General features: G+C 42.0%; 5 protein-coding genes across 9 annotated transcripts; 1 reads left to right on the forward strand and 4 right to left on the reverse strand.

Annotated features, from left to right (window-relative positions):
- Positions 1-7,050: 7,050 nt before the first annotated feature.
- On the reverse strand, positions 7,051-14,232 carry eif5a2 (eukaryotic translation initiation factor 5A2). Its single transcript, XM_046412888.1, has 5 exons — positions 14,077-14,232; positions 12,795-12,969; positions 12,548-12,652; positions 11,326-11,457; positions 7,051-10,664 (listed from the first exon to the last, which is right to left on the reverse strand). Exons 2-5 carry the CDS (start codon positions 12,954-12,956, stop codon positions 10,602-10,604), a joined length of 462 nt encoding a protein of 153 aa, XP_046268844.1. The 5' UTR covers positions 12,957-12,969; positions 14,077-14,232; the 3' UTR covers positions 7,051-10,601.
- Positions 14,233-15,456: 1,224 nt separating this feature from the next.
- On the reverse strand, positions 15,457-22,213 carry slc2a2 (solute carrier family 2 member 2). Its single transcript, XM_046412000.1, has 12 exons — positions 22,095-22,213; positions 21,398-21,493; positions 20,083-20,294; positions 19,709-19,833; positions 19,361-19,476; positions 19,096-19,258; positions 18,861-18,967; positions 17,979-18,059; positions 17,684-17,788; positions 17,425-17,526; positions 16,980-17,183; positions 15,457-16,843 (listed from the first exon to the last, which is right to left on the reverse strand). Exons 1-12 carry the CDS (start codon positions 22,107-22,109, stop codon positions 16,640-16,642), a joined length of 1,530 nt encoding a protein of 509 aa, XP_046267956.1. The 5' UTR covers positions 22,110-22,213; the 3' UTR covers positions 15,457-16,639.
- A 549-nt stretch (positions 22,214-22,762) lies between these two features.
- Positions 22,763-80,834, reverse strand: tnika (TRAF2 and NCK interacting kinase a). 4 transcript variants are annotated; one of them, XM_046411995.1, is made up of 34 exons: positions 80,421-80,834; positions 69,222-69,287; positions 52,986-53,042; positions 51,864-51,989; positions 50,145-50,255; positions 48,197-48,287; positions 47,331-47,461; positions 47,181-47,235; positions 46,391-46,469; positions 46,079-46,254; positions 43,894-43,960; positions 43,592-43,790; positions 42,769-42,885; positions 41,475-41,561; positions 40,493-40,717; positions 39,483-40,082; positions 36,333-36,497; positions 35,615-35,875; positions 35,039-35,145; positions 34,792-34,907; positions 34,016-34,113; positions 32,965-33,033; positions 32,240-32,346; positions 31,922-32,024; positions 31,530-31,679; positions 31,170-31,269; positions 30,819-30,989; positions 30,559-30,702; positions 29,999-30,133; positions 29,521-29,621; positions 29,137-29,286; positions 26,346-26,505; positions 25,573-25,712; positions 22,763-25,375 (listed from the first exon to the last, which is right to left on the reverse strand). In XM_046411995.1, the coding sequence occupies exons 1-34, from the start codon at positions 80,475-80,477 to the stop codon at positions 25,292-25,294; spliced, it is 4,605 nt and encodes a 1,534-aa protein (XP_046267951.1). In that variant the 5' UTR covers positions 80,478-80,834; the 3' UTR covers positions 22,763-25,291. The 4 variants fall into 4 exon arrangements, with proteins under 4 accessions (XP_046267951.1, XP_046267952.1, XP_046267953.1 ...); XM_046411996.1 differs by lacking the exon at positions 41,475-41,561; XM_046411997.1 differs by lacking the exon at positions 39,483-40,082 and having other exon boundaries at positions 80,421-80,833.
- Positions 80,835-81,630: 796 nt separating this feature from the next.
- Positions 81,631-115,167, reverse strand: pld1a (phospholipase D1a). Of its 2 annotated transcripts, none has more exons than XM_046412885.1 (26): positions 115,144-115,167; positions 102,116-102,331; positions 101,408-101,577; positions 101,017-101,159; positions 99,430-99,541; positions 99,158-99,223; positions 97,609-97,667; positions 97,326-97,421; positions 96,415-96,567; positions 95,520-95,669; positions 94,292-94,375; positions 92,819-92,900; positions 92,129-92,239; positions 91,795-91,980; positions 91,141-91,354; positions 90,380-90,508; positions 90,103-90,221; positions 89,611-89,724; positions 88,078-88,188; positions 87,714-87,802; positions 87,444-87,557; positions 87,224-87,273; positions 86,922-87,056; positions 86,213-86,366; positions 85,842-85,959; positions 81,631-85,160 (listed from the first exon to the last, which is right to left on the reverse strand). In XM_046412885.1, exons 2-26 carry the CDS (start codon positions 102,297-102,299, stop codon positions 84,936-84,938), a joined length of 3,168 nt encoding a protein of 1,055 aa, XP_046268841.1. In that variant the 5' UTR covers positions 102,300-102,331; positions 115,144-115,167; the 3' UTR covers positions 81,631-84,935. The 2 variants fall into 2 exon arrangements, with proteins under 2 accessions (XP_046268841.1, XP_046268840.1); XM_046412884.1 differs by lacking the exon at positions 115,144-115,167 and adding an exon at positions 113,751-113,953.
- Positions 115,168-116,434: 1,267 nt separating this feature from the next.
- On the forward strand, positions 116,435-120,916 carry ghsra (growth hormone secretagogue receptor a). Its single transcript, XM_046413943.1, has 2 exons — positions 116,435-118,291; positions 118,556-120,916. The coding sequence occupies exons 1-2, from the start codon at positions 117,451-117,453 to the stop codon at positions 118,867-118,869; spliced, it is 1,155 nt and encodes a 384-aa protein (XP_046269899.1). The 5' UTR covers positions 116,435-117,450; the 3' UTR covers positions 118,870-120,916.
- Positions 120,917-121,896: the final 980 nt, after the last annotated feature.

Genomic DNA, 121,896 nt, shown 5'->3' on the forward strand with positions numbered 1-121,896 from the left:
ACAGGCAACCCAACACCAAGTTTCACTGGATTTGGGCTTGTATAATAGGTTTCATACACCTGATTTAGGATTAAAAGCAAAATTAAAATGTGAAAAACACACCAAATTTGATAGCTGGTTAGTTACAATGTGTTATTCTAGATACAATCTCTTGCACCGTGTGTTTACAGTCAAGTGACAGAGTTCTCTCTAAGAATTATGACTCTTTTCTTATTCTCTTACTCTTACTCGTCATAGTTTTGATTTTAAAAAGTATACTAACTACTTAAGTTCAGTTACATTTATGTAACGGAATAGAATTTAAAAACATAGTAACTTTGAAACTTTTATTTCACCCAGGATTCAAACCCAAGTCCTGCGTTTGTGCCATCCAGCCACCACAGGTCGCATATCCTGTCAGCATTCAGCAGCAAGTTCTTTTAACCGTGTAACCACATCGTTTTCTTACCTTAGCCATAGTGTTGTCAGATCAGATTTTTTTTTAATTATTTTTGCAAAAATGATTTGTAATGGTTTTGGAAGGCACTGAGAAAACTATGCCTTCCTGCTGATGTGGGTGTCAGAATAGAAAACACTTATGTCATTCTGTTAGGCGCTTACAAACTGTGTATTGTGTGTATTCTGTTGTTATTCGGCTGCTAAACTCTAACAGGCTCTTCGCCTTGCATTCCCACACTTACTCACTTACATTCTTCATCATTAATTTGTCTTAAAGTCTTCATTTCTTTCTCTTTGTATCCTCTCTGTTATCAATATGTATGCATGTAACGCCATACCCAATCCCCCATTTTGGATCATAAAGTCTTATGAGTAAAACCATAGCTCCAAGGATACAGCTACAGAACCTGTACATGAAGGTAAATATTTCTACTTATTAAATTGGCAGTGTTTTTCTTAAAACTTCACAGGAACTGGAGAATGGGGAAAATGACTTCCCACTAACAGGTGCATCCCAGATGTGAAGAGTTGGGATGTTAATAGAAGGTGGTGGGGCGGTGGGGGGTGGATATAAGGGATCCAGCGAGATGCCGACAAAAAGAAGGAGGGGATTGTAGTGATAAAAGAGAGGTGAGCTTTGGGCCATGTGAGGAAACCCTGACAGGGGTTGTAAATTAAGTACTTTAGATAGAAAATGTTCAAAAGCGTATTGTTCTTGCTACTATTTCTGCAACACAGAAAGCACCCAACAGTTTCACTGCTTTCACTGCTGAAACAATAACACATTGGTGTTCGGTTTGTTGGTGTGCCGCACATGGTGATCCTTGCCCACTTCTTAGACGCTGTGGCACCATCTGCTGCATGAAAACAAGACTGCAAGCCTACAATTCTATGATAAAGTCACCTTTGAAGCCAGCCACTCTGCTCAGATTGACATCGTGAAATCCACCAAAGATGACAGGGATTTTGTCTGGCGATGAATTTGTGACTCTACTGCATATGGTTATGGTTACATACACACACACATACAAACAGGAACGTCAGAGGTGATTAAATCATCAGGTTGAAAACAGCTTGTTCTGCTTTACCATGATGTCACTTACGTCACCCTCCACTTCCCGCTCTTTTGGGGTCAATAGCCACCCCAACACACACACACAGACTCTCTGGGAGTCACTGTCAGGTTTATCCGCTCCCTATGATGGCCCAGCCTATCCCACAATCCCCCGGGGCAGTAACCTGTGATCCAGGAGAACTGTACTCTGGATAATGCTGTTTTCATAACCGCTCCTAGTCCTTGATCCGCAAACACACACAACCACAGAACAGAACATATGTACTGCATTACACACTCACACAAACACACCAAAGTGGAACTCAAAACCGTAACTTCGAATGACTGCTCAGCTAAGTTAGCAATGTTAAAAACACTTCTTCAAAAGCTTCTCATGTTAATCCAGAAAAAAATTATTGTTCCTATAATTATAAGGTACGCACACCTAAATCCTTATCAGTATGTTTCAGTATTAACTGTAGGCAGCCAAATATTCAGAGTACCACGCACAGTTTTTTTTAAATTCCTCATAGTTTATGTCAGTTCAACAACAGTGCTAGCTGAGACTGCAGATTATTTAAAGTGGGTGACTGTTAGTCTCTGTTGTTTTACTATCATGAAGGGAGCTAAGAACGCCGCGTCAGCCGCATACTCATTTTCTCATGGCATTCTCTTCAGAGACGAGACAAAACAACAGTGAGCTGTTCCACACACTAACTGCAGAAAATGGGAGCAAAGAAACACACACAACACTCTGGCCAAGGGGCTCACTCAAGGTGTCCTTGACACTGTTGTCAGGACATTGTGAACAGCTAATGTTCATGTGGGATCCACACACACACATTCATACACAAGCTGGAATTCAGGCTCCTTCAAGGGTGCAGATTTCATTTCATTTTATTTTTGGTTCTGACAAATAGCAATGGCATCTTAAACTCTCTCTCCTCCCCTGCACTAAAGAGGACAGGAGCCATTTCCATCCCACAGCTGCCAATATAGCTTCATTATCAATTGTTTCTCTGTTTATTACTTCTCTAGACATAGAGAAGTCCATATAATCTGGGATGAACATGTGTACATTTTCATTCACTGGCTGTAGCAGGGCCCAAACCTGAGACCCTTAGGTCACCAGACAATCTTCCAAACCTCTTGACAAACCCACATCCACCCAAGGACCACTGGATGCATACACACACTTCTATTGTTTATTCCTTCTTATGCAACGTATCCACTGTTCAGCAATCTCACGGGTGCGGCTATGTCCCGGAAATCAGTGAGAGTGGGAGGAGAGCAGATGGACACCTGGTTATTAGTATGATAGCATCGCCTCAGCATTCCTTCACCACTCCCACAATGTTCCTTCAGCCTTGTCAGCCTCACTACTCACTACTACAGCATGAGTGAGTAGACATATCAGAGAAATTCCTCAGAAAAGTTGCTGCCTATTAGCATACATATTACCATAAGGCATCTTTCTTTGAAACTGCTGATGTTGGTAATACAAGACCAAGGCTTTTCAAGGAAAAAATAGACCTTACTAAGAGGTGAAATCTACCATCCAGACATAGTGTGCCATTTATTAAATCTGTTTTTTATGTATTGGTTTATTTAACATAGGCATGGCACATAAATAAACATTATTGTAAAGGTGCTAGTGTTAGGCAAAATCAATCTGCAGCCCTTGGACAGAAGCAGGCATAGAAACTTCTGAATGTGCAGAGACAGACTAGGACAAGGTTTTAAAGAAAGGCAGGTAAGATGAGTGACAATATGTGACTCTCATTTTAAGTCTTAGTTCTTGGCAATAACAAATGGTACATTATTAAAGGATATTGTTTTATTCAGTGTAATAAATGAGCCCAGGCTGAATGTGTTGAATGTGTTTATCTCATTGTGTCTTTGTGGTCATTCTGCAACAATATTGACTTTCATTCTGAGCCATTAATTAATGTCCTAAAATTGCTGGATGATTAACTTCAAGTGGGGGATTAGCCCAAATGGTAACGCACTTGCTTAGCATGCGAGAGGTAGCGGGATTTATGCTCGCATCCTCCAATCCAATGTTTCCCATCTCTTCCAACTGCACCTTCTCTCCTAACAACCCTGACCCTCTAACGCCCTTTACTCTTTCATGTTGTCCTGCTTTCCACTCTTGCTCTTCTACATAAGCACTTTTAATTATGTTTTAGCTCTTATTGCTTTAGTCCAATTTTATTGTACTGAAACTTGCTGTTATTCACTCTGTAAGTCGTTTTGAATAAAAGCGTCTGCTTAATAGTTTTTGTCATATTCTTCTGTGTTGTTGTATTTCAATATAATATTCATGTAACACTTTTGCTGATCTGCCCAAGAGATGGTGAAAGTGCCACTTCAGTTCATCTTGGGACACCTTACTTAACATTAACTTTTTTTTCTTTCTTTTTGAATGCAGCACAGCTCAAGTACCACACATTCCAGCTGTTCTGCCAAACTCTAAAAGAGCCTGGTCGAGACTGTTCGCCTGTGAACTCATTCACTAATTCTTCCATTGAAGTTCTTTTTCAACAACAAGGGGCCTGCCCAGCAGCATGAGCGTACAGGGGGTTGTCAGCTAAAATAGAAAGTGCATGCTGTGAGCCATATTCTCAAATGAACACACATGTTAGCATTACTACTTCCAAAGACTCAACACTCCCCTGCCCCTGCGTGGTCTTAAGTCCCACTCTTGTACAAACGTGCACACACGAAGACTCACAAGGAGACAGACTTGTACAATGTCCCCGTTTTTCCCAGCCGACATTTTGACAGAGAACAGATGCTCACCACAGCCTGGACTAAAACATGTAGTTGAGATAATGACTCTAGATGCTACTGACATCATTTTCTGGCTTCAAGATCCTTCTGAATATTTAGCTTTCAGAAAATATTTTGGATCAATTTTGAATTGCACAATGAGCAGACTATGGTGTTTAAGGTTTTCTGATGAAAGAAATAACATTTGATCGAAAACTTGATCAGGCTTGAAAGTTGCTGGGAGGCCTGGATTGAATGTTATTAATGTATGACTGTCTTTAAAGAACACAGGGCAGTCAAATGTTGGCATTGTTTTCATTTTATTACATTGAAATGCAGCTGTCAGCTTGCTAAGATGCTCACCACAATACTAACACGCTGTTGTTTAGCATATGTACAGCATTTATGTGACTAAAAAATATCACAGATGCAGACACTTCTGGACATCACAGTCCATCAAGTGGTTGCTGGATTTGTTTTCAGTATTCATCTTCGTACCCTCACTCCACACACAAACACAACATTGCACACACACAGAACAACATTTCCCTGCTGCTCCTCTCTCAGTGGGGGTTGAACACATGAAAGGAGGAAAACAACACCTTCTGTCCTCCATCAGTCCTCCAAAACCTGTCAGAGACTGAGATGAAGTGCTCCCGCCCCCCCTTCCCTTTCCTTATTTTTTTTACTTCAAATTCTGGATTCAATAACTGTACTGATCTTCAAAAACACTCAGGGCACTCCTTACACACACACACATGAATTCACACACTAAGAAAACAAACAAACGTGACTATGAATTTGAAGCCCGTTTCAAACTATTTGGAGTTATGTGTAATAGAAAACCCCCAGATTACAAGAGAAGTTACTGAAGTCATCAGAGGCAGTACTGACAATAACAAATATTTTATATCTGCATTCCCCTGACCTCATGTACGACTGGTTATCGGCTCTCATACTGTTTACGCCTGTATTTAGACAGTTGTGACAGATAAATATGGTTCATGACAATAAATGTAAGGTGATTATGTTTTGTGTCATATCTACTGTGCATAATATTGTCATAAGTTCCTCCAAACAAGTAATATGGTGCATTAATTTTACAGTGATCTTATGCAAATATATAACAGTTTATAATGCAATAATAATGCAGAAACAACAATATGTGGGACTGCGAGGAAACTGGAGGTAGCTCTGTTTCCTCTTGTCTTTTCTACACACACACACACACACACACAGAACTAATCCCATACATTTTCAATAAAAGTACACGGTTCACACTAGTGCTTTGATCTCTTCCTGCCCACCATCCCATGCTGTTGCAAGACATAGGTCCTGCAGTTACATAATGACCCTCCTCCAGTGTTGATGTATGGAGACCGTGTGTGTTTGGAGCAGTGTTTTTCCTTAAATTACAAGAGAGGACCCCTCTACTGTGGAACTCCACCTAACGTAATCATTCCAAAGCAGTTCATGTTCCCTAAACATCACTCAGGAATCAGGTAACCTCACCGTCTGGATAAACAGACTTGGACCGCTGCAGAATGGCCCATTAAACCTCTGCCAATCCCCTCCATGATCCCTTCTTCAATCTCCACACTGAGCCTTGAAAGAGTTCAGACGATCCCAGTAAAATACTTTTGGAGGTAAGAACACTGGACTTTACTAAAAGTCACAGAGAGACATTAACGGGTTTGTGGGGACAGCAAAGTCATTCCATGTGCTTTGTTTATTGGGGCTGTGTGGCAGAACAAGAGAGTGTGTAGCCTGCAGAGTGCCCTGGATGCAGCATTTTCTCCACAGCTTCTTCCCCCCAGTATAAATTATTTGCATCATTTGTGAGAGACACGGTTGTGGACACTGGACATCCCTCTAACAAACCATGTAAACCATTCACAGCTTTAATATAGAAATTACTAAAGTACAGCACAGAGTTTCTTCTGTGGCTTGTCTTACTGTAAAAATATTGAAACTGATAAATATAAACCAGATATATACAACAAACTTCAGAGCAATCTCAGTTATCAAAAGTGGTGCTTCACTGCCACCTACTGAGTCTTTAAAATCTGTGCATCTCCACAGCATCCACTGCATTGTTGCTCAGAAGGAGGAGCATACAAAGTGGCAAACCAAAATATAAAAACGCTTTCTTTTACGATATGATGATGTGTACAGAAATATTCACTCTAGGACAACAAATCCACCTTATTTTGATTTATTCTAAATGTTTTCAAAGCCACACTTTGTCCAAGGTCCAGTCTGTATGTATCGATAAGCACCTTCAGTCTGAATTATTTGAATTAAGAAATGGTCCAGCAGCTGGAGATCAATCAGAAAGCCAGCAATGGTTGATACAATCTAAGTCATATCTTTATGAAAGGAGCACTATAACATAAAATCGGGCTTTACTTTGTTACTTTATATATTTAGGTTTAGGCAGAACTGACTTCCTCAACCTTTTCCAAGGTCTGTAGATGTCAACAGCAGAAAGCAAGTTAAATATAAACTATTTACAATAAGATTCCAAACAGACATCCTAACAGACTGAACTGAGGGACATGTATTGTGAATTCTCAAGGACTACCAATAAAAAACATAAAATTCCTAAGCTTAGCGTCAACATCTCTATGACTTTAATTTGTGCATATTAGTGTAGCTGGCTGCTGTGCTTTAGAGCCTACTTGTATTCTCTCAGCAGTAAACAGTAAAAAATAGCAACACTTAATATAATGAGATACACTGAATTGTTTGTCATTTTGGGTAAAATAAGACAGCTGACAAATAACTTATAGACAGTAACATCTGCATGAACTTTATTTTGCCTAATAAAAACAGACAGTTGTGATTTTTAAGACAGCAGTCATACATTAACTAGAATAGGGAAGAGAGGGGCCCGTGTATCTTTATGTTCCAGAAGAAGCTCGAGGTCAGATTTCCCCAAGAAACGTTAAAGGAAGGATGGGGAAATACCTGCAAACCCCTTCCCCAAGTTTATGACAGGAACATACAGTATACAAGACTTAGCGTTTCATCTATTCCCTGTCTGAATGTAACACACTGTACAAATAAACCATTGTTTGTTGCAAAAGAAAATAAAAATAAAGAAGTAGCATAATTTTAAGAAAATGTGAAGCGGACAGGCTTTGATGAGAGGCACCCGAGAAGACTAACAGGAAATGTAACATTCTTCAACATCAGATCTCCAACTTCAAAACAGCCAACATAAAAACGACTCTAATAATCTCTTATGATCCCCACTGCTGACACCTTTAAAGTAACTGTAACTGGAGCCCTGAGAATATCTGTCCTCATGACACTGACCTCAGTCATTTTGCAGTCTCTGATCCTACATCAGCACGTGAAGCCGACAAGGACAAGACATCTCCCTTGCAGTGTAACCATTTTCTTAAAACAGGAACAGAGGTCAGTCCTGTTACCGAACTCTAAGGTACAAAATCATTGACAAAATGTGTGGTGGTAATTAGTGCTACACATCAGAGGCCAGAGGAGCTTAACAATTGGAGGGAATGGAGCTGACCAGCTGGCCTTGGTTACAGACACTTGAACGGGGCCCAAATATGGCTTAAGGAAGACTGTCTGTCTTCTGTTAGGACTGTGAAAAAGGACGAACAGTTTAGCTATTAACCTGCATTACAGATCGGACTGATTAGGATAAGGATACTTTTAGAAATCTAGCTATACATTTAAGGAAACAGTATACTAGAAACTGGTCTTTACAGGCACGGTGTCATTATTTCAAACAAAACAGACGGAGCACAGTGCTCAAATATGTTTTGGATCGCTGGTCAAGCTAGTTTAAGTTTTGCACAGCTGTTAACTACCCCAGAACAGTCCAGGTAAGATTCTACACACACATCCTTTGGGCTTATTACTCCCCAAGAAAGATAAAATTAGGTTGAGGTGCTTCAGGCTGAAGTTGCGATAAGATTTATGTGCTAATGAAGACAAGCAGGGACTAAAGGTTGTTTTGCACGTGCCCCCATTTGCCGCAGAATCAGTCATTCCAACGGCCTGCAGTCACTACTATACTGCTGCCTTTAGAGCGTGTATTTGCTCGTCAAATGCTTTTTACTGCTGCTCAGAGACATGAAAACCCAACATGAAATGTGCCATTCGTACAGAGTCCAGTCATGTGGCCTCCATCTTTGGCCCCTGCAGTGCAGAGTACTGTTGTGCTGTTGTGTACCATATGTGAAAATTTAAATGACACAGGGCAAAGGCCAGATTTGGAAGTCACTGTTGTAATGCCACAGCAACCAACATGACATCAAGGGGGGGGGGGGGGAGATACAACAACAACAAATAGCACAAATTGAGTGAGAACAGAACAATGAGAAACAACTTATGTAGAACTTAAACAACAAACCATTCAGTGGGTTACTTTGGTGTTGTGACGGAAGTAAAAAATACTTTCCAAGGACTGAAGTCAGAACAAAAATAACAGACCGGCTGCCTTTGTACAATGAACACACTCAAAAGCTGGACAGAATACCTTCCAATATCAACATTACAATCAGTGTGTTTACACAGATCAAAGATATCCACTGTCAATATTTTGGCAGTAATCTGATGTCACATAAACGCTTTCCTTTCCCATTGCAAGATACTGAGGGATTTCTGCAAGAGAAATCAGATTCCTTGACCGAGTATATGCTTAAGTGAGTTTCTAACAGGGTTTTTCACAAACGCAGGATCGGGACCAAAACTTGAAATTAGAAAAGTATTGCTATGAACAGCAGCTGAACAGCCGTTTATTCGTACAATTTCTCAATACATGCACTCTTGAAAAAATGGTTTCACCACTCAAGTCTATCCACCTCATCACACCATCAGTCCAAATGCTCAGATCAGAAAATAAAAAAAAAATATTGCAAAAACACTTAAAACAGTTTACTGTTTTAATTTTATGGTAGGAGGTAGGGGAGAAAAATGACTACCTGCACGTAAATGCAGACTCTACAGCAACCACATCGATGCAGTGCATATAAATGCAACCCGCTTTCCTGAAATTACCCGATGTCTCCCGGTAACATTTTGTGTATGTAAACATAGAGAATAACCATTTCATAAAACCCATGTGAGCAACAATCCATTTGCAAACTCTGCACAAACCCCGTAAAAAGCCGATTAAAACCGCTAACGGTCCTCCCACCCAATTTACTTTCTAAGGATACGTTCCACCACCCATAACACAGCTCAATGGTAACACTCATCTAACAGGTATCAATGTCTCCTATCATTCATACCCCAAAGCAGAACTACCACTTAGATTTTGTTAGGTCATAGAAGACTTAAAATGATTCCTTGATTTTACTATTGCATGCCTAGAAGTCATCATTATCCTTAGCATTGTGATGACACAACATCTGTTTTGAACAGAGCTTTGTTGGTGAAATTAAGCTTTGTGATAAAATTGTTTTAAGATTGTAACAGTAAAGGTTTTCAGTGTTTTGTTCTTTGAAAATATTTTTCTATACATTTGTCAGCTCACAAAAGGCCTCAAGTGAAAGGGAAAAAAGATTCAGAGCACAGAAGAGAAAATGGCCCCACCCAACCACCCCTGCCCAGGCCTGTTCAGCTTCAGAACGGCTGAGACAGCAGTTTCCTGCTACAAAAGGCCGACCTAATTGAGACCTGGTTACATGCAGTAGAAATCTTGCCCCAAGATAGCTGAAATGTAGAGTAAAGAAAATGTTGCGGTTTACATAAATTCATAGCTGCTAAGGCATGTGTATGCAAGTCAACTGTCAATTTAAGTGTGTGTGTGTGTGTGTGTTTGTGTGTGCGAGTGTGTGAATGCATGTTTTAATTGTCAAAAGGCAGAAAGGCATAATGATCAATGAAGTTATATGTTTTCAGGTTCTCTGAACTGATTTTTTGTCAGTCAGCGGAGATAAAAATCATTTGAGGGAGAACTGAAGCTGAAGAAAGGGTGTAGCATCTTCATGGTAAACCTTAAAACTCATGCTCATAGCCAAATTGAGTTCCACATTTCACCAAACAAAAAAAACAAACAATCAAATAAAACAAAACAGGAATGATTTAAACAGCATTAAAAAAAATACTACAAATTGCTTGAATATTGTTTGGAATTCTTGTTATGATATCTGTAACCATTTCAAAGGCAAGCTGTGAAAACTAAGAGTGAATAACTTCATTGATTGAAGAGAATGCCAGTCAGCCCTGAGCCAAAGGTACAGTTGAAGAAGCTGACCCAGTCCAGTTTCTGGGGTGTGAAGGCCAGTTGCTTTGGTGAGGCTTCAAAGCCATAATGGAGAATAGGAGTGTGAGGTCTCCAGCGTTGTCCTGGACTTATTTAAGAAGTCATGGCCTTGATGCCAATTACATTCTCTTCATCTAATGCTTTCAACACAGAGACCTGAAAAGATAAAGAGAAAAATAAGATTTGGAGCCAGCTGCTTAACATCTTTGATTTGCTGCAGGGTTATTAGGGATGTTCCAATAACAGTACTGCAAATGCCTCCAATACCAGCTAAAATATTCGATCAGATATTGACAAGCACATGTAATAGCCACCAACTAGTGACAATACTAACTTTTTACCAACTAGCGGGCACTTACCAAGTAACGAGCCCCAATGAAAGCAATCAATATTGTGTACACAAGCTACATGGAGTAAAAGGTTTAGGCTTATTGGTTTTCACACCAATATTTTGGGCAATGTAATTCAAATAACTTTTTTATCTTCCAATTATATCTCAAAAACTAAAGGATAAAAATAGTGAATCAATCCAACAGTGGTTCACCTCAGTTCATATCAAGGACACACGCAAAAAAGAAAATACTCTTATGTTAAGCCAGAAAGCTGCTTGATAGCTGTTACATGCTTATGAATTGCTGGACGCAGTTCTGCAAAGCTGTCAGAGTTTATATACACAGTGACAAATTTCTGAAAATTGATTTTAGTGACTACACAGGCATATTACAATTAATCTAACCACCACTTTTAAAACAGCTATTCCAGTTCAGTCACTGCCAGTGAAATTTTTTTTGTTCACCAACAGGCCACAGAAACTCACCATAAACGTATCTGAATTGTCGAACTTGGCCTGGATTTCTTTGCCCAAATCACCCGTTGGCAGTTTAAGGTCTTCTCTGGTTTCTCCGCCGTCATCCATCAGGGTCAAGAAGCCATCTGAGATATCACATAGCTAAATGTGCCAGACAAAAGTTAAAAACTTTTTTTTTTTCCCCCAAAACAACAAACGTGGCACACAAGCAGTGATCGTCAACAACCTGTCATTCCAGAACAGAGGAGCAGAACGGCCTTAGCGCCATCATCCTCAAGAGTTTAACCTGATGCTACTAAACCAAAAGTGGCATACCTGAGTGTCACTTAGGATACATAATATACATTATGAAAATGAGGACAATAGGAGGGGCAGCTACACAAAGAACTGGCAGGTGTAACAGACACCAAAGGCATTACTGCATGTGTTACACATGTTGTGTTCTTGTAAGTGCAGGTGTACACACCAGCACCATTCAAGCCACAATTAAGCTCGACTACACAACGTTATCTGAAGCATTTTTGAAATGCTATGTTTCTAAGCTGTGCCTATGCTCTACATACAACTAATCTTTTATATGAAAGGTATGACTCATGATTAACTCATTAAGACTGCATTACAAAAATAAAATGGAAAAAAAATAAAAAATAAAATTAAAATTAAATTTGCGTCCTCTGAGCCACTTTAGAACATGACTATAGTGGATGTGGTTTAAGTACAGTAAAGGAAATGTTAATCTTTTGCCACATGAAACAATACAACTGAGACAATACAGCACAAATTCTGTTGAACAAAACCAATCTCAAAACCAAATCTAGTCTTCATTTTCTTGTGCTCTGAGGAAGTTCTACCCCAGAAGAGGCCTCTAATCAGGGACTAAGAGACTGCTTGTTGGCCAAGCCAAAACCTGTTCAACCAGTTAAAAACCTGTATAACCTTTCACAACTACTGGAGAGACAGCTCAGCTCTCACACATAGGACACACCCATTTAGAAATCAAAAAAAGCATTCATTTTCTCATATTGCGCTTTTTTATTAGCATTTGGTTATATTTAATCCAGAACATCATATGAAATGGATGCATTGGTGCTCGAGAAAAATGTCAAAAGATCAAATACTGGAATTACTGGCTTCCAGTAGCAGCTTGTTTCCACTGACACTGTATCCTCTACATGCTGCAAACCCTTTGGCACCCCTAGGTTATACCAAGAAATTCAACCAGTCATCTCACCTGGTAGTCTTTCCTTGATACATGTGGGACATCCATGTTATGGGTAGAAGGACAGATATCTTCATACTTCTTCTGAGTGAAGATGTCAAGTCCAACAAGATGAACCTGGGGAAAACACCGGAAGTGGTCAGATGTGGCCTTGGGCAAAGTAAGCACTGGTGGTTACTTGTATAACTGGGAAGCATCAGACTAAATTGTAAATGTGCCTTAAGCCCTGCATTCCAAAGGATGCACAAGCAGTTTTTACCTTGGCATGTCCGTGCTTGCCAGTCTTAGAGGTAGACATGTCAACGATCTTACAGGGACGTCCTTTCAGCATGACATAGCCATTCTTCCTCAGTGAAGAGCATTGCATGGGGTATGTTGCAGAGGCCCCAGAGTCCCCAGTCGCAAAATCATCATCTGCCATGATGGTCTATGGGCTGTTTTATGTCATCCAAATGAGCAAAAGAACACAAGAACAAAGTTAAAATGTGACCAACAGCACAAGGAAAGGACCACTACTGTAAATGTAAAATATATATTTCAAAGAAAAGATTGTAGTTGTGTGGTAGCTGAGGGGCACAAACTTGTTACATTAAACAAGACCATCTTCCACTGTTCAGCAGAAGTCAAAAATAGGATTGTATTGAACACCTTGTACCCAAGAGAAGCTGTATATATGCATATGTGGTCACGTAGAATGTTTTTCCTAAAGGGAAAGGGACAGTGACTGGGCCATAGGTGATTAAAATCAATAAACCTGAAATCAGCTCGAGAGATGCCGACCAAAAGTGCCTTGCTCCACATTGCCCGACGTTAAAATGCATCTTTCATTAACGCTGTTACAACGCAAATACAATGCAATTATTTATATTTATTCCCCTTAACAATTAGCTGAGGTGGTGCAATCACGTCTCACTGGAAAACTATCTTAAAAGCTAACAACTGACGGTTATTCCCAATGTGTCTTGTAGCCTGCGCCATGTTGCGGCAATCTCAAATTTTCTTTGACACACCGTCCGGGGAGAATGCCTAGCGAGTTAGCTATGTTTAGCTACCTTATTACTTCATTGCTATCCTAAATATTCTATAATATGGTACAAGTTAGCCTTAGCGTGGCTAGGCAGCCTGGGTTAGAAAGCTAGCGAACACCATAAACGTTAACTATCCATGTTACGTGGCAGCTGGGCCAGATGAACATCTTAGACGGCAAGTTAGCCTGTAACAGTAAGCTAGCTTCAGGTCTCCACCTCGTGTGTTTTCTGTCATAGTTAGCTAGCTTAGCTAGCTAACAGGACCCACACCCTGTGACACTGACTGGCCATACTGTTGCTAGCGTTGCTAAAGCGGCGTGCTAACTTCTTCCAACCGTTCACCAAACATCGGCTCAGGATTTAGAAATTACCGATTAACCAACGTTACCGTGACGACAAATTATTCCTAGTATTACACATTAGATAAGGCGTCAGTACACGGCAAACAATACGTTATTTAACGCTACCTCTTTTGCAAAAAAATACACTCAAAAGCGCCAACGTTTTGCTTACCTTGTGTCTTGCTTATACTAAAGAGAGAAAGTCAGTTCGCATGCGTGGAGCTTTTGTACCGCAGGAGGAGCAGAAAGGGCAGGTACGGGCTCCGGTGACGAGTACGGTGGGGGTGGGACGGTGCAACACACAGGACGTCCGCACCGCCAGGCACACCTGTAATGAACTATTCAAGAAAAATGGCGCCTTTATAATCTTATAACCGAATTAATTGTTCAGCTAAACGGCAATAACAACATATGCGTACAGTACTTTTAAGGTTAATTTTGAGGTAGATTACTTGTGTTTTATGTCAGTAATTTTTTGTTGCTTTAATCTTGACCTTATTTAGATTTAATGGGCAGGAATAGTTACTAATGACTTTACAAATTCAAATTTACAGACAAAAACATGTTATCTTTGACAGCCTAATTCATTGCTATTGATAAAAAAAAAACTAATAGAATGTAAAATAAAAATATTATATTATCAATAAAATATTATAACTTTGCTCCACATGGACCAGTGACAACATTAACGTGTTCCATACATGTTAGTACATCAATAATAATTATATTATTATAATATATACTGTGAAAGGGGCGGTTGTAGTAGCAGAGTATTTATACAATGGGTTATTGATACTTTTTCTCAAGAGGGTCGACCCTTCTATACAGATCAGTACAGCCTATTTCTTCCACTGCTGGAGTAGATAAATGGGCCAATACGGTAGTGGAAAACAATTAATTTATGTATAGTATGTATTTATATATAACATTTCTATAACCTAAAATTCCTTAATTTTGGTCTGAACAGAAAGCAACAACCATTACTTGTTTTCTCTAAGACATAGAAAGAAAACAACTAATTTTTATCTACAAAGTCTAGTTTTTTCTTTTTATATGTAACACCAGAACGCAAAGGAGCTGTGATAACTGCAATACAAAAGACAGAAAATGTAACTGCAACAGAGATTCTTCTGGTACCATCATGCAAAATACTGGACTTCTTTTAAAAGGTCCTTGCTTTTACTGTTAAACAAAGATCCTGCAAGTTTCCTGTGTTTCCAGGTGTGTATATGACTGTTTAGCTTAGAGCAAAACTGTGGCATTCAGAGGGAAGGACACAGCCAACTTGTAATTAGTCTTAAATTATTAGACCCATAGCATTGCTGGGGGCTGTGTAAAAGGGAGGGTCCCTCTTTGGGTAAATAAACTTGTGTGTAAGCAGAGTAAATTCCTTCTGTTATCAGTTATTAGTTATCCTGCCTGTCAGCTAAATGTTTCCCTCATTATATTCCAGGGCACCCTTAGCTGAATGGACTGAAAATAAAGTTTTTGTTTTCTTGATGATCCACTCCAGTCATATAATAAGGTGTATAAAAATACACTCTTTCAGTAGTGATTTGTTGGATATATTTTTTTATTTTCACTAAAAGTTCAGTTATCTCTCTAAAACTATTAAAATTACATCAGTGATTTCTTCTTCATTGAAAAATCTTTAAAATCTTTAAAAGTGCAAATATTTAAAGTTTAAAAGCAGGACGTAAAATGCTTCCTACATCACTTCAAAGTCCAGTGTCAGTGGTCTAGTTTCCACATTGCACCACTGTAAATTGAATACTGGACCACAAGTGGCTTCCAAACAAGTCGCGGTTTCATAAAGTAATGCTTTTGCATACACTTGCTTTAATGCTTTAAACCTTAACTTTAAGGTGAGCACAGAGAAATTCCCTTTCAGTATACGAATGTGAACAGTTTGTCAGTGTCAATCTCATCCATACACACACACATACATTACATACATCAGCGCTGTGAAGGTTAAACATTCATGTGAAGTTAGAATAATCAAAACATTTCAGTGTAGTGGGCTGATGATTATATCTGAGGGCACTTCAGCAGTTCTTTTTAAACGTACATTTAGAGGTAAACATGCATTAATCGGCCACTTGGGGGCAGCAAAAACAAGCTGTGGATGTAAACAGTGGTATTGGCCTTCACTTTCCATTACATTCATTCTCCTCACAACTCACTTTTTGGTCTCCACTTTTTCCTCAGAGAAATATCTGAATCTACTTTGTCTTCCTGTGGAAGGTAGTGCATATTGGGTTTTTTAAAGTCTGTTTGCTGAATACATCGGTCTGCTGAGACCGGACTGATAACCACAATAATAAAAACACCACAAAGCTCAGTTGAGCTAAGCAGAACTGCAGAGGGGGGGGGGTTCTAATTCTCTCAGATATAAACAGTCATGTCATCCAATATTGATTATAGCCACATTAAATGTCAAATCATAATGTTGCTATAAAAGTTTACGTTTTGGTAAGATGTAAACACCTCTCCATATAACAGAATACTTCATGTCACTTTTGTGACATTGTGGATTTTTTGCACTATGAAAAAATGTTTTTTCTTCTTTGTGTAAGAAGTGCTGACTTTCCTTCTTAACTCACAAGATATCACCATAATACTATAAGGACAAAAGTACATAACACTTGCCATCATGACAACATCTGAAATACTGACAGATGAACATACCCTTGCACACGCATACAAACAGATTGCTCACACACATAGCGGTTGTTTCAAGCATCTGTGGATGCTTTGAGCTGCTCCAGTTCAGTACAGTCTTTAGGGCTCTGAGCCAACTTTTTCCGCCCCTTGTGGAAGACTGCAGCAATCTCCTCAAATGTTTTCCCCTTGGTCTCAGGGACCCGGAGAAAAGTAAACACAGTGAAGCCGAATAGCAGCACAGCAAACAGGATGAACACGTAACCACCCAACCAAGCCTGAGCAGAAAAAAGACAGGAGTTCAGGAGGGACAATGTGTGTGATTTTGTGCAAATGAACAACGTGGTCTGATGGAATATGCAAGTGCAAGTGCTGCATTAGTTTACAGTACATATGTGTGTCTTTTCAGCCTACCTGTATATAGGGAAAGGTCATGCCTATGATGAAGTTGCTGGTCCAGTTGCAGCAGCCAGCGAGAGCAATGGCTGCAGGCCGCGGTCCCTGGCTGAACAGTTCAGCGACTATGAACCACGGAATGGGACCAGGACCGATCTCAAAGAAGCTCACAAAGAGGAAGATAGCTGACATGCTGATGTAGCTCATCCACGCAAATTCACTCTGGAGGGAAAAGTAAGTCGGTCAAGAGACAACTTAGTCCAGGGAAGTTTCTCGATAACTTGAAATTATCAAATGCTGCCTGAGAATAGATTTAAAAAGCTGCCAAATGTTTGTCAGAGTGAGTTAATACAGGTGTAAAGAACAAAGGGACTTATTGCAATAAACTGGCAGCCTTATCAGTAGATGAAAGTTCCGCTCAAGCTGCTGATAGGCTAAAGCTGGGACAACTGATTGAACATACCTGATATTTGAGGCCCACAGTCATGGCAATTCCACAACAACACATCCCTCCCAGACCAGCCAGAATCAGAGTGCGTCTGCCAGCCTTGTCCACCAGTGCAACCTAGAAAATACAGTACACTGTTTATCCGTGTGTGTTTGCGTGTGTATCGAATGTGAAAGAAAATAAGAGAACACCAGGGCATGTTGATGGCTTAATGTCCAAATGTGTGTGGATGTGTTTGTGTGTTTTGCGTCTGTATATGTGTGTAGCCACTCACAGACAACAGAGTGAAGACTACATTGATGGCACCGACTCCTATGGTGGCATAGACTGGCTGACTGACCCCAGCCCGAGCGAAGATGTCCGTAGAGTAGTAAAAGATCTTGAAGACAGAACAAGTACCAGTTTTTTCATAACTACAAAGTCATATGCTTTGCTTGGGGGGATGGAAGGTTATGTAAGGCTTTCTACAGTTTCCATTAAAAAAAAATCACCGTACTTTTAGTTTAATTTCAGTAAACTGAATGGGAGACAGAAACGGAGCTTGGAGCTGAAATTAATTTGTCACTCACTGCATTGATTCCAGAGAACTGTTGGGAGATGTGCATCATGAGGCCAACAAGCAGCTGCTGTCTGTACACAGAGGACCGGATCTTGGACAGAATACAGAACAGTAAAGAGGCTGTCACTATGCAGTGGGTTTTCTGAGGCACATGACTAGAATACACATACATCTTTGTTTAATATATGGCCAGATGTTGAGTATATTTCTTGTCTCATATTTGCTGCTTTGTTTTAAAGGAGAATGCTAACTAGCTGTCACTGTCAGGGCAGCTTCATGCCTAATTGTCTGCTGTTATATATGAAATAGCTATTTTCACATGTTTTGTGATTGCGGAAAGTTCTGGAGTATTCTATAAGAGCTTTCATTCTCCAGTCAAAATGTTGCTTGTTGCATCTTATTAAAAGCTTTTGCTGTAGCAATTTCCTGATCCTCCCTCAGCTGGACTGCCTGTTGATGTACTGGTTTGAGCTTTGAGTTGAATGATGAGACTATTTCACTTTTACATCACTGTTGTGTCACTTATTTATTTAATGATTCAATATCATTACAGCCATCACATGAGATCACCATTGTACTTTAGTTGCTGATTAATTTGGGTGGGGATGGATGTCTGTAGACCCTGAAAAGGAATGTCGACTGTTGTAGATTAGATTAGATTAGACTGAGCTTTATTATCATTACACACGTAACAAGTACAAGGCAGCGAAATGCAGTCATAATGTAATGTTGGCTGAGCAAGTTTATCAGCTATTTTATTTTAAAGCTCCCAAAATCAGTCACTTTCTTCAAAATGGGTGAAAGAAAATTTAAGAAAAGAAAAAGATATAATATTTAGGTAGTGACTACCTAAATATATCTCAAGTGACTCTGTTCCTGTGTAGAGACCTACCAAAGAAAGGATAGAGAACCTGGGTTCCTTGTCTGCCTCATCTTTCTCTCTTTTCATCTCTTCAAGATCAGGAGTCGGATCATATGACCCCTTTAAGCGAAGCAGACCTGCAACAAAACAACAGAACAGGAAGGCAAGTTAAAGAGTCTGTATAGATGACTTACTGAATTTGCAGTTTGGGAATGTGAAGAGAAAAATGACATATATATATTTAGTTACTGTCTGTAATTCTTACTTTTTCGAGCTTCTTGCTCCTTGCCCATTAAAATATAAAGGTACCGTGGGCTCTCAGGGCATAGAGGCAGCAGCAGTGATTGTAGTATTGCCGGAGCACCAGACAGACCAAGCAAGAGGGGCCACATATTATCATTGCCAAGTATGAAGTCCAAGCCTATTACCTACATCCAAATGCACACAGATATGGTTTAGGTTATGTGTTCAGTGTGCCAACAAGCACAGATGCTGCTGAGCATGTATACATGTGTGTGAGTGAACCTCACCTGGCTGATGAGGATGCCAATGACAATAGCCAGCTGGTGTAATGTTCCCAGGGCCCCTCTGTACGCCTTCGGTGCAATCTCTCCAACATACATAGGCACTAATCCAGATGTCAACCCTGAAACGCAAACATCATGAGCTAACCAGGATTTCTGTTGGATATATGATAATAAGTCAAGGCATTTTTTTTCTTTATACCATCAAAACGCCATTCAGGAACCCCTCTTAGTTTTTTTCTAAAAACATTCCAAAAGATAATGAGGGCAAATCGCCTCTTCTATAACTAAAAAAACATTTAAACTGAATATTTAAAACATTAATTAAAGATTATAAAGCGCACTTCACTGTACCACAATAAAAGCCCATAACAGCCCGGCCTGAGATGACCATGATGTGAGGTTTCCACATCTTGCAAAAACCCATCAGTAGTCCAGCAACTACAGCCAGGACATTGACCATTAACATGCCCTTTACCCTGCAGAAAGAAAGAGACCAAAAGAGATAGAAAGGAGGCGGAGGGAGTTATAGAGAAAGCTGGATGATCATCAAGGGTATGTGTACCATGGCATTATTCCATATTGATCCCACTACTGTCTGCCGCCATCACTCCTCTCATTTCTCTTGTCATTCTCTATACTCATACATCATTTTCCTCAGGTATTTTATTTCCACTAAACTTTCATTCTTGCACAATAGTCTCCTTTTTACTATATCCTTTGCTCACCTCCCTCTCAGGTCTCCGACAAATCCTACCAGGAAGGACGATAACACGCCACCGATGGAGAAGATTGCCACCGACAGTGACCAATACATGACCACCGAAGGGTGTTGGCCCGCCTCGAACTTTTCTTCTTCTTCCTCTGTGCTGTTTCCTGACAGGACAGCTGCTCTTTCTGACCACACTCCCAAGGACCGCCCATAATGCTTTTCAATGACCTGCGACACAAGATATGATTATGGATCGCCAAGAGCTATAATCTGGTATTGGGGGGCTGAATGGTAGGTTCAAATAATGGACCTAATAACAGATGATGTAAAAGATATTAATTTAAAGAAAGAGAGAAAATAAGGAAGAAAAGAGGAGAAAAAGAAGGAGAAGGACAAAAAAACAAAAACAAAAACAAAACAAACAAAACTCTTCATATAAAACAAAAGTGTAGGGCGGACTACCAGGGGCCAGGCTGGTTATTATTATATCAGCAGATCGTGGGTTCCAGTGAGCATGCTGCTGTTTTCTTCTTCTTTTTAAGTTATTGGTTGGTCTAATTGGTTTAATCAATCATGCAGTTGCCATAGGCCACTGAAACGTGGATGTATGTACTCTATCAATCAGGAAGAACCTCCTTAAACCTGTGATCCTTTGCTCTACATGGTCAAACCCTGCAGGATTCTGAATCTGAAGGTTTTGATTTTGTTGTGGTGATCCTTGCCACCAGCTACCACAACTGAAGAAGACTCACTCAACATCAACCCTGGCAAAACTCAAGTGATGTATACTAGTATAGCAACTCCAGCACCAGTTTAAACCACTGAGTTTGTGAAGAACTTTACTTATTTAGGCAGCTTTATCAACAAGGGCGACAGGAGACAAAAGTACAGACAGACAGACAAAAGGAAGATTGGGGTAAGTCCAGGGTGTGTCTAGAATTCCAAGCAATAAAACCTAAATACAACAGTCCATTAATCAATGTCAAGTTTATCACATAGAGCTCTGAATATTCAAGGGAAACCAGAGCTGATATGGAAAGAATGAGGGCATTGCACATTTGATCTCTGAAGAGGTCTTGTGGCATCTTTTGACCTAACAAGCTCACAGCGTTAAAAATATAAAGAAGAACTAGGGTAGATGGGACTGCAATAGCTGAGTCTTGTGCTTCAAAGCAAAGTGTACTCCAAAGGTTGTGCTGAGGTGGGCTCTACGAGCACAGTGAGCACAGTGTTGTATTTCAGCATGGAATTAAATTGTGGCAACTCTTGCAGCACCTTTCAATAGAGAGACGTTGGTAAGGGAACAAAGCCTGTGTTAAAGCAGAACCTACCTTCTGGGGTGCATTGATGACTCCAAGACTGTAGCCATACTGCAGAGACCCCAGGACTGCCGTGAACACAGCCACAGCCAATGTAAAGGTTAGCTGCTGCAGGAGTGAAAGGTAGTCATTCAGATCAGGACACACACACATGAATGCATGAGCAAACATGCATTTTAACCTGCACACGCACACAGCAAGAACGAGTGCTGCATTATTCAGCTACATCCAAAAATGCATACAAAGAAAATGCAGAAAAAAGACTATCTACATTATTGATGGATTTATTACTGCTTTATACACCATTTCTGACAATCATTAAAATGCTTACATACAGACGTTACGAGTACTTTTCGAATACATTTTGCATGTGAAATAAATACATTTGAACTGAGAACTGACATGTCAGAAATGAACTGGTCAATTTCTTCTACTTCTTCATTCATTTGCAAATTGGCAGGGCTGTTACAGAACATGCTGATGAATTAAAAACTATTTCTTAATAGCCTCACTGCTGCTATCCAAGGCATTCGGCGTCTCCTCGTTAGCTCACAGATCCAAGGTCCTGTAGTAAAAGCAAGTCTGCGAGAGCCTAAAGTTTCACATGTTGGCCATGCAACAGCCACCTGTTTGCAAATATTGCTTACAAGAATATATAACCATTTTATGAAACATGTGTAAGCACTGCATTAGTTGAGGATTGTCTTACCTTTCCTGACTCCATGATGGGTCCAGAGTGTCAGCCAGGAGGTAATGATCAATGACAGCCGCATGCCTGATCACGCTGTGTCCACTCACCATTGGACTAAAACATGCGTGTTCGCTCTCTCTCTCTCTCTCTCTCACACACACACACACACACACACACAGAACTCTTAGACAGAAATGAACAGCAGCCTTACTTTACCATCACACACACGAAAATGATAAAATGATCATCATAGTGACCAAACAGCAAGACAGGAAGAGAGTCGATTGTCAAAAACACAGTTCTTATATTTGGTGTTACAGACTGGATTATGGAAGGTGTTACGCCGTACCATTACACTGTATACTGGATACTGTAATTAATAATGGATTGCAAAATTAATTCCAAATAACATGTTTTGCTGCTAAAATTCAAAGTTGCGTGTTTTTTGATAGTAATGATGACACTGGAACACTATTCAGAGTGTCTCACTCTCCCTCTGTCTCTCACTCACACATACAGACACACATACACGTTCTGTTAATGATATACTTGGGGGTGGACAAAGGCTGAGGGTCGAAGCTGACATAAGTGTACACACTTGCACAACAGCATAACAACCAGCTTTCACAAACACATGCATCCAAAAAAATAAATAAATAAATAAAAAACACGCAACTACAGAAGCATAATGCTCTAGATTCATTTATTTCTCTCTTACAGCTTCTCTTTTACAAAACAAATAAATCCCAAAACAGGACATTAGTAATGCTCTTTCAAAATAAAGAAAACAAGAAGTAAACAGAATAAAGAATACAGTGGTTTCGTCTTTGAAAGGAGAGTTCTCAGTGTAATGACCGTCAGCATTTTCCATGAGGAAGAGTGAATTCCACGATGGACAAATATAGTAATAATGCCCCATTCACACTTGCTCTTTAATCAGACACACAGATTCATGCACACAGGGAAGACAGCAGTTTCTTCAGCTCGGCTCTTTATTGCTAAAAAGTTAGCCTGCTCCCCCTAATAGAGATCAGTGAACCTAACTTAAAGCTGCACAGGGGCAGCTACTGTGTGGATGTAAGAAGTCCTTGAAAATATCACAAAAAATAATTATTAATGATTGAAATGATTATCACATCATTGGGAATGGGTTTGTTTTTTTTCTGTCTCAGCACACATTTTTTAGCCATATCCTAACACACTGCCAAACATGCAGTATTTCCACTCATCTGCCTTACTGTGCTCTCTATTATGGGTGAGTAATTATGAATTAGTCCACCCCAAATAGTGTTCTAAATTATACAGCACGTAATGCGCTGCAGTAAATGTTTTGAAAGTAATGCCAAGGTTTTCTCATACCATGTTTAGTTACTCCTTTCAAAGAATAAATCAAGTCTTGAATTTGTTAAGGTACATCTCCATTAGAAGAGACAAACAACATCAGCGGTATGTTGAAGTTAGACATAACGTGAAAGAAAACTGTGCAAAGGAACCAAACAGGCGACAAAATGATCAATTAAAACGTGAGCGATAAACTTACGGCCTCCATTTTTGTTTTGCTTACATCATGCTAGGCACTGTACAAACAGGTTGGAGCCAAAAATCAGAGGAACAGATCAACGAGTAGGATGATTCAAAAAGACACCACAGCTTTCAACAATGAGTGCTTTCACATGCACACAGTATTCGGAATAGTAGCTCATGTCCTGCTGAGGCTGTATTCAGGACAAACTGTTTATATACGTATTCATGTTCCCTACAGCAACGCGGCTGTAATCATGAATAGCCAAAACAGTACTGCGTTAGAGGAAACAGAAACATACTGCAAAACATTAACCACTAATATTGCCTATTGTTAAATGCTTGGTGTTCAAATACACCAACTCATAAACTCCATACTAAGAAGATAACATCATAAATCTGCATGTAAACACACTCAGTGTTGCTTTGATCGCATTAAGGTAAAGGTTCACACACAGAGACTGAATTACTTGACTCTTTTTCTGGACATTGATTTAGATATCCCACTCTGATTCGAACTTGATTTGAATGGGACTCCTTTCAAACACACACACACACACGCAAAGACTTGATGCACACACGCACTCACGCATCCACTAACGTACGGTCCAGATTTCACACAGATGTGCTGTACATTTCATCAAGCTTCAAAAATTGACTGACCCTGCCACAGAAAAAGGAAAGAACAGAAACAAACTGAATGAGCAGAATGACGCTCTCATTGTTCATTTAATATTACAGTATATCTGATGCAGCACCTTCAGAGTTTAAAGACGGAAGAGTGAAAACAGGGAAATGAGTGTGAGAAGGGAAAGAGGGAAGAAAGGAGGGAAGAGGCAGAATGGACCAGTGATATCATTTTAAAGGGACACAGACGTCACTGTTGCATACTGTTACAACCTGCCCATGACAGCTCCGCATCTCTATCAGAGAGATGCGATCGAACATTAAATCACAATTCAGTTTACTCAGAGCCTGAAAAGATGGAGGGAGGAGGAAGTGCAGGAGGCTGAGGGGAGCGACAGAGGAGGGAAAAAAAAAAATCAATCAGGCTGTCTGCCGACATGCAGAATGGATTTGTCATCCCTCTGCTGCCCTCCCCTCATCCGTCATATTCGGAAGTATATATTTAAATTCATATTAAATCTTATTCATCTATTTCTCCAACCTCTGAGGTGTAGTTCTGTCGGAATGAGCCCACACATGGAGGACAGGAAGTAAGGAAAATGGAAGACGTGGGTGTCAAAGGATCGAAGAAGCGACGACTAGGCCAAAGTAGTCAGAGGCTTAAGAAGGAGGGGGACAAAAGGAAGAAGAAGAAAGACAGAACGAGGCAGGCTTAAAGTTAATCTCTACAGTTGTTGAATGCACTGGTCCATTTGGAGAAAAGAGAGAGACAAAAAGGGGACGAAGTTACAGACAGTGACAGAGAAAGTAGGAATATTTGGAAAGTCAGTGGCACCAGTTTGTCAGTTGAGTAACGATGGCTTCTGCATGACCCGACATAATCTAGGCTAACATATCTCTTTGTGACATTACTTCATTTTTTTTCTACACCGTTAAAGTCTCTCGGGTGTTAAAAGAGTTTGGCCTCTCGGACAATCGGGTTCATTTGTGAGATCTGCAGTGGGCCCGCGTGGGTTTCCGGTCTGGCCAATGGGAGAGTGAGGCAGAGAGGACAGTGGGAGGAGCCATCACCAGTTCATCATTGAGTTTCTGTTGAGGGTCATGAAGAAAACTTGGCTGCTACCTCCTGAACGCACCGATGCGAAGAATACCTACAGAGAGAATAATACAACTTTTCAACTCTCATGTCTAAATATAATAATTTCTCAACAGCTACAGATCACAAATGATATTAATGCTATTATTTATGGCCCTGTAAAGCTATTATGTTCATACATTTGAATTTGTAATGCATGTGTCAGCTTTTACAAATTGTACATATGCACTTAAAGCATCATTTTTTGTTTACCTTGTCGTTCCTCTCACAAAGGAATTTGAGTCTCTGGGCTCTCTTGTGCATAAAGACTCCATCAAGATGACCCGTCTCTACAGAGCGGATCTCTATGGCTTTCTCACCCCAGCCCATAATCTGATTAGAATGGATATAGGCTGGAAAGGAGGAAACCCAAATTAATATTTTTAAGAAAATGTGAATACAAATATGTCACCTGAACATCCCATAACCCAGAGTATCCAAATGCACAATGAAGAATCCTGATTCATTGATGACAGCCTAAATAATAGTTGCTTTGAAAGTGTAATACCCCTGGCTGCCACAACAAGGCAGTAAAATACAAGAAATGAAGGCACATTTTCTATTCAAACACTGTTGCTACATACAGTTCATACATGTACACATTCCTCTGTTGGACCTTCTAGCTCTTGGTTGCTCTCTCTTTCTGTCTTTCTGCCCTCACTTTTCCTTTTCACTTATGTCCATTTTCCATCTTTGTTACACTTTACACGTAGTTACACTCCTTGTTACAACCTCACTCTCCTCTGCCTGTGAAGGCAGATATCATTAACTGATTTTCTGAATGCAATTAAACCTTAAACGAACCCCCATAAGCTCAGTTCTCAGAGAATTCAAAAGAAGACTTTTGTGCATCAGTGTAGTTATTAAAATGTCTTAACTTCAAGTTCAGTGATTCATTAATGTGATGTTTAATAACTGCAGTGTTGATTAAAAAATCCATTTAAATCAACTAAACACAGGTAAATACACATGTGGGTGTGACATACCAACAGAGGTTGGCATCTCTCCCCACTGTAGCACCACATCCTTGGTGATTCGACCGTAGGTGTTGACATAGACGCCCTCGTCCTCGTAACACAACAGCATCTCCATTCCGTCGGTTTTAGGAAGCACCACGATGGCATGGGGCGTCACCTGGCTCTGGATCTGTCACAGAAACACGCAAACATCCAAGAGGCTTTAATTTAAATCTGTCAAATGTAATCGTAATCTACATTAGATTAAAATATTACAGAGGTTTCATCATGGAAATTTAATGCAACAAAATTTGGCTGGCTGTTTGGTTTCTTTTTTCTATTTTTTTGGACTGGCCTGCATTCTGTAAGCCTCTAAAGAGCAAGTTTGTGGACATTAACAAAGCTGCCAAACATCAGGAGCATCAAAACATTCAGGCTATTGGCTTGGTGTCTGGGAAGTCTTCTTCTGTACAAGTGAGTTGTCAAACTATGGCCCTTTTCACTGACCCTAATGAACAAAAACAACACCAGAAAACTTGGGAACAGTAACACAAACAGACATCAGCTCGAATCTGTGCACTGTGCACAAAGCATAGCCCTGTGACCCACACTGTGATTTGTGCCAGCAGCTGCTCCTGAGGTGTGACTCAGAGTCACACTTCAGGAGCACAACAACGGATGAAATCTCCGTTTTGACATGACCGATGAGGTATTGAAAAAACTCATCTTAACCAATGAGAAACTACATAGGAATGATGCAATATGACATGCACTCATTGACACATTATTCTGGCCACATTAAGAAAGCAATTTACACACTGTATCATACATGTAAAGATCTGCAACCTACCAAAACCATTCTACCAACCTTCCAAGCACACCATACTCTGGTGTTCTGCTGGTTGGTGAGACTACAGTTTTTGGAATAATGTCAGATGTCTGATAAACATCTGACATCTGAATGAAAGTGGAATTTAAATAAAAGAAATAGAAATTATGATAATAAATATGTGTCCTCAGTTCTGCTGCTTTTTGTGGCTCCAGAGCGACCATCTTGCTGATAGTGGTATACATCTATTCAAAAACGTGAGCATTCTCCTGTGGCTAAGATGAATTTATTCATACACACTTAATTCTGGATAATGTGTTTATTAATACTACCACTACTCTAATGAACTATACTGCACATGGACACGTGTAGTATTTCTGTGCATCCACTACAGGGCTTTTACCAAAGATCTATTAGTCTAATCTAAAGGGTGGATGGCAGGTTGTCACCTTCATCTGTTTGGCACACTGATGAGAAATCGGCAGTGAAGAAGAGAGAGAGAAAGAGCAAGTGAGGATTAAAGGCAAAAAAACGTAAAAGACAATCATCTCAAGAGGTGAGGAATAGTTGATAATGAGAAGTCTTGTGGTGCTTGCATTGTAAAGTATAGGCTCAACTGCTGTACATCATCAAATCTAACACAGGCTCCAAATGCGTGTCCTCTCTTCTGTATTCAGTGGTTTAAATATACTGAAATAAATGTCAAGAGTTTGGCTGAACTGCGTTTGAACTTGATTTGTGTAAAAGCATGCGATTAACGAAGCCACCACGGAACAAACTAATCTGCGTGTAAGCACCAAAACTGATAGACAGCTACTGATGGTGTGCATAGCGTCCATGACATATTGAGAGACCAGAATATATAACCAGTGGAGGAAAGTAACTGAGTATAGTTATGAGGTACACTATATAGACAAACATATTGGGATGCCTGAATATTACACCAACAGGTGTAATCTGGAACGTTTCTGTGGGAACTTTTGCAGAGCTGGCAGCACAGCATTGTCCAACATGTCTCGGTATGCTGGAGCATTAAGATTTCCCTTCACTGGAAGTAAGAGGGCGAGCCCAATCCCCAGAGGCAAATATTGTACTTTTCACTGCGCTACACTGACTCACTAACTTTAATTACTACTTTGCAGATTCAGATTCACAATATAACATGTAATCAACAAATAAATTCTAATCTATTATTAAAAGTTAAGATTAGACCTTATTGATCCTCAAGGAATATTCACAAGCTACCCAGCAGTATGTCACGTAATATACAGCTTAATACATTGATGAATATTACTCAGTCATGTACTGTGCATGATTCTGCACAATGTGTGCTTTTGCTTTTTGTATTTTGCATATTTTGATATATTTTGAAATCAAAAGTTAAATATGTGAGAAATGCTGGTGCTCTAGCGTGGCATCTAGCGACAGTGAACGTTTCACTGTGTGTAAAAGCAGATCTGAGCATGTGTTCCACTGCTGATTATAAATGAACGCATGCTGTCATGGTGGGGGGCATAGAAAGGATACGCTTTTGGATGACCTTTGATTTTGACATATTTAACGATCTGTAATAAGAGTACATCAGTAATTTGAGCTACACTCTGTGTACTTACAGATAGTCCAAACCCAATTAATCATATTTAGCAAACTAAAAAAACGCATCAATCCTTTACTTGCATAACAGTAAATCAATCAGAGAGGTAATCTGTCAAGAAAATGTCATTGGATTTCTAGAAGTCAATCCTCGTGAGACCTTGACCCAGAGGCAGCTCTGCTGCTGATAAAGAAGGAGTTGGGCAAGAAGGATCAGCAAAATCTATTGAGAATGTAAAAATCTAACCTCATTAACCACATTACACCACTGCTCTGCATTGACAGGCTCCGACTTACATCATGTGTGTCACTGTTCATTCTAATTCAGTAGAAAAGGTGGGAGAGCCTTATTCATGAAACAAAAGATACATGCCGAGACAAACACAGCGCCGCACTTACATGTGAGGGGATGTAGATGTCGTAAGGGTTGCCCGAGTCCACGTCGATGACATGGAAGCCCACGCTGGAGCCGTAGATGACCTTTAACCTCTGGCCTTCCTCCACCGTCAGGTCAACCAGCTGGGGACGGTGCTGCAGCTCCGTGAATGACTGAAAGAAAGGTGAGACAGGGACAGACAGACAGAAGACAGAGAAGAAAATAAGTGAAGCAGGAAGAGGAGCAAATATGTTCGGGGTTACAGGGTGAGCACAGGGGAAGAGTGAGGGGCAGAAAACCAGATTCAGAGGGAATTTTTTGACCCAGTCTTGGCATTCGAGGAAAAAGACGCAGAGCCTGTAGTTATACAATATTTGTGAAGTATGTGCATCTTTGTGCTTCTATACCTTAAAGGCCATAAACTTGTGGTAGGGTTTGGGAGCCCAGGCGTAGATTTCCACAGAGTTCTTCAGAGCAATCACCAGGAACTTAATCCTCTCATATTTTACTGGAAACATGACAAAGACACAACGATTATTAATTTGTTTTCGGGATTTTGTTTTTTATTTGATCATTCCTGTGTTGTATTTAATGTCTTCATAAAGCACTTTAGTCAGCGTTTCTTGTTTTTATATGTTTTAAATGTGTTGTGTATATAAACTTGTCTTGAAACTTAACAGAAAAAGTCCTTGTTTTCATATCATCAGACTGATTCTAAATTAAAAAACAACAATCCATATATTAGGCTTACAGCCACTTTCAACATGAAGCAAAATGCAATTAAACAATTTGTAACCTTTTTCAACAACCGTTTATTCTGAAATTCATTTATTCATTCATGAGATACATATATAAACACACACACACACACACACAGATCCTTACCAACTTTATAATGCACACAGCCCTCCAGCTCCCCAACTGTAATCCAACCCTGCTTCTTCTCAACTTCCGGGTCGTTATGTAAAATTCTGTTCCTCAGCCAGGACAAGTAGTAGACACGCAACTTATTTTTTTTCCCTGAGAAGGGAGGGACAAAAGACAGAAAGACAAATGAGATCTAATTTCCTGAGAAGGAGCGACATAATCCCCAACTATTTTAGATACTTCGCTGTAAAAGGAAGGGCAGATTACGTGGGCATTGTGACCGACTGAGATGACTTAGATTTTCACTGTGAGGGGAATGAAACAAGCCCACATCGCCTGCGTTTATATACCTATGTTGCTTTCATCACTCCAAACATGCGGTCGTTTACATCATATTCATTCCTGTCTATTCTTGTGCTTTACTCTTTACACTTCAAGCTCATTTAATTTGAGAGACTTCCTTTCAATATGTTCATCATCTGGACCTTTCTTAACAGCAAAGGATTGAAATGCAAATGCACATTACAAAAGGTATGGTGTGTGTGCATACAGTATGAGTGTGTATGCGTTAGACCTACCAGATATGGTGACTAGCACGTTGAGGCCCTCCAGCACATCCATCTGCAGGAAGCGCCGTCTGGTGATCAGGTTGTACACTTTCCCTTGTCCGCTTCGGTCGAGCAGCATGAGACCGTTCTCTGTCCCCACCAGCAGGTTCACACCTAGAACATATGTAAGAGTTAGGAACACTGAAGGGTACAGAAAATGAGAGAGACAGGGATATTTAGGAGAAAGACGTTCTTGCGTTGTGAGGAGGGTGAAGGATGTCCCCTCTTACCCCAGAGTGCAGCACACAGGATCTCGGAGTTGAAGCGTTTCTTGTATTTGCGGATCTCTGGTGTGTCACTGTGGGGTCTGATGTTGGTAGGGTTGACGTTAACCACAGAGATCTTTCTGGCTTCGTTTAGTCTGGCCTGTTCCTGCCTCAGCAGCTCATTAGCAAACATGGCTTGGGATACCATAGAAGAAAATCAAGATGGAGAAACAAAGAAAGATAGAAGTTATTTGAGTTTTTTTAAGATCAAAACTGTCTGTCTCACGAATCACCGCTCATTGGATGACTCACAAAAAGTTGAAAAAAGATGAAAGTACCGAACGTGTGACCGAAGCTCTTCTCTGCATTGCTTACCTGCAGCTGAGTTCTCGTCATCATCTTCACCTGGTGAGGTCTGATAGACACGTGGATCAACAAATGGGGTGAAGGATGCTTTGGACCCACCCGAACCAAACTGCAACACAGAAAAGAGTGAGCAAGCAATGAGAAGCAGTGGTCTACATAGACAACCACGGTTTCCTGAAAATGTTTGGATCTCATATTTAATTTTTCAGAGATTGAAAAACATATTATGTGCCAGGTCACCAAGTTACTTATACTCATTTTAAAAGTTTTAAAATTTGTTGATTTTGCAGATCGTGTTAAGACTTATTAACCTATGATTCACTTTCAACACTATAGCCAGGACTGTGTGTGTATTTGTGTGTGTGAGACCTCAGAAATGTCGGCCAGTTCCTGCAGGGCTGTGGTGGGTGTGGCTGAGGGAGAGTTGCTCTGCTGCACCAGGTCAGGGAGGTTACCGATGTTACTGTGATTCCCGAACCCATTACTCTCAGTGTGACCACCTCTCCTCCTCTCCTCGGCCTGAGAGACAGAAGAGAAAAGAGAGAGCTGAGTTGACAAACAAAGAAAAATGGCAGACATAAAGTTGAGAGTTCACAGGAAAGTGAGGACAGCAGAGGCAAACGGAGAAAAAAGGGCCATGAAGAGGCAGTAAGAGCCTGGTTTGATAGCAGAATACAAACACGGTACTATAAACACAGTACTGTCCCTGTGTGTGTGTGTGTGTGTGTGTGTGTGTGTGTGTGTGTGTGTGCATTCATCACCTCTCTCATCACTAGAGTGCCGTCCTTGGAGCTATTATAGGCTTCTCCCAGAGAGTCCTCTGTCAGCCCTCCATACGACTCACCACTGCTCTGCACTGCTGGCCTGCATCACACACACACACACACACACACACACACACACACACACACAGAGACCCAAATATTTACAAAGCAATTCTCCCAAAACTGTACTGACAAGCTCCTGGCATGGCGCATATTTCAGAGACGGCCAAATCTCAACACAAATGCACACTGACAAGTCCAGCTTGTAAAAAAACACAAAGAGGGGAAAAACAAAAAGCAGAAGGGACAACTTACATGATGCGGGGGATGTCGCTAACAGCAACAGTCCCATCATGCCCAACCGTCTCCCCGTCCTCATCGCTGCTCTCTGAATCTTCACTAGAGGACGAGTAGTCTGTCACCTTCATTAAAACGCAAGATGTGGAGCCAAAAATGAAAACAGCAGTTGGTCATAAACAACACTCTGACAAGGCAGCTCGAGTGCTATTCCAATGGTCTCCTAAGCTGCTATGTGACTCACATTGTTTCAGATTCTTGTGCATATCTAATACTTTTACAGTAGGATTTCGTTAAATTAAAAATACCCTGTGGAGGTTTTTCTTTTGACCAGTAGTAACACTTTAAAGCAATATTAAAAATAAAGAAACTGCCAGTTTCATGCTATTCTGCTGCACAAATACAATATGCAGAGAGAAATCCACTGCAGGTGTTTCTTCAACCTTATAGACAAACACACTGTGTCTTGGTGAGAAATACTGAATGAATACTGAACTTTATTTTCAAGGAAGCTTCACGTATAAAATTTTAATTTCATTTAGATTAAAGGCATTATATGTGAAATATATCCTTAATAGCTTAGTTGTTTTGATAGTCGATCACGTGTGATTAGGAATGTTTTACTAGGTTTATTTTATTTTTTATTATTATTTTATTTCTTTTTTTTAAACTTGACATGAGGATCTGTCATCTTGCATTTTTCCATCCTTAACGAGGTCTACAGTAAAAACAATACATTATACCTTGACTGGAGGTCTGCTGCCCTCTTCTACCCTCAGTTCTCTGAGCTCCTTAGCCAATGCACTAAGGTCCTGTAGAGAGGAACAGAAGAGGAGAGGAGAAAGAAGAAAAAGTCAATTTGTTCATCAGTTCTGTAACATCAGTAGCAGAACCTGAGGAGTAAGAGACCAAATCACATACAAGGATGAGGGGAGCAGAGAGGGTCAAAGAGTGAGACAAATCATCAGCATCATGACGGGAGGACAACTGATTTGTTGTCACATAAACATCCGGACTTGTAAACATGGCTGTCCTGGAACAAGAGTGGTTATCTGAGACCACTTTTTCTACTTAGCCACACTAAAATCTTCATTCTGTGACATAAAAAGTGATCACAGATCAGCACTTTTTTCCACGCATGAGCAATACCAATCTTCTACCAATCACCCCCATGCCAATTGGCCCGTGGTTCCTCCCCTCCCCTCCCTCCACATTCAACCCAGCCAATGGATCAGACCAAATCATGCAGACGGGGGGGTAGAGACCGTCATACACGGTGGGCTTACCAGCTCCTCCTGACCAGTAACCGTGACAACATAGAAACAGGAAAAGAGATTAAGAGACTGTTCAGGTGCTTGGCAGATCAGGTTACACTCATACGCACACACACACACACACACAGCCGCACAAGCACACGTTCACATATACTCTCTCTGGTATGTGTGTAGAAGCACACATGCACTGCCATCGCCATTATCCCCGGATACTTTAAAGTTAATAAAAATAAATATCATCCTCTTGTGAAACTCCACCATGCCATGGGAAAAAAGGAGGGGCTCCGAAGATCGAGGCAAAGGAAAACCGGGATAAAACAAAGGGGACTCGAGTGTCACTAACCTCATCTATGGCTTTCTTATAGCTCTGAAGAATGAAAGGACAAAGAGAAGGAGGCAGAAAAAGAAATAAAGAACCACATGAATGGCAGAGAAAAGGAGAAGACGCCTGCAGAAGATTCCCAGAGAGGCGATTTCTTTAACGGAAAGTGAACATGTGTGTCGGCGTTATGTGACTCACTGCAGGTCTGCTGGGTCTGGCTGATTCACGGCCCTCCTCCTGTTTGGACTTTGCCTCCTGATTGGCTCCTGGAGGGGATCCTTCGTGCTTGGTTTGACCTGATCAGAAAAACTATGTAATTACACATTTGACCTATGGACAGAAATCTTTAAATCTTTAAAATTTACACTCTCCTATTTCATTAAATTGTGGGGAAAAAAAATGAAAGTCTATTCATTCATTCATTCATTCATCAGACATTTTTAAAGCTATTTCACATTTTTCTTACCCTATCTTGAGCTGTCTTTCTGTCAGCACCATTGCAGAATGATAATAACATCGACAAAACATGGAGGAAAACCAATCCTTCCATATACTGTACATCAACTTCTCTCTCTCTCTCTCTCTCTGCCATGTGTTTGTCAAGGGGAGATCCATGCATATCTTAGATATCCCTCTGGCTTGTTGCCTGACACATCTCTGAACACCTCTCTCTATCACGCTCTCTCATTTCCTCTCCTCTATCTCTCCGGAGGCTGAGAGTAACAGGGCACATCAGACAGGTTGATCGGAGCAGAACTGAGACTGACAATGTCCCCGCTGATAGCCTCTGAAACTCGCTGAGGTCCTGTGGGTGTACGTCAATGTGCATGTGGGCTCTTTGTGTCTGCACGTACGCTGGTTTTTAATTGCCAACATTCACATGTGTCAGTGTGTTTGCCAGCGCATGTGAGGGCATGTCAGTTTTCAGTTCAGTGTGTGTGGATGTGTATATGAGTGGGCTTTTTGGTTTTTACCTCTCCTCTCAGCTGAGCCTCCCTGAGATGACGGGGAGGAGGAGGACGACGAGTTGGAGGAAGTTCTTTGCAGCATGGCATCCAGAGACAGCTCTGAGCGCCGCAGGTCAGGGTTACTGAAACAGGCACAAAACATTTCCACTCCATCTCTAAGTTCTTTAAAATTTTACATATTTAAATAAAACAGATGTATGCACTGCAGTCAACAGTGTGTTAAAAAGCTAAAGCTTTGATTTACGAGCCTTACCTGGACCGTATGAGCTGAGAACCCGTGCGAGGGCCCAGACCCACTCCTCCATTAGGAGAGTTCTTTCTGACCAAGGCTGGGGAGATGGAAGTGGTCCTCTGGGGTACCTGGACACACAAATACACACAGACTGAATTTCACCACTGGTGTATAGTTTGGCTTTTAATGCCTTAGCAAGCATTATTAATAAAGCTGTATGGTAGTTAAAAAAAAAAATTACATTAATCTGTGGGTGGTGATGCTATAAATATTCTGAGAATAATGTTGATTGGTTACACATGCCCAGGTTAACAATGCCAGGGTACAGCAAGTGACACGTTTCAAATTGTTTTTGTATTTTCTCATATCAAAGTTAACGGCTTCAGTCCATCAGCTCTTTTTAGCTTTCGAAAAGCTGATTAAACCTTGTATTTCCTGTGGTTTCAACTTCAGTTGAGTTACGTCACTGTAGAGCACAACATTCTGTAATATTACACATCAACCAGTTTGTAACCAAAGAAATGTGTTAAAAAGAAAGAAAAATCAAATCAAATCAGCCTTCATCATTTCCATACACTTCCTGACTAATTCTCAGACCTTGGGTGGCATGTCCTCCTCTCTCAACCAGGCGGTCCTATCCCGATCCCGATCCCTGTCTCTGTCTCGTTCCTCTCTGCCTGAGATGCGCACTGGAGGTCCAGGGGTGTCAGAGGTGGGGTCTGAGTTCTGTCGGGGCATCTCGGGCCGAGGGGAGCCCACGCTGACACCCTCAGTCAGAGCTGAACCCGTCTGGTCCTGCAGTGACTGAGAGCCAGACATGGAGCTAGAGTGGGTCTTCACTGGAACCAGGTGAGCCATCTGTTGGTGGGACGGATAGAAAGATGGGGGCCAAGAGATGAGTGAGTGAGTCGGGTGGACGGGAAATCGATCGAACCGATGAAAATCCAAAGGTAGATGGAGAGAAAGAGGGAAAAGGAGGAAAGAAATTAGGTACAAAATGATGGAGTGAAAAAAAAACGGTGTGGAGTAAAAGGGAGGAAGAGAAAGAAAAGAGGAAGAAAAGGTCAAAATGAAAAATTGTATGGAAAGACAACGGCATAATATGGATTGAAATAAGAAAAAAAGATAGAAAAGGGAAATATGGGAGACAAAGAAATGAAAAAGAAATTTACTAATATGCAGACACAAACTTTTAAAGAAGTTAATTGGCATAAGGAGCAAAGAGGTTTGTGATTATTTCTTTGGATATACTGTTCACACTGAAACACACCCAACATTCACATGCCTCCTTCTGCACACACACACACACACACACCTGTGGTTCGATGGAGCGGTGGATGGGTGGGGTGCGGGCAGGCTGCATGCCCCCACTGCTGAAGGACTCGGAGCGGGGAGGGAGGGAAGGGTCAGAGATGCGGTTGGACACTTTGTGCTGTAGCGCTGGGGAGCTCTGTCTGTTCAGCTTAGATCGCTCCTCCACCTGGGACAGGTCACATACCACTGTCACTCACAGCCCAGCACGCAGCACAACCAAACATTACGCTTGACCCACTGTGGGTATCATGTCCCAACATGCGCACCTACAGTCCACCAGACAATCTCAACATCACTCACTGTTTTTATGTTTGCGTCTCAGTGATTCAGCGTACAGCACGTTTTTCTTGTTTTAACCTGCCTCCTTTCTGGAGAACTGTGCAACGGGAACCAGTTCCAACTTCCACAGAACTACACAAAGGAATATCTCAGATCTAAACTAACAGTTTGCAGATGCCAATGTGGAACACATTGTTTTTTCTGTAGATCTATTACTGTGTTTCTCATCTCTAGTTGTTTGTCTGCCTGCATGTTTGTTCATATCCCAGCTACAGTTGAGGAGTAGGAGTGTCTGATGGCTGTGGGGAAGCAGTCAAGAATTAACCCAATCCTCTTTAGGAGACGCCACATTCACACCAAAAGGAAGTGCATGCACACAGATGAAATACGGAACATGGAGCAAAAGAGTTCGGATTTTCCACGACTTGTGGGAGTGCACGTGTGCATCGATGCCAGCAACCGCCAAATATCTGAGTGAGGAAGGCAGAAAGCTCCTCTTGCCAGTGTAATCAGATTATCAGATTATCTGCTGTGCAGTGAGAGGAGGCTGCGAGGAATGCTCCCAACTGCCCAAATCGTACTTTTCCACCATAAACAATCTACTCAATGGTTGGTGGAGGGTTGAGTCGTGGCTCAGCAGGGCATAGTGTCAATAGCTCCCAGGTAAACATGCGTGTGCTATGAGAACTATCCCCTCTATAGGCTTACTGTAATTTCACATGAGCTCATAATCTAGTAGGATTATTCAAGATTATGACCTGGGTCGAAACAACTATGCACCACTGTGTCATTTCTCAAATCTTTGTTAGTTGCCTGCTAGGGAGTCAACTACACTAAGGCAACTGTGGTATATATAGCGGCAGAAAACTTTCACAGTATTTTGTTAGTTGTTCACTTGGGATGAAACTACTGGTGAGGTTAAGCACAAAGATCCAATGGAGAAGAAACATTTAGTTATTCCGAAGAACAACTGCTGCGATCAAAGGCAAGTTTAATCTCTGGAGGTATCAAATTTACAACATCAGTTCACCTTTGAGAGAAAGAGAGATTACTATTAGAAGAGTCCTTTACAGTAGAAAAACCTTTTGGGTAGTGTCGCATTAATGCTATCAATGTCTATCAAGTGTTTTGGTTTACCTTCAGCCTACCACCCAAAAGCTCTTTCTACTATGGCAGAGATTCTAAGAGGTAAAACAGAGCATTAGCTAGTTAGCTGTGGCCACAGCTGCATCTACACTAAAAAAAGACACAAAAAACATGAGGAAGAAGAGAAGATGGACGCTTGATAGAAGGATCCCACCACCATTTAGCCAGCACCCATCACCAAACCAGGATTTGACTGATGCTTCACTGACCTAAAAAGAACCTGGGATGGGTGGGTTTTCCTGATGACAACGATACCAGTATGCTAAGGAGGGAGTTTGCCATGGTGCCTGGTGGAGAACTCAGTGATTAGGTGATTAGGGTGACAAGCTGGGTGGCAGAATGGGAGGGTTGGGGATGGGCTGTGGTTCGCTAACAACTGGTGGACAAGGGTGATAATGGAGACTGTCCCTGAATGTCGGCTTCTATCCTCTGGATTTCAGTCCCAGTGTAGAATACATAAAAATAAACAAAAACCGCAAAGTAATAAACATCTGTGCTAACAAAAAATAAATGTGGATATATTTACCTACACCCTTAATGTACAATGTGGATGTTTATGTATGTATGTATGTGTGTATGTATATGGTCTTGCATGTCTATCTTTGTCAGGTATTTGCATTTTGACAGTAGGGCTGTTTGAAGGTTAAGACTTTGGAGTTTCAACATTGAGCTTAGGTTTTGATTAAGAGGCAGTAGATGATTTATTTTGTAGACAGGTGGGCAAATGTCTTTGGTTTTATGTTTAAATCAGATCAATGAATCAATTAAATTAGAATAACCTGATTCTAGTTCTTTCTTCTGTTTCTTCAGTTCATCATACATCAAGTAGATATTTAAATTTGGAGATACAAAAAAAAAGGTTGGATGTCAGCATGTACTTATGGTTGGAGCTAGAGAATGTATTATTTTAGTTATAGAAGCATGAAAATATGTATGAATGTGCTCCTATACATGTGTTTTGGACAAGGGTCTAGCACTCAGCGCCAACAGATCTGGTGCAGATCTGTGTCTGGGATCCAAAAGGAGACCCTTGTGGGGAGCAGCGAGGGGTGCAGTAAGGGGAGTTGAAGGTAAATGAGGTACAGATGGGCAAGAGGTGGTGGGTGTGGATAGGTGAAGGTGACTCGCAGTCCGAGTTGGACACACAGGAGTCAGGAGAGAATGGAGGGGACAGGATACTGCTGGAACACGAGCGTGAGGACAAAGGGGAGTAAGAGGGTGAGTTTTGTGGAGAAGTGCGAGGAGAAAGGCCCAACCAGGGAGCTGGAGAGGTTGGAGACCTGGATAGCAAGCAGTTAGAGGAGCGACTACTCATTTGTCTGAACTCACCCAGATTCTGTCTGAGTATGTCTGCTGGGGCAGAGGCATTCAGATTACATAGAGAAGAGCTACCTCTTAATGCTTGCTGCCCCAACATTATTCCTCTACCTTCGCTATCAAAAGCAGGTAAATGTAAGTGATTGTTATCAGGGACTTGAAGAAAACTGCCACCGGAGGAGTTTCTTTGTCTAGGTAGGGCGGAGCAAAGAGCACCCTCAGGGAATGATTGACAGAGGGGGTCAGTTCGGTCAAATGTAGTGACCCCCCAGTCTGAGGGCACCATCAGGCTCTCATGGCTGACTGCTGGTCTCATCTCTTTCTGCCACCCTCCCTGATACTCCGGTTCTATATCTACATCTATTCTACGGCGAGGTGAGTGCGGCCTACTACAAGTATGACCACTAACCAGTTTGACAGCAGGGATGGAGGCAGGGATAGATCCAGACTGGGGTTTCTGGACTGGTCTTGGGGACTGAGGGTAAGGTTGAAGGGCCTTAAGCTGTGAGTCAGGAGCCATTAGCCCCTGCATGCCTGCCTGACTAGGGGCAGAGAGAGGCCTGTCTCTGGGCTTTTCTTTCTGATTACTGGGAACCAGAGGATAAGGGTTGGGTACTGGATTAGCGTGGCTGACTGGCCCTTGACTAAATTGGTCTTTATGACTCTTGTTTGGCCCCTTAGTGGGCCCCTGGCCAGGAGACTGGTTGTGTTCTCGGATCGGCCCTGGGCTACGTCCTCTCTGACTAAGTTTCTGAGCCCTAAACTCTCTGACCTGCTGACTTATTTCCTGTTTCAGCCCCGGGTCTAGGGGTTCTCCAGGATCTAGTGAAATACGGATATGGGGAAGGTGGGTGGAGAGGAGCTGGGCACCATGGGACGGGGTTCGTCTAGGGGCCCGAACTTTGTTTTGGCCCTGTGAGTCAGAGGATGAAGCTGGTTGGTTGAATGACTGGTGATGTCGTAGTTGGGAGTGGGGTAGATTACCCTGAACATGCTGCTGCTTCGAGACCTAGGAGTCAGAGTCAGAGGAGGGTAAGCAACAAAACACACACAGAGCAGACATCACAGATTGATTATCAAACTAGCAGAGTTATCTCTCAAATATCTTCAGATTCAAAAAAGACAGATCTCGCCACTTTTCCCTTTTTACTTTTTTCAGAGTTGCCTCTAGTTAAAACCTGCTGAATAAGATCTTACCAACACAAGAAGGCCAATGGGTGTGTAACATGTACAATGGGATGGATTTGCACAAGATTGCTGGGATCATCACCAATACATGCATATATTTCATGCACAACCTTCCTCAGAGTTGATACTTCCTCAACCCCTCCAAAAAATAATTTCACATATTGGAAAATAATTAATCACATATTCAAAATAGCATGCATGTCTTTGTACATCATGCATGTTGTGACTTACCTCTTTAGCCCAGGCAGGCTTGTCATTAGGATTGATGATATCTTTGTAATGGTAAAGCTGTTTCTTCTCTGCTTGTCGTCCCTCCTGTTGCTGCTGCTGTTGCTGCTGTTGTTGTTGCTGCTGTTGCTGCTGTTGTAGAGACACCAGGTAGGCTCTCTCCTGCTGGAGCTGCCTCTGTAGCCGCTCCGCCTGCCGCTGCTCCTCTATCTGCTTACGTTTGTACTCCTGGAGAGGAACGAGGGAGAGGAGGCATGGGAAGGAGGACAGAGATGGGAGACAGGCTTGTTTCTAATTATAATCACAACTGTAAGGCTGATGATGGAAAAAGGACACCAAAAATTTGCCGGACATACGGTTTTGGCAGAGTCAGGGGAGACAGAGGTAGAGGGAGGAAAGATGAAGCAGGAAGGAGAACAGTGGGGAGGGGGGACATTTTTCGGGCCTTAGCACAGCCCTGGGTTATGGTTATTGCTGTGGCCTTTGGAGTTTACATGGTTTGGATCTTAAAAGGATTCCTTGCAAGCTCTCTCATGCTCTCCTTTAATAAATTTCTCTTCAAATAGGATGCCAGGACCAGTGGGGCAATACTACAAAACATATTGTGAATTCCTACCCTAGACAAGACTGTCTCTGTGGAAAGTAATATTGACCTATCTTTTGGGATGTTCTCACTTTGTGTGGGCAAACATGATTGGAGTTGACAAACCAGGTTTTCTGCACCCTCTGGGGAATCCTTTGAGATCCAGCCAACTTAATGGTACTGTACATGCAATCAGTGATTTGAATAAATTCACCACAAGCATTAGAGACAAGCAATTCACTGTTTTTGCCTCATGTTTTTCTTCAACTCTGTAGCTAAGAGGTTGAGCGACTCTGTGTCAGTTCCTCTGTACAACTGCCACTCGGGCGCATGCAGTGGGGGTAGGGGGGCGACATAGCACAGATGGGGAGCAGTCGTAGCATGTGGGAGGGCTATGGTTACCAGCAGTAACGCCTGTTCCTGTAGTAGCTGTTGCTGGAGAATCTCTAACTGCCTCTGTTCCTCCTCCAGCTGTCTACGGATATACTCCTGAGCAGCGTGTCGGCACAAAGAGATAGAAATAGAATCAGGAAATCTGAACATCCAAACACAGACAGAGAGAAGAAAGGCAGAGATGGAAAGAGAAATAGAGAAGATAATCTCGAGACGTGGCTGTGAATGAGGACAGACGATGAGAATCAGAAGCCACATGAAGTGTAGAAGAGCGTGTTCTCGAACAATTGCAATGTGTTACAAAGGAAGAACGTCTAAGAGACAGTGGGAAAAAAAACAGAAGTTTGACTACATCTTTCCAAAACACTTGAAAAGCGTGGGAGGAGTGCAACAGAGCGATAAAGAGGGACGAGGACAGACAAAAAACAGACACAAGAAACAGTTCAATGAGCGGACAAGGTAAAGAACTGTTAAAAGAAAGCTGCACAGAGAGAGAGAGAGGGAAAGATACAGAACAATCATATTACATACATGAGAAGAAACATACATGGATATATTTAGTTTTCCTTTATTAGAGTGTGTGATAAATAAAGCCGAAAAGGTATTTGCTGATTAAATATGTAAGATTTACTTAATCTTACTGTACAACAATTCAGCAACTCAACAGTGTCTTTACACTGATATTCTGAAAGATCATAAAATATCTTTCCACTAGACATTTCAGCAGTCTGGCTCCTATATTGTGGCAGACCAGCCATTAATTCGCACCAGATAAAATTCCTGAGGGCATATCTTGATTTTTGCTCCCAGGGAACTGCTGATGCTGAAGATTTTTTTCCAGAAGTAATAATCTCTTGCTGTAACCAGTTTTTCTTCTGGATCTTCAGCCAGTTTGTTTATTTGCCTTAAGCCGTCTGACAAGAGGAAAATCTTAACAGAAAGTGTGAAATAGCTATCAAAAGATGGACAAGAGGAAGGTTGTGGTCTTTATGATCCTGAAGCTGTAAGAAAAAAAGTTATCTCCATGAGGACAGAAATTCAAAGCATCATCAGATTAAAAATGTCTGAGTTCTGGGTTTGAAACTGAAATCCTAAAACAAAACAAAAAAAAATGGAAAAAACACCTCTGAGATAATTTAAGGAGACTGAGTGAGGGAGGCGGGGCAGGATTTTGCCATAAGAAGAAAGTTTACGTGCAAATGAGGGATTTTAGCCTTGAGTTGTCATCATGTTGCAGAGTTCTGTGGCACCATACTGTCTATTCGCATACAGTAATATTCTTCATTACAGTAAGTTTACAAACCTGTTCTCTCTCTGCATGCCTCCTCTCCTCCTCTCTACGGAGCTGCTCCATTTCCTCGTAGCGCCTCCTCTGCTCCCGCTCCTGCTGTTTCCTCAGCTCACGCTCTCGCTGCTGCTGCTGCGAGGGGAACAGACGCACGAGAAGATTCAGATCGCAAAAACACGTTGGGTTGTCTGTTTACACGCGAATTATGAAGAAGTCGTGTCTCACCACAGATCCTCACACAAATGCTGAAACGTTTGACGTTCGTCACCTTTTTCTTCCCAATAATGTAAAAGGAACTGCAGCACATTTGCACAGGATACAAAAAAAACCAAACACACATGCATTTTGCTCACAGGCACACACTTCTGAGCCGAAGGGTCGTGTTAGTTGAGTCAAGTCAGAGCGCTTAACTGTGCGTTTGGGAGGCAAACCCTGGTGGGAACCCAGAGAGAGTGAACAGATTATGGGCTAAGGATTTCTTTTGATAAACCTGCTCTCTGGAAGTAAGAGAGGGACACCAGGGAAAGACTGTGTGTGTGTGTGTGTGTGTGTGTCGGTACTACTCTCCCTCTCTCCAATAGCCTCTACCTAATGGTTAAAAGATTTTTCTAAATCTGAAATGCCATGAGAGCATGAAGAAACAAACAGACGACTGGCTTTTGTTATGTGAGTATTTTGAGAACAGTTGAGTTAGATTAGTGAGTTATGAGTTAATTATATAAAATTTGGGTTACTCATGTTAAAAATGTAGATACTGATATACTTTTGGTACAAGCTGCTGCAAACAAATCCAATCACTGAGGTCACAGGCCCTCCACTCCAACCTCCTCCTGCTTACCTCCTCCAGCCGCCTCCTCTGCTCCTTCTGCTCCTCAATGCGTTTCTGTCTCTCAGCCAACAGTAAGCGCTTGTGCTCCTCATTCTGCTGTTGCTCCAACTGCTGCCGCCGCTGCGCCTCTGAGCGCTCCTTGTTGGCCAGCTGGAGCCGCAGGAAGTCCCGCCTCAGGGTTGACTCGCCAGGGATGTTGATGATGGAGCTGGGAATGGACCAGTGACAAGGCAGGATGATTTTAAATGATTGTTTAAGGGAAACAAAAGCTGTGTATAGTGTATATTTGTGTACATTGGGAAGATGCTGACCTTGGTTCCCCCATGTCCCTTTCTTCATCCTCCTCCTCACTGCCACTATACTCATACTCTGTCTCATCTGATGGAAAGACGGAAATTTAAAGAACAAAGACGACAGAAGGGAATAAAACTGAAGTTAGTAAGGTAATAACCAGCGAGAGCAAAGCTCTCTCTACTTCACAGTTTTCATTTTTCACTTGAACTACCGTTGCTCATTACTAAATTCCTCACGAGTTTGGCATTCCCAGATCTTCACTCCTTCAAGGCACTTTCTTTTAGCCGTTTTGAATAAGAGTATAAATTGTAATTTTACTGTGTGTAGCGAGGTGGAGAGCATTAGCTCAGAGCTCTTTCAAGCAAAGCCTAATAGTTGTGGAAGCCGCCTGGCTCTTCCTGAGACACATCCAAACGGACCTGTCCCACAAATGTGACAAAGCGACAGCTGGAGAAAGCCACAGTGTCTACAATGACAAGACATTTCTATACATCATCACGACGTCAGCCCTGCAGTACGTTGTTTCTTGAAGCGGTTAATGTGGTTCTTACAGCTACAGTTCTGTGTGCGAGCGTCAGTCTATCACTCTGACTGAGTGTGTGTTTTTGTGTCGTGATGGAGTGGAAAGGCAGTCACTTTTCTTTCCCAACTGGATGAAAACCACGAATGTGATGGCACAGACATGTGAGGATTTGCGTCTGTGTCTGCATCTGGAGGCGTATTGTATCTAAACCATGTGACCTTTTTGTTTTTTTGAGTGTGTGTTTGTGTGTGTGTGAGAGAGCACTTCACTCACAAACTGAATATAATGGGTAGGCTTGCTGCAATTTGATGTTACAGTCTTTACATTTTTTTCTCCAAGTCAAAGCTTGGTTTTGATGACATGATGGTATGTATTGATATCCCAACTTTTTTGGAATCGAGGTTGCTGATGCCGTTATTAGTGGAGTCCACCAATCCCAGGCTGAATTCATATTGCATTCACGTGCATCATGATGGGTACATGGAGAACAAAGAATGTTTGCAATCCAGCAAGCATGTGGAACAACAGCTGCAAGACTGGCAAAACATAAAGCATTTTTAATGTGAAACACAGTGTATTTGTCGTATAGGTCAAGGCTGACAGCGAGCATTCATAGAAAAAGTGTTGACGAAATAACACAAAAGTAATTTTCGACATCTATTGATGACAAAAGCGTTATAAGACTTGCTGGGAGGGATGCAACAAAAAGGAGCAGCCACACTGAGCTGCAGGTGACAGGCTGCACACCTCAAACTCCCCAGCAAGGGAACCAACTCCTTGCTGTGCTCTGATGTTGTGTGGAAAAATATTCACACCATGTGCTGTCAGTGAAATCAGACTGTGACTGCTCATGGCGCGATGGGAAAAGGTCAATTATTTGCCAATGCTTTTGGTAAAACAGGATGCTGTTTGTTTTATTGTTAACAACCCCTCTTACTCTTTTGTTGAATTTCTGATCAAAGTGGCTGTAGTGTAGCTTCCATTATAACCAATAAATACTGGATCATACCTTAATACATGTATGATGTACGGTATTATCATTTCAATTACTGCACTCATAGATTAACGTCTCCTTTTAGTGTCAGCTAAATTCATCCATCAAGTGTGTCTACGTGATGTCTACCGCTCAACCTGCTACGTCGATGTAAATCTGCACAACCACTATATAGACAAAACTATCTGGACACACCTCTTCATGGGGCTGTTTCTCAGGGGTTGTGCTCAGCCCCTCACTCCCACTGAAGGGAAGTCTTAATGTTTCAGCATACCAAGACATTTTGGACAATGCTGTGCTTCCAACTTTGTGGCAACAGTTTGTTGAAGGCCCTTTTCTATTCCAGCATGACTGTGCCCCAAAGCAAAGCTCCATAAAGACATGGTTGGATGAGTTTGGGGAAGAACTTGACTGGCCCACACAGGGTCCTGACCTCAACCCCATCCAACACCTTTGGGATGAACTGGAAGGATGATTGTGAGCCAGGCCTTTTGGTCCAACATCAGTGTCTGAGCTCACAAATGCTCTGCTGCATGAATGGGCACAAATTCCCACAGAAACACTCCAACATCTTGTTGAAAGCCCCGGTCGGTGTAACGGTCAAGGTGTCCCAGTGCTTTTGTCTACGTAGTGTACATCTGTATTCAAACCCATACATGCATGTCTACAGCACATTCTTCCTCACCCCTCTCTCCTCTCTTCTTCTTGGTGCGGTCGATGTGATCCTTCAGCTGGATGCGGACCTGCCTCTCGTTGGGCAGGTCTCTGATGAACGGGTGCTTGAGGAGCTGCTCTGTGCTGGGTCTCTGGCTGTGGCTCTTCACCAGACAGCTCTCTATGAATGACTGGAACTTCTTCGACCTGAAACCGCAAGAGGGGAAAAAAACCTGCTGTAATCCTGCAGATATCTGAACCAATTATCCTGCTTTTTATAATGTTGCTCTGAATTATCTGCAAATACAACACGGCCAACACAATTATCAAGATACACACTCACCACTTCTTTGACTTGAGTCTTGGGGCAGGGTTGCGTGGGATCAGGAAGAGAGCTCTCATTGGGTGCATGTCACACAGGGCTAAAGAGAGAGAAATCAGGGCCCAAATGCAGCCGAGTTAATGTGAATGTTTTCAGCTAATTGCGCTCAACATTATCATGGCATATAGTCAAAGGCAGCTGGCGTTATCCCTGATCCAATCAATATATGTTGCCAATACTGATAACGGTCTAGATTTTTTACACACAAACACTGGGGTCTTGTCTTCTTGTATACCTGTCTCACCAATTGGCAGCTGTGCTTGTAGTGCTATATCATTTGGATATTTAGGGTCTTAAACATAGAAACTTTATATTGTCAAAGCTAGCTTGGGGTGAAGTAGTCTACACCCATATTTGCTCAACTTGTGAACACATTCTAATATTCTCATCCAGTTAAAGGTCTTCATCCAACATGCAGCACTGCAATGTCCTAGACAATAACTGGAACTGAACAACCTTGACAAAACTAAATGATGTCCTTCATGATTAAGGTGCTCAATAACTGACTGTAGCTCGGGCAGACTTTCACCAGAAGCTGCAAAAGTATAATCATCATATGAATTAAAATGGAAAGAAAAAAAGAGAAGAAAAAAGAGCAGAGTGACAACCAAATTTATATCCTCTCCTTGGCCTTCATTAAAATTACGGCTACAGATGAGTTGCATATCCGAATGCTGATTATAGTGATCTAATGAAGCGGCGCTGAGAAATGATGTGTAGCAGAGGTGTGGGTTAATGACTGGGTACATACGTGGTGCTCCTTCAGCCATCTCGATGGCTGTGATTCCCAGTGACCATAAATCACTCTGTAATGACAGAGATGCACTGCTTAAGCACTCAGCGTGATCAAAAAAGCACAACGGGCAAACAAATTCAGCAGGAAAAGAGATTTTTGACGGACCTTGAAGTCGTACGTGGCATCAGGGTTCTCGTCGCAGGCGATAACTTCTGGTGCCATCCAATATGGCGTCCCGATAAACGTGTTCCTCCTTCCTACTGTTCTGTCCAACTGGGCCGAAACACCAAAGTCCACTACAGGGCAAATACACAAATAAAATACTCAGGATACAGTCTACAACTTACGTCATAAATTGTCTTTTTTGGGTGTGTGCTAGAGCTGGTTTAAAAACCAACACCAGTATCCTAACAGTGGTACCAACACCAGCTTCACCACACCACAGAATACATGATCCAAGAATGCTTGTTGTGATTGGCTGCTAGCAAACTGCTAGTCATTTTTTCTAGATCTGGTACCAAAAAAAAGAGAAATAAATGCAAGGTTTGTTTGAATGGAGAAGTTTTGATACAACTTGGTACTGAGTTATTTCGGTCCATACCTTAAAGGTATCGAGTGCAGACACCCAGCCATACTTGTACGCTGGTGTGCAAGCACACCACTGGGCTTTACTTTGATAATGGACTCTAAACAGGAACGGATTACCCAACCTGCAATAGCTTGCAAACACACACACTTTATAATCCCCTCCCCACTGTGCTTTAAGGGGAGAGCGAAAGAGAGAAGGAGAGAGAGAGAGAGACAGAGAGAGGAGAGAGAGAACCTTCTTCTACACCACGATCAGTGGCAGAGCTACAGAGATATGAGTCTGCTGGCATTCAGCATAAAATAAGGAAGAAAAGCCTCACACACACACACACACACACACACAATGACACATGCACCTCTGAGCCATTTGAAACTTTATACCTCCTCCTGCCCTCCCAACGGCTAAAGCCATTTTGCCAAGTGGGGCTAGATGACGGACTGACCTAATTTGACCTCTGCGTTCTCAGTCAGCAGGACGTTCTGTCCCTTGATGTCTCTGTGGATGACCTTGTGCTGATGGAGATGAGTCAGACCCTGCAGACGGCGACAGAGACAAACAGTGAAGGAACACCACTGCAGCAATGAGCCAAGTCATGATGATCGTCATTATTATTATTATTATTATAAAAGGTTCTTTTCCAAAAGGGAGTGTCCTTGAGCAGGACTCACAGCTCCATGGCTGCTCCTGCATAGCTGACCTTAACCTATGACCTCTTCCTAAAAGAGAAATGCTTTTCCTGAGGGCAACAGACTATCATTAGTCCCATAATTGCCTACATTGCTATACTGGAAATTCATTTTTTCCAGTGTAGCCTGTCTGTAACAGTCTTATCTTTTTGCCTGGAAACACAGACAACCAACTATTCAAAATGTATGCCAATTAAATTCATGAGATGGTCCTTCTTGTTACATAATTATATTTACAAAAGCACAGGGTGTTTTGTTTTGTCAAATTCATAATTCTTGTTTTAGTGAAGCAGCTTGTGTGGACTGTGAAGCAAGTGAAATGAAAAGCAAAACACAGAGAAATGTGAGAGAGAAAAGGGCTAGAAAAGGACACAAAAATGGAAAAGAAAAAGAAGACAAAGGCAAAGAGGAGAGACAAAAATGTGAAGGGACAGAGGCACACAGAAAGAAACAGGCGAAGGCTAAATCAGAGCAGGACGAGGGAAAGCAGAGAGCACAAAATAAGATGAGAGATGAGGGGTGGAAAAGAGAAAGAAAAGTGCATGAAAGGAAACGGCTGTTGCCTCGCTTCAGAGCAGCACTGCGTGTAACTGACAGGATGCAGTGATATTGCTGTTTGAGGCTGTAGCCATGAACACAAGAAACTCGTAAAACCAGATAGCGGAGATAAGATTTGGGGGGAATGAGCGAGATTCCCAGAAAGATTCAATTCATTTCTTCACATTATGCCAAAAACACACACGTCGTGGAACACAAACGAATGGTGACTGCTCTCAAAGAACACGTCTGTCTTCACTGAAGAACTGAGAGGACCAGGAAGGGAAGTTATAAAATTATTATTACATCAAATGAGAAGGAACTGCTGTTTTGCCCCAACTAACTTAGCGAAAACACATTTATTTTCTACTATGGTGACAGCTGACTGAAGCTTTCATTGACTCCCTGCTGTTACTGAAACCGTGAGACCATTTTGACCCGATTTGTTGCTGCCACCAATTTAGAACAACAACCGTATTTTTTTCTAACACCAGGGCTTCAGTGATTACAGCGTTTTCCTTTTTTAATCCTCGTTTGTTGTCAATACTATAATCAAGAGGCTCATCGTAAAATGAGTGCAGTTTTGCTGCTGAACTCCTGCTTAGTCAGTGAAATAGAAACCCACTGCACCTGCGCTGAGACAAGGAACTAAAGCATAAAACAATGCAGACTGACAGTTACTGTGTAGTCTTGGCTATCTAAACTTCTACTGTGGACTTTAAAAATTCTTGAATTTCCCTCAGGATCAATAAAGTATTTATCTATCTATCTATCTAAAACTTTACAAAGTCAGTATCAGTAAAAAGTAAAGTAATAAAGGTTACATTTGGAACGGTCCTTAATCAGAGGTTAGTTTCAGATGATTTTGTCCCTTTATTAGCCACAACTTCCAGAATTTAACAACATTATTCTCCATAAATCATTTCTGACCAATTCCAAAGAGCATCTGCTTCAATAAATTAACTACGTGCTTTCTTGTGCCCAAATAAGAATCACACCACGGCTGTTTCTTCTTCACACGGCTCCCACACTCTTATTCATGCATTCAGAAGTAATCGTCATCAGGGATCTCCTTCTGTTTGTCCACATACAATCATTTCTTACTGGTGAAGGACAGCTGGAGGCTCGTGTGTTCGGTGGATCTGAATCGGCTGCGTGACCACTTACCCTGAGAATCTCTCGGCAGATGTAAGCAGTCCACTCCTCTTTCAGAGAGTTGCCCTTGGTGTTCTTGATCAGGTCTGTCACTGAGCCAGCTCCACAGAACTCCATGACCAGCTACAAACATACAAGCTCCGTTATTGACTCTTCAATAAGGAAGCAATCTGGTCTGTGGTGTGCTCTAAAGAAGCCATTAACTCCCATAAAGCAACTCAGTGAGATAACCAGGGAGCAAATAAACAATCTTACTGGTTTGTTTATGAATTTATAGAAGTACTTTATGGAAATCTCTTTTTTAATTAACATCAAAGACTAAGGCTATCATTGAAACTGGTATCACAATGTAAGCTGGTAGATAAGCAAAGGGAAATAGAAACGGAAAATGTTCTATTTACGTACTTTATGTTGAAAATGAAATTAGATGTGACTGACTGTCTATTCAGTAACCGTAAATCAACCAAATGCTGCAGATCCATTTGAAAATAAACCTTGTTGCTCAACTGTAAAATATCTTTACTCATATATCTTGTATTTATACCTTTTCAGATATTTTAATCACCAAAAACTATCATCTGATATATTTTTATTGTACTTATATTAATCCCAAGTACTGATATTGTTATCCCATAATTAACACCAAAGATCCAGTATCCATCAGACTCATGTATTGACAATGAATTCATTTTTTTACTGGCACTGATGAATGTGCAGAGGATAAAAAGTGCTTTCTTCAATATGATACACCTTACGTAGAAATTAGTACCCATAACCTCATTACTGTGACAGTATTAGTAATACATGTTAACAACACATTCTCTTTGCAAACTCAGAAGATCACAGAAACTACAAGTTAAACTCAATCAACAGGGTCCTCTCCTCTCCCCTTCCCTTCCCTCCTCTTCTCTTCTCGTCTCCTCTCCTCTCCTCTCCTCTCCTCTCCTCTCCTCTCCTCTCCTCTCCCCTTCCCTCCCCTTCTCGTCTCGTCTCCTCTCCTCTCCTCATTCATCCTTCCCAGTATTACATCCCTACAGATATGTGGGCAAAAGTTCAGCTGGTCAGCTCTGGCTCTGCTTCAAGCTCCCCCTCATCATCACTCCGGATTACAGAGTGAGAGGAAGTTGGCAGCGAGTACCCCCCCACCAGCCACCCCCCACCCAACCCCCAACCCTCCCCACCCAGCCTGAGTAAGTGCACTCAGACATGCAAAGACAAAAGAAACACACTCATATAGAAAGCATAAACATGAGAGGACGTGAGTCAAAGTACGCAAGCATGCATCTCATGTTGTATACTCATTACCACACACACACACACACACACACTCAGAAAACAGGCTGTTGAGACAGGAGGAATTACGCAGGCAGTAGATCTGTCTGCTGCGTGTATATGCATATGTTTGTGTGCGTGTGTGTGAGTCCTCCCATTGTTGTGTGATGAATGTTACAGGATCAGAGAGGAGAGAGCTCCCTTAGATCGCGTTAACACATGATTTATTGCAGCAGCCAGCCAGCCACACACTCATTCGTATGCTTTGTATCGTTCACACACACACACACACACACACACACAGAGACATTAAGTATACACACGAAAAATGGAGTGGCTCTCTCTGTTGTGCTTCTTGTGTTTCTTCAAGAGACTGCAGTCATCTTCTCTTTGCGTTACACTCCATTTCATGCACAAAAACACACACACCCACACACACACACAAATATGATGGCGTACCCATAGCTGGTCATCCATGCCAGGAGGGTTTTTCTTGACGAAAGCTCCGTAGTAGGTGGCGATGTTCCGGTGGTGACTGTACTTCTTCAGCATGTTAATTTCCGCTTTAATCTCCTCTTCCTCATCCTGACGCACAGGAGAAGAGAAAAATCAACAGGCGTCAAAAGCACGACCCCTATTTGTGACCCCTCAAGCATCTTAATAAGATGGTGCTGGAGCAAAAGGAATGAAGTTCTTGACGGATTTGCATTTTGAATCCGTTTAAATTCTGAAAACTGTTGCTGGAAAGCAACACAGCTGGGCTCTAAATATTCCACAATAACAGAATTAGTGTTTAATTAGTTTCATTTTAGGGGGTTACTGCCACATAGCTAAATGCAGTTGCTTGAAACAAGTCGTTATGTCGGCAGTTGGTTAAAAACCGCAATTTCTTGTTCATTATGCACAGTGTCAGAAAATTAGGCATTGATTACTTCAATTTTGTGCTAATCAGCCGTGAAAACAAAAACACTTGTTTAAGTAAGCTGGTTTTTGTACAGCGGCGGCTCATTTCTTTAGCAGTTTTGCATTTGCCCTTCACTTAATTTCAATCATTAATTAATACAGTCATTCATCTTTATTGTATTTAAGCAGATTTATTCACACACATTTATATTTAGATGTTTACACTTCAGTTCCTCTGGTCATTTAGATGCCTGCACGTGTTCATATCCTAATTCATTCATTCATGCTCCTATTCATTCATTCCTGCAGTTCTCCATTGTTTGGCTGGCAGCTGAGTGCTGATGGGGAGGCGCAGGGTGAGAGGATCTCTAAATATAGCTGAGATTCCCTCCTGCTTTACAGACACGCCTGAGACCACACTGCTGTCCTAATACCTCCAGCTAATATTACCATGGCAATAGGCCTGTCCTCATTTCCTCTCTGCCACATCGCATGCACACATGCGCACAATGCACACACGCACACGCCGGCACTGACTCATCGCTCATAATTAGATGACATGGTCGACGGTGGTATAATCACTTGAGATGATTTGAGATGTGTGCTTACACGCATGCATGAGAGTGAGCTCAAGAGGGCACGCAAATGTGTGTGTGTGTGTGTGTGTGTGTGTCTTACCCCGGTGACATCCATGACCTTGATGGCTGCCAACTGCCCCGTCTTAACATGGCGACCCTGGTGAGAGGAGGAAAGGAGTGGGACAGTCAGAGACAAAAAAGAGCGAGGAAAAGAGAGAGGCGAGGAAGAAGAAAGACAAGAGGGAAAATGTCAACGTCCATTTAACGGTTCACAGTTTTCAGAAGAAAACGCAGGACATGCAGAGAGGTCTTTGAATACAAGAGCTTACAGGCAACGATAACTGACTTAGTGATGTTTTCTGATGCTGCTTAAGCCCCTTGATAGAACATTTCTCTAAAACATCTGACATTCATGATTGAATACTGAAAGCAAAGTTCAAGAACACAACACAAAATATGACATTATGTCAAACTTTTCAGTTATCTGGTCAAACATTATGGATTAAGCCTTTGAGAGGATTTTAGAGATAAATAGCCAAACTGAAATCCAGAACAGGACAGGACTTGCATAAATGCAGCATCAGTCCAATACTGAAAATGACAAATTGTAGCCAAAATGGCAGCTGAAAGCGACTAAGATTCACAACATGGAGGATCTAACAAAGGCACCAGTCCACACACTTGACTGTGTTGTGTAATATTGAGGTTAGGCAGAGGCCTGGGGGAGCCAGGAGGCAAGGAAACCGGGAGATTGGGGAGCCGAGGGGCGGCTAGAAGACCCAAGCGGTTAGTCTGCAACAGAGCATCTGTGGCAATGATTAGCTAATGAAGCTAACAGGGCCAGAGATGCTAAAACCAGTGATGGCTATTACTTCCACCTGTCTGGGCTCAGCTGATTAGCATGTTACAGTCTGAGCAGAACAGCTTAGCAGCAGTGGCACAAACAAACAAATACCTACACACATAGTCAAGTATACAAACACACACACACACACTCAAAACAAGGGCAGGACTGTTTTCCTGGTGGACTTGTTTATAAACCAGATGGCATTAACGGTCTGGCTCGAAAGCGCCTCCTGAGGGCTTTAATCGTAGGGCTGCTCTGATAACGAGTCCGGCAGCCAAAACAGGAATGTGACAGTAATAACAGAAGCATATGATGGTTAAAAGTTCTGAGGTTTCATTGCTTTGCAATTCATTTGCACGAGTGATTTTACATTAACAGAACCATCTCTGCACCCTGCCACTGGTCATTAGTCACTCTCACCGCTTCACGTTCTACTTTTAGCTCATTTTAACAGATCAATTGTACACACAAGCTCACCAAAACACACTTTACTTGATGAATGGTTGGAAAAATTCAATAAATACAGTTATTAACTGCAAAATAATGTGGCCAGCTCAATAGCATTGCTTTATACACACTGCTGATAAAGTCAGAACTAGTTAACTTATATTACGATTAAATCTCTGTTAGAGCCGTGCCATAATGTTTTGATTCAAAAGTTACCACGGTTTGTTTTAATCTGAGAAAGCACTCATGTCCTCTGAGCTGTGAGTGGGAACAAAACTCTGCGCCCGTGCATTCATTACACAAGCTGAGGGCCTGGTATCATTTCAAAAAATTACAATACCAGTACTTTTAGGGTGATATCGATACACTCATTTGATACCTGTTTTTTTCTACTTCATTCAATGATCATGTAAATGGAAGGCTTCAGTTGTGTACAGACTTGCAATGCAGCATGCTTTCAGATGTTTTGGTTTCATCTCGGCAAATACACTCGACTTCATCACACCACAGACTGTATGGGCTGTAGCTTATTAATGTTTAGTCTATTTCCTACTAACAGTCAGGCCTTGTTTGTTTACTTTTTGACTAACCGACACTGCTGTAATGTGCTACTGGATGCTTGAATTTATCTATCTATCTATCTATCTGTCTGCTGTGGTAATGACATTTACATGTCCTATTAAAACCAAAGGGTGCTCGACGTGATTGGCTGCGAGAAAAACCATGCAAATAGTCTTTTTTTCCCCTAGCTGTGGGGACAGAAAGCATCGAATGAAAATATCAAATTCAAATCTTAAAGGTACAGAGTCCAATACCCAGCCCTCACCCTTAATAAGGGAAATTTAAAGTCATCATTTAAATTTCTCATTAACAGTTTGAATTTAAAAAAAAAACTTTTAAACTTGCTGATTTATTGCTAAAAGAAAGTTAGGGGGTTTAATATGATAATTCTTTGTGTCACAATCCAGTACCGCTCAATGCAAACTAAGCACCACTGGACGGCTGAACACTGTGATCAGTCTCTCAGTCTTTTATTCTCACACACACACACACACACACGCATGCACGAACACACAGAGTCCAGATTCTGTGAGAGTAAAAGAGCTAGAAAGATTGAACAGGGATTTCTCATTAGGATCAGACTGCCCCAATTCCACGAGCACAAGGACTGGCTTTGTTGGAGAGCAACAAAGGAATTACAGCCACTTACAAACCAGAAACTCACACATACACTTACAGACACACATGCACACACACACACACATATAAAATACTATTTTCACCAGTCACTCACACACAGAAGAACTCTTGCAGACACCCACACATTTGCAAAGAAGAGGGAAGGAAGCAGAGAGAATGATTAAGGGAGTTGGAGATCAAGTACAAGAGCAAGCGAGAGAGCGAGAACGTGTCAAATAGATATTGGACATGGTCATCATCAGAGCTGGATAAAGATTCATTACTCCGAGCCACCTGACAACCTCCCTCCCTCCATCTCCCCTTTCCTCCTGGAGCAGTAATGTCATCCAGCCTTATTAAATGACCAAGTGTGAAAGGAGCAACAGAAAGGAATGAGCACTGTCTGTTCTTCTCCTCCTCCTCCTGCTCGGTCTTTGTCCTCTCCTTGTTCATTTATTTGCAAATTTGAAGATGAGATGGGGGGGTATGTCTTGCTACATAGCATTTCCAATTCCAGTTAACAGGATAATGTGTCTAACAATGATATAAAACAATCGGGGAGGACAAACGACAAAATGATTTGTGCCGAAACCATCAGTCAATTAATTGTCTCATTTATCAAGCTAAAACACCACATGTTTACTGAATAAAGCCTGTCGAATGAGAGGATTTGCTTTTCTCTGTTCTATAACATTGTGAGTCAACTTAATTTGGGTTTTGGACGGTTGGATGGACAAAACAAAGCACAATGCAATTTGACGACATTATCTTCAGACGTTATGGGAACTTAGGTACTTCATAGTCGCCGTGATGCCACCCACTGATTAGTGGAAGTCCATTAGGATTGCAATCCGGTTGACTTTGCGACAGCTGTGCCAACAATAACACCACTAAGGTGGAAAAGTTGTCTGCTTCCACTTTAATTGGTGACCTTCAGAGGTTTTTGTAACCATTTTCTTTTACCTTGAGCACAACATGATTAGCTATTTTGCTGCCCCCCCCCCCGGTTCTCAGTTTTTAAACAACACTAAGCTTATCTCGTCCTGACTTCAGCTCCCTGTCCAATGCACATTAAAGTTGTATCGATCTTCTCATCGAACTCAAGCGAGAAGATAAGTTAATTTCCTAAATGCTGAACTATGCCCTCATCATCAAAGATAAAAAATCAAAAAATGATCATAAATGTCTGCTGCAGCCCTGTGAATGAGAAAAGAATTCACATGATATTTAAAACATTTTGCCATCTTCTTTCTTTTTTTCTTTTTCATAAGGATGGCCCCCTCTCTCTCTAATTCATCCCATTCAGAACGAGAAGCTTTGAGCCTCACAGGCCTGCTCATCCCTTCCTCCACTCATTTATTGACTGTTTTGCCTCTCTGACCTAGATCTGCATTTTCTCCCTCTCTCTCTCTGATTCTCCCTCTCATTACCTAACCCTCTTAACTTCTCACAGTTTCCTCTTTATGCCTCTCATTATTTCTCCCTTGCTTTCTCTCCCCCTGTATTTCCCATCTCTCTCTCTCTCTCTCTCATGCCTCACAGCCCGGACCAGCAGCCTGTGAAAAGCGGGTCCTACATGAACATGACTGAGCTGAACGCTAATGCCAACAAAACAGCAGTCAGCTTTGAGCTCGACAAGCAAATATGACACAAGGCGAGGACTCCTGCAACCCTCTCACTTTGCCTCTGCTGATGCACTGAGTGCTTTCTGCAAACCACACTGCACTGACATGGGGCCCGAGTCTCTCCACAAAGCAAAGAAAATAAATAATACACACATACCGAATACTTGCACACACAAATGCTTTTATCTGATACTTCCTGTCATTATACTGAGAATGCTGTGCATTAGCTTGAATCATCACACACTGGCATTTCAAATTAGCTGTAGGAAATTATCTTCACATGTCGAATCCACTAATTTTTTTCCCTCTCTTTAATCCCGTGAAGGTATTTTGACCAAACATGATAGCAAAACATCTGTCACTCACACTCCCCCCAACACACAGACACACACATCTTCACAAACACCCACAAGGAGCTGCGATGCCGTCAGGCCAGGTGCGTTTGAGCGATAACAGACCAAATTGACTATGTTTGTTCCGCTTGGATGGCCGCGCTGTGATGGAGACAGCAAACTGATACCAAACTGATCTCCAATCAGCCTTCCGGCGGCCACATCACGGCAGCATCATTACTTGGCGTCATCCCACAGGTCAGTGTTTCTCAAATGACTGCAAGGGTTGGGATTTGAAATGGAGTGTTGGGCTTTTACTGATGGTTCCTCCCAAAAAAATGTCCATTTATTGTGTATGATGTTTCAAATGTGGTAGTGATTGAATTTTAAATAAATCAGGGGTGAAAAAGCTTCTGTTTACTCAGTGCCGCAATTTTTGATGATTGGTCCAAGGAAGACAACGGTGATTACAGGGCAAAGTACACACCAGGTGAACACAAAACTCACTTGAATTTTAATGTGTTTAAACAAAACTGCTTTGGAATAAACACAAATTCTGTGAGACTTAAAATGTAAAATCTTCTAACGCAACAAGTGTTGATTCACATCACAAGTGCAAGGTAAGCAACAATTGCTGATTTGTTTTTCATCTGACTAATCTAATTAATCAGCTGTCACATCTAAAAGTTTGTCTAACTACTTTCCAAAAACTAATCAATTAATTAATCACTAACCAGAATGGCTGGCAATTTCAACTAGTCAACCATCTTAGCCTTGCAGGACTAAAAACTCGTGTATTCTGTGTAAAATAATTGTTATGTATTTAAACTTCTTCATTGTACTTCACTCAAACTACTACCTGATGACTAATATAGCTCTCAGCCAGATAACCTCATACTGTAGTGAAAGGTGGAGAACCAAACAGACTTCATTTACTCTCATCTCATCCATCCCCTTCCATGTGCACCACAAGGGAGGTGTCAAACCGACACAAAGTGCACCTATTCCAGCAATTATCATCAACACATAATTATGATTAATTGCACCAGCCAAGTGAAAGTAAAATGCCTGTTAAGCGCTTGGTACGCAGAGTGCTCTGTATGATTTGCAGGTATGTGTGTGTACGACGTTGAAGAAGAAGAGGTTGGTGTGTGTGTGTGTCTGTGTAATGATTCTCTTTTATGGTATTTCTGAAGGGAACGAGCACACACACATACAACACACACACACCAGCACCACAGGCTGCAGAGGGAAGCATCTCTTCATCATTCGCAGCTTGCAGCTTCAGTTAGGCGAGACCAACCTGCCAGCCACTGCCTTAATACAACCTGCTGGTGGATATCATGATACCTAAAGCTCCTGCATGAGTGTGTGTGTGTGTGTGTGTGCCCGCACGTGCATGTGCGTGCATGAGCGCAACACAGAAATGATTCTACAGCTTGTGTGTATTTTGTTGGTTTGAGTGCACATCCATGCCCTTGCCAAGTCAATTACACAGACCCCCCCCACCCCACCCTCGGACGCATTTACCATGCAGGACACTTCCTGTCGTAGCCTAGCAACAGTCTTGGCTGGCCAGAATACAGTGGGCACGACACTTAAACAAACATGCACTCACACACACACACACACACAGACAAGAGAGGGAGAAGAGAGGGAATAAGAGACTATTGTCCTGACACGGGAGATTTGTTGTTTAGAAGAAGACATGGGGTGAGGAAAGGAGTGAGAGGAGGAAGAGGTGAAACGAGGGATGGGATGAGCAGAGGACTAGTTCAGTGAGAGAGCTGAATTTCACAGCGTATCTGCACTCGGTGTGTGTGCTCGGTGTGTGGCCAAGCTGCAAGGTCAAAAGAAACTATCCAAATTTCACATTGACTGGATGAGCCATTTAAAAATAGATCCTTGTTTTATTTTAGGGCTCTACTTCAACTGAAATTTAAACACATACACCAACAGCTCTGCATGTTTTAGCCCATTAACTTCAAATGTCCTTTTCAAAGCTAATCCATATCAAGATTGATATCCCACTTGCAAGGGAACCACTGGTTTCTATCACATTCACTATGATTAAAAATCCTCTTGCAGAGATTTCAAACTTGCTCAAGACATTTACTAAGGTGTAATGTTCAAGCTTTCTGGGTTTTTTTGCCATCATTGCAATGCAGTTGTAATTAGGACCATTTTAAGAAAACTACAGGATTTCCTACAATATTTTAAAAGAGATGGGCCATCTCACCTGAAACCAAGACTGCCTCAAACATCCTGAAAAATAAATACACTTTTATGATATATATTTCACAGAACAAATGTCATGTGTTTAGTGACTTGTGCTAAAGTTCTTCCCTCTGGAAACCCTGATTTGCCTGTTGATGTGTTCAAGGACACTGCGACATCTAACATTTCAGGGGTGGCTGCCAAAATATCTGGTCTTCAATCAATAATGTAAAGTATACCATTTGTTTTAGCATGAACCAGGGTCTACTAAGTACAAACAATAAAAAAAACAAATCAAACGTCTGCATCTGTTTTTAGTCAATTTTGTCACAAGACTCCACAAGGTTCTGCGAACATCTGCATCAATCTTCAAATGTCCCCCTTGAACAGGAAGACAAAGGCAAAGATACTTATATGAATGCAAACACACACACACACACTCACTAGGAACAGATTACCAGTTTGTGTTACTGCCAGCTCTTTGTGAAAAGGAAATGGGTCATGCCATAATCCCAATCTGTGCCGTCATCGTAATCCACACAAACATACACAGACAAACATCAAACTCGAATTGACTGAATGGCATCTAAACATGGCATAGGGCCTGTCGGCATGGTAACCGTATCACAGGGGAAGAGTGGGCTATGGGCCGATCCCCTGGGTTTTCACTCTATACATTTTCCTTTGTGTCTGTCTCTGACAGGCAGGGTCGTAGAGGGAGATTGCCCACTATTGTCGCACACACTCACACACACCAAACTGTAGTTCAGCTGTGTTGGGGTTGAAGGATTTCAGACAACCGGTGTTTCAGTGTGTACCCTCCTATCAACGTCCATCGGTTTGACAGTGAAGGTTTACAATCCCAGCACGCTCACCTGTCGCCGGAGCTGCGATGCAGAATTAAAGCTACTTTCTGCTAATAAACGACACGAATACACTTCTGCCCGAAGGAGCCCAAAGAAATGAGGGGGCAATACTCCCAGACACACCTCATTGCAGTTCAAACACCTGCAATCATTCCGCATTCACTCGTGCTCCCACACACACCAACACACACAGACGAGCGTGCACGCGCACAAGCTGTTGTGGAATCAGTGAGGCAGTAAATAAAAGTGACAAAGGCCTCCATTCCAATCTACTACTGCACTGCCCAGGAAATATAGAAGCACCCCGAGGCTGCGCTCACACTCACACATGAGAAAGGAAAGGAGACGAATTGAGACGGGAAAAGATTTAAAAGGGGAGAAGATTTAACGGGAGCCAGTGAAGATGGGGGAAACATATACAGTCAGACAGTTTGTGGGAGAAGGATGTAGTAAAGAAAGAGAGGTGGGGGTGATGAAAGAAAGAAAGAGGAAAGATGAGAGGAAGAAAGACGAAGGCAATGATCTGTAGAACAGTCCAGAGGGCTTTTATTGACGGGTGGAGGAAGGAGAGGGGGTTTGCAGGATGGAGAGTTTTACAACACACACACACAAGTGTTGATTCCACTCTGTATGAACCGGCGTTATCGGCTAAAGCCTACTGAAACAATAATATATCAGCAGTCTGAAATATAGCCGCTCATTAACCTGCCAGCTCACAGTACAACAAGCTAATTAACAAGCCGGTAGACACACAAATGTACAAGAAACAGACTAACCGCCACGGTCAGGGAAAAGGATTTGGTGCAGCACTAAATAATCACAAACGCAGGCGAACAAAACGTTTTAAGTGTGCAAACAGGCAAAGAAGCTGCAAAACGAAGAGACAGACTGCATACACAAAGTCGGGCATGTCCACCATCATATGACAAGATATATTTAGATTTAGTTTAATGTTATACATGCAAAGAGGATCTGTGGGTCTGGGAATTCAGGTGTTGGTGTGTGTGAACATGCATGAAGTCAGAAAACTGTGAAAGCTCGTCCACTTCATAAACAACCCCTTTGATGTGACGGAAATAATTCAGCCCTCACAGGATAACCATGTTGCTTTATGAACATATGTGTGGTCAGAGCTTATTTATGGTAGGCGTCTGAGGCTGACCCAGATTAACTCACTTATAAAGACACGTACTGTACGCTGATATTGTTTTCCAGCCTGATGCCGTTGGTTTAACAGCTGCATGACCCCCTTTAAAACTGTCAAATCACGTTACCTCACTGCGTCACTAACTAATTTACACGGGTTAACTCACTAATGCACTCACTGTTTAATTCACTCTGTTAGGCAGTGACCTGCCCAATCATCTACTAATTCCTCCTAACAAATCAAAGTGCTGAAAGGTCTTCAGATAGACATAGAAGAAAGAAATGGTCCCCCTGATGCGACAACATCTGCAGAACAAGCAGACAAAAATCAACCCACAAACAAACATGCAGCTGGCAGAAGAAAGATCAAGAGAGTCTGTATGAGTGAGGGAACACAACAACAAGAGCAGGAAGAGGAGGAAGAGGAGGAGGGCTGCAGCGAGGAGCCAAAGCGGCAGGTTCAGCACATCAGCATCACGCTCCGGCAGCTCTGGAGGTCAAACGAACAGCCGACCTGATTTACTGTACACTATGGAGGCGAGAGAGTCGGAGAAACAGCTGAGGGAGGGCATGGAGAAGGACAGAAAAGATGAATAGTAGATGCTGCACAGATGGAGGAGAGCAGGGGTGGGAGAGCTGAAGGTTGTGAAAAAAACACATGAAAAACAGAAAGGAGAAAACAGAGGGACTAGAGAATAATAGAAAGAGTCAGAGCTGGTGTAGCTTATTGACTAACCTATTGATGAGCACTAAAACCTCAGCTAAACGGCTCTTTACAGTGCACACTATCAATTAAAACACAGAACACTGAACTGGAAAAATACAGTGAGTGAGAGAGAGAGAGAAGGAAAGAGAGACAAGAAGAGAATGAGAGATCGTTATTGACATCAAGCATGGCTAATTGACCCTGGTCAGGGTGGCAGGAGTGCATTGTGGGTAAGTGGGGCGTGTGGCCTTGGGGAAGACAGGATGTAGGCTAATGACCAGGTGTGTGTGTGTGCGTGTGTGTGTCTGTGGCTGCATGTGGGCAGAACGAGCACATCTGTTGTTCCCACGGTAACAAGCAACATCCACCTCAGTCACGGTTCACAGTTCATTCATAAGGACTCGGGAGACTGAAGTGTGTGTGTGTGCGCGCCAGTTAGTGTGTCAGTATTTGTTCAAAAAACAAAAGGGGGGCAGTGACATGATGCCAGACTGTAAATAACTTCCAGGGACATGTAATGTATGTAGCAGCAGTCAAACACACACATTCAAAAGTATGGGACACACCTCTTTATTACTGAATTCAGGTGTGGTATGGGACTGCTTTTCAGTGCTTGGCCTCTTACTTCCAGTGAAGAGAAATCTTAATGCTTCAGCATACCAAGACATTTAATCATTACAGGCCCTTATGGTCAGGTGGCCCAATACTTTTGTCCATATAATGTAGATCCACTTACTAAACACACAGATAAACACAAACCTCTCCTTCTAGCCTGCAGATACTCCCAGCTGAGACCTTCTGGCAGCATCCCCATTAGCACTAATGTTACCATAATACCACATTCTTTATTCCTTTACCGATACACGTCAGCCCCGTGTCACGTTAACTGCAATTTACTGCAAGCATAACTAGCCTATACATTTTCGAAGGGAAGTTTTCCTGCTGTGTAGAAAGTATCACTGAGGTGCTGCTGCCAGTGGACCCAAAGAACGGCTTTCTGGTGAATCTTTATATGACAGGTAGCAACGATATTACAAAAACTGTAGTCAAGTCATCATCAAGATCATCCGATTCAGAATAATTTGGTCATTCACTGGAGCTCATTCACTGTTATTGTTCATTATTACATTCATTCATCCTGATTATTAAGTGCAAAACAGCCATGCAATGCATCCTCATTTCATGGAGGTTATAACTGTTTTCAAGAGATGTTTTTCAATCAATTCGGTGGTCACAGTTGCTATTGAGCTGTACTGTTTATACTGAAACATGTTTCTATTATTTTGTCTACCCCATTTATATCAGTGCGTATAGGCTACATTACTGACTCTCTGTATAGACAGATTTAGCTCAGCAGGACCACAATGCATCCTTATGGGCTTCATGAAGGGAGGTTTGATTGCAGGCCTGCTGTATTAGACTACACTAGTTTATAGTTATCTAGCATTTAATAAACTGACATCTGCATGCCTTTAGGAATATAATTTATTACCAGTTGCACCAGCTGTGCTAAGGTCAGTGGTAGAATGGCTTGTTCCCATAGGCAGCTCTGGTGCTCGAAGGATTTATCATTCACTAAATCACCAATTGATCTATATGTTGGTACTACACCGGGTGACTAGTGTAGGAATCCAGATTTAAATGGAGTTTTTAGGATGATTAAATAAATTTTTAAAATAAATAAAATTTGTATAGAGGAAGAAATAATGTAAGACATAACAATATGCCACGCACTAGTTTGTCAAGTTACTATTTTAGTGCCATCAGTGACTACTTTCAAAGAGATACATGCTGCATGTGCCTCCCTGTTTGATCTTCTTTCCTGCTGAGAAACACTAGCTTGAGGAGTTTAGAACATCAAACAAAGAGGAATAAACGCCATCGTTCTATCTTCAGTCCTTTTCTGGAGTGTCTTCTGCTGGGCTTTAACACTTCCTGCTGCTTCTGTGAGGTGTGTGTGTTTGTGTGTTCGTGAGCACATGTGTATGCGAGGTAGAAGGGTGGCTGTGGCGGGAATGTAGACAGAAAAAAAAAAAATCTCCCATAGTCCTTTGCAGTGCGACTTCCAGCAGATAAGGAAGGTTAAAAAACACTTTTGAAGTTTTATTCGGTTCTTAAGAGGGCAGAAGAGGGAGGAAGAGGAGGCGGAGGAGGAGAGGTGGGCTGGAGTGCAAAACAGGAAGGGACACTGCAGGTAATAACAATAAAGAGACGGAGACACAGACAGACAGAGAGAGAGAGAGAGAGATGGGTGTAATGGGATGGGTTAACTAGATGAAGCATGTCTTTGAGACCTAATTTTAATCTCCCTCCTCTGCATTTGTTTACGTAATAAGAACAGACGCCTCTGCTTTGTGTTTTTTACAGTCTCATCTGCTCATCAGGTTTAAAAAAACTTTTTTTTACGTACACAAATAGTATAGCTCAGGTTTGACTACGTGAAACAAACATGCAATCATATGTGCTCCTTTAAAGCGTCGCTCACATACGTTGGTGTATACACAGACACTCCAGTGCAGTAAATGGAAACCACACAGCTGCTTTTGTGCAGAGTCGCTGTCGCAGCGGGTGAGCAAATAAAAGCCCATACGGCTCAGGTCCCCCAACTGTCACTTGGTGTGTGTGTGTGTGTGTGTGTGTGTGTGTGTGTCTCAGAGTGACTGGTGAATATTTAAAGAGCGCGTGGAGCACTTTGCCTAAGGAGGAGCAGAGTGGATGTGTTCTGTCATCGGAGAGAAAAAGATTGGTTGCCTCCTTTTTTTTTTTTTTCTCTCCCTTCTATCTCCTGCTCCTTCGCTGCACGGTGACAGCAGAGTCATGGGCAGAAAAGTATTTGAATGTGAAAACAGCACACACACACACACACACACACACACACTCACACACATACCCAAACCCACACAAAAGCAGGAAGTGTTTTGTTGCTGTCAAAGCCGAGAAGACAGTCGTTGAGACGATGGGCTGAATGTGTCATCGTTCACATGGCTGTGCACGTGCGTGTTTGAGTTCTTGTGACCGAGATATGATTAGTTGCCCTCTCAACTTGTCCTTGCATCCATCATGGAGAAAAATGACTTCTCCCCAGGGAAAGACGAGGAGCTGTGATTAATCAATTAGCCAATCAATAATCCTGTCAGTCAATAAGTCGTCAACTAAGTCAGTCAGGGAGTGTTTTGTCCAATGGCTGGCGGGGGATGATCCCCCGTTCCCACCCCTGCCGTGGCACTGAGCAAGGCACGGAGCGCTTCCTCGATTCGGAGAACTGCAATTCCCACAAGGATCGCATCAAATATTCACAGGCATCAAAAAAGAAAGCGAGAAGGAGGGAGACAGTACAGAAGCAGAAGCATGGCAAAAAAAAAAAAAGATAGAGAGAGAGAGAGAGAGAGAGAGAGAGTGACTATGGGAAGGAGGGGGGCTGGAGAGGTGGGAACAGAAGAGAGAGATGTGGCAAGATAAAGACAAAGGAAGGAAACACCGATGAAGGAGCTGTAGAGAGGGAGATGATGAGAAGAGAGAGTTACAACAGCTGAAGAGAGAGAGAGAGAGAGGAAGACGGAGAGGGAGAGAAGTGGAGAGAGAGTGTGTTCAATTATTCAGCATTACCCGTGTTCTCTATTTATGGCCCTTTTAGAGCAGCCAGTAGAAACTATATATACACATACTGTAGGCACAGGCTGCTCCCTTAAGTACAGCTCACCAGGGAAATTTCAACCCAAAAAACACGGGAAACGAGAAGAAAAACGTGATTACATATTGATAAGAGAAATGCGCAGAGGCGAGTGATGAAGGAGTGAGGGGGATGGACAGACAGAGGAGGGAAAAGCGAAGAAACAGAGCTGCCACGGAGATATAACACGAGAAAGCGAGACAGAGGCAGAAGTCAAAGCTAAAATTATCTTTGTCGCCACGGCTACTCGTCTATCACTGCTCTCAGCCAAAGCGTTTTTGCGGACAGGGGAGACAAAGCAACAAAAAAACAACAAACCTGGAACAACATTTCAAGACATTTTTAACTGAGTTGAGATTTTCGGTGTGCCGTGAGAGGGGAAAAAGAGAGAGATGGAGAGAGAGAGAGAGAGAGAGGAGAGAGCACAGTGGAGCAGATTTGTATCATTTAACTAGATGGGCTAATGGAATTGTTGATAAACCTGTTATCTCTTGCTCCCAGACACAGAAGAAATGCATCTACGTGGCACATTACTGGCCCTCTATCACCAATAACCTAAAACACAGAGCTGAACTTTATATCTCACATATACTGTGTACACGCACAAAAGGATGCATGCATGGATACACACACACAACTCTAGCTTCATTACACACAGCACGCCGAGTTAACGCCACTGCAGCAGAGCGCAGTGAACTCGTTTCAGAGTCGCGTTTTTGATGCAGGAAAACCATGAAAGTGTCTGACTTGAAAAAAAAAAAAGGTTTAAAAAATGACTAAACAATGTTTTACATTTCAAAAATGCCAACAGCTCAGGAAATGTTGCTGTTATTAGCTTTTACCTGCTGCATTTTTCACTTAATTCTACAGGCTTATTAAAGTTTAAATAAGCCCAAAGGTAGCCTAAATTTGTCTGTCCATGCCAATGAATAATTCAGTTTCAGTGAAATGAAAAAGCAGCGAGAATAATTTTATTTAATCACATTGACGTGCTATTAATCTGCATAAAATTCACAAAAACATAAACGAGGAACATAATAAAAGATAGTTTGGACAGAGGAGCTATCGAGTGATTCTCAGTTTTTTAAACTGCCGCAACCAAAGCTGGTGTGAAAGAAAATATCGAGGTGCAACTTTCTAGCTTGCAGTCTATGATCACACATACATCAGAGCAACACTAGCCCCTGGCCAACGGGCAAACTGAATTTATTTTTGGAATCAAAATGAGGAATAAAATCATGTTTACTGGCTGCCTGACTGTAATCTTTACATCTGAGCAAAAGTTGTTCGGTGTTCACTCCACACCACACTGATTGATCCAGACTGGGGATACTGCAGTCCAAAGCGACACACACACACACACACAAAGGTATTCCTACGAGTTATTTTTCTGACCTAACAAGTGTCTAAAAATGGTTCAGAGGGAGCCAGAGCAATTCCAGTTCACTTACACCCACCCAGCTGAAGGTCAATTTATCATCTCGGTGACTCTGAGATTCAACTGCTCACAAGAGGCTGATCCTCTTCGGGCAGCTTGCCGATAGACGAGGGACCCCGACCACATGAGGAATTTAAAATAGATGGCATTTTTGCTCAAGTGACTCGGCTCCTTATCTGTGTGTATGAATCCAGTCTTTGCCAGGGGTCAAAATTTCAAATTAAGCCCTGAAAACCTTTTATTAGCATGTTTTCTGTCTTGCACTGTCTAGCACTGTTATTCTGTAATGATGATTTATATTTCAGTTAAAGCTGAAACTCACTATTCCGTTCCCTATTGATTAATCTGATAAATACTTTCTAATAAAGGTTTGGTCTACATAATGACAGAAAAGAGCTCAAGCTGACACTTTGCACTTGCTTGTTTTGTCTGAACTGATAACTGATACTTGCCACAATTTTCTATAATCTACTTTATATTTTCCTATAATCATTTCAGCTCCACTGTTTTTTTTTTTCTGCTTTACACCGATGAAGGTTTGAATGTGTGAAATTGACTTTTATCGAGCTTTGCAAGCAGGTAGTTTGGTTTGTATTTATTTATCACCTAAAGGGAACAACAAATGGCCAATTGTAAACAGGAAATGTGCTATATATAATTAAGCTCTGGTGCAATGAGCACACAAGAAAATAAGAGTAGAAATGTCATTTTTGGATCTGTCAACAGGCAACTAACAGAGTGAACTATTGGTGTGGACTCCACTGGGTATCAGACACCGTGTGTCACCCAATCACAAACCAGTCTGGATCAGCTGTACAGGCTACAGAGCCAATGGGACGGTGATGTTGCCACAGGCATTCTGTGGCTCAGTAATGTATAAGAACAGACTGGCTGAATGTCAGCCAGTAAATGAGCCATGACTTTCACCAAGACAGCAGAGTCAGCAATAAATGAATACACATAACTCTCCTATTCTCTCATCCTTTGGTGTTTTTTCCTCCATTCTGTCCACATCTACACACACACACACACACAAGTGAGGATGTCAGATTATTTCTAGAAGCATGGAGAAGCATGTCCAACCTCTGCCTGACCTCTCATCTGGCCCATCAGCTGCAAGCACAGCTCCTCTCCGTCACCACGTGACCTTGACTCTCTGCTCCATTAGACACCCTCTCACACACGATAAATGCACTCACAGGGGCCTTCACATGTCTACACCTTCACATATTTGAACAAACACATGTTTACTTCTGCTTGTGGTGTGAAAATAAAGTGTCCCTGGCTGGTGCAACATCCTGCAGAGTGGCAGGATGAAGCGGCAGAATCAGGAAAAGGAAGCGAGGACCATCATGGAGGTGGAAGGGGAAATTCAGACAGTGACATGGACCAAGAGATAGCGTCTAAATGACAGCGGGAAACGGCTGAGCCCAGTTGACAGCAAAAACCTCAAACCACAGTTTCGTCAAAATGTCAGGCCAGCAGAGTACCAGCATTTCCTGTGTCCCAGAGAAACACTTCCCCCCAAAAATGCCAAATCTAGAAGAGGAGCATAACAAACAAAAAGCAAAGGGGAGAGAAAGTAAAGAAAAAGGGAAAGGAAATTGTCCTAAAAGCACTCCAGTGTGCTCCAATTTCTGCTTCCCCTCTCTGCATTGAAGTCTCTTTTACATTCGCTCCATTTCTCTCAAGCTTGTGTGCTGCTTTTATCTCTTGTCTTCTCTATCTCCTCCAGTCACAGTGCACATTTCTATTCTTTATTCCATATAGGCTCCTTGGTAAGAATGAACAAAAAGCTGATAAGACAGTGGAGCTTGCTATCAGACTAACGTGTAGCTAAGTCTTTTTATGTGTGTATCTTACCTTGTACACCTGCCCATAGGTGCCATTTCCCACCAACTCAACCAGCTCAAAGATGCCAGCAGGATCCTGAAAGGACAAAGGAAACAGTGGGATTATTAGGCTGATTATTAGGCTCAGGACTAGCAGAAGCAACAGCCATGCATTCAACTTAGATTTGAGTTAGAATTTTCAGATTCAGTGTGCGTGACAAAGCAGGACATGTCTATTTTCTCAGCCAACCTTTGGTAGACGTAGCTCGAGTGATGGCGAATTCAGCAGGTCGGCCAGCCAGTCCACGCGTTAGTCCAGACTAAAATTAAAAGTTTGCCAATGTTTGCTTACTACTTTGGACCTTCCTATCAGCCTCTACTTTGCATTAAGTGCCATGAGAGTGAATTACCTGTTAAACATCAGCGTGCTAGCACTGTCACTCTGAGTGAATATTAGCATTTAGCTCAAAGTGCCAGTACACCTCAGTCCAATCTCACGGACCTACTAGCACGGCTGTAGACCCTCATACTTGCATTTTTAGCAACAGTGTGAGTTGAACCTCTAACCCCAGCAGTGCTGATGTCTTGCTCTGCCACCTGAGCTCTCTGGGTGTGATAAATTGGTCTGAAAGGCAGTACTGGATTGTTTTAGGCTTGTGTCCAAACTAGCTAATAACTTAAGCCCACAGTCGTTAGTTTGCCAACTCGGAACTCGGCGCATCTCTGACAAGGAGCAACTCGAACAGAGTATAAAACCCACTGACCCCTGCACACAGCAACACACACACACACACCTCCCCCTTCCTCTCTGCCGCGTGTTGCTACGGCATTCCAACAATAGCTGGTATTCACCCTCTCCTTCCTTCTCCACTTTCTCTCACTTTCACACTCTCTCTGCTCCACCAGCTTCTGTTCTCCAACCAGTCGCAGTCCATCTCTCTCACCCTTTTATCAACACATTCTTTCTTTCTCTCCTTCAGTCCTGACAGAGTCCAGGACAAGTTCCTCCTTTCCAACACTCTTCTCATTCCAGCAGAGCCCCAGAAACACTGAGGCCCCTTTCTGAGCTTCTGTTCTGACTCTTTGCTTTTTATTGCTAATAAAATCTTTTTCGTTCAGATCAGTTCAAGTGATCTAATAACACGATCAAGTCTGAGCTTTTGTAGGGTGATGTGGCTCTCACTCTGGCAATTCTCTCTATCAGCTGCTTACATTGTGGATTACCTTGAACTTATAACCAATTCTACTGTGTCAGCCAAATATATACTTCAAGGAAAAGAGACTCTACAATATCATGTAGAGAGGAGCCAAAGATGATGTTTAAAACTGAGCTTGTCAATCGGGGGGGCAAAGCTAGAGGCTTCATTCCTTTGCTGAATCACTAGAATAAACCTCAGCATTGTGCAGATCTGCACAGGGACTCTTGCAAAGCTGGAGTACAGACGATATTACAAGATACCCACTTTTCACAGACAATTCCCCTCTCAATAAAACATCTTTTGATTTCCGCTCTGAAAAGCCACACATGCGCTCTGTTGTCACCACCGTCTCTCTCTCTCTCTCTCTCTCTCTTTCCTAACCTCGTCACTTCTCTCTCCTCCTGTTCTCTCTCTTTCTGCACTTCACCTTCATGCCATGTCTGTGAATTTTCGATTGCACTTTCAGCTTGCTTTGCACATTTAAATCTACGTGTGCCACCACAATACAGAGAAGGAATCGTGGCCATGTTTGCATTATGCATTGCAGGCACTGGGTTATAATACTGTACAGGCTCAAAAAATCTGTGTAAAGAATCTGGTAAAGGTTTACTTTCTCTCTCTCTCTCTCTCTCTGTTCTGTTCTCTCAGTTTTCTCTCCATCTCCTTCTCTTTTCCCATCTCTCTCTTTCTGTCTCTATGTGTTTGTTTCTGCGGGTCTCAGCAGACCTGTCAACCCGTCAGTGGTTTCTGAAGACAAGGCCTGGTGTTTTTCTTGCTCTCTCCTTTCCTTTCCTGTCGTTTTTTTCACCTCTCTTTCTCTTTTGTGTTCAGCAAAGTCATACGCACAACACACACACACACGCACTTTCCCTCACATACAACCACACGCAAGCACAACACAAGCACCGACGAACTCATTCTCGCACACTCCGTCTCAAGTACATCCTCCCGCTGTCTCGCTCTCTCGCACTCTCATAACCAAACACACACACTCACACACTGTGCCAAAAGCACACTCCTACACAAGGGCTGGTGTTCAAATGTTCTAACGAGTATGAGTGGGCACAAAATGAAGAGTGTGTGTCTAACTATACGCGTGTGTATGGGCGAAAAAGAGAGTCAGAGAGAGTCTCTTTCAACAGGGCAGACAGCAACATTCTGCAAGCCCTGACCGTGTGCCTTGCTATCAGTTTATGCAGGTAGAGATTTTCCTGCCCTCACTTCCTTTTTCTCTCTGTCCAAGTGTTTGTGCTTGGTAGCTGTGTGAATTAACTCTCAGGGCTGCATACAAAGTTCTGACAGCAACTCCCAAGATACATCTAAGGATGCACTCTATTTCTCTTTCTGTTTTTACGCAACAGAAACATTCAGATTATGGGGGGGGGGGACCCATGCACAAACAGGCGCATTCTGGAAATGCATATGCATGTAGGCACCACAAGCAGTGGAAGACACATGACGCTGGCATGCATACGGTGCCTCTCCTCCATGCACGGCATACAAAATGAGTGCTGTGGCAAGAGAAACAGTGTTTTTGCTGCTCCAGTTCATATATGTCCTTAGGCTTGCTGATAAAAATATTGCACAATATCATTCATATTTTATGGGCCACTTGCAGAATGAGCTCTCAGCATGCGGCAGGCTTTGTCAGTGCATCTGCATGTGTGTGTAGGTGTGTGCATGTCTGTGTGGTGGTTTAGAGCTCCCGTTGACTGGAGCAATTTTGCCCCCTTCCCCTTTTCTCATTTTGTGTTCCTTCTGAGCATCACATGACTGACACATGACCTCACTGGTGGCCGATGAATCACGGTGCCTGTCTGCAAGAAGCTGCAGCAACCCATTAAATATAACTCATAACAAAAGTGCTGAGAATTCAGCATTTGAGATGAGATGACATACCCATTTCTCCAAAATGTCAGTTTTTGAGAAGATGTTTACTTTACCCCTGATGACACTGCAGCTTTTCTCACTTCTTGCTTACTTACATTTTTGCATGGTACACCAGACATCTGAGAATTTTCCAAACCCACAAAGGAGAACAAGTGTAAGATAGGACATGGTTTAAATCGCTCGCCACTTATGCAGAAGTCAGATAAAGCATGATGTTATCTTGTTCTAACAGCAACACTTACAGTATGACATTCATTTGTCATTAATGGCTTATCTTCATCTTGATTTTGAGGGCTTAGTACCACTTACTGTACATTCACAGATAAAAAAAATGTTTTTGTCCTAATAGATTTGCCTAAAACTTCATTTGCTCTGTCCTTTGCCATTTCTTTTTGACATGGAATTGTTTTGAGCAAACACAGGATGGAGTAGAATTAACTTTGGGCACAAGGAACCTGAGGTGGATGCAACACTGGATCCACTCTTGTCTTGAACAGAGTTGATATTGGTCCATGGGCAGCACAGGCCATTAGAAATAATGGGTTTTTGGGTGTAGGACTGCAGTTCTTGTGAAAGCCACTTTACGACATGTATGGGGCCTTTTACTGACTGCATTCATTCTTTCATTTCTCGACCTAACCTAAATCCGCTGCATTCCTAACCTTAACTCTTCCCTAACCAAGAGCTAATCCTAGTTCTAACCTTAAACCAGGCATGTCAAACTGGTCCACAGGATGGCCGGTGTGGCTGCAGGTTTTCTTTCCAACCAAGTAGCAGCACACCAAACTTGACTCATTTAATCAACTGATCTCCGTCTTCAGACAGTTGATTGGTCAAACGGTGTGCTCTTGGTTGGTTGGCACAAAAACCTGCAGCCACACCGGCCCTCCTGTGGACCAGTTTGACATATGTGCCTTAAACTAACCATAGAAATGGAACAAATGGCTCACATTAAAATCTATTAGCAAAAATACATGTGGAGCTGATAAGGGACATCTGACCATAAGCATTTAAGTTCAAAACTCTGATACAATACTATATAAAAAAAACCAAAAACTGCATCTCTGAATACCACAGCAAAAACGGAAAAAGTCCTAGGCAAACAGCATGGGATCACTTTCATTTTTTATTAGCAGCCTGCATAGGGTGCTGGAACAAAAAAGTCACTGAACACAACGCATTTGTAATAATGTCAACATCTGTGCAGCCTTGGGTTGAAAATCTGATTGAAGATCTGCTCAACCGCAGATATGTGGCAGTGAAAAGCACCAACGCTTCAATACTTTGAGCAAAATAAACATTTGTAGGCCAAAAACGTACACGGAAGTGTGACTCATCTCCTGATCTACATCCACCACAAATAATGGTTATCTGCAGATGGCTCTATCATAAATCCTACTGTTGTGTTGGGGGTTGACTTGACCCATTTATGCTCTGAGTTACTGAAAAGCAGTTTTATTCATTAATTTCAATGGAGTTGTGTCTTTAAGGCATGTGATCACGTATGTAACGTGGCAAACACAAAGAAACTTGAATCTTTATCAGAGTGGGTTGAGGAAGCTGAGCAGTTAAAATTAATCATTAATCCCTTGTCAATTTACAAAACCCTGAATAGCACTCTATTTTTGTGTTGTTGTCTCTGGATGACACCCAACTTTAAGTACTCAAATGACATTCTTCCAGATAACTCTTAAACATTCAGCACTTTGATTCAAGGGAAAACATTTACAAGAGAGTAAACAAATTAACACCTGTTAACCAATGACTGGATTCTCATCTAAACGTCTGTTTTTGTCAGCCATGTCAAATTTATTTAGAAAAACGGCACAGACGCTTTTGAATGTAAGGAGAGAGTGGAAGGATACTTGAAAGCTGGCTGTAATCTGCAGATCAAAGGAGGTTTTATTAACAGAAACATGACATCCGTTTGATACGCTGGCACGACATGTTTTTGTTATGGTTCCCCTTATCAGTTTAAGATCAAACATTTCTATCTAAAGCCTTCACACAGATACAATCACACAAATACCCATTTCAACAATATCAACACGTGGCACGTGGATTAGGAGGAAATAAAATGTAAGACGGATGGAGTATTTGAGGTGAACACATCAATAGTGCAATAAGTGGACTTTAGACTTTCACAAAAACAGAAATAAATAAGTGCAAAAATCTAATCCTAAAGGGTTGCAATCACGCAATGACACAAAGAGAGAACAACAATCTCATTACAGTCCTTTTTGTTCAAGTAACTTCATGAAAAGAACATTTTAGACTGACCCAACATTGATATTCCTCATTAAAATGGTTAGACAAAAGACGTTTTTATAAAGCAGAGAAAAGCAGGAGACCCTCATATTTAAGATAAAACCAGCAAACGCTAGAAGACCAAAATTGTGTTCAGTTTCCTGTGTAAACTGACATGAGGTACTTGATGAATATTTGGGTCAGCCTTTATTCTCAAATATTTTTTTTTTAAAAAGTACTACAAGTATCTTCTGCTCAGTCTTTTCATGCCAGATATGGTTTGCTATGGAGGGGTTTATGTTAGAAAAGATCATTACAACTACTCAAATTACTGCATTTAATGTGATGTGCAATTTAAAAGTGGTCACTCACAGTCACTATGCCACAGACTCTGCAGCTCCCATCAGCTCTTCAGAGCTTTTTTTACCATCTTGTACCTCATTTGCTTTGATTTTTCAACTCTCATCAACCTCGTTTCTGGCAGGCAGTCATTTTCAGCAAAACCTTCACCAAATGGCAAGCGGTTAGTGACTAGCTGATGAACACAGGGGAGCATTTAACAGCTACAAAGCCAGACATTTCCATCACGCATTGGTGGACAGCAAAAAAGATCTAAAAGTGGACTGAATATTGGATTTCCACACATAGATAGAAACAAGAATGCAAATGAATGCTAAGGCTGCTCTGTAAATAGGCAACTGTTTGCTAACTGGCTCATTGTAACAGCTACAAAGATGTTGATGTCAATGTGGTGCTTAAAGCTCCTTCTGTTGCCCCCATCTAGCAAAAAATCTAGTAATGCTCCTTTAAGGTTTGATTCCGAACATATTTCAGAGAGCAAAGGCACTTTAGCACCACGTGAATTGTCTTTACACAATAAAATGCAAATCTATATGAGACTGAAGACACGAGAGTGTGAATCTGAAGAATATGTTTCTGTGTGCTACACAGCAGCCAGGTGAGTACAGTTAGTGTCTATAGAAAGTGAATTACAAAGAAGTGAGGCGGATTGAATTAGAGACCCTAAAAGGATGATAGGAGTCATGCTGGGGCCAGGTCTGCCTCTTATAAAAGCACTTACACTTAACAACATGGCTCGTCACTGCTTGCTTTTACAAGGAGGAGCTGCGGTAGCCTAATTCCCAGTACATCTCACCCAGACATGTACAGTACATTAGCAGGAGTCAACTCTTAATCACAGATTTACAGCCTGCCCGTGATGATACGCGCCACAGAGTTTGCTCTGTGATACTAATGAACCCATCCGCGTCCTCGCCTCTCGCCTTCCATCCATCTCTGCCAACTTGTCATCTCTCACATTTTCCTGTCACCGCTGCGTCCATCCCTCCGTCCCCCCTCATCGTTCATCTTTTCTTCTCAATTTTTGCCTGCCCCTCTCTCCCTCTGTCATTTCAATCCATCTTTCCTGCCTTCCTGCCCTGCACAGCGCGAGTCAGACACAATGGAGGGATTCAGCTCCTACTATGGGCTTGTTTACATGCATGATTCTTTCGAGAAGAAGAAGTGTGTGTGTGTGCGTGTGTGTGCGCGTATACATGGTCCATTATAGTAAAAGATGAGTGGTGAGTGTGGTCTTGTGCTCATTCACGTTTTAATGTATCCTCAAATGTCTTTAAAGCATGCTGAAACATAATGCATTTAAAGTTAAAATCAACCAAATCCCAGCTCCCAGCCCATGCTGTGTGTTTTGGCATCATCTTTGCTGATTGCTGTGATGGAAATCAAAGATTGTGGCTGACACTGTGATCTTGTTTTCCTCAAACCTCACATCCTTCACTGGTGTTTTTGCCGGAGACATAAACTACCTCACTTCCTGTGCATGAGACAATTTTCCCAGGAAAACCTGTCCTCATGCCGAATGTTTCAGGACAACAAAACTTTCCTGGACTTGGTATAATGTAGGCTGAATCACTATTTTCTAAAATCAGCAACGACCAAAAAGGACACTTTAACGCATTAACACGTCAGCAAATACTAATTTAACTTTGCAGAATCCGAGTAGGGAACTTGATATTTTTATGTGTACGGTGCCAACTTATACATCTTACTTCTTGAATAACTGTAACAGTGAATCAAAGACTCCATCAGCGACTTGGAGTGAAAAAATAGGTCAACTAGAAGCAGTCAGGCAGAGTGGAAAGGAGGGTAGGCGGGAGAGGGGCATTTCTCAGCGACAGACTGCCATACAGTACATAGACTATTCATGAATAAGCTCTGTGTAAGCCTTGGGCACTGCTGTGGCCCCGTTACTATGGCGTCCGTGGTGAGGGGCCGAGGAATGTGGCCTTACTGGGCGATGGGGATGGAGAGGGAGAAAGGGAGGGGGGGGGGATCTGGAGAAGGGGGCTTTGCTTCGGACTACTTTAGTCACTGGTCACATCTCCACCTTTTAGCCTGAGCACAGCCTCTGCCGCTTTCTTCCTCTGCCCTCGCCGCCCCCTCTGTCTCTCATGGTCTCTCTGAGCGCCATACATCTTCTCACATCCCGTTTCTCTCCTTGAATCCGTCGCTCCGACTCTTTCCGTCCAAATCTTCCCTTCTCTGTCTTTCTCTGACCGTGTCACTGTTCATCTCAGATCTCGCACCTGAGTCCCTGCACGGCACATTTGTCTGTTGGCAGAGTGTGCGGGTGTGTGTGTGTGTGTGTGTGAGTGAGTGAGTGTGTGTGATACTGAAGCCATACTTCCTGCTGCTTCACCATCTGTTGCTCTCGTCAGCTGACTGGATGAACCCGTGCCTCTGACGCCTCTGACCTGTGTGAGTGCACACATGTGCGTACTGCTTTACATAAAAACCACTGTCCGTGTAACAATCCACAGCGTTTCGACCTCTTCGCGTCTTTTGTTATCGCCGTGAGTCACATCAAAACGGGGAAACAGTGGCCTGCCTCAGACTCTGGCCTTTCTCACTCAAGTGAAACTTGCGGCATCTACTCAGGTGCTGCGCGACACAGAAAATGTCGCAGAGAGTCGAGGAGTCATGTGAAAAGATAGTGAGGGTGAGAAAAAAGTGCAGAGACAGCAAACATGAAAAGCCACTTCTCTCCACTTCCCACTCAGTTCTTTCTGCCTCTCTTTTCATCTGTGTGTGTGTGTGTGTGTGTGTGTGTGTGTGATGGTCATGGTGCCTAAGAGCAGCAGAGTGCAAGAGCAAACTCTACCGCCTGAACCCCCACCACCAGCAACAACGTACACACACACAAATCCCCCATCACCACCACCCATGCCAGTATTCTAATCACCCCGTCCCCGCCTCCCCACCTCACCCCAGCCAGCTGACCTACTTCCTGTCTAGCCAGTCCAGTAGTTGACTGTACACTCGTCTGAGATTGTTGTGTGTATGTGTGTGTGTGTGTGTGTCTGTGTCATGTGTGGGGGAGGGGTTGGATCATGAAAAAATAAGATGAAAAGAAAAAAAGTGAAGGATGCAAGCAGAAGTGGAAGAAATGACGAGATGAAGTGACAGAGTCAGAGGAACACAGAGAGACAAAAAGTGTTTGTTGTAAAGGCAGAGCAGGTCCTGTCCAGACATGTTGAGGGATTGACAGTTTGTCAGGCTTGTGTGATACTCCCTAAAATCTGAGATACAAGTGTGAGGAGGAGAGAAAACAAGATCAACAAAGTGACACTTCTGTTGAAGAGCTACACTCCTACACTGTACACACCACTAAAAAGGCTTTAACCCGTTTTACTTCCTGTTGACTATTTTTAAGTTGGGGGGGGATCATCTTTTTTGTTCCGTTACACTGAATGAAACATAGTGACAGAATATCTTTGGGATCTACAGTCAAATTTAAAAGTTAAAAGTTTTATGAAAGTCTCATTCTCTAACAAATCATATTTTAACAAACCAGATGGTGTTTTCAGACAGCATATGTGAGAAATACTAACCAGACAAAAACTTATAGCTGTATACTGCACAGCGTTTAGTTGAAAACTGTTCATTTATGAACTCTTTATATTTTTTGAAACTGTGTTGCACACTTTTTGCACTCTACTCTGTTCCCGCGAGCTGCCCCGACAAGTGAATTTCCCCGCTGTGGGATCAATAAAGTTCATCTTATCTTATCGTATCTTAAAGGAGCTTTCTCTCTCTCTGCTAATCAGCTGTAAGCATCCACACGTGAACTCATATAGATCAATGAGGTGCCAAATGATCATGTTTGATGAGCCTCCTCAAATAAATGCGTGACATTTAAACCAACGCGCGCATTTGTTTGTGTGTGTGTGTCCTTGTGGCTGCCTCTGAGTCACAGCGAGAGACACGAGCTTGACATCACGCCTGTGAGAGAACAGGACATGCATGGGCTGACTCCCAATGTACAGACAGACCATTTCCCTTTCTTCTTCTTCTCTCTACCTCCAAGTCTTCTCTCCCCACTTGTGAAAACACGCCACACGCTGCGGGTCTAAGCCTCAAAAGTAACATTTGTTGTTCACAATTCATTCACCTACATGCAGGCAGGGCGTGTGTGTGCATGTGTGTGTGTGATGGGGGTGTCTAAGAGACAGGGCGGCTTGGCAGATAGACAGGGAGGTGCATTCAGTCAGTCAGACAGTCAAGATGCTGGGAAAAACAGGCAATAAAACTGATTTAAAAGACAAGGAGGAACAGCACACGGGTGGATGGACGAGCAGTTGTGACAGAGACAAGCAAATGGACATGAAGAGACAGAAAGCGACGGCAAAAACAGGCAGAAGAAAAGGCATAGAAATGGACATGCGGGCATCATCAAGCACATGAGCAAACAGCTAAACACGGCTGGGAAGACCTGCATTGTGTGTGTGTGTGTGTGTGTGTGTGTGTGTGTATCTGTGTGCGCAATCTGGTTTCCCTTCTCAGAGCAGCAAACAGGTCTTTAGCTGAATCCCTTTTCTCATGTGCAGCATCCCCTTACTTGTGTGTCAGCCTGGCAGACACCCACACATCAGGAACACACACACAGAGTAACACACACCATGCCCAGCGAAGCGAAAAGATGGGAATCCACGCGTTAACACACGTGCAGGAGGCCATGTGTGTGTGTCTGCGTGTGTGTGTGTGCATGTCGTGGTTAGCAGCACACGTTGGATGAACAAAAGAACTGGCTATTGCAGCATGCAAAGCCTCAGCTTGGAAGGGAGAGTATGAGCTGCACCGACTGACTACAGGTAGGTTGGCACACACACACATGCACACACACAAACACACAACTATGCACACACACACACACACACAGAGTAAAATGCTCCAAAAAACGCAAGAAGGGAAAAGTAGTTTACCATTAAGAGGAGAGAATTTTGGAGAAATAACAATTTGGCCCTGAAATCAAGAAGCAGTTTCTGTCTGACTGAACACACACACACACACACACACACACACAAGCCAAAGGAATGAACAGTGTGTGTGGGAGAAATAGGTTAAATTCCACTGCTGTCTGAATCAGGGCTGATGGGCCTGTGATACGCTGCCCCTCACCCCCTCACCACCACCACATCCAGGTCAGCAGAATACCAACCACAATCTCAACTCAGCACCACACACACACACACACACACACACACACACACACACACACACCATCCACCTTCGGGTAAAGGTAAGGCTTGAGATGCACGAGGCAGCTGTCATGTTGGTTAATATCTATATCTAATTTGGTCTACAGTCTGGCACATTGTGATGGCTTGGCTGCGCGTCTTCCACACATGCGCCTCTCGCAGCCTGCTCTGCTCTCCTGCCGGTTGCTATTCAGGGAGCGCCGTCAGGTGCAACAGAGAGGGAGAAGCGCACGCGCGCACGACACCACGCACGACACTTTCTCTCAGATGAAGCTATTTAAAAAAAAAAAAAAAAAAAAAAAAAGCAAAAAATGTAAAATGTCACCATCATCTCACCCTCAAAGCTGACAGGTCGATTTCGTCCAGACTCCTAGCCGGGGAGTCACTCGCCATGATGGAGGACACAGAAAGCCGCTCTCAGTTGTCCGATATCCTGAAACGGCTTCTGCTGTCACGACCGTGTGGTCCTCTCTGCTGCTCAGTCTCTGCTGTCCTACACTGTGATGTCTCCGCGGTGGGCAAAATAACAATAGTCTCCCTCTGCTCAGCAGCGGGACGTGCCTCGGGCAGAGAGCGCACAGCTACAACGCAAACGCGGTGAGGATGGGAAGCGAGCGCGCCGTGTGCATTAGCACCTCCGGGTCCATGTCTGCGGGGTGTAGACGGTACACAGAAAGGTGAAGCACTGTGGAGAGTGGATTGCTGCTACTGTTAGTCTTGGAGCCGCTGCTGTGACAGCCAGTGAATTCACAGAGGGGAGGGAGGAGGAGACGCATTTGGTTCTGCCTCAGCAAACCCCGCCCAGTAACGGGCGGGGTTACTTTGCAGGGACTCCCAAACTTTTCTCCTGCTGGAGACCTGCAACATGCATGTGCATGTTACCATGATCCCTGTGTCATTCAAATGTATACGGAAATTAAATATTAATGCTGCTTATTTTATTGATTAATACAAATAATAAAACACCTTAACAACACAGTGCAGAATAGCGCAGCAGCTGCAGAAGTGTTGAGATGAAAAATATCATTCAAGCTGAAGCAGCACGTGAACGATAGTGAAAATAAATTTGGAAGAAATTGATGTATCTGGATTTGCAGGGCTGTTGCATTGGATTTAATGATTTTGTCAGGTGCTACTATTACTTTGACCGCCTTGGACACCTCGGCAATTTAGCCCTTCACTCCCAGAAAGAAAGCTGGGGGACAAGATGCAGATTATCCAGGAAATTCGTCAGAGTAGTTGAATGTATTTAGATATATGTATAAATATATCTATGTATTTATATATAGTAATGTATTTCAGTATAATTTTGTGGCACAAGTACTGATGCTACTGTATGTTTCTACGCTACATTTCAGTGGATAATATTTCTACTTTTTGCTCTCCAAAAGTTACTTTATAGATTCAAATTCAATAGAATATTCTGTGATTACTCTGTATTGTATACTTACTGTATTATACATAACTATAAAGTAATCTATCCGAGTGTAGCTCTTAAGATCAGTTAATATCATCTTCCCTTAAAATTATATATAAATAATAATAATTTCTAAAAACTGATTCATTTATTAATGTTTTACTGTAAGTTTCCTTACACCATACAGCTAAAGAAAACAAAAAATACTTATTTAAAAGTACAATCATTTCACAAGTGATAGCAAATCAGCTTTATGATTATACAAAATATCCTTTGTTGACCAGAATATATCCAATCTGTTTTTAAAAGAACTAACTGAAGGAGCCCAGACAGAGTATGAACAGTAAACTGAACTTCATGTATAAAATTGACGGTGTGCCCCTTTAAGCTCTCCACAAGGAAATGAAAGTTGATAAGGATGAAAACACTCATGAAAATATTCTGACCCTGCCGATCATAAGAAGAACACTGACTTTCCCAGTAACAAAACCGGTTTGGTTAACCACTCAAAGAAAGAGCGGATTACACATTCACGTATTCACCTGCCTTTCATGCCAACCAAGAGTAACCACTAATGCAACCGTCGTTATTTGTTCTAATACCCCAGCACTTCTATGGAACTGGATCCACTGGCACACATAATGATGAATACTTCCAAATAAAGTTAAGAGTGCTGAGGTCTGAGCATTTCCAACAGAATTAATCTGCTGATGCTCCAGTTCTCATGTAAACAAATCAAACCTTTCTTCCCATAAAATTTCCCATGTGCTCCACATCTTGTCAATACATGCGCTGAGTGCACAGTAATAATTACTGTCACATTCATAACGCAAAGTCTTGTGATTTACACCACAGGCAGCAGATTACGCCTGTCAACCTTTCTGGTTAAGATGCATAATAAAAGCCACTGACAGGAAATTTACTTATTTCTCAGACCAAAAAAAGATGGCACCTATCAGTAACATCCCCTTGCTAATTTGTTTACCTCTACATCTTTCAGAGAGATGTGTGAGCTGTCAAAAGCAAAATCTCAAGCAAAATCTCAAATATAAAACAAAATATCAAAAATAACAGATGAGATCCTGTGTTATGGCTTTAGAGCTCCAATCACACATCATTATGACACAATATTATTTCCATCTAAGATTATTTCCATGGAATTAACAAAAAAAAAAAATCCCAAGAAATTTTTATTTGTTAGCCACTTAAATTATGAGTTACATTTTGTTAAATGAACAAAAAGACATTAAAAATACTTTCAGCTGTAAAAAGAGGATATTTTACATAAACAGAGTGGAAGCAAAAGCAGCTTAACTGAAGCCGAAAGTTACAGACAGCTGACAGAACAGACTGCTGCATGATGGGTATGATAAAACAACGAGGGGTTTAGTTACAAATCCATACATTTCAAAAATTAATGTTTCAAGCACGTTAAATGATTCATAAACCACCATAAATAATACACTGATAAATACAACAAGGACAAACAAAACAGACAATATTGTCAAAATCAGTAAAAACTGAAAAGCAAAATGGTTGCAGAAACAAAGAGCTTAAAGTTTTCGGTTAACATTCGCCAATTCTCTGGTCCCGTACATTCACACAGACGAGTTACAACAACTTCCTCATGCTGTACTGTAGTTCATTGATGATACTAGAATCCTGATGAAAGCTTAAGTTCCCCTTGACGCGTACAGTTTGTGTTACATACAAAAAAAATGAAATGCTTTGAGAGAATTTTCGCTCAGCCAGAAACCTGGAAACGCACCAAGTGGTTCCACACTTTATCTTCATATGAAGACTTTGGCATACCGTTTGAAAAATCTTATTTTTAACTTCATTGTTTATATGGTCACAAAGACTGTATTTCTCAACTTAATAGAAAGCCATGACCATAGAGAAATAACTTGGACAACTGAAAAGCCCATTTTGAACTTCCAGAATAAATGTACAAAAGAAGAGGAGAGAAGACAAAGGAAATGTAGTTCGTCCGCTGGGAGGAAAGACGTGAGATGATATTCCTGTCGTCACCATGGTCAAGATGATGACAGCTGATAAGAGCTGAAACACTGATGCAAGATATTCTTACACTCTCAAAGACAAGAAGAATCTCTGAAGGGTTTCTGGACCTCCAACACCACTGCAGGAACCACAAGCAATGCAGTGAAGGTCTTCTGCTGCTGAGTGTGATTTGGCATGTGACAGGACTAAACGATCCTGCACACTGAAAAGCTGCTTGCAAAATACACAACTAGAAGGCCTATGGATGAGAGGCTTTACTTTCCACTTCTAATTTATGTAAGTTTATCTTATGTTTCTAGTGTGCTTCAAAAGAATCTACCTTCTGCTGTGTATTTTGCTTACATTCGTGCTGATTGCACACAGAAGCAGTAATAGTAACAAGTCCACATTAACAACATGCGTCAGTCTTGTGATTTACGACACTGGCAAAAAAACCCACTACAGTTTACCAGCAGTCAGGCAGTCACACCTGTGCACAAACTGTATTTTTAAGAAGCTAGCACCATCTGTTGAGCAAAAAGGAAATTACGCCATTGAATTTGTGGGCTGATTGTCTCATCCAGCCTTCTCTGTTGGCCACCGGCAGAACCATTTCATACTGCAGCCTTGGATCACACTGCCTCAGCCATAATCAATTTCTGCTCCTTCTGAACACACAGTACAAAATAAATCTTTGATTTCAGCAGTAAATTTCTGACAGTGCGTCTGATAATTACACAAAACACTTTCGACAGCTTTTCCAGAGATGTGATTGGTACATGCATTATAGCAACCATGTTAACAATATTTTAGCACAATTAGTAAATCATGCACCACCATTAAGTCAGTAAAATTGTCTCCGTGTGCTCATAAACACAGTAGATAGCATGAATGCACCTCACGAGCGTACAAACTCAGTAAACCACATGCATGACTTTCTCTGTGTGTTTCACAATAATCTCAACAAGGAGCCGAATCCATCAGAGTCATTGTCAAAACCTTTACCACAGCCTCACCCTGGTCCCTTAGAATTGCTCGCTGTTGTATGTGCCTTTCCAACAGTCCAAAGGTCCAAGTGTCCAGAGTTGAGTTTGATTCCCAAAACCAAAAGTTCATGTGCCTGTATTTCATCTCCACAGCTTGAATGCAGTCACAATGCAGCCGTAAATGTTGTCCTCAAGTGTGATGTCTTTTTGTTTTCTTCATACATCCCAAAATCAAAAGCTTACTCCGATAAGCTGTGACTACAATTTAGTGTTTTTCAGTAGAAACTGATCTGAGAGATTTGTCAATGCCCAGCAGTCACATCAATCCACATGGAACTGCCTCTCATCTCCTGATTAAAGGAGATCTCTTGCAAATCCAATGTTACACAATAGAGGACAGTCACAATCCAGATACTTCAGAAGTATCTGGTGCTGTTAGCACATCCTTTATGTCCAGATCTCAGTTGGCACCATGGCCTCCTTCGTTCCAACGGAGGGCATGAGGTTCTGCTCAGAGAGGAAGTCCAGAGGAAACTGGACCAGGAAGCCTCGGATTTTGCGCAGCTCCTCTTGAGCCCGGGCAACGTCAGTCTGGGCCAAACCTGGCTTGGACTGGTACTGCTCCAGCTCGGACATGTTCCTCACCAGGGACGAGGGAAGGCAACGAAACACCTGCAGACACATAATGCACATACATATTACTTCATTTATTAAAGTGCCCCCGTTTAATAGATGCACTTGCAGAAGGCTCCTGATAGAAATGGTACTCAGCTGGCTGGGCCATCAAGGTTGATAGTTAAATGCCTCATTAACTTTTGGATGGTATGTCATGATATTTTCGACAAATATTCAAGGCTCCCTGAGGACAAATCAAAATGACTTTGGTGCTCTTATATTCAGCTCACACTCTGAGTTCAGCTGAGGCTGATGATGTACAGCTTAGACTGGTTAAAACCGAACCACATCTGACAATAGAACGTTTGGCTTCAGTCTGAGATGTCCTAAATTGGCCACTGTACACAGGATGGCTCCATGTGATTTAGTCATTAAAATAATTAGCAGCAACCAGTGGCAATGATACACATATTTTTTCATGTGTCCTCAGAGGACTACCAGCATGTGTATCTATAGAATTTTAGCTTTGTTCATTTTTTTTAGCACAGGAGGAAAATATTGTGATTGAATGTACAAGAACAAATGACAAAAAAAGGTCCCTCAACCTCATGCATGATTCTCCTGTGAATTTTATGACTGACTGCATGTGCAAATGATGTCTAGGTTACAGAACAAACATGTCAAAACGTCTTAACACCAAATGACACATGAGCTGAGGAATTTCATGTCCACCCATACCTTCTCATAAATGGTGGCGTTGCGGCCAGCTGTAGTCATCCACACTTCCTTGTAGAAGCGATCACTGATGGGGTCAGACAGGTCGATACTGGTATCAGAGTGGCCTCCAAGAATAGTCCTGTTCAGAGACAGGGAGAAAGAAAAGGGGAAAAGAAATATTTTGATAGTTAAATGTCTAAGAGGTTATATTTAGAGACTGTAAAATTAAACAGTAGCACTTTGCATGGATGGCATGATAAATCTGTTAAAGCAATCAGACTCTGACAAAACCTTAAACAGGTGCATAATGTTTCCGCTAGATTATAGTTTTCTTCGTAACCATGGCTTTCTCTCCATTTCTGGCTCGTACACACACACACAGACACACACACCTGAAGCATTCGAGGCGAAGCTGAAGTGCGTAGGCTCCAGCTTCATACTCCTGTCCATCCATCACTGCGGCAACCTTTTCCGAGTCCTCAACAATCACAGCCACCTCGCTGTCGCGCTTACCCAGCATGCTTCTGTCATTGATGTTGGCAGAACCTGAAACAAACAAAACAGAGAATGGAAACTGAACTGAACTGCAGTCAGGTTCTTTAAACACAATAAACAAGATCTACGGTAATGAGTCCCCACTCGAGACCGAGACATGCATAGTCATAACCAACAGACATACTGCTTTTATTGGACTTTTAATATTCACATTAAAAATAAAAATTTAGAGAAAGAAGTTACAGTGATGCCTGAAAAATGAAAGGAGAACATTTAGCAGCCGTTACAGCCTTTTCATTTGTCCCCCCATTTGTTGACTGTGGTTGAAGCGAGAGTTTAAGCTGCACCTTGTGGGCCAGCAGGGGGCGCAGCAGAGCTACACTGCAGCAGTTGCCACATATTGAAACAGTATTTGTATGCACATTTGTTAGCAGCACACATGGTGACAGATAAAAAAAAATAAAGCCAGATTTTTAGATTCATCACATTTTGAGAGAGGCTAATTGCCTTGAATAGTAGTTGGTGAAAATAACACAAGTTAAAAAAAAAAAAAAAAAAAAAGAAAGAAAGGAGACAGAAGGTGCTGGAAGCAGATGAGACACTAACCGATGATAACTGTGTTGTCGTCAGCGATGAGCATCTTGCTGTGGACGTAAATGAGCTCTGTGACCAGGCGTCCCTCGAGCTCAGCGTGGGTCCGCAGACCAGCGAAGGAGATGTAGTTCATCCACTGGTCATCCACTGGGAGAGAGAAGGAGAGGAGAAGAGAGAAGAGAAATAAAACAACAGAAGTGTCCAGTATGGATTATACAATAAAACAGAACACAACACTGACAAAATATTAGCAGTTTTGTGACTGAAATTTAAGTATCAAAATATTTAATGTCCTGGTTAATTCTTGTACTTACTCTCCTTTTTCAGCTGGGATATGATGGAGTATTCTCCTCTGATCATGGTTCTGAGGAGGCAGCAGAGTAAAACTCATCAAAAAGTACATAAATATTGCACAAGTACTTCTTAGACTTGAATGAAGAAATAAAATACAGTGGGTTTCTAATGATACTTTCACTTTCTCATTTCCCTTCACTATTCCTCTTTCAATAGTCAGCTCAGACTTATGAGGTTCACCTGTAGTTGAAGTGCATGACCGCCTGGATGGCATTCCCCCCTCCGGTGCTGATGTCTCCCTCGAATCCAGGAAGCAGCGGGGTGACGACGTACACACGGTACTTCTTACCCTCCCTGTGAGCAAACACAGTTACATAAAGACAGAATGAAAGTGTCAAGCTGTATGAAGCAGAAGTGGAAGAAGAAGAGGAGGAGGACTACAGTAGCTTTTCCTTCCTATAATCACACAGACCACTTAAATGAAACAATGGTTTAAATAAAGGGAGGTACTTGTGCGCTCTGATGATCCTTTCAATAATGGCATCTCCGATCTTGTTGTGGACCATCCTGTTATCGGCACAGCTGATGAAGAACTGGTTCTGATGGAAGAGGAGAGCAAGGCAGAACATAAACAAGGAGAGAGACGACTGAAATGGTTGTTGCCTTCAGGTTCTACATGAAGCATTTGAATCCACAGTGAGAAAGCCGTGAAGAATGTTGGCAAAGTGACTGAAATCAGAGTGAATCTCAGCAGAGCTGTTTCATCACAGACATTATAAACAAACCACTGAAGAATTCAGCTCAACTGTCCAAACAATTTCATATTACAGTGTCTGTCTTATGTTTTCATATCCTGGCTTCTCTGCTGGTGTACCTCTATGTAGATGTAGTGTTTGCTCTTAGCGATGACCTGGATGTAGGCATTATGGATGGACTCCTCATGGTACTTTATGCCTGCCGACCAATCTGCCGCTGACCGCAACACCTTATACACACAGACATGAGATTATTAAAGAGGTAATACTGAAAAGGCCTGCATCATGCTCATAGTTCATGACAGCTGTAACCATATATACACTATATGAACACATATATATATATATGAATAGACAGGAAGAGAATACAGTGAATCTTATATCGACAGACCAAAATAACTTGAGAAGTGCACTATGTAGACAGAAGTATTGGGACACACCCCTTTCTTATTGAACTCAGGTGTGGTATGCAGCTGTTGTTCAGGGGTTGGGCTCAGACCCGGACTTACAGTGAAGGGAAATCTTAATGCTTCAGCATACCAAGACATTTTGGACAATGCTATGCTTCCAACTTTGTGCCAACAGTTTGCTGAAGGCCCTTTTCTATTCCAGCATGACTGTGCTCCAGTGCACAAAGCAAAGCTCCATAAAGACATGGTTGGATGAGATTGGTGTGGAAGAACTTGACTGGCCCACACAGAGTCCTGACCTCAACCCCATCCAACACCTTTGGGATGAACTGGGACAGAGATTGTGAGCCAGGAAATGTCTGACCTCACAAATGTTCTACTGCATGAATGGGAATTGTGGAAAGCCTTCCCAGAGGAGTGGAAGCTGTTATAGCTGCAAAGCCGTCTGTGTATTTAGAATGTAAGTCTCTGTTGGTGTAACGTGAGCTGTCCCAATACTTTTGTCCATATAGTATTGTGTATGTGTGGTTAGTTTAGAGACATCAGAATAGTGGGAATGCACTTAGTTGCATAGTTCAATGTGCCTACATCATGAAAAAATAAATAACTGCTGTCATGATAGTCAGCAGTCATTATAAGGACGCACCAAACACCAATATAAACAACAAATATTCTTTTCCCTCATTATAAACTGTAAGTATTTACATCTAATACTACTTCAAAACTGGTGTATGTTGTTAGTGACAGCAGATGGAAATGGAGAGAGTTGGCAAACTGTTCACAGGGGTGTCAGTTGAAAAACAGACAAAGAAAGTTTTATTAAATGACACAAGAGGAAAAAAACTTTTTTTCTCAAAGAAAAATGATGGAGTTGTGAAGGGATCCTAATGTATTTCTTATTTCAGTCAAGCATTTCACTCGAAGGTCTGTTCCTGTCAACTAAAAACCTTTCAGTGTCGATCGTGAGTGCAAACCATTGTGGTTATATAACTTTTTTGGTCCCTGGGGAGTTTTTTTTAACTTTCATTCTCTTTCATCTTCTTGCAGCGGTACTTGCAGACCAGGATGTGGAAAATAGTGCAGAGAAAGTGGGAGTTTACACTGTTCTCCTCTGTAATTTTCAAGCAGTGCTTCTTTTTAGGGATGTGAGCAGTTGTTTCGCATTTCGTTTTACTATAAAGAAAGAAAAAAAATAACGTTTACCAACAATGTTTGTTTTATGAGTGCAGTTAGTTCTCCTACCTGCACTTTTGCATTGACACAGTCAGGGACTTGGTATCTGAGCTCATTGGCACTGGAGTGAGACTTGGGCAGCAGGAATGGATAAGACAGAGAGCGGTACTTTGGCTTCATGATCTGTAGGGGAGGCAGTGAGGAGAATTAAAAAACAGAGTCAGATGAGGAATGTTGAAGAGCTAAAACAGGAGAGTGAGAGGGAACACATGAGGGTGAAGATCAAAGTGTGTTTTCCACTTTTCATGCCAGATTTTCCTAAGATCTCATCAAGTTAGTGCTTATAGTCCGGTTCTGCTTATTCTTTAGTCAACAAATCATAAAGTTTCCTCACTCTAATTACATTAGTTAGCTACTATTTTGCATTACAAACAGTGAAATCAAGTAATCAAAGTAACATGAGTCTAAAAGTTCTACCAACAAGTTAAATTAATGAAATCATGACTAAATCCTGCTATACATCCCTGTGTGTGTGTGTGTGTGTGTGTGTGTGAGTAGTACCTTAGTGAAATTCCAGCGCTGAATGAAGTGTCTGGCCACATCCCGGGCAGCTCTGCCATGAACCACTGAAGCGATGTCATGCCAAGGCATTCTGGGAGTTGTGTACCTGTCGATGAAGTCTGCGCAGAGTGTAAGGAAGAGACAAAGAGACAGAATAAAAAGAAAAGTGACGGGCAGATAGAGAAAGAGCAATGAAGAGAAAAAAAGCAGAAAAAGTGAGTGTTTATTGGTACTGGAGTGTGTGTGATCGTGTGTGTGTGTGTGTGAGGGTGTGTACCATCAAAAGGTTTTTCCAACTGGATCCAGTCCTTGTAGACAAAGTTGCAGTAGTCTTTTCCATGCCAGAAGCGCGTGTTGCCCTGTAACTCTCCAACACCTGTCTTCAGGCTTCGCACTGAACCACTGCCTATGCACACACACACACAAACAAGCACACACACACACAATGTTATGTTCTTCACAATCCCCCTCCCATTCATCCATATATTCTGACATTCTTACATGCACTATATAGACAAAAGTACTGGGATGAGGCTGTTTCTCAGGGGTTGGGCTCGGCTCCTGACTTCCAGTGAAGGGAAACCTTAATGCTTCAGCATACCAAGACGTTTTGGACAATGCTATGCTTCCAACTTTGTGGCAACAGTTTGCTGAAGGCAAACTATTCCACCACGACTGTGCTCCAGCCAGTGCACAAAGCAAAGCTCCATAAAGACATGGTTGGATGAGTTTGGTGTGGAGGACTTGACTGGCCCACACAGAGTCCTGACCTCAACCCCATCCAACACCTTTGGGATGAGCTGGAACGGAGATTGCGATCCAGGAATATTGATCCAGCATCAGTGTGTGACCTCACAATGAATGACTGCATGATTGGGTAAAAATTCCCACAGAAACACTCCAGATTCTTGAGAAAAGTTTCCCAGGAGAGTGGAAGCTGTTATAGCTGCAAAAGGCAGACCAGCCCTACTCTCAACTCTGTCCCAGTACTTTTGCCTGTATGGTGTATTCTCCCTCTTTGTTCCCATATAAACACACTGGCGCTGTCGACACTGCTGACACTGTCCGCATGCTGCACGGTGTGCTTATGAAGGTGTCTGTACAGACTGAAGCGAGCCCTTCGATTGCGTCCGATCCCCTTAAGCTTGGGCAAGTCCACGGGATCACTGGGCGGGGTGCCTTGTCCATTGCTCTCGGAGATGCCATCGACACAGGACACTCCTTTACTGGATGGAGTGTTAGCGGAGCCAGCCTGGCAACGTGAAAACAACAGGAGATGCACTCTTAGGTAATAGTATTGCCAAGTGGATCATTTGAATCACTGACTGAATGAATGATGAGGAAAATCTTCAATAATTGAATATATGGACTCAGAAGGTGTAGTTGTGTTCAAGGATGCGTGTGTGCTCGTACTGTATCTATGTCATAAAAATGAAGAGGCCTAAGTGAGAGCTGTGAAACTGTGAAAGTGTTTGTTGTTTATAGTCTTTATTCACGCACACAGACGGTTAAATCAGGCAAGACAGGCAGGCTGCCGCTGCGTGAGTTCGCATGAAATAAATTCCTCTGTTTTCTCTCTTCTCCTCCCTCCCCTCATATTCGAACCATTTGTCAACCACATTTATTGCCAATAACTCCAAACTCTGGACAAGACATTTTAATTATTTGTGTGTGTGTGTGTGTGTGGCTGACCTGCTCCAGGGCCACCGAGCGCGTCACACTGCCAACATCCGTCAGCCGGTGCTCTCTGTCGTCCCAGCGGCCGTATGCCAGGTCGATCCCGCCCACAAAGGCCACTGATTGGTCAATGACAACGATCTTCTCGTGGTGCGCCCACAGATAAACGGAGGAGGAGACGTGGTCTGGATGACGCATCACCTGAGCCACACACATATGTAGTATGTGAACATAAATACAACGATATCTTCTGCTATGTGAGTGTGTGTGTTTACAAAACTAGTGCACTGACAAACTTGGATCATATTGACTCTGCAGCCCTCTCCACTACCCACAATCCTTCAGTTACCTTGATGTTAGGGTGCAGGTGCAGAAGGGTCCTCTTGCTGTAGCCCGAGTTGATGCCCAGGGCGAGCTCCACCTCCTTATACAGCATCACAAAGATCCGCACTCCCTGTTGCTGTGCACAGGAAAAAAAACGTTAAGAACATATTTGGTGCCACCTCTTTAGTTTTAAAACTGTATAAGTAATTTCTGAAGCAGAAACTCTGATTATTTTTTATTAAATGTAATCATTTTCAGTTTTCCATAAGCTTTGAGTTTTCCATCTGCGCCACATGTTTCTGTTTACTTTTAATTCATATAAATTACGTACATATGCATGTGAATGTCTTTGTGCGCATATGAAATCTTTTGTCATAGATTTAATTTAAAATGAATGTAAAAATGACTCAAAACTTACACTTGGTATTTATTTCAGTATTAAGTCAAAATAGAAAGAAAGTTGTAAGGAGTTCTTCACCTAAACCACATGGGTAAAAAACTGCTTGACGCTGGATGCCTAAAATTTTTGGATGATGTTTCCTGCAATGTTAAAGAAATGTAGAACTGTGTTGTACTTTACTGAGAGAGAAGAAAACATTTCTAGGTCTGTCTTCAGAGGATGTTTTTTTTTTTTTGCATACAGCAGTACAGTGTGTACACTGATCAATATTTGGCCCGTGGGTCACTTCTCTCCCACAATCTAATGCCTACTTACTGCTTTGCGTTTGAGCGTACAGTCTAACCTCCACCTGTTGCCCTCCACTACAGGTCTCTTCAAGAAAATCTCCGGACTCAGCCTGGCAAAAGAGAAAACAACATGTTTCTAGCAGGCATTCAATTATACCGAGAATCAGGAAACAATTAAATGCATCACACTGCTTCAGATAGACATTCATGTTTTATACTAAAGTAATTTGAGAGACATGACATGATGATGTGGTCTCGTGAGTCACTTGCATTGGCATCCTGAGCTTATATGTCTACAATGCCATTGGCTGACATGACGCAGGCTGACACCTCATTGGTTAAGACCTTAAGCCCAGTGATTACTGCTTTGGAGCTCAGGGATTTCAACCACGTCAAACAGTCGCACATTTGGCTCCAAGGGACTGTGAACTATCATATTTGAAATTACACAAGCAAGAATATAACTGTGGCCTGATAGCAATGTTGTGTTTATTTCCCATTGGAAAACTCCCTGCAAAACACTATTAAAGATCTGAAAGGTAGAATACTGGTAAAATTAAACTTTGGATAAAATACAATAAAAGGTGTGTCTACAATGCAAAGCAGATGACCTTTGGATATTTTTGGATATTTTTTTATGGATATTTAGACTTGACTTCCAATGTTGCATCTCAACCTAAACTTCATCAGATTAAATGCATGAAAATGACACACATACAGAAAGACAAACATTCAGCTCATCTGACAGGCCACATAATGAGTTTTTATGTGAGAAACACAATCCCGAGTGTAGCAGAAGCAGACAGACACTATAAGGACACTTTCTGACAGTGTATTTCTATTCTGGGTGTGTGGATGAGGCTGTAATTGGAGCCAATACTATTGTATTGCCTGCCACACAGCCAGGACTTGCAGGTAATACATAATGTAATGTGTAACAGCATGCACTACACTAACTGGGTCTCAGAATATCAGGCTGTAGAAACATTTTTTGCACAGCCATGTGTCCGCTGGGTCTCAAACAGGACTTTAAATCAACAGAAAGACAATAACATGCCATTGTCTTTCTTTGCAAGGCAAAGACACCCCTTGGAGTGACCTTTTTGTTTTCTACAGCCCTTTTTCCTGACTGGCACTTCGTATTTTTCTTCTCTTGCTGTGAGTTTTTAAATGTGTCACTTCTCAAAAACAGCCAACAGTACTGAAAGACGTCTATAATTCCCAGAATTAATGTTAATTAATTATTTTTAATCAATCAACTAATTAATTAATGTTAGTTGATAACCACTTATTCAAAATTTCCATTATCAGGCTCAGTGTAGACAGGCAGCTTAAAGAGCGCCAGAATAAACTACACCTGCGTCTTGATACGGGACCCTGATTGAATATTAAGGTGCATGGACAGATTTAGCCCACTGAGCTGCTCACACTTCAGCCCTGACAACAAACTAACCTCAAGCAGAAATCCTTCACATCATTCATTGTGTTCACTGAAACTCACCACCAGTCAGTGATGAAGATCTCCTCTTTAGCCTCCTCCAAAGCATTTGCCACATCCTCCATGTAAGTCTTTCCATTCACGTACCTGCAAAGGAAAACATACAGTCACTCCGAGCAGCTTGTGAAAACAGACATCAGTGTCACGTGTCCTTGTGTTGACACACACACACACATGTGCAAATAAAAGCATGCAGTTTTTTTTTTTTACTGCACAGTAGTTGGAGTGACACTTCTGTCTTTTTAGAGCCGTCACTTTTGTCATCATTTGCCTCCAAACAGCAAAAAAAACCCCACAATTATGTCTGCAGCAGAAGAATAACAACTGATGCAATAGAGTCTGTTTACTTCCCCATCTTTCTTTACCTTACAAGCATGTCATCATGACAAAGCTGTTTTTGAAACACTTTCTGTTTCCATTAGCTCACAGGACCGCAGCGCGTTTGTCTCCGTGCTGAGTACAAAAACGACGTAATGGCATTATCACATGTATGATTCAATATCACAGAATCTGCCAGCTGAGGGGGAGAGAATAAAAAAAAGAACAGGAAACAGCTGAACGATGGCAAAGAGAGAGTCGACTGCTCTGTCCTCTCATACATTTCCATAGTTACCAGCGAAAGGCTAACAGAGGAAGGCAGAGAAAAAAATAGTATTTTGATTTTTATTTATATTACGCTCCAATGTTCAGTTTTCTTGTAGAGAATGTGACTAAATCTGTGTGACTATACAGACAAAAGTACTGGGACAGCTGAACATTAAACCACAACATTGTGGGTGGGAATTTTTGCCCATTCAAGAGCATTTGTGAGGTCAGGCACTGATGTTGGAGCCTGGCTCACAATCTCTGTTTCAGCTCATCCCAAAGGTGTTGGATGGGGTTGAGGTCAGGACTCTGTGTGGGCCAGTCAAGTTCCTCCACACCAAACTCATCCAACCATGTCTTTATGGAGCTTTGCTTTGTGCACAGGGGCACAGTCATGCTGGAATAGAAAAGGGCCTTCAACAAACTGTTGCCACAAAGTTGGAAGAAGCATTTTGTGCCACAGTGCAGTGCCACAAACCGACAAACTGGAGGTGTAAGAGACTACGTGGGTCTATTAGATTGTATCTTTATTCCACCTTAACATTTGCATTATTTATTGTGTTGTTTTAACTTTCATTAAATCTCTCTGCTGACACACCAAATCAGCAACACTCCCACCAGCTGTGCTCTCTCCTAGTGTTGTTACCATTTGGCGGGGATGTCTTCCTGTTCCTGTGCGAATGATCCGAAGCGGTGGTCTCGGAGGAAAGCCTTCCCGTGAGTCCTCACGAAGCTCTCGATGCTTTGACCCCACCAGCGTGCGTGTCTGTAGCTGCTGCACTTAAACACCAGGGTCCTGAGGCAGACACAGACACAGTGAAACGTCTGTGCTCACACACACACACACACTGATAACATAGCCTGAATCACATTAATGCCAAAAAATTAGGCAATTCTGTGATTTTTATTTTTATTTTGAATAAAGTTTAACACACTGCTCAGACATTGTGTTTTAAGATAACAAGGCTTGGTAATCATTCCTAAAATAAGTCCTGACTGTTGGAATGAAAATGAGCCAGAGAAAACAAACCACCCTGCACTAACAGACTGTTAACAACAGCTTTAAGTAACAAAGCTGTGAGTTTTAAGCCTCCTTGATATCTTTTATTCGTTTTTTTGGAACAATGGCTGAGATTTTCAGTAAAAGTTGGACTGCAAAAATGTTTTTAAGTCATCTAAAACGATTTTCACAATCTGAATAAAATGAAATGCGATACATCTGAAGGGGGAGGGCACGGACTTATATTTTTCTCCACTTTTCTACCACTACTGCTGAAATGTTCTACACCTACACATAAAACCCACAAATGTCTGGAGGCTGTAGAAAAACATCTGGAAGGTCTGTTTCCTTCACTGTGGGAAATCACTGTTTGAAAAACTGAATCTCCATTTTTGACAGCATAAACTGATCTAACAGCAACACCTTAAGTGTGTTTTTGTAACTGGTGTTCAATTAGTATTAGCCTGTAAGTCTTTAGTCAAACTAGATGTGACTTGCTATAAAGTCATTCAACCATACACACACTTTTAAATACACACACCTGGAGAGGCTATCAATCCGGACTCCGTGTTTGGTCTCTGTGTCTTTGGAGTCCATCTTGATACTGAACTCTTTATCCAACAGCAGCACGAAAGAGATGGCCCCTGAGTCCGGCTTCATGTACAGCAGACATGAGTCCTTCACCACCAGCCAGCTACACAGCGAACACACACACACACACCTCATCAACGCCACTGGAATTTATGATGTGCAAAATTCTATGGATCACTTGTTATATTTCTTGTTTTGAGAAAAAGAATGTAGGAAGAAAATCAACATGGGGATGTAGGTGGACGAACGGAGCGTTTCAAACGTGTGGGATTCTTTTTGTGCGTTGTCTTTAGAAAATAATAAAAAGTGCTCACATAATAATTTGGCTGTGACAAAGAGAAAGGGAAACAAACAGATGAAGAGAGAGGCGAGTGTGTGCCAGTGCAGCTGGTTTGAAGCTGTTACTAAGATTTTCACAGCCCAAACTACCATTTATTAAGATGTTATCATTATTCTGTTTTTAAATATGCAATAAGTGGTCACTTTGTCTCAACACCCACACTGAGACAGCTTCCTGCCAGAAATTTGTACTCAGCATCCATCACACCTACATTTCAGACAAATTTGCCAGTAAAGAAAGAAATGAGAAACTGTAGTAGTTAATTCAAAAAACACAAAAGATTTGCTATAGTATAAAAACAGAAAAAACTGAAATCTGAACTAACATCAAGTTATAGCAAAAATAAAAGTAAAATGCTTGATTAGAAAAAGTCAAAATCAGTAACATACATTGTGTAAACATGGCAACTAAAACTACTGCTGGAGAACAAAAGAGACTCAAACAGAAAAAAAAGACTGAGAGACACAGACGAGGTGAACAAACACAGAGAGCAACACACAAGGACAGAAGTAATCACACACCGTTTGGACCAGCGGTAGCAGGCTCCCTGGCTGTGACCACAGCAGTTCATGCCAGGGATACGATGTCCACCGGAGCGCTTATAGATCATCCCTTCCCTGGAAGAGATGAAGACAATAGTTCCATACCTTCTGCATTACGAGTGATCAGAAGAGTGTAAAACAAAATAGGAGATTTGAAAGTTTGTGAATGAGCACACTTGACATGGGAACTGTCAAGGCAGATGGAACTGCTTCCATGGATGAGAGGAAGAAAAAGGATTTGAAAAACAGAGTAAATGCTCACAGTCCTTTGGGCCCCAAATCATGAATGAATGACAACTGGCTGACGTCAATGAACTCCATCTGAGAATAGACAGGAAGAGAACACAGTGAATCTTATATCGACAGACCAAAGTAACTCGATAAATGCACTATGTAGACAGAAGTACTGGGACACACCTCGTTCTTATTAAATTCAGGTGTGGTATGGGGCTGTTTTTCAAGGGTCGGGTTCGGCCCCTAACTTCCAGTGAAGGGAAATCTTAATGCTTCAGCATGGACGAGACATAGTGGAGTGTCTCGTCCAACCTCACAACCACAGCCTGAGGAAGGCCCCCTCCACCCCAGCATTACTGCATGCCAGTGCACAAAGCAAGATCTCCAGAGAGATGAAGAACGTGACTGGCTCGAACAAAGCCCTGACCTCCACTCCATCGAACTCCCCAAGCCCATGCGCTTTGAATGTGATGGTCAGGTGTCCCAGCACTTTTGTCTATATACTGTACTTCACATATCAACATGTGATTGTGTGAGCAGGCAGCTTTTACATCCACACATGCCATCCACCTGGAGGCAGTGTGACTCAAATGATCTCACCACCTCAGATATTAACTTGAAATGTGTCTGAATGATGCATGTTAGCACATAACAGGCACAGCACTATGGCTAAACACAGGATTGGTTTGTTTTAGGAGTCATTCCACCACAAAGGAAAAGAAAGTAAGAGTCAAAGCAAAACTTGGTATACTTAAGACTAAATATGCTGCGTAGACCCTATAAATGTATTGTCACATGAAATAAAAATACAGTAAATGAGCGTTTGTATGTAACTTTCAGGAAAAAAGAAACTCTGTCTCATGTTTGTCATGAAAGTAGCTCAAATGAGCAGCAATAATATGTTTAAACTCCTTGAGTGTGTCAACATAAAGCAGACGCGACGCTATGGGTAAACACATTAATGATAAGTGTCAACACTCAACGTTCCACCACGAGGGTAGAGCTTAGCAAAATGCTGTTAAACTCTGTTAATTTTATTCACTTCTACACTGCATCTCAGGTTACCACTTTCAGATGTTTTCCCATTTTAATAACTGTTGAAATTATCCAATTACTCCCCAAAACACAAAGAGTAGAGAACAACTCAGAAATATAAACACAACTTTGTCTATTCGGACGCTGAACTCGTGAACCCTCTCGGATTTTTCCAGTTGCCCTTTGGAGGAGCTCGAGCACTTGGTTGGGAAACACTGGAGTAAACTTTACTGGAGAAGCAGTAGTTTTACTTTGACACTTTGAGAACATTTTACTGGTAATACTAGTTTCATTTCAGTAGAATTGTGACTAAAGGACATTATCTGGTAAAAAAGTATGTTTACATTATTGCATCCACACTTTTACTTCAGTAAAGGACTTCTTCCAACACTGAACATGATACATTTGACTGATATCTATAACTCAAAATTTATAACAGACGAGTAGAATTAGCACAAAGATGAGCCTATAGGTTGGCAGGCAGTCGTTACGAGGTTATATTAAAGTGACATGGCTTGCAGTGCTTAGCGTGATTTACTCACAGTATGGTGATATTTGCGGTACAAGGCCATCCTCAGGAGCTTGTTCAAATAGTCTTCTAATTGTCTCTGTAAAAACACGTACACTAATTTGGCCACTGTGAGTATTTTAATGACAAAACCCATGCATATAAACACTAACATGCACGCACACACACACACACACACACACACACAAAGTTGTGAGAGCTCGTCGCCATAAAGTTAAGATATGAAATAAGTGAATGTGCCAAGACAAGCAGAAAGCCTGCAGACGGTGCGGTGCTGCGACGTACCCTCCTGCTGGACACCTGCTCATCTCGCACCAGCTCGTCTCCGCCGCCCCTCGGCAGGGAGGGCATTTCCCTCACCTCACTCTTCCTCACTGTCCTCCTCCTCACTGTGTGGCTGAGACAGAGAAGCAGGAAAATTAAGAAAAAAAAATTACATTATAAAATCCAGTATTTTTAAAGATGCTTCTCCATCTAGCACTCATTTTTATATGGACACTAATTACAGCAACTTCCCCTAAATTAAAATACATAATTTCCAATGTACTGTCACACCATGTTTAGAGGCGCAAAATTCAAAGCCTGAATAAATTGACGGTTTGACTCACTGTTGTGTTATGTCAATAAGAAACGCATTTACGTAAGTGAAAACCGGGAGGCTTATTTTAGAGGCGAAAGAATATAGACAGTATGAGAGAAACCGGACGCATGGCGAAAGTAAATCTCATTCAGATCAGAGGACAACTTTCCTTCCTTTTCAAGTGTGTGCATCGCCAGAGAGAAGACAAGAGACAGAGGGAGGACAGGAAGCAGACAGAAAACAGAGGGAGTTCAAATGTCAATGCACGAGTGGACTTTTCACAGAATTTTATGCAAATATTGATAAATTACTAAAGTAGTGAATATACTAAATTGTATAGTTTGTGAAGATATGAGAAGACTAATAGAATTTTTTAAAATGTCTGAACACTACGTATGAAAGCAGAGCCAGGAGGCAAATAGCTGATAGCATAAAGACCAGAGGGAGAAGAACCAGCTATGTGACTCTTTCCAAAGATCTTTTAAAAATCTGCCCACCACCACCTCTTAATTTTACCATTTAACATGTTTTGTCTTCTTTAATCCACACACAAACATAAATGTAAAACTGATAAGTGGTGGTTTAGAGGAAATTAAGTTGCTGGCACCTTCCCGGAGTCATTTGGTGCTGCATTCACGCGATGCTGGCAGAACAGGAATCCATGTCCATGTTAAAGAGGAAAACACATTATTTCAAGGTGGATGCTCCCAGTCTGTTCACACACTCATCATTTAAATAGGCTAATGTGAATTAAATAGCCTACCTTTGTTTGTTTTATGTATCTGGAGCAGCTTGCTCACAAAGAAAACAGTTCCCGAAATTAAGGGTGGATTACCATGTGAGTGTGGTATGTGTCTGGCAGCTTTTCATCAAAATAACTCCAGCACAAAGCTCCTCATAAAACCAGACCTGGACAGAGTCAGGATGAGTGTTTCCTCTTGTTGTCAATATTTATGCTAAGCTAACATCACCTCCTCTAGCTTCATATTTAGTGTGTAGACATGAGGGCAGTATCGATCTGCGTATGTGTTTTATGTATGTGTGTATACTTGTATTAATCATGCCGTGAGGAAAGAACTTGGTCATAAAGCTGCTTTTCAGGGTAATCCATTAAATTATAAGGTTTTATGTTGGTATTAGAGTAAATCTCCTGGACAAGAATGTGAATCAACGCAATGTGACCAAAACAAGTCTGCATATGTGTTTGTGCATGTATCTAAACCAGTGTATGTTGGAGTGTGGGAGTATACATCTGTGTGCGTGTGTGTGTGTGCGTGCGTGTAGACATAAACCTGCGCGTGGGCAGCGGTATCCTCATGAAGGTCTTGTAGGTCCTCAGCTCTCTGTGCAGCTCCATGAAATGTTTCTCCTTCCTCTTAACCAACCAGGTAAACTCACCGTGCTTCAGCTCAATCTTAAACACTGCTGGGAGAGACTATGCACACACGCACACAGACACACACAACATATTGGGTGAAGGGTAACAGTAAGTGTACTGTTTGAAAGAGAGATGATGGGATTTACATATTTATTAGGGCAAATTAGTTAGAATCCTTTTAGTTGCTTTAGAAATGACTTTTTTAGAAACTAAATTAGCATCTGTTCTTTATATTTTTCAAAATAAAAAACAACCAATGTTACACAGTGCACAGAAAGATCATAATGCGTGTGCACGTGCAGTACCTTGTTGACACTCCTGTGGTGCGACAGGTTGAAGCGGTCTTGCGCGGTGGTGAATCTCTCCACCTCCAGGATCCGGGCAGTGATGGGCACCGTGGGCATGTAGACTTTAGCATTGGCCTCCTTAAAGCCCACTGTGGCATACACGGCTGAAAATGGGATACGACAGTCCCCTGGGAGAAGGAGAGAGGCAGGTGGTTAGCGTGGTGTTTCTGCTTTAGCACGTAGGAGTTGTTCAGGCTGCTTTGGAGCGAGTAGGCTGCTGAAAAATCTGCTTTTGCTCAAGATTTTTAGGTTTTTCTAGTTTGCAGTGTTAGGTCAAATGTTTATGTTTATTCTCTGGTAAAGTCTGTGAGATCTAAATTATGTAAAGGAGAAATCCACCCTCATACTCTTGCACTGTTAGACACAAATTTGAAGGCTCACCAGCTGAAGTATTTCCTGGTGGATTGTTTGTTTGTTTCCACACTGGAACACAACATGAGCTTTTCCACTTTTTCTTAGCCTGGCTGGTCTACCACCCCTCAGTTTTCCTTCTTTCCAGTTGCAAAACTATTGCCTACATATAAATCTTACAAACAATGTTAACATACTTATGAACAAAGTTTCCTGGAAATCTAATCTCTTATCACCAGGATATCCGATTGCTTTTGTTCAGTTATAATTAGATTTTGAATGGTTTGCCAAGTATTCTTCAGATTTATTGAATACCTAAGCAGTTTCCATCATAGTCCATCTCCTCTCCCTCCCCAATGTCCAGCTCTCTGGCATCCAGGCTCTCCACAAGGTCGGCCATATTGATACCGTCGTGTGCGTCTGAGGCCACCGTGGCGTCAGAAACTTCAGAGTTCACCAGGTTGAGGCGACTGGTTGTGGGCGGAGCCTTACCCAGCATGCTCAACAGTTAGCCCGCAGAGCAGGGTGTGCCTGGAGGAGAGGACGGGAGAGGAGAGATCATCATGTCAAATATTTTGCTGAATAAATGGAAACTTGAGTGCATGTAGGTTTGCATGTTTTTGTCAATGTTGCAAGTGTATGAGTCTGCATACACTCCCACAGAGAGGGACCGCCATTTGACCTTTAACCTTCCACTGCACATGGTCCCTTAAGAACCACAAGTGTGCTATGGACACACACACACACACACACACACACACACACTGCAGACACAGCTGCAATAGATTTCACGGTCACATGTGGCCAACGCTCGACACACAGCAGCACGGTGAAAACATACTCCCACAGGTGGTGCTTTGATCATGGTGGTGGAGATTGCTGTCTAACATACTGGTCCACAATCTCCCATAGGTGTTCTTGAGATCTGGCTTGAGATCTGGTGATTGCATCATTCTGATTCTCATAAAACCATTTGGTGGTCGCCAAAAAAAGCACCACACCTGGCTGGAAAGCATCCGCATTTTTAAAGTTTTCTCTACCCGTCTGTACGTTCGTATTGTGGTCTAATCGACAAATCACTGTGCTGATCATTACCATTACCAACAGTCTAAAACAATATGAAAATAATCATGCTGTCTGATAAATATATGTCCCATTGTCTCCACCACATCAGGCCTGGGTGAGCAGGAGTCGAAGTATTGTTTGTTTTGAGAGTTATTCATGTAATTGCAGGAAGGCTGGTATGATGACGGCCAGCAGGAGTGCACCTTTAAAACTTTGGCCTGCAGTATGGCATTGATATGAAGGTACTCTCTCCATGACAAAGAGGTGGAATTCATTCACTGTTTTATCACTGAATCAATACCCTCAGCAGCTGAGTGATTCAGTGAATGATTTTTGTGCTACCTCAGTAAGTCATGCACACCCACGTCGCAATCCTCACCTCAATCCACCCGTCAGCTCCAGCACCTGAATGAAGTGTGATTCTGTGGGAAATTATTGCTGGATAAAACATGTGTCACTCACCACTTCTGTGACTTCAGAGACATTCCTACAGTTAAATTCAGTCCTACTTCAATCAGTTATTGACTGGCTTACTGATGTCAGTTGTTCATTACTGACACATCAGTGACACAGAGAAAATCAGCTGACAGCCTCCTCCCAAGACAAGTCATATAATCATGGGTTGTCATAAATTCAATGACTTATTATGTACTCACATACTGCAGATGAACATTTGTGTTATAACTTCATAGAAGATATTGAGTAAAAGTTCTGCCTGTTGTTTCTGGTCAGTATTAACTTCATCTCTGACTCTGAGGTTATTAGACAAACAGCCACATGTTACACACTGTTACACGCTGCTCTTTGCTGGCACAGGATGTTGGAGTTAACTGCAAGTACTTAAAAATACCTTTTCCTTTCTGTGTCTGTACTTTACATTTCCATTTATATTGCTTTGTTAATTTTTCCTACGTTCTCATTCTTTATTTATTTATTATATTCTGTTATTTATAATCTGAATTCAAATTCAGTTTATTTTCAAAAGCAAATGAAAGTTAATACAATTACGTCATCTACATACATCTACATGACACACTGTGAAAGTTAAAATTATTCCAGATAAATAGGAAGTGCTGTCAGTCACGGTATTACCAAATTCATTTTAAAACGCATAACTTCATCATCACACACAGCACTGGCATCAGTGTGTAGCATCTTATGAGTGGCGAGAATTCATGTCTAATCCAGGCCTCCACCTGGGATTTTTCCACTCACAGGTAAGTCTGTCTGCTCTCCCCAAACCTTTAGACACGTTTCTTTCTTTGACTGAGGTTTGAAATCCCAATTGTGACATCCTTATCAAATATTACTTCATAAATTATGTGGTATAGCATTTTATGAGTGCAGTGTGGGAATGATTTGACTGACTGCACCCACAGGAGGTGGAGCTGGCTTCAGAAACGATGTAGTGATGTAATTTGCTGCGTGAGACACCATGTTGAGTAAGACCTGACAAACCTGAGCGCCTTGCACACACGTACACATTCACACACTCAAACACACACACAAACGGCTCTACACCCAAAAATGAAACTTTAAAAAAATGACAGGCACCTACACCTGTGCAGTCATGCTACATTAACATACCAGTAGTTAGGGTGCTCAAACATAACACAAATACAAAACAGTTTGCACACAGTGTACAGCACATTCAAAATACTGCATTTCTGAATCTCATAGATCAATATTTGCAGCGTGTATCAGCTGCATCTCCTCATCTTTAGTAGATGTTTACACTGCTGAGCACACAGGTGTAATTTTGCATAATAAACAAAGCTCAAGATACCAAAAACCTGTTAGAAAAATGATATTGTTCATGTTTTTGCTACACTGCTGCTCCAACTTCATTTCATAACCCAAAGCAGCCACGTGTGAAATCCTGCATTACTAAGACAGGATACAGACAGGGTGTGGAGAATAACAGTGCTGCAGTTGCTGTGGCTACAGCTGCACATTAAACTGCATTTTAAATCTTTTCCACAGAAAAAAAAAAAACATGAACAAAAGAAAGGCCCATACACACAAAATACCACTAAGCACAGACATTCCTAAGACAACCCCATACACATGTGGCCTATTAGCAAACCTCCCTCTGAGTGTAGACAAAATAGGAAAGAAATGAGACTCAGGAGGGAAGGGGAAGAAGGGAAAAGAGAGAAAGAGAGCAGCTGACTCGACAGAAAGATTCTGAAAAGAGTTTGTGATTATTCTGTCCACCCCATTATTGCAATACATCCATGTGAATCCTTTTTCTGTACTCTACCATGCTGACTTCTTGAATGCTTCCACAGAAATGCTGCTACTCTATTTTAAGTTAGCAGTCAAAGAATTTAGTTCACAAAGCCGTGTTGGTCACTCATACTGTTTCATTGGGGTGTAAGAGAAATGACTGCAAAGGTTGCCAACAAGTCCTCTTAGTTAAAAATAATTATTCTGGAGAGGAAACATGCAAATTTAGCAAATGCTTCTTGGTTTCTCATCCCAGCAAGGTGATGTGAAGTTTGGAGATGGAAGTAAGAGGATGTTAAATATCTGAAAAGCTGACTAAGGACTTCAAGACCGATCTCGATCTAAAAGTTCAAACTAATGTAAAAGGGTGAGCAAAAGTTCATTAAAGACATCTGACAGACCGGAATCAGTCATAAAGATGACGCAAAAATGTACAAAAAGAGAAGAAGAAGAATTTTAAGAAGAATTGTCTTGTTCCTTTAGTTAAACAGGGAGTAGCAACACCAAAGGATGAGGTTTTGGTGATTCATCAGATTTCTATAACTTTCTGTGAGGCAAGTTGGGGCAGGAACAACACACACTCACAGAGAAAACAAAGTCAGCTGACTCTTAACAGTCAGCGGAGGTAAAAAGATTCACACCCTCTGACCAAGGTGCAACTTTCAGTTCATTTCATCACTGTAGATTTATTCCCTGACATAAGCAGCCTATAAGAGCTAAATTTAACATCTGAACCTATAATACCCTGCCTACAAAATACACCTCAAGAGAGAGAGAGACAGGTACAAAGAATTTATTTTTGCCTGCAAAGTGCTAAATTCTTCTGTTTGGAGCTAAAAATGTTTGTGACAAGTAAATAACGCATGGACGCATACGCCAACAGAAAACAGCTTGACAGTAAACATTCGCACCCCGCTGAACAAGATCCAACACGCTCACACAGTCAGAAGAGTCACCGGCAGTCACCAGTTGCCTACAATGTCTGCATGTGTGTGCGCTTCCTGTCGTCCCTGTGAAGCCGTTTAGCCTCTCCATTCATCAAATCTTTTTTTTTTTGGCACAGTGGTGGCAGTGGTTAGCATTGTCGCGTCACAACAAGAGGGTTCCGGGTTCGAATCCCGGTCTGGGCCTTTCTGTGTGGAGTCTGCATGTTCTCCCTGTGCGGGCTTTCTCCGGGTACTCCGGCTTCCTCCCAAAATATCCCAAAGACACGCACTCTACATTGCTGCTTGGTGAGTGTGAGAGTGTGTGGTTGTTTGTCTTTGTGTGTCAGCCCTGCAATTGGCTAGGCTGGCGACCAGTCCAGGGTGTACCCTACCTCATGCCCATAGTCAGTCATGCCCATAGCACCCCCAACCCCGCGACCCGGACGGATAAGCAGTATAGAAAATGAATGAATGAATATTTCTCCACCATCTTCAACACACTGCAAAGAGAAGTTTTTCAAGACTATTTATAAAAACTGGTGTTTTCACATTCCAAAGCAGAGTGTGCTTGTCCACTGCTGAGTCAGGCTTGGCTCTAAATAGTTCCCTTTGCTTGGTCACACTTTACCATCATCATTAACATTAGTCTATCTACAAAATATATATACAGCATAGAGTCCACATATTCAAATATGCGAATTCTGGCCCAAATCCAGCCCAACAGACAATTTAAACGTGACTTGGAACACAATTTTTACGCAACCTGATCCAAACTGCCTACAGCTGATACTTTCCCACCATCTCACTTCACCTGACATTTTCAGGATGGCAGCCAATTTTAGCACATTTGCTGTCATAGATGGAAGTGCAGTCTTTTGTTTTGATGCTGATGAAGAAACAAACAAGTGAATGGATCAGAGAATGTTATTACATCAAAGTTACATAAAGCTATCAGTATGCATTTGTTAATGCATTTTTATGGATTGCATTAATATTGGTTCCTAGAACAAAGAGAAAGCAAAACGTACATCAAGATGTCCAAGAAAACGTTAGTCTTTCATTGAAATCATTAAATAAATTATATTATTTTAGTATAAGTAAACGTAAAGGAATGCATCAGTTTTACTGGCTGAGCTTTTATGCAGAGTGCATGCAATCTTAGATTCCAGAGGAAGTATTTTTGACAGTGCAGTTATCTCCCTGCTCCAAGAATAACCAACCCCACTTAGTCAGCTTGGCCCACACAGAAGTTAACTGAAGAGGGAACTGGAAAGTTGACTGTGGTTTGAATGTGTGCATACGTGTAGACTCAAACAGTCAAACGTACACACATACAAAAGCACTGGTCATGGTATCTGTGTCCAAACAGAGAGACAAGACGACAATGCAGTGGAATTAAGAGTTTGCAGGCTTTATCTCCATTCCAGTAGAACACGGCGTACTTCCTGCTTCCTGTCCTGTTGTCATGGCGACAGTTTTAACAGCTTGTGAGCTACTTGTACATAAATATCAAACAGCTAAGACCGTCCGCCTTTTCTTTCATTTGCTAGCATCCCCCTTAAATGTCAATTAGTTGGAATCGACGCATTGTGAAATCAAAGACGACGAACGGAAAGAACACTGAGTGGGAGAAGAACTGCGGAGGTTCGGCAGAGTGTGGCGGAGAGATAGAGACAGAGGGAAGACATCATCATAAAAACATCATCATAAAAGCAAAGTGGGCACTCATTAGTCTTTCCAACATGTAACACATGGGAAATTTTGTCTCTCATCCTGTTCCAGAGAGCCATTAAATACATATTACAACACTTTTCATGCAGGAAGCAACCTTTAAAAATTCTAGCAAGACCAAATTCAATGCTGAAGATGTGATATTTAATTCAAATTTGGGTTGGAAGTATGTCTACCTTGGGAACTTTGGTGCCTTTGGTTCCACTTTATAAGCCATTAAGGTGAACTAATTTTGAGTTGAAAAGTTGCCAGGTTGTGCAATATCTCCCTGTCTAATTATTACTGCCGCTTGCTTTGTCTTTAGCTTCGTCAAATGAACTGTAAACAAATGGACAGTTTAACCTCTGAAGAACTCTCGTATCTGTCAACTGATTAGCTTAGACTCAAGAAAAGCATTGGAAATATTCTTATTTGCTTTGTGGCTGGGAGATATATAATATTAATACCACTTTTATGTCAGTACGCTAAACATCAAGCTATATGTTCGAGGTTATTAGCATATTATATTAGCATAGCTTTTCCATGTAGGTTTTTTGTACAGATTCAACAAACAAAAACAGAGTCAAACTAGCTTTTCCTCCTGTCTTCAGCCTTTGTGCTAAGCTAAGCTAACTGACTTCTGGCTGTAGCTTCATATTTACAAACAGACATGGGAGTGATAATTTTCTCATCTAACTTTCCACCAGAAAATAAAATACTTCCCAAGGTGTCAAACCAGTCCTCTAACGTTCACAACTTAGGCCTCGTTTTATTACTACAAAAATGTTTATTGTTAGTTTTTTAGCATTTTTAGTTACAGATGACTTAGTAACTTTTAATGTTGGCCTGTTAGAAAATATAGTTATAACTGCAGTGACTTGACAATTTATTAGCAAGGTTTGACAATTAATGACTCACTAACCATATCTATAAAGAATTAGTTACTGTTTTTATTAATAAAATAATTAGTTACCACTTACAAATGGGCTTATTAAAAAGTGGCACAGAAAGTTCAATAAATAACAGTAGGTTACGCCGGGTTAATCCATAATCAATACTGTGTCCAGCATACAGATGATTCATTTATCTCTCTTATCCTTTTACACCCGTTCCAGTCACTCTGAGACAGCTGGAGGAAAAAACGAACAGAACAGGGTGAGTTTGTTTTTGTTGAATGCGTGCCCCACATTGGCAGGCTTCTGCATACAGGCTCTACCTTTGCTCCTGAGACTTATTATACAACATTTCCCTCTGAGGTTTCAAAAGAAAAGAACATGAGATGTACTCTAGTTCGTGTTTTCGCAGCAGAACATTGTTGTAGTCCTGTTACTCTAGCAGTGCTGGGGTAAGACAAGGTCATCCTGGCCATATGTACTCACAGACCAGAAAAACAATCTGTATTACATATCACTTCCTTCGCTGCTGTTGTCCAAAGTTAACTTTAGGCAGGAAGTTGTGTGTCTTGTAGCCAAAAATCTGATTTAGAGCCAAATACTTGTGATCCGTGTGGGAAAACGCTGCCACTGGTCTACATGTTAAATGATCACACATACTGTAGTCTTCTTTCTTTCCCTGATTGAGCTCTTACTACCAGACACACAGGGGCTTTGAGGGGTTTAGCATCTCATGGGCAACATGAGGAGGATTTTCTGATTGCTTGAAACAGAAAATGTTCATTAACAATTACACCAAAGACCCTTTCATACATAAATGATATGGGAGTAGTCTAATTTAGCCTGCAAAGTGGGAACTTGACATACTGTTGCTACTCTGGGAGTCGAGTTGCACTCACTGCATGAGACCCAAACCAAATCCTCAATGCTTTCAACGAGGAAAGAGTTGCATCATGCTCACCCAGAGTTGGGCTGAGAATGTTTATATTTCCAGTATGCTAAAGAAAATGATTTTCCGCTGCTGCGTGGTAGAGGCGGTCTAAGGTGGACAAAGCATAGAGATTATTTTCTTGTTTAAGGGGAATTCAGACATCACACCTCCACCTCCAACTCCACCGTTCCACTCTCGTTCTTTGTATGTCATTCCTCACCCAAGAACTGGCAGAAAATCTATTCCTTTACACATTAGGGACTAACATTTTATTTTTCTTATTCCCCATGGTCAAAGTACAGTTCTCACATAGGGAGCAATCCAACAGATGTTATACAGCCAAAATATTCGTAAGGCTGGGTGATTGGTGTTTTGATTTTGATGCTGTGAAATATAAAGTTAAAAATATTAAAATAATTTAACTTCGGAAATTTTTGCCAGACACTTAAAAAGTTTGGTCTGTGTTGTGATGCAAAGTAGTGCAACATCACTACACATCGCTGTAACAGTTAAAAAAAGAACTTCCTTTTTTAATTTCAGAAGTGTGACCTCCGTTGTTTTTACACTGTCAGAAACGCTCTTCATCACCTCTGAGCCAGACTTCTTTATCAGTGATCCTCCTTAGCTAAATGATTAGAGCTGTCTCATTTGTCAGATTTGTCATAATGCCTTCTTTTCTCTCATGGAAAAATGCAGACTACAACAAAAGTATTGGGACACTTCACCTTTACACCAACAGGGACTTTAATGGCATCACATTCTAAACACACAGACAGCTTTGCAGCTATAGCAGCTTCCACACTTCTGTGAAGGCTTTCCACAAGATTCTGGAGTGTTTCTGTGGGACTTTTTGCCCATTCATGCAGCAGAGCATTTGTGAGGTCAGACACTGGAGCTGGACCAAAAGGCCTGGCTCACAATCTCCATTCCAGGTCATCCCAAAGATGTTGGATGGGGTTGAGGTCAGGACCCTGTTTGGGCCAGTCAAGTTCTTCCACAACAAACTCATCCAACCATGTCTTTATGGACTTTGCTTTGTGCACTGGGGCACAGTCATGCAGGAATAGAAAAGGGCCTTCACCAAACTGTTGCCAATAAGTTGAAAGCATAGCATTGTCCAAAATGTCTTGGTATGCTTAAACATTAAGTTTTCCTTTCACTGGACGTAAGAGGCCAAGTCCAACCCCTGAACAATAGCCCCATGCCACACCCGAGTTCAATAATGAAGAGGAGTGTCCCAATACTTTTGTCCATAAAGTATCTGAAGTCTGTATGTCTGACTACCGACACTCCCTCCTTGTGTTTGAAAAGTGTCTAATTATTGAAGAGAACACTGGAGATGGACTGAACATTTTTGTGAATATCAGAAGAGGTGCTGTGACTGATCTGACTGTCTGAAGTGTTAGGAAAAATAGATAACTTGTAAGATGCATCATCTATTCCTGGATGTGTGATAACACATTTGGTATTTACAAAGTACTGAGGTAAACTGTGGAAGACTTAAATCATTTTAAATGGTAGCATACATACATGCAAATATCATCTTTGCGTAACAGACTACCAGTCATACTCACAGATGCACACATGCAAACACACACAAATTCACACATAAATACAGACAGTAAAGATAAAATAAACCTAGCTGGCATTTGCAGATCGCGTGGTGCCAAGCTCCTCATGGCGCAGATGGCACATAGAGAGAGCGAGAGAGAGAGAAGATGGAGGGAGGAACGGATAGAGAAGCAACAAGAGAGGTCTGTGACACCTCTCTTTCTCAGCCCACACTAAAGCTGCCTATTATCTAATCCTTCACACCATGGACAGGGGGGAATAGGGATGGTCAGAGAGACAGAGAAAGCAAGACATACAGTAGATGCCAGAAAAAGAGAGGGAGCAATCGTCATCATCGCCAGAGTGGCGTTCTGCTGGCGGATAACACAAGGCATCATTGTACTGAAGGAGCAATGGAACCGCTCTCTCTCTTTCTCTTTCAGCCAAGCCTGACTCAGCCCGACCCATACAGCCAAGTCAGAGCCTGGAAATTACCAAAATGTAACTTATGTGCGTACCACTAAAGTGTCTCCACACTCGCAATGATTACAGCAGCAGGACCGAAAGTATAAAGGACACTCGCGCTGTTCACTGAAAGAGTTTGTTTGTTGATCCAAATTACCGTCTCCAGTGCTATCCAGCCATTTCATTTGCCCAGGTGTAGAGATACCTGTTCATCACATTTCTGCCACCATCCAAACACAACGGAGCTGAACAGAAAACACAGCAAATTCAGCAGCAACGTGTCTTTCTTAACAATATACAAGCTAATCACCAGACCAGTCTGTGAAGAGGTTTCAATGGAGCTACTTTTTAACTCACATTTAACTAACTTTATAATATAGTCCATATGCAAATAATTGCCCGTGTGTCCTGTGGATTATCCACAGTAAAACGTATTCTAGAAAAAGATTAATTTAATTTGTGTATATTTTTTTACAACCATGTAAAAGCCACAAACAAAATTCCAAGCAAGCAGATTTTTCAGAACCTCTCCAAGCTATCTGCAGGGCTTACTTGACCTTTATTTTAGCAGGCAATACATTAAGAACTATTTCTCATTCACAACAACAGCCTGGCAACTGCCAGAAGACACTTGAGACAGGGAAGAAAGAAGAGGAAGCAAAGAAAAGTGTAAGCCAAACAAAGCCAAGTAAGAGATAAGATGACAAAACAAAAACTGTCACTTGGTTGTCCTAGACCTCAATATCTGAAGTGTCATCGCACAGGACATGAATCAGGCTTGTATACAGGCCAAAAATAGACTGATAAAGATATAGAGGACAACCAGAGGTGCTAATGATGGTCCGAACACCAAATGGCAGATGTAAGTAAACCACTTCTCTTTCCGTTTAGACCCTTGCCACTTGTCTTCAGCAGTAAAACAGCACTGTCTGCAGCAGTTAGACCTGATGTCAGTATCACTGAGAAGCATCGAGAAAGGACTTGGTGGCCTAAAACACTTCCAGCTTTAGCTATGAACAGTGTTGTGATGCAGACTGATCATGAAAGCTGCAGAAACAACGAGTGCAGTACAATCCTAAAAGATAATGCCTCAGTTATGCACAAATTACTGTTTTTGAGACTATGGTTGGAAACCATGGAAAAATGTGTGGCTTTTGAATGGGGGTTCACCATATGAGAATGTAGCCCACATCTGGAATAAATAAGTAGTGATTGGCCTGCCACACTAAAAATATGTGAAATCCTTCCAATCCCGCTGGAGGAGAACAGGAAGAATAAGAACACTGCAGTGAGGTAAAACTCTTCTTACATAACATCATGTCTGCAACTACAGAACGGTAGGTGGTTTTGGTCTAAAATTCATCCAGCTTCTCCCACTGCCCAGATTAATGATTGATGCATTTCACAAACTGCAGGGTAGCACCACATGGAACGGATCGATACGGTTAAACACATGCACTCGCTTCAAGCAACAGGTCTGAATATTAGTAATAAAGTTTCCTTTGTGTGCTGTAGCCACAACAGCACTAAGTTCATGCTTCTGTAACAGCCTGTAGCAAAATGAAGACGACTGAATGCCAAAGGTCAGTGTCATGTATATCAGTTGCAAAGAAAACAGAAGAAGAAGAGTGGAGAACAGTGAGGAGGAGGGGGGGGAGTTGGTAAGAGCGAACAGCTGAGAAAGAAAAGCAAAAGATCTCCAGTCCCCCTATGACATTCCAGCTGCAGCAACTAACTTTCACAACAGGGTGTAAGAAGGGGGGGCAGCAAGCCGGCACACACACACAGACACACACACACACAGACACACACCTGAGTGGCCTTACACAACAAGTAACGCACGACTTGCTGCAGTAACTCATTGTGCACAGTGAACACTCTCACCTGAAAGACCAAAAAAACTCAGCTTCACACCCACCCAGTCAAGAAAACACTTCCCACAAATACGCAGCTACGACTTGTCATGTTGTTAAAGACAACAACAAGTGCACTGAGCTCCCTTCCTCTGTAAGCAGTAAATATAATGGCACACAGAAATACTGTACATTCTTCTCCGTGATCCCACTGACAGCCAAAGCCAAGGAGGGTCACAGAGACACGCATCCACCGCCACCCCCAAGCCCATGGACGCAAATAGAACAGAGAAGACATATAGAGAGGGACAGGGAGACATTACCAACCTGCTCTTTTTGTGGACGTGCAGCCCACATGTTGGTAAATGATCGACCCACTCGGCTTCACCAAATGAACGGCAACGCTTTGACACACACACACACCGCGCAAAGAAGCGTGAAGCAGCAGCAGCAGACCCTCGGCGAGTCCTGCTCCCCCTCTTGCTCTGTAACTCAATAAGTGTGGAGGAGAAAAACTAACACTGAACTCCTCCAACTCCAACTCCTCAGGAAGGGACGGGTCTCTGTAACTCTAAGACCAATCACAGACACGCGGTCCCTCCCACGGACTTTTCTCATTGGATAAAAACGAGAAAAGTTGTGGATATTTGCTGAAGTGGGAGGAGTCTTCTGTGCACAAAATACCGACACTGGTCCTGCCTATTATCTCATCACTGCGTCCACGTCTGTGCGTTAATGAGCGCGTCTGGCTGCGCGTGGCTTTGCTTGTGTGTTGAGTCTTTATTTATTTGCTTTAACACGCAAAAACAATTTAAGTTTCAAGCATAAGTGGTAAATATATGAAAAATAATAATAAAAAAAACAATAACAGGAAGAATATGATTTAATTGTGTGTCCATCTAAACAGATCCTGTGTGTGGCCTGTGTGTGTGTGCGTGTGGGTGTATGTGTGTGTGTGTTCTCGCTGAAAGAGCTCTGTAATGAAATGTGCCCTCATGTCACAGCTGTACTGGAAAGAATCACTAGATAAGGAGCCGCACACAAGCACGCACACTCTTAACACAGGTTCAAGACCCGAATCAAAAGAGATCTCTTGCGCCATCTAGTGGGTAAAGGGATGAACTGCTCCACATTCAGAGGCTGTCAATTGCGTGGTTGTGTGTGTGTGTGTGTGTCCATAGGAAAAGGACTTTACCCTGTACTTTACTACCACACCCTGAAGACATAGGTCAGTCAAAATGATATCCCAAACACTTCACACTTTACCATGTTTATCAGACACACTCCAGAGCATGCGAGTGAACCATGGAGAAAGTGACAGTGAAATGGTAAATATGTTGCATGCTTAGAATATACAGCAGTAAAATTACAAGAGCATCAAACACCGAGACGAGGCGGCGGGAGACTATGGGAGAGCTCTGCTTCACTGACATGACACATCACAGCCATAAAAAGACCAAGCAGAAAAAACAACTCTTCTGCCACATTTTAGTGAGGATAACCAGTGTCGATGTTATTACCGACCAGGTGTCTCAGAGACAGTCCAATTTTGGCATATTGTCAGTAGTGATTTGAGCTTGTTGTTGTTCTCACAGTCGTTATGACCACGAGACAACTGAAATGTAGTTAGATTATCCAGTACGAGCGTTCACCGCTTAAGGTTTTTCCTGAAAATCAACACAACCCATCACCCATCACATGACCACAGACAGATACATACCAGATGGGACGAAAAGGTCTCAAAGAAAAAGACTGAGCTGTTCTGACGAGTGTCCTGCTTGTCTTCTTTTCACCAATAAGCTCTCTCTCTCTCTCTCTGTCTCTCTCTCTCTCTCTCTTCCTCAGTCACATCATGATTTAGTGGTCATAAACATAATGCTATTGACTAGTAAACACAGCGCAAAGGGCAGAGAGATAACAATATCTGCGGCACATCGGTGCAATAAAAGTAGAAACATATTGCAAATTATGATGAGCTCCAGATTCATATTGAAATCAGCCATTTGTTTCACAGGTGGTGACTTCAGCGAGCTGTCATTAAGTCAGTAAGAAAACAAGCTACAATATTTGTCAGACTTCCACAGTATGATTCTGTCAAAGCTAACAGAAGCATTTTTTCCAGTTCAACCAGTGATGATAATGTGTTCCTCCCTGCTAATACACTATTCTAGCAGTATATAGCCACTCAGAATGCAGTTAAGACCATGCATATAAACAACATTAAGTCATAGAAATGTGTATTGTTGGTGGAAAAAAAATTAAGTTGTGTAAAAATAAAAGTAAATTCACTGCACTCTGGCTAGTTAAGGCTAACTGGTGAGATTGCCTTGGCCCAGGCTAATTTGCCCCACTTTTGTCTGTTTCCCCGTGTTAAAACCAATTAAACCAGTTTTGATGCTCAAATATCTCAGCAATTCAGCTGTAGCTAAGTCAGATCAAAATAGAGAAAAGTCACATCATAAATTCTAATTCTGCAGGGGACAAATTGGAGCTTTAGCTCCTATTAAATCTGAGCAATTTGATTCTTTGTGACAGTGAAATTATGTGATTCCATCTGGGCAAAGTGCACGTCTGAGTTCTTAAGCACAATGATGATGATGATTTGATATCCCACTTGACTAAAACTGCATTTCCAAACCTTAGCCCAAAATAGCTCTTTAAAAACATCAATTTGCAGACCATTTTTAACGAAAAAAAAGGCAAAGATCTTTACTTGAATGCTGATGTCTGCTGCTGAAATTCTCTTTGAATTTCTGGTTATTTTGACTCTGTCTCAAGGACAGACTCCCATTTGGATTCTTTCTCATGTCTGTGCTCTCTGAAATACTGCCCTAAAAGCACCTGTAGGTGTCGTTGCAGCACTGGGCTCACCGTGGACCCCCCCCCCCCCCACACACACACCACTTTCCCTGAGCAGCACCACTTCACCTGTGTATGAGGTTTTGCGCACTGGGAGTCGGCATCCACATAATGGATATGCAACGTACCTAGAGGAGCAGATTGGTAAAAGTCCGACAGGTTTTCTTTGTCAGTCTCAGCTACTTTATTCAGCTCACATCCGTTGAAGTCCTATTTGCATGATTATTTTGAAAATGCGTCGGTTCTTCGTGGTGCTTGTGACTTTTATAAAACTGTTTCCGTTCCGTCAAACAGTATTAGTTTTCACTGTGGTTGTTGTTTGTCCATTTGTGTTTGGCTGAGTTTGAGCTCTGGTGCTCTTCCAGGGACAGATGTGCGCCGTTGCTGTCGCATCATTAGGACCCAGCCTCTGACTCACCATCACATGCTGCCTGGTGCACCTCGTCTACAGATCCACTGTTTTGTTTTTGTCTGACGCACAAAGGCAGGGAAGGTGATGGGAACTCACTGGGACTCTTTGGCGCGTGAAGGATCTCATGTTTCATTTTCTCCAGAGCATTCAGCTGCTGGTGGCGCTCACAAACAGAAAAGATGCGGGAGATAACTTGTCTCTAAGTTAGATTTTTTTAAAAAAAATTTTTTTGTTTATGTTTGTGCCGCGTTTTTTTTCTGCTGCATCTGTTCTGATCGGAATATTCCACCTCATGAATTTCGCCTGGCGATGTGTAGTTCGTACATATCGAGCATGTAATTCGTTTTATTACTAACACGCCTACTTGTTCTGTTGAACAAGGACCTTCAGCATCAACTACTGTTGCACCACTCCAGAATGCGCGTTGTAGATGAAGCGGATAATTCCTACTGACCAAAAAATACCTCCATGTTTGTGTTAGGCTCTGGGGAGGACCAGGTTCCCTGGAGGGTCTCAGACGTTCCTTGTCCGCTCAGAGTTGTCACTTGTTTCAGGTTCACTGTGCCCAAGGGTTACAACGCGCGCAAGGATCTTGGTTTTACGCACGGCTGCCAACCTTTGCCATCACTTCCGAAACCCCTAACACTGATGATGGGAGAAAAGGGTAGCGCCAGGGGGTTTGAGGAATCCGAGACCCGGTGTGCCTTTAGTAATCAGGGCCAGGCACGGCCCCGTGAATAACCGCGCGGCGACAGCATGCCGTCTTGGCCCAATCTGTCGGAGTGCCTCTCCCATAACTGCTCCTGGGATGAGACCCACAACACCACAGGGAACACTGACTTTGGCCTACCTCCTCTCAATTACTACTCAATCCCTCTCCTCACAATCATCACAGTCGCCTGCACGCTGTTGTTTCTGGTCGGGGTGGCCGGGAATGTCATGACAATTTTGGTGGTCAGTAAGTACCGGGACATGCGCACCACAACCAACCTGTACTTGTGTAGCATGGCCGTATCAGACCTTCTCATCTTCCTCTGTATGCCACTGGATCTCTACCGTATGTGGAGGTACAGGCCCTGGCAGTTTGGAGACGCGCTTTGTAAGCTCTTTCAATTCGTGTCAGAGTCTTGCACCTACTCCACCATCCTGAACATCACGGCGCTGTCAGTGGAGCGCTACCTGGCGATTTGTTTCCCGCTGCGTGCCAAGGCGTTGGTTACTAAAAGGCGGGTGCGTGCCCTCATACTTCTGCTCTGGACAGTCTCTCTTTTGAGTGCCGGACCTGTGTTTGTCATGGTGGGAGTGGAGCGAGACAGCACGGAGCCGACAAATCTCAGTTCGGGAGTGAATGAGACTGGATTCTCTTCGGAGGCCGGGGACACCCGGGAGTGTAAGATGACCCATTATGCAGTGGAATCGGGCCTGATGGGGGCCATGGTGTGGTTGAGCTCTGTTTTCTTCTTCATGCCGGTGTTCTGTCTCACAGTGCTCTACAGCCTAATAGGGCGTCGGCTGTGGCAGAGACATAGAGAGACAACCATAAACTCTCGAGTGGCTCACCGAGACAAAAGCAACAGACAGACCATCAAGATGTTGGGTAAGTTTGGAGATTACGCACACACTTGATATGGTTCAGATTTGTCAACATATACATAAATCACCGAGTAAACCAAAGTCTGGGTTTTAACTTTGGCCTACGGTATAAATGAAAGAAGAAGACGTTTACATCCAAATCCAGTAGATGTTTTAATTAATTCCGTCCTTTTCCTTCATCCGTGACTCCTTCTGTATCCACTTACTACTCCACCCTTTTTTTCATCTCCTTTTACCTCACCTGCTCATCTTCCCTCTCCTCCTCCAGTGGTGGTGGTGCTGGCCTTTGTCCTGTGCTGGTTGCCGTTCCACGTGGGTCGCTACCTGCAGTTCCGCTCTCTGGACGCACCTTCCCCGTTGCTGTCTGTGTTGTCCGAATACTGCAGTTTGGTGTCCGTGGTTCTCTTCTACCTGAGTGCAGCCATCAACCCCATCCTCTATAACACCATGTCCTGGAAATACCGGGGCGCAGCGGCGCGTCTCTTCGGCCTGACCGACAGCCAGCCGCCAAGAGGACGCACAGCCAGCACCGTGAAGGGAGACGGCTCGAACGGTTGGACGGAATCCACAGTCAGCTACTGAACGTACAACTGTTGGACAAATGAAACACGGTTAGGCGTAAGGCGAACACGCTGACATTAAAGCCTTATGGTAAATTAACTGCACTGTACATGCGTTGTGAGTACTCGAGTGGGACTAAAAGAATCAGAGAATGAGAAAACAGCGTGCCAAAAAAGCTACAAGCCTCAATTTACTTCGTCAGCATGCTTCAATAGCACTTCGATTTTTCTCCAGCAGATTCATTTTATTGTTGGATCATTTCAGCAAGTGCTATCCACCGCTCATAGAACACACTCAGCAGCACCTGGGAAGCACGACTGGTGGAGTGAACATTACGCACTAGCCTGAAGTGCTTTCATTGATCCAAATGTGAATAACGTACAACAGGGGCGCGCAGAGCCGGTCTACACGCACACATATAGAGATATGTTAGACATCTACAATTGCCTTATATTGAATTCATATTCTGGATGACAAAGAAAGCACTGTAGAACTTGTAGCACTTCTCTGTACTCCTTCAGAGAGGGGCAGAGTGTGCAGTGTGTGTGTGAGTGTGTGTGTGTGTGAGAGAGAGAGAGCATGAATGTGTGTTTTGTGTGCCATGGTTTTAGATATGATTTATGGAATATGTGGGTGAGAGTGTGAGTATGCCACAGTACTATGTTACTGCGTTACTGTTATAAATTTTACAACATACTGAATGAATGCCCTTCATCTTGGAAATTCAAGTCCAAGCTGTGTCGATGCTGCCAAGAAGGGCCACCGTGGTTGGGGGTGCAGTCCCTGAAATGAAGAGCGCAGCCATCTGCTGGGTTTCAACATCAAGGCTGGAGTTTGGTATAAGGGAGCAACAAATGAAGTTGATTTTTAGGGGCTGTGGGAGAACAGAATGCAAACATGTATTTATCACTATGTGTCTAAAATATGTAATTATACTTCATTGTTGTTCGTTGATCAACGTTATTGAAGTTGCAGGCTCTTGCTTCTTGAAATAAAACGTCTGAAAACCAAAACTCCATGGACAGGGTTTAAGAAGCCACCGCCAGTGTTTAAGTTTCACTCGTGTAGTACATTGAAAAGGAATAAGTTTGGTGCAAAGACAGCTGATTGATGTTACTGTAAAAATCAAAATGTCACTGGCCATAAATGCCTGAGCTTTCTGCATCTGATGAACTGTGCACCACTGAGACGTTATCATCTCAGGTGTTTTGATGCCCGTTATCTTCATGCAACACACAGCACATGATCTTTTTTGTTAATTACAGAATATGCTTACCTGTGGATCCTGTCATTTGTCTGATTTGACAAGATTTGCTATGCTCAATTTTGGTAAGTAATGAAAACAGTTTGGAGAAGGTTGAGTAACTTTTCATTTTATTTATTTATTTTTTTACCTTTCATAAAGCTGTTCAAGAGCAGTCAACCTGGAAATATAAGCTGCCCTGTGGGTTCACACTCATCTTTGGCTCAAGTTGTTCCTGACTCCCTGAAAAGTTTGACACAATCTCAAACAAAGATGGTGAGATTGCATGGGTGCCCGTTTGGAAAATGTTTTCATGGGTGACTCTGTAGCGTGTGATGTTGTTTGAAATGAAACATCCTAATGTGCCAAAGGAGCCAACCTTAACAAAACGTCACACTATTATAAGAAAGGTTTTGAAATATGACAACGAAACACGAGGAAAAATAAAAGTGATTTCATTTTGTAAAGCGTATCGTGCACCCTTTTGGACAAAGAGGATCAGTGAATTGTCTATAAATGATGATGTTCTGCTTGCTTTAAATTGTAAATATGTGCTTTGTAACGCTACACACTCAGTTCTGTACTCTCAGATGGTTTCAGCAGTCCAAATCACCGCAGCAGCCTCCACTTACCTGCACTGGATTTCACAAGGCCTCCTGGCTCTGAGGAATGTACCTCTGTTAAATGAATGTGTCTGACTGTACATACTGATGTCATGACATACTGTTTATTGATCTACAGGATTTCTGCTAATTAAAAGAGTAACATTTGATTCATATTTTCTTTTCTTTTTTTTTTTTTTGGAAAATGTCTGTGAATATCCTCTGCTGCTTAATGTGTCTGTTGATGATAAAGTCTTGTAAAAGAAAAAACTCTGCTTTTCTTTTATAAACATTAGGTATTTTCAGTGCAGACTCACACACACTTGACAATCAAGTCCTTTTCTGCACTGATTACTTTTAAGTATAATGTACTTTTACTTAAGTAATATTTTCAATGCTCAAGTTTTACTTGTAACAGAGTATTCCTACCGTGTGGTATTTGTACTTTTACATAAGCAAAGGATCTAATTACCTCCTTCATCACTGCCAGTCAGTAAAATGAAATCTTTGCTGCTGAGGGTGGACTGGGAGACACAAACCACACCTCAACAGGGACTGTGATCTTTTCCCCATGTGACCTTACAACACTCCATTATATAATAACCTCAGTGGGATCCAACACCAGTCAGCAGATCATAATCTTAAAACAGCAGTCTATTCTCTGTCATCTCAGCTGGCATTGTACTTTTGTGGCCACAAGGCACAGCAGCGGTCTAACACCTAAGACAGCTTCAAAGACAACAGGCTCTGCCCTGAGATACCTGTTCTACACCAAACCAGCCCTCATCACCTCCGAGGTAACCTGAGATGCCTGATCAAAACACTTAAGAGCGTTTTGTCTGCAAAATATACAAAATGTTCAACAGAGGTTTGTGAAATAAAAGTATGTGCGGGCTCAGTCGAGAACACAGAAAAGATTATGAAATCTCAAGTGAATTCAATCAATAAAAGCTGGGTTGGTTTCACATAGAAGATGGTAAGTGGGTGGATGAAAGGTGAGGAGAAGAAGAGGTGTAAAACAACAGGTACCAGGACAAAAAAGCTCCATGTTCAAAAAAAAAAAGTGCAATTAAACAGACAATAAAACAAAAGGTGAAAGAAGGGGGGGTTCAATCAGTGAGTCAGACATCATGGTGGCTTATTTAGATGTGGGCTGTGCAGTCGAGTGAATAAATTAGCTTCTGACAAAGAGGAGGAGGCTGG

The sequence above is a fragment of the Scatophagus argus genome, chromosome 15, assembly GCF_020382885.2.
Source record: "Scatophagus argus isolate fScaArg1 chromosome 15, fScaArg1.pri, whole genome shotgun sequence".
NCBI lineage: Eukaryota > Metazoa > Chordata > Actinopteri > Scatophagidae > Scatophagus > Scatophagus argus.

Bases quoted from the DNA above. Each gene is read 5' to 3' on its own strand.
- ghsra (XM_046413943.1), top strand. From the start codon at position 117,451: ATGCCGTCTTGGCCCAATCTGTCGGAGTGCCTCTCCCATAACTGCTCC. The intron at 118,292-118,555 runs GTAAGTTTGGAG...CTCCTCCTCCAG, and splicing joins ACAGACCATCAAGATGTTGG to TGGTGGTGGTGCTGGCCTTT.
- eif5a2 (XM_046412888.1), bottom strand. From the start codon at position 12,956: ATGGCAGATGATGATTTTGCGACTGGGGACTCTGGGGCCTCTGCAACA. The intron at 12,653-12,794 runs GTAAAAACTGCT...TGTTTTCCCCAG, and splicing joins GCAAGCACGGACATGCCAAG to GTTCATCTTGTTGGACTTGA. The intron at 11,458-12,547 runs GTGAGATGACTG...TGGCACATTTAG, and splicing joins TATCAAGGAAAGACTACCAG to CTATGTGATATCTCAGATGG.
- tnika (XM_046411995.1), bottom strand. From the start codon at position 80,477: ATGGCGAGTGACTCCCCGGCTAGGAGTCTGGACGAAATCGACCTGTCA. The intron at 32,025-32,239 runs GTAAGTTGTCCC...TGTGTGATGCAG, and splicing joins AGCGACATCCCCCGCATCAT to GCCAGCAGTGCAGAGCAGTG. The intron at 30,134-30,558 runs GTAGGTCTAACG...CTCCCTTCTCAG, and splicing joins CGTGCTAGTCACCATATCTG to GGAAAAAAAATAAGTTGCGT.
- pld1a (XM_046412885.1), bottom strand. From the start codon at position 102,299: ATGCTGGGTAAGGCTCCGCCCACAACCAGTCGCCTCAACCTGGTGAAC. The intron at 94,376-95,519 runs GTAACAACACTA...TTTCCTTTGCAG, and splicing joins GAAGACATCCCCGCCAAATG to GTACGTGAATGGAAAGACTT. The intron at 85,161-85,841 runs GTATGGGTGGAC...ATGTGTCTGCAG, and splicing joins ACGCCACCATTTATGAGAAG to GTGTTTCGTTGCCTTCCCTC.
- slc2a2 (XM_046412000.1), bottom strand. The intron at 19,259-19,360 runs GTGAGGTTCACT...ATTTGGATGTAG, and splicing joins TTGGCATCCTCATCAGCCAG to GTAATAGGCTTGGACTTCAT. The intron at 17,527-17,683 runs GTGAGTGGCTAC...TGTATTTTCTAG, and splicing joins TAGTCTTCACTCTGTTGTCT to GTTGCACTGGTGGACAAGGC.